This window comes from Alosa sapidissima, chromosome 12 (genome assembly GCF_018492685.1).
Source record: "Alosa sapidissima isolate fAloSap1 chromosome 12, fAloSap1.pri, whole genome shotgun sequence".
Classification (NCBI taxonomy): domain Eukaryota; kingdom Metazoa; phylum Chordata; class Actinopteri; order Clupeiformes; family Clupeidae; genus Alosa; species Alosa sapidissima.
Genome location: NC_055968.1, coordinates 20,157,405 through 20,289,550, shown reverse-complemented (window position 1 = coordinate 20,289,550; position 132,146 = coordinate 20,157,405). Strand labels below are relative to the sequence as shown.

General features: G+C 42.2%; 10 protein-coding genes and 1 pseudogene across 15 annotated transcripts in view; 6 read left to right on the top strand and 5 right to left on the bottom strand.

The window, feature by feature from the left end:
• The window catches only part of reps2 (RALBP1 associated Eps domain containing 2), a 35,848-nt gene extending 35,523 nt beyond the window's left edge, over positions 1 to 325 (bottom strand). For both annotated transcript variants that reach the window (XM_042056957.1, XM_042056958.1), the window contains exon 1: positions 19 to 325. In XM_042056957.1, the coding sequence (XP_041912891.1) occupies positions 19 to 198 (180 nt within the window). In that variant the 5' untranslated portion in view covers positions 199 to 325. The remainder of the gene's footprint in view (positions 1 to 18) is intronic.
• Positions 326 to 3,717: 3,392 nt separating this feature from the next.
• cltrn (collectrin, amino acid transport regulator) lies at positions 3,718 to 8,590 on the top strand. Its single transcript, XM_042056959.1, has 6 exons — positions 3,718 to 4,106; positions 4,406 to 4,464; positions 5,190 to 5,275; positions 6,400 to 6,516; positions 6,662 to 6,856; positions 7,317 to 8,590. Exons 1-6 carry the CDS (start codon positions 4,043 to 4,045, stop codon positions 7,456 to 7,458), a joined length of 663 nt encoding a protein of 220 aa, XP_041912893.1. The 5' UTR covers positions 3,718 to 4,042; the 3' UTR covers positions 7,459 to 8,590.
• Positions 8,591 to 11,825: 3,235 nt separating this feature from the next.
• Positions 11,826 to 18,056, top strand: LOC121678043 (angiotensin-converting enzyme 2-like). Of its 3 annotated transcripts, none has more exons than XM_042057221.1 (7): positions 11,826 to 11,979; positions 12,874 to 12,932; positions 13,144 to 13,244; positions 13,366 to 13,479; positions 13,678 to 13,875; positions 14,210 to 14,324; positions 17,971 to 18,056. In XM_042057221.1, the coding sequence occupies exons 1-6, from the start codon at positions 11,865 to 11,867 to the stop codon at positions 14,319 to 14,321; spliced, it is 699 nt and encodes a 232-aa protein (XP_041913155.1). In that variant the 5' UTR covers positions 11,826 to 11,864; the 3' UTR covers positions 14,322 to 14,324; positions 17,971 to 18,056. The 3 variants fall into 3 exon arrangements, with proteins under 3 accessions (XP_041913155.1, XP_041913154.1, XP_041913153.1); XM_042057220.1 differs by lacking the exon at positions 17,971 to 18,056 and adding an exon at positions 15,345 to 15,596 and having other exon boundaries at positions 11,827 to 11,979; XM_042057219.1 differs by lacking the exon at positions 17,971 to 18,056 and having other exon boundaries at positions 11,827 to 11,979; positions 14,210 to 14,685.
• Positions 18,057 to 19,381: 1,325 nt separating this feature from the next.
• Positions 19,382 to 25,603, top strand: LOC121678042 (angiotensin-converting enzyme 2-like). Its single transcript, XM_042057218.1, has 15 exons — positions 19,382 to 19,472; positions 19,601 to 19,759; positions 20,036 to 20,141; positions 20,367 to 20,464; positions 20,729 to 20,901; positions 21,234 to 21,460; positions 21,798 to 21,942; positions 22,603 to 22,701; positions 23,054 to 23,176; positions 23,425 to 23,603; positions 24,075 to 24,133; positions 24,375 to 24,475; positions 24,614 to 24,730; positions 24,891 to 25,082; positions 25,356 to 25,603. The coding sequence occupies exons 2-15, from the start codon at positions 19,691 to 19,693 to the stop codon at positions 25,456 to 25,458; spliced, it is 1,791 nt and encodes a 596-aa protein (XP_041913152.1). The 5' UTR covers positions 19,382 to 19,472; positions 19,601 to 19,690; the 3' UTR covers positions 25,459 to 25,603.
• Positions 25,604 to 27,043: 1,440 nt separating this feature from the next.
• Positions 27,044 to 30,483, top strand: LOC121678044 (magnesium-dependent phosphatase 1-like). Its single transcript, XM_042057222.1, has 6 exons — positions 27,044 to 27,260; positions 27,806 to 27,869; positions 27,974 to 28,081; positions 28,192 to 28,299; positions 28,861 to 28,946; positions 29,129 to 30,483. The coding sequence occupies exons 1-6, from the start codon at positions 27,227 to 27,229 to the stop codon at positions 29,212 to 29,214; spliced, it is 486 nt and encodes a 161-aa protein (XP_041913156.1). The 5' UTR covers positions 27,044 to 27,226; the 3' UTR covers positions 29,215 to 30,483.
• Positions 30,484 to 31,595: 1,112 nt separating this feature from the next.
• On the top strand, positions 31,596 to 40,357 carry LOC121677956 (annotated as a pseudogene).
• Positions 40,358 to 42,460: 2,103 nt separating this feature from the next.
• On the bottom strand, positions 42,461 to 69,312 carry LOC121678252 (cadherin-11-like). Its single transcript, XM_042057620.1, has 14 exons — positions 69,204 to 69,312; positions 63,181 to 64,291; positions 57,150 to 57,444; positions 56,541 to 56,660; positions 56,112 to 56,279; positions 53,055 to 53,236; positions 50,742 to 50,998; positions 49,957 to 50,093; positions 48,657 to 48,778; positions 47,718 to 47,835; positions 46,943 to 47,311; positions 46,170 to 46,374; positions 44,933 to 45,332; positions 42,461 to 44,738 (listed from the first exon to the last, which is right to left on the bottom strand). Exons 2-14 carry the CDS (start codon positions 64,003 to 64,005, stop codon positions 43,845 to 43,847), a joined length of 4,092 nt encoding a protein of 1,363 aa, XP_041913554.1. The 5' UTR covers positions 64,006 to 64,291; positions 69,204 to 69,312; the 3' UTR covers positions 42,461 to 43,844.
• A 1,059-nt stretch (positions 69,313 to 70,371) lies between these two features.
• LOC121678262 (proteasome subunit beta type-5-like) lies at positions 70,372 to 72,478 on the bottom strand. Its single transcript, XM_042057635.1, has 3 exons — positions 72,210 to 72,478; positions 71,286 to 71,592; positions 70,372 to 70,830 (listed from the first exon to the last, which is right to left on the bottom strand). The coding sequence occupies exons 1-3, from the start codon at positions 72,420 to 72,422 to the stop codon at positions 70,544 to 70,546; spliced, it is 807 nt and encodes a 268-aa protein (XP_041913569.1). The 5' UTR covers positions 72,423 to 72,478; the 3' UTR covers positions 70,372 to 70,543.
• A 993-nt stretch (positions 72,479 to 73,471) lies between these two features.
• LOC121678149 (protein sel-1 homolog 3) lies at positions 73,472 to 88,576 on the top strand. 3 transcript variants are annotated; one of them, XM_042057398.1, is made up of 24 exons: positions 73,472 to 73,649; positions 75,744 to 76,302; positions 76,416 to 76,542; positions 77,192 to 77,313; positions 77,558 to 77,673; positions 78,034 to 78,098; positions 78,206 to 78,329; positions 78,503 to 78,635; positions 78,776 to 78,913; positions 79,049 to 79,266; positions 79,671 to 79,850; positions 80,764 to 80,886; positions 80,975 to 81,115; positions 81,473 to 81,535; positions 81,774 to 81,938; positions 82,059 to 82,186; positions 82,509 to 82,592; positions 82,847 to 82,928; positions 84,128 to 84,203; positions 84,455 to 84,564; positions 84,767 to 84,894; positions 85,063 to 85,186; positions 85,565 to 85,628; positions 87,133 to 88,576. In XM_042057398.1, the coding sequence occupies exons 1-24, from the start codon at positions 73,560 to 73,562 to the stop codon at positions 87,432 to 87,434; spliced, it is 3,462 nt and encodes a 1,153-aa protein (XP_041913332.1). In that variant the 5' UTR covers positions 73,472 to 73,559; the 3' UTR covers positions 87,435 to 88,576. The 3 variants fall into 3 exon arrangements, with proteins under 3 accessions (XP_041913332.1, XP_041913334.1, XP_041913333.1); XM_042057400.1 differs by lacking the exon at positions 73,472 to 73,649 and adding an exon at positions 74,665 to 75,143 and having other exon boundaries at positions 75,784 to 76,302; XM_042057399.1 differs by lacking the exon at positions 73,472 to 73,649 and adding an exon at positions 74,665 to 75,143.
• A 5,152-nt stretch (positions 88,577 to 93,728) lies between these two features.
• slc34a2b (solute carrier family 34 member 2b) lies at positions 93,729 to 99,986 on the bottom strand. The gene is made up of 13 exons (XM_042057988.1): positions 99,882 to 99,986; positions 99,185 to 99,242; positions 98,949 to 99,086; positions 98,730 to 98,858; positions 98,366 to 98,509; positions 98,082 to 98,193; positions 97,701 to 97,896; positions 97,213 to 97,308; positions 96,763 to 96,883; positions 95,557 to 95,724; positions 95,101 to 95,217; positions 94,809 to 94,933; positions 93,729 to 94,553 (listed from the first exon to the last, which is right to left on the bottom strand). The coding sequence occupies exons 2-13, from the start codon at positions 99,237 to 99,239 to the stop codon at positions 94,020 to 94,022; spliced, it is 1,935 nt and encodes a 644-aa protein (XP_041913922.1). The 5' UTR covers positions 99,240 to 99,242; positions 99,882 to 99,986; the 3' UTR covers positions 93,729 to 94,019.
• Positions 99,987 to 110,711: 10,725 nt separating this feature from the next.
• On the bottom strand, positions 110,712 to 120,832 carry LOC121677744 (chymotrypsin-like elastase family member 3B). The gene is made up of 8 exons (XM_042056671.1): positions 120,777 to 120,832; positions 120,329 to 120,417; positions 119,825 to 119,922; positions 119,419 to 119,547; positions 113,798 to 113,934; positions 113,067 to 113,209; positions 112,554 to 112,706; positions 110,712 to 111,971 (listed from the first exon to the last, which is right to left on the bottom strand). Exons 1-8 carry the CDS (start codon positions 120,817 to 120,819, stop codon positions 111,954 to 111,956), a joined length of 810 nt encoding a protein of 269 aa, XP_041912605.1. The 5' UTR covers positions 120,820 to 120,832; the 3' UTR covers positions 110,712 to 111,953.
• Positions 120,833 to 132,146: the final 11,314 nt, after the last annotated feature.

The following is a 132,146-nucleotide window of genomic DNA, read 5'->3' as shown; positions in this document are numbered from 1 at the left end:
CTAGAAGAGAATACTCACTTGATGTAGGATTTCGGCCGGCAACTGGGATGCCCTGAACAGCTCTCCCACTTTGCTCGACGCTAGTTTGCCTGAGCTGTCAGCTTGGCAGAGAGTGTACAGTCCTGAGTAACATCTTTGTTCATTCTCGCTCAGGGAAATGAAACTCCCCCCGGTCGCCGCGCCAGGTCCCTGCTCCATTCAAGGGGAAATGGAACGCCGTCTTGATTCTCAAATGACTAGAGACGGGGACAACAACAACGGCCTCAAACACAGACGATGCTGGGTACCGAGATAGCCAAGGGAGAAACGTCCTCTGCAGCACGAGCTTATCATTTCCCAACTCGACAGGGCTGGGTGGACAAGTACCTCGGCGGAACGCACAGAGGCGCCACAGAAACACAATACTCACATCAGCCTTGGGCAACCTATCATGTTAAGATTAATGTGATATTAGGATACGATCATAAGGCCTTTTTCATTATCGTTGAGCTCAGTATTGTGTTTTATTGACCTTTGGCTGCGTTACTGCAACGTGGCAGTAGTGATTGTCTGTGCAATAGGATAAGCAATGCAATATGATAGCCTAGGCAATTTTCTTTTTTTCTTCTTTTTTTAATATCCAACAAATTGAATTCTTGCATGTTAAGAATTGATTGAGCAGAATGGTCATTCTTGCCCATTTTTCTTCATAATCTGGACATATTAATAAAGGCTGGAATAGACATAGAGCTATTTGAATACCCAGGGAAGTAGGGTATGTGTTCTAAGTGTCCATATAAAAGCAGTCGTACCGTTGCTTGCTGCTTCATACGGAATAAGTAAACAAAGATTATGACTAATACAGTATCTTTAATTCCCAGACTATATTAACATTCATCAGTCACTGCATTTGGGATGATTGACTTAATGTGCATTAGGCTACTACTGCCATCTAGTGTCAGAGAAAAATCCTTGCAATTTTAGCTACATCTTGAATTGCCAAAATTCCACTGGATTGTCAAATAATTCCCCGAGAAAATGTTACCTGAAATCTCTAGGCCTAGTATCCACGTTTTGTTTTTGTCACACTGATTTCTTGTGATCAGAGGTATGTCATGAATTCATTTTCAGGAATGGGCACACACAATGACTATTATTAGTCTAATTTTCTTATCAGAAATATTCTTATTAAATTAGGCCTAGTGCAATTCAAAAAGTCTTAGACAGTTACGGAATAAAATGATGTAATGTGAGGTTGCTTTAAAAATAATGTCATGAATAACTTTCATTTAGAAAAGAACATACTAAGTGCAGTTTAAAAAATCAAATCAACATTTCGGTGAGACCCTTTGTCTTTGTCTTGTCCAGTTTGCCTATACACGTTTCTTTTTCTCTGGTAGGTTGTTTCATGCATTTTAAAGAATTTGCCACAACTTTTCAGTGGATTTAGATTGTCTTGATTCCTTCTTCTTTTCATTTGATCCCAGATGATACAGATTTCTACCAGCCCTAAGTTGATTGCCTTAGTTTTAGTTTTTCAATCCCCAATGTGGTCTGTTAGTTTGCTATTTAGTTTTCAATCCACAATGTGGTCTGTCACTTTGTTACTTGCTCAAACACAGTATAAGAATTAGAATAAGACAGAAACAGAACAATGGAGACATTTGTAATGTTATAGCATGCAGCAGATAATAGCATATCCAAGATAACAGAGGAACAGAACAAAACAAATACTGGGGACATTAAGATATAAATAATAGTTACCGTTGTATGACACTGAGGAGAATGTCTGACCGCAGAAGGAAGAAATGACCTGTGGTTTCTCTCCTTCACACACTGTAGCAGCCTGTCACTGAAGGAGCTGACCAGGGTTGCAGAGTGCTATGCATGGGGCTGGACATGATCAACATCACAAATGATGATCCACTGTGCTGAAGGGGAGCATCTCGGACAGAGCTGGTCTCTTTAAGCAGTCTGTTGAGTCTCCTCCTGTCAGCAGTTAGTCGCATAAATATCTCACTGGAAGACTGCTTGAAAATCTAAAATATGATACACCCTAGAAAAATGGGGTTTTCACTACCACTTGACAAACTGCCAAACTGCCATTACTGTATATTTTTCTGAAAGCCCATTATTGGGTCAAAGGTCAAGATTGCATGGGGTCTTACACAAAATATTGTTTCTCTCTCCCCAAGACATATTCATTCCTCTTAAACACTTCATGACCTGTTTAGGAATCTAGACATGCATGTCATGCTGTCAAAGGTCAAGGTCAACTTCAAGGTCAACACAGAATTACAGCTGGCAGAGGCATACCAATAGTGAAGAAGGTGGGGGTAGAGGCTTAGAGTAAAGAAATGTGCTTGATTTAGCTTTCTAAGGAAACTCAAATGAGATTTTAAGATGTTGTCTGAGGTTGCTGAAAAGTGAGCCAGTGGCCATGGTTGAGGTATTATATGAAGATGATGGTCTGGAAATATACATGGTCATAATTTATAAGAACTAATAACCTTTGATACCTAATGAGTTAATCTAGTATGCTGTGGGCCAAAGGGGGTTTTAATCATGTCTTAATTCATCTAGAGCGCATGTGCTTTTAGAAAAGTATCTTGTAGCCAATGGCAGTGGGGACCCCCTGTGTCTCACTTTCCTTTCAATGCTCAATTTACATGAAGATGTGCATTAGTTAATGGTCCATTCTGAGAAAAAGCTTCTGGAATATGTGACCATGCCCAGTAATGAGAAAACATAGATTTGTCAAGGGTGCAGTAAACATCTACCATGCCTTTGTGAAAAATTAACCACATAAAAAGTTACATTTGCTGGCTGAGCTGAATAGTAAACCAGGAGCCATCTTTGCTGCTTGTCAGAAGTATTCTGATCTCAGCAAAGAAGAAAGAACAGACTATCAGAGATGTCCTTGAACCTCCATGTTTCAATGTGAACATTCACATTTTGTAACACAAACAGTGAGTTGATATTTTAGTCACAGCCTTGCCCCAGACTTTAATCATGCCTATGGAATTTTATTGAGTTTTCTACTCTAAATACATGTGATGGAGTAGAGATAACCCTCATTAGGAGAAATACCTGAGGATTGTTTAGAAAGTTTAGTTTGGAACACCTCAGCTTCTTCACAGATTTATTATTTTTTATTTTTTTAATTTGGGTTTGGTCCAATAAACCTTCCCAGTCTTTGTTATTGGTAATTTATTCAGTATTTCTGTGAGCACTTTCAAAACATTTGATGACAAACAGATACGTCCTGTGTCTTATCTTAGCTGAGTGTGTGAAGCATCAAATGACGGCTCAAGTGTTTCTAGTTATGAATTGTGTTTACGTGTTTTTCCCTTCCAGGTGGTTTTTGGATAACACAAGAATGTTTTGTTTTATCAAACCATGTTCTGTTATAATCATGACAGTGTGTCACTCGCTGTCAGTAACTGCCTTTCTAAAGATGGTATATGTGGGTTGATAGAGAGAAAGACAGACAAAGATAGAGAAAGAGAGAGAGAGAAAGAGAGAGAGGAGAGAAGGAGAGAGGTGGGTGGTATGTGCTTTCCACTGGCACCTTAAACTTGCTGGGGAGGCGAATCAAAAGGTGACATGGAGACTTAAGCAAACAGTAGCAGGCTAAAGCACTGTTTACCCACATCCTCACAATCTGCAGCCATTTCTGCCTTACTGCACAATAATATCTAAGCTCTCTCTCTCTCTCTCTCTCTCTCTCTCTCTCTCTCTCTCTCTCTCTCAGGCCTGGGCAAACAGTGGCATGGTAACACATTACTTTCCACTTTCCCTTTTGCCCACCAACCAGCCTTGCTGTCCTCCACCTCTTTTCACTCGTTTTTTCTCCATCTCCCTCTCTTTTCTCTCAGTAGGCAGGGACACAAGTGTCACAGAGGAGTCAAAGTTTAACGATTAAAACCTCTCCAGTTAACTCTTCTCTTTTGAAGCATCTGACACGACTCTCTTAACTCCTGACCACAGGGACTTTTACTTCACAAAACTACTGTGGTGTTTCAACCATTTACCTGGTTTTTTTTCCTCTCGGATTGAAAGGATGTTTTCTCTGCTACTTCTCTTACTTTCCCTGCCACCTGCCTTGGCCTTAGAATGCAGTAAGGGTAAGTTCAGAGAAATATACCTGTGTTCTCTAACATATTTTAAGTGAGCATAGTGTTTTGGTTGTCTGGTTCTTCATCACATCAAGCCTACACGGTTTACACGTTTTAACAATTGTATTGTTTTGACAACTAAGCATAATTATGTATCCTGTAATATTCTCAGAGAACTGAAATTGTATTAGTCAGGAATGGTTGTAAAAAGATGTGAAACATAAAAGGCCTGTTTGTGAAGTGAATCAAGTCATGACAAGTACACTATTATAATATATCTACGTCTTATTTTTGTTTTGTATTTCTAGATCATCAGGATGGTTATCAAGTTAGACTCAGTATCAAAACAGCCCTTGGAGATCAAGCAGTAAGTAAATTGTTTGTTCAGTCCCAAATGGACATGTTGATTATTTTAGCAAAATCTGTGCACGCTTTCTACAGAGACAGCAGATGGAACATGGGATTTAGCAGTGTGCAATATTCTACAGCTAATGGATGAATAAATTGGCAGGTTAATGGCTAACATATAATGGTTAATGGATGGTGCTTTTAACAGAAACATGTGGTTTCAGGGATTTTGAGTTTGCAGATGCCTGGAAAGTGCTGTATAAAATGGATGGTGATTCAGTCATTGCATTGTATGTTTGAAATGCAGGTATTTTTAGTAGGACAATAGTAGCCGACTATAATTTACAATTCATAAATATAGATAGTGGAGCATACATGTACATGTCCATAACATATTTGGTTCTGCATTTGATAGGCACATTCGGTTCTTACATTATTACTTGTTTTATGCCTTTATGGTAACTCCATTTTTATGGTAATACGTTTCTAAAATAACAAGTCTAATAACAAGTCTAATAACAAATTCTAATTCATTCTAATTTAAAGCCAATTTGTCTGCAGCATTTTGGGTCCTTGGCACTCACATAATAATGGGTAATTCTGTCAATGTAAAGTTAAAAGAGCAAGAACTCAAGCTGGTGTTCGATTTGATCACGAGTCACGACTGAGTGATCTCTCAGCTTAGATTTCCAATGACATGTCATGATCTCAAGGGAAACTTTGTGTTATGTGGTGTTTCCTTAGTATGACTGGAATGAGAGTGAGCTGTTCCTCTTCAAGGCCACCATTGCCTTTGCCATGAGAAAATACACCAAAAATGAAACATATGAGTGAGTAAAGCTACTACAGCCCATACATGCCATTGCATTTCTATTTTCCATAATGATATTTGTATGCTTCCAATGTAGTGTGAATACATACATACATATATATATATATATATATATATATATATATATATATATATATATATATATACATATATATATATATTCACACACACACACATATATATATATATATATATATATATATATATTACACAGTATACATACATACAGTATACACTCACTCCCACACTGTCAATGTTAGTTTCATAGTATTTAAAGTAATAGTGACCTTTCTGTGAGGTATTGACTGGGCGTTGCAGGTGTAACATTTATAAAAAAAATGTTTACGTTTACATAATATAATGATAAACAGCTATTAAATATTATTAATTGCATCATTATAATCCACTATTGAATGGAACAATGACAGCTACTATATATTCAGATTCTTTATCAATTAAATTGTAATAATATATGACAACTTCGGACCAGAGTGGTAGCGTGCCTTAGCAATCAAATTAATCTATCACAGGGCGTGCTAATTACAATTCTGTGCTGATGGTATGACACCAGAGTAATCAATGGCGCTGTTTCCTAATAGACATTTGCCCTGTGCACATCTACTGTAGCATGGAAGTACATCAATCAAGCCCTCAATGTAGTTCCATATAATTAAAGGCATTGATCAGTATGCAAGGCACACTGCTCGCTCATTTTGGGGCTCAAGGCTGCTTGTTGCTTTCCATAAAACCCCATCGCCTTTGAGAAAAGTATCAGTGATGGATTAAGTCTTTTTCTGTGAGTGTGAGTGTGTGTGTGTGTGTGTGTGTGTTTGCTGTATTATGTTCATTTCTTGGGAACAGTTCGGATATAAAAACAGCCGTTGCTTAGTTACTGTTTATTGTTATGGGGAAAACACAATCTATACGAGCAACAATAAATGTGTGTATCTACAAACCCACTGGCTGGCTGTTTGACACTTATACAGCCAGAGAGAGAGAGAGAGAGAGAGAGAGAGAGAGAAAGAGTGTTCTGAAAGCCTAGATTAGTACCTATAAAACTCACTCCCTGTTGCAATATTGTAACCACATATGTTTCATGCTTGTTGTGGTTTTGTTATCCAGTGTTTCGAACATTGTTGTGTGCAACGAGACACCAAGGGTTTCCTTTTGGTTCATTGTGGTAAACCCTGAAAACCCTACGCTAGCAATCACAAAGACGAGAGTGGAGGAAGCAGTAAGGTAAATCAGCAACCAACATAACCCATCATAACCTTGATCAACAAACACAGTCATTACTGACCGGTCACAATACCGAATACGTCAGTTTCACAACAGTTTGGCTTGGTGGTCTTTAATAAGTACCTGCAATCTTACTGGTCTGTAGGGTGTCTCGCAACCGCATAAATAATGCCTTCCTGCTAACGGACAAGACACTGGAGTTCTTGGGCATCCCACCAACATTGGCAACCCCCGTCACACCTGCCACTCCCCCCTGGCTCATTGTGTTTGGGGTGGTGATTGGGGCGGTCTGTGCTGGCATTGTTGCTTTGCTCATATCCTCTTTTGTCAGGGGGAAACGGTAAGTGGTTGTGCTTTTTTTTCATGTTTCAGGTCTATGTTGACATTGCCAGCTGAGAAATAGCAAGTGCACTTTTGAGAAAAACACAATAAAGAATCCAGAATCAAATAATCTATTCGCCTGAATCTATTTTAATGTTATTTTATATTTTTTCTATATATCATTTTGTATATAAATTTTGCACCAAATCATATTATGTGGTGCAAAATACTGATATTTGTGGACATGCCAAGTGTCCTTAATTCTCAGTTGACAACAGGTAGTTTTCCACCAAAATGATAGATACTTTGTGATAAAATATCTCACATTGTTATGGTGGCTTTGGCTGTGTGCTTGTTGATAAGAGCAGCTCTTACTGTTACTTTTCACAACGTTCATTATTTGCTGGCATGTGACTGCTATCAAAGATACATACATCAGTCAGAATCATATGTATTTATTTACATTTAATCTAATATAGTGCAAACAAGGCTAAGGAGTTTGCTGAAGAGGATGATCAAGCCAAAGGAGCTGATAAGGGGATCAGCGGCGAGACATTTGAGGACAGAAATGGTGTTTATAACCAGGCCTTCTCTGATGATGACCGCTTCACCCAGCTGTAAAAGCCTCTGTGAGCCATAAGCACAGAAGGCTACCCATGCGGGATTCACAAATCTTCACTCCGGTGGACCTCGATTCCATTCCCACTTCGTATCTGTGACGTTACACGTAAACCTTGACAATGAGTCATGCTCAGGTCATGAGACATGATCACGTGACCCAATACCTCAATCAATACTGCCAATATTTTGTATTTATTCAATTAAGCCTATGCAGAACAGCAACAGCAAAGCACTTTTATCCAACTCTATTTAATATAATACTACAATGTAATACAATGTCATGTCATTTTGAAAGTTTTTTGCTTCATTTTTGGTATGCTTTAAAAGGGAAGAAATGTGAGTTGCACATAGTGTAAGTCTTATACATTCACTGATTTAAAGACTGAAGTTCTACTTTCAGAAATTTGTATTTTGAAAAAAAAAAATGTTTTTGAGTGAGTTGTACATACTGTGTTTCTCAAGGCCTTTCTGATTTCGTACTTTCCTGATGCTTGTTGGCTTTTATGGCTCGCCAGATAAGAATGTTTAGGTGTGTCGATGCTAAAACTCACTCACCTGAAGACATTATGTAACATTCCAACAACTATGCCAGTAACATCTGGGAAAAGTGCCTCTGGGCTACTTACTTGGTTTCCTATGCATAGACCAAGGCTGTATATAAAATAAAATAAAAATAAAAATAATAAAACACTAAGCTAAAACTGACATCAAAGATTATGTCAGGAGGAATTAATGGAATTGTTTCCTGCTAATCCTTTTTAGCGGAGCTGTGAATAATCCAGCCTTGCTTCCTACTTGTGTCTCACCATGGCTTTTGAAAGGGTTCATTATTAACTTTATCTGGCTGGTGTCAGAATCACATTCCTTGTTATTGTGCCCATAACTAATTTAATGACTTCTTCCTTCAATAGATGCTTATCAGCTTTTAGCCTGCCCACAGGTTCTTGACTGCCATCTTGTACTCAAATTATCTCTTAGTCATTGTTGTAAATCTCAGATAAGTTGTTTTGTAATGCTTTATAAGCAGTATGGCATGGCAAAAGATTAACTGCTCCTGTTAGATATGTACTCCTGATTTTTCATCTGTTAGTTTATATTAAAATAAATATGTACTTTCCCATGCTTGATAGAACATTTTGTCACAACTTTATCTCATTACTTTCCAGTGTGCAGCATGTGATACATCATCTCACAGGGTACATGACATATTTCACCATGTCAGAAAAACTAAGTCTGACATAGTCAGAGACAAGTTTGAGGGGGAAAACTATTGTAGAAGGCTTAAGTATGAGAGACAGGCAATCCAGTTAAAAGCCCTGTCAGCATTAAGTTCATCTTCAAATATCTGCTGCTCTTTTCAACTATTTTAAGGAGAGAGCCCGCCACCACCCCCAAAAGTTAATGGATTCAAATATTTTATGCAGCTTTGAAAAACATTTAAAATGTGGCATATTAAAAAGGTGATTTATGTCATCTAGCTTTATTTTTGAAGTAGTTTGGCTGTTGCACTGATGCATGAGCACAGACTAGAGTATGGCCATACACACACACACACACACACACACACACACACACACACGTGCACGTGCATGCACTCACACACACACACACACACACACACACACACACACACACACACACACACACACACACACGAGCGAGCATGCATGCACGCACACACGCACACACACACACACACGCACGCACACACACACACACACACACACACACACACACACACACACACACAAACACACACTGCTTCACAACAAGCAGGGGAAGTTCTGCATTGTTTTTGTGAGATAAAAAGGCCAATGAGAGCATAGACGTTGGTGTGGGACATGGGACAACATCCATCATGGTCTCATTTTTACCACTAAAATTGTAAAGTGAAAAAATGAAGAATACATTCACATATAAAACAATGCAGGAAGAAATCCTCTCTATCCTTATCCTTACAGCTTTCTCTTACTTTTTGGCTCCACATTCAGCTGAATTGCCAGTGAATATACGAATGGACATAAACAGCTTAATGATGCTGTTAATAATATTATGCTGCAGCAGGGTAGTCAAAATGGCAAACCACCTTAAATGCAAAGAGGTCATTCCCTGCAGCAGACTTAGCTAGATTAGGGATGGCACATAATTAACAAGACCACCATTTCTCAAAGGAGCAAAGGGACTAAGAAGAGCAGCTGAAAACCTATGTATGTCTGACTGGCATAAAGCACTGTACATCCGTGGCTAACAGTAGTTACAAAAAAACTCTAAAGACGTGCTGAACACATTGCTAGAAAAAAGAATGACACATTTATTTATTTTTTTTACTTCTTTTTATTTTGTTTTCACATCAGTCATACAGTGCATCAAAACAAATTCTTATATGACATAAGGTTGAATAACAAGTATGTCAGTCTTAGCGGGTTCAGACAGGTAGTCCATGGTTTGAAGGCATAGCCCTCAAGGATCAAAAAGACTGATCGACATCATTCAATAAGTTAATACATTGTTATTCCTAGACCTGCCTTCAGGTTCCAACAGAGAAAACACAAAAACAAAAACAAAGACAAACAAAGGTAGAGAGAGAGAGATTTTTTTATATATATTAAGTGGAGATGCAACACAATAGAGGTCCAGTTATTGAGGAATGCTTCTGACTTTAGCTGTAACACTGCAGTGGTATATTCCATGTGATACACCTCTTAGACTCTATCCCTCCATTGGACTATGGTGGGGGGCTGTGGAATTCAACCTGGAGGCCATTACAACTTTATTTGCAATTAGCAGAAGTGTCCTTAACAATTTTGTATGGCTACCTTCCAGGAGGTCCTCAGGTACTATGCCCAATGAAAAAATGTATTGGTTCCATCGGTAGGTCTATAGATAAGCATTGCTTTATTTCTCTTTGCATATTTTTCCAATATTCTAATAATGTTTTGGACAATCCCAGAATATATGTGTGTGGTCCCCCAGTAAGCCACAACCCCTCCAACACTCAGGTGAAGCATTACTCCACCTTGATGTAAGTGGTGTTCCAAAATATCTCATTCTCAGCTTCCAACCATATTCCCTCCAACTGAAGCTATTTGTTACCCTATGCCCTGTTCAAATGAAGTTTCCCACTGTTTATCAGATATTACTGTATTCATCTCCAATTCCCATTTTTCTTTAATATCCAAAATGTTCTCTCCCAGATCTTCTTGTAGTGCCTTATATAAATGTGATATAATTTCTTGTCACTGTTCCCTGTATAGTTGAAATGAAAAGATGCTCTATTTTAGACGGTAGCTTTTCAAAGCTACAAAGCTTTTCCCATTCTTTACGTTTCTTTAGATAGTCTCTTATTTGTAGAAGGCAGGTAAATCATACTTTTCTTTAATTTGTTCAAATGACTTTAATACAGTTCCCTCAAATAACTGGTCCATGACTTCTAAACCCTTGTCTTTCCATCTTTCAAAACCCTTATCTAGTCTTGCTGGAATGAGTTCTATTTTTAGCTATGCTTATGGCTCTGGATATGGTCATAGGTGATTGTATTTTATTCTTACAGTAGACCATATACTCTCAGAGTATTTTTAACCCATATGTTTGTAAGCTTTTTCATCCTATTGGTGTCTGCATTAGGGAATGGGAGGGAATTCAATGGGACATCTAGACATTCTGACTGTTCCATTCCTACCCAAACAGTATCTTTTTCTTGAGATACCCAGGAAACCATGGAACCTCCATTGATTTTTGTACATAGTAATCTTCTGAGTTTAAGTCTGGGGTTTGCTTTGCCATATGAATTTAGAAAACCATTTTTCTATAGTGGTGAAAGTAGCTGAGGGGACAAGAATAGGCAAAGATTGGAAAAGGAAAAGCAGTCTGGGGAGGATGTTCATTCGATCAGTCTCCACTCTTCCCATCAACTTCCCATAAGTGGCTGTAAATATTTTTGATAGATCTGTAGTTAGAATTATTCCCAAGTATCCGAATCTTTGTGAAAATGAAGTCTTCCTGTTAATTGTGTAGGCCACTGCCCCTTTAACATCATAGCTTCAGAAGAATGACACATTTAAACAAAACAAACAATACAAAAACTAAACAAAACAACATTTTTATTGCACATTTTATTTCAGTGTATTTGCAGTGTTTCAGCTCCCATATTCTACAGCACATGGTGTATATGATTGGGACGGAGCGAGAGCACATGAAGCTTGCACTTGACACATGAGGGGTTTACCATGAGTGGTTAAATATTACAATCAGATATTGAACAATGGAGCCTGTGGCTGATTTTCTGATAAGAGGCACAAGACAGCATCTAGGTTCTGTTATCGGTCAAAGGTTAAGACAATGCCGAAGGAGATAAAGCTCAAGACAAAGAGTCCCCTATCAGTCGAGTGTTTGGATGTGACAGAAAGATGTGGATGAAGCTGCTCCTGATTGTGGCGCTGGCTGGAATATACACCCAGGCCAAAGAGGACGGGAGAGGGCAGATTTCTGGAGAAGTGGAGGAAGCAAGGTGGAGAGTTGCTGGTGAGAATAGCATGCCTACAGTACTATTTTCAGTTGAATTATTATATTTGTATGTCTCAATAGAAATACTGACATATCAGTCATATCATATCTTATCTAAGATGAAATATACTGTAGCTAGGGAGGTGTAACTCCACCCAACATTGTTCATGACTGCTGCAGCAATCAGAGAAAAAGTGTTTGGTGATGAGGCCCGCGGCATCAGTTTATTATAGTTATCACCATCTTTTGGGGACAAGAAGAGACAATCTCCATCCTAATTGCCTGGTTAAATCTGCTGTGGCTTCCAATCAGCTCATCAAAGCTTTATTTTAGACTCCCTAATTAGTTGCCCGCTGCCTTTGTCTAGCTCATCAGCAGCTCGCAGTCCCGTTTTATGTGCCTCTCTTTGTGTGTGGCCTGATCTGTGTGTCTCTTTGCCAAAAGTGCCATCCTGCCAGGATGACCAGTACTGGCCCCAGGCAAGGTCAAATCCAGAATTTAGCATTTCATACTTGAGCCAGGAGTGACTATGTGACTCATAATTGATAATACCGTCTGCCCCACTTTGGAACAGACTGGGCTCGGTTTCGTGATCCGCCAAATAGGCATCGGATCAGTGCCTCATCCCTTCCCCACAGTCCTAGCTGTAGCACGGGTCATTAAATGCTGATCAAGATGCCATAACAAGGGAAGATGCACACGCAAAAGCAAGTGCTTATGCAGAGTGATAAGTGGCTGCACTTTTGAGGGAGAAGGAAAGTGTAAAGTGTCTTGTATTTGAATAAGGCAATTCTCCTTGTCGGGCTCCTGAGTCTCGTGGGAATCTCCAGTCCATCAGCCTACCTGAGCTCAATATCCTCTCCTCTGTGTGTGTGTGTGTGTGTGTGTGTGTGTGTGTTTCCCCATCCACAGAATCGCCTGATGCGTTTAAAGTGCGACTGAGTCTGAAATCTGCACTGGGAGACGAGGCTGTGAGTCAAACCCCATATCTCACCACCTGACAGAGTAACTGACAGGGACAAAGATGCTCAGCCTTGGCAAAAAGCCTTGCTGTGTACCAGTGCTAGTTTACAGTAATAGCTTCTATTTCCATCTGTTACATTCGGGCCCGGATTAGCTCGCACTGGATTTATATTTATGTCTTTTACACAAATCCAACTTGGCACTCCCTTCTGCTTTCAGTATACCTGGAACGAGAATGAATTGTACCTGTTTAGGGCTGCCATGGCTTACACCATGCGCCAGTATTACATGGCAGAGAAAGGACAACAGGTCAACTTCACGTAAGTCATCAGGGATGTCAAAGCTAAATCATAAGTTACGGTCCAATGTTGTTCAGAAAATGGCGGTTTGGGATGCTAAAATGGGGTCTATTGTGTCTTCCTGAAATTCCTGTTCCTGAAGGTCGGAAAATATTGTGACATCCGAAGTGACTCCGAGGATCTCGTTCTTTTTTTATGTCACTAACCCTGATGCCGCGGCGACCATCACCAAAGCAGAGGTGGAGGCGGCTATTCGGTGAGTCCCCCCCCCCCCCCCCATCTCCCCCAGCTGTTCCATTCCCTTAAGTGTGAGAGACCCGCACGCATAGTCCGTGTGAATAAATCATCGGCCCACGCTCATCTAAAATGGACATCTGGGTTCGTGGCACTCTGCTAATGCTTTGCTGTGCTTCTCTTCTCCGTGTGTGTGTGTGTTCATGGCCTCTGGAGGCAGGCTGTCAAGGGGCCGCATCAATAGCGCCTTCCTGCTCAGTGATGACACGCTGGAGTTTGTAGGCCTCCTGGCTACGCTGTCCCCGCCAGCGGAGCCCACTGTAGAGGTGTGGCTGATCGTCTTCGGAGTGGTCATTGGATTTGTGGTATTGGTGGGAGTCTTCCTCATTGTCAGTGGGTTTCGGAACAGGAGGAAGAGGTGAGAGGATATCATAGACTTTGAATGATAAGGGAGTTAACCTTCTAATCTAATCAATCTCAGAGATCTTGATCTATAAAAGATGATCTCAGTCATTCAGGAACTGTTTTTCAAATTAAGCAGTGCTATTTGTAATTGGGATAGAAGCATTTCTCAAAAATAATATGTCAGAATAATTGTATTCCCTCGGATTGCTTTATGGGCATAATCAGTAAGCAATTATACGATTGTGCAATCTCCAGTATGGGATTGATTCATTGAAATAACATGAAACAATGTTCAGTTTCAGTAATTTGGGAATAGTAATCTACTGTATGTGGCTTTGTCTTGACAGAAAATTAAAAATGGATGATGATGATGAAGGAAAAGCTGGTGAAGAAATTGAGAGTGGGGGGGTGACAAATTCAGGGTTTGAGGAAGAAGATGACCGAAGGACACAACTCTAAAAGGTTTTGAGCAATACATCATTATAATGTGTTATATAACACAGATGTGCCAAAGTATTCCAAAACCGTGACAGAAATGTGTTATTTTGTGAATAGTAAAATACACTAGAATAGCATAATACCAGGACACGTATTTTAATAAGCTTTTGGAGACTGTAGTTTTCTATGTTTTCAACCCCAGTAGGTTGAATTACCAATTCAATATGTTCACATTATTTAGTTTTGTGCATTATCATTTTATGAAATGTCAGCATAGCTGTTTTCAAATATTTGTTAAATGGAATGATGAGTCTTTTTATAGCCACATGTATTTACTTACATTATTTTAAGATTCACATTAAAGTGAAAATATACTAAGTCCTTACATTTGCTTCAGTGCTGTGCTTATTTCCTGATGGTTTTGTGTACATGGGAGCACCCATATCATAAGAGCATAAGATAGAACTGTAGCCTGTTTTTCAGTGATATAGTTGTTTTGGCAGCTCTACTGGTTGGGTGAGTCATAGGCAAATTGGACAAAAGTGGCTGATAAATTATAAATACTGGCAATTTGCCACATAGTCCATATACCACGGCCAAATACAGCATACAGCTGGTCATGTACCCCCTGGTCCATATCCCTGTGCTGTGTGCCATAGCACATTGTTTGTACCTAAACGTTGTTTACAGTAGGTATAGATACTTGCGTGTGACATTGAGACATCTGTACGTCACGATAGACCTCTAACCACTAGCACAAGGGGGAATGGAACATCCTGCCCTGAGTAGAACCCAAACCTTGACCTTCTTGGCCATCTAATGTGGCAGCAGTTAAGTTTTAATAGGCCTGTGTGACTGTTTTAACCTCTTGTGGATTAGAGCCTGACCCGATCTGTCAAAGTCCCCTAATTAAAAGAGATGGCAAGATAAAGTAAGACAGAGCAAGCTGCTATACCCGCCATCAGCAGTTCTGGTCAACACCATACAATTCTACAACTAAACATCTGTCTTTACAGTGATGTTTATGTTCTCGTCATTTCACAGGTCAGTAAATGTCACAGTGAAGTGGGCAAATCTCCAATGCCATCTACTGGTCATGGCGATTCACGATTTCCTCTGAACCCTCTGATACAATGTTTTTTATGAGACTCTGTCCTCACAACATTAAAGTGACTGTTTAGTCTTTTTCAAAGTCATTGCGCCATAAGAAAAAAAAAGCCTTTGTGACCTTTACAACTCAGATTAGCGACAGGGTATTTCTGGATATTTGTCACATATCTTAACGTATAAGCATCATCCTCCTATTCTCTATTTAAAGGGGGTGGGGTATAGGGGGAGGTGGGTTGGGTGATGGGGGCAGAGAAAGGCCTGAGCCTCCAGCTGAGTTATAAATACACCTTCCCGACTCGCACACACCTTTTCTCTCCCTTAGGACAGGGCAAAGTGCTGCAGTGCTCTTATCAGATACGAGATGAAAGGCAGAGATTGAGCTGCTCCCGCCGCAGGAGCTCATGGCTGTCCTGGCCGTTCTCATATCTGTTATCTAACCTTCCTATGGATAAACAAATGCAGCGTGAAGGAGTTCACATCCAAACTACTAAGTCAGTCGATTCAGTAGTCAAACATTAGTTATTATACATATTTTTTGTGGACTCCAAACATGTTGTTAGTTTGGGCATTGTTAGTTTGGCATTGTAAGTGGGATGTTTCTCAGACTGAAATAGTCATTTCAGTTCACAGGTAGTATAGCTCGTAATAATAAAAACAAAAATCCCACTCCCTTTTTTTTCTCAAGCTCCTTACGATGCAAAGCGCAATTAAATGCCAGATGCAGCCTTGGGCCAGTCACGATTTGTGTTCAGGACAGTGAGAGAACACCTCCTGTCTCTTAATGATTTCCACAGAGATCTAAAAAACACATACCAGTCGTTGGGGAAGCAGCTTAACCACAGACACTGGCATTTTCAAGTTTCTTTGCAGCCAAATGACATACGCCTGCTGCCAAGTTTAAAATAGTAATTATATGAGAATTGCATAATATATAACGTATGGGAACATATAATGGTGCTCATCAAAGGCAACAGATGAATAGTGTATGCGACACTCCAGAGACAGAGTGGCAAAAGCCTTCACATTACGATGTGACACTTCACTTGCCAGCTAAAATTCAGTAGAAAATAGGCGAAAGGTCCTTCAGTAGCATACTGTCCTTGATTACGTTATTAGAACAGACCGCTGAGAGTGGAACCTGAAGGTGAATGGAGTCTGCTGGCTCCATTTCTCTGGCTGATCTCTCTTACTCAGCATTCACTCAGCATTCTTGTCCAAGGTCCCCCATCTGATATTTCAAAAGTCATTTTTCAGTTAAGTAATTAAAATAGTAAATAATGTGATTCTGGTCACCCTAGGTGAGAGACCCATTTCAATATCACCCTTTTACCCTTCTGTCTCTTAGCCTGATGCAGAAACATGGTTTTAAAATGAAGCTACATTTCTCTGCGGTTTTCAGGCAGTCTCCATAAGATTCGAATGGTCTTTGAATGACATTTCTATCAGACACAGTCAAAAGCAATTCGTGACAGAGTTGGGATTGCAAAGGATCTAGAAAAATACCCAAACCACATAATACTCATCCATCCAGCATGTAATCAGCCATCTGGGCTTTCAGAGGGTCGAGCCATCTTCTATAAAAGACACAGACACATCTGAGTCAGTCTGTCACGGATATGAGAGACATCTTTTTGGGTTTAATTTAGGAGGGCAAACTAGTCCACAGCCATACCAGTCTGGACACATATAGAGGTTTTTTGAAGTGTTTCACTAACATATTTGCAAACACATAGTAATCAAAGGGAAATACATTGAATATTTGATATAAATAGTACAACTAATTGAACACAACATAGAGTAGATTATACTGTCAAGCATAAAACACCACAAAGCGAAAATTAAAGTCTAAAGTCTAAATTACAAACACAGTACAGGAGCAGCAAGCTGTCATCATGAAATAACATTTGTATTGTCTGAATGAGCTCCTTAGGATCCCCAGTGGCCAACCAGACATATGCAGTCGCTTGGCCACAGGCCATACAACTCTAACCAATTACTAACCTTTAGGCTGATGTTTACAGGGGAAAATCTTTGCTTTAATTAAAGATATAGAGTAGGCTAAAGGCCACACAGCAGTCCACAATACAAAACAGCCCCAATACGTATCCGACTTTGCAGACATCATGCCAGTAGCTTGCAGAGTCACTCGGCTGTACTTGATTTCTCCATTATAAGCACCGGTATCTATCTTTGATGGCAATAATAGTCCTCTGTGCATTTTATCTACTGAAAACATAATTAACAAGAGCTGGAATTCAGCCAGACTGATTCTCTACAGCCCATTACACACAGAGAATTATTACACACATGACTTCATGTACATTAAGGACTTGACTATGTATCGGTTATTAAGCAATGTTTGACAATGGGCATAAAAATGAAAAGTATCTGTATGTAAATCAGTCCTCTGTGGCGTTGTTTGTACTGCCTGGCCGTGCCCTTCACAAATCAGTGTCTGACCAAACGCTGTGAGATAATAGGCTTATGGTCCCGTTCAGAGGGCAAGAGAGCAGATATTGATAAAGCGCTGCGCCGAGCAGATCATCCCTCATTTGTGAAGTGTGTGGATGCGGTGAGCAGATGTCTGGGAAGTTCCTCTTGGCTTTGACGGCGGTGGCGGCTGTGGTGGTGGGCCACACCGTGGGGGCCCAGTCCACACTGGAGGACAACGCCAGGCAGTTCCTCAAATGGGTTGACGACAACGCCACAGAGCTCGTGTACGACTACACCCGGTCATCCTGGAATTACAACACCAACATAACTGCTGAAAATGCTGACAAAGTGGTGAGTCTCTTTCTTGTGAAATGACAGAGATGTGAATTATTGAACATAGGTGGCTTGCCATCACATAACTCTCTCATATTGCTCCCCTTTGTGGGGCCCCTGCGGGGGACAATGAGCACTTCTCAAAGTGCGCTAGTAAAATGAAATATGTCTAACTTAATCAAATCAATTCCTCAACAGTCTGAAATGGGTGCAATATGGAGTGCATACTACACCAAAGCTTCCGAGGACTCTCTTTCGTTCCCTATTGATCAAATAAAGGACCCTATGATGAAGCTACAACTAATAGCACTTCAGGACAAGGGATCTGGTGTTTTGCCACAAGACAAGCTTAATCATGTAAGTCGTGTGCTGTTCAAAGTCCATGGACATGTCAAGGACAAATAATGTCCAAAGGTATGGGAAATAAATTAATAACTATGATTTCAGGATAAAGGCATAACATAAGCATTTCTGCCTATGTCAAATAATGTCCAAAGGTATGTGAGAGAAATTGATAATGATGTCAGGGTAAAGGCATAAACATAAGCATTTCAGCATATGTCTTATTATTGTCTTTTTTCTTATAGCTGAATCAAGTAATGAATGAAATGGGCACCATCTATAGCACAGGAACTGTGTGCATGAAGGACGATCCATTTAACTGCCAAACTCTGGAACCAGGTGAGTAAGCTTATTCAAAAAATGCCCTTCCAGTCTCACTGCTTACTGGCAATTAGACTCCATTGCTATTGTATAATGGTTTTTATGATAACTGGCTATTAGGCTGTATTTATTGCTCATCAATTCAAGTTAATCATCAATCAATTAGGACATGTTATGTGTTGGCAAACAACTATCAGCAAAAAGTTATTGTGTGCACTTCCCACCTTCTGGCAGGTGCAGGACAAAAAAAACTTTCTCAAATGACAAAATATGAGTACACATTTGAGTGGACACATTTGATGTCAAATGTGTCCACCATTTGCCTGAAGAGACCCAGCATGGTCGAAATGTTGCCCTTTGTGCATTAAATATATGGGAGTCAAAAGCAGTGTTGCGGACATTATATTTTTTCATTTGGCAAACAACTATCCATATTTTTTGGATAGAGTACCAATACATCTCATGATATTGTTGTTAACGTTGCCCCAGGTCTTGAAAGCATCATGGCCAACAGTAAGGACTACTATGAGCGTCTGCATGTGTGGGAGGGCTGGCGGGCAGTGGTGGGCAAAAAAATGAGGCCCCTCTACGAGGACTACGTCGATCTGAAGAATGAAGCTGCCAAGCTTAATGGTAAGACATAATTCAGAAAGATCACTTCAATCAGAGTGTGAACAGTAACCAATACAAAGGCTGCCACAGAGATGCTACTCTGTGTTGTGTACTAAATACACAGAGTATTTGTCCTTGTATAATCACAGCAGACAGACAGCGGGTTTATCTTTCTCTCTCCTGACTGACTGAAAGGTTATGCTGATTATGGCGCCTACTGGAGATCAAACTACGAGACAATGGATGAAGGGATCTACCATTACACTCGTGATGACCTTATGAAGGATGCTCGTGTGATATATCAAGAGGTAGACTACCCATATCCATGTCATTCGAATGGAATATATCTGCCTTAAATGATGTAATAAAAGTACTCTGAATGTCTGAGTCAGACCTTTTCCCCCTCCTCCAAGGTCGTTTCAGAATACAGATTTTCTTAAAAAAAAAAAAATCAATCACTGTTATTTTACATTCACCTTTGAGGAGTTTCAAGACTCACACCTTTCTGATAGACATCCTGTGTGAGAAAATTACATTTGAGGAAGCTCTATGGAATTAGCATTTAATTGAACTGGATATTTCAGATAATGCCCTTGTACAAGGAGCTCCATGCATATGTGAGGGCGAAGCTCCAGGAAGCCTACCCAGGGCACATTCATCCTGAGGGGGGACTGCCCGCTCATCTTCTGGGTATGGCCACTGCACTGGGACCCCTTAACAGCACCATAAATCACTAAAATGATTTTCTGTCAGATAACCTCAACAAAGAAAAAAATATATAATTTTCTGCAAGATATAACACTTCCCGGGACTTCAAGTGAGATTGTTAGCTGTGTTCAAATGATTTATTGAGGTGGTGTGGCTGTCCTACAGAGCTGGAGTTTTTTTAGCAATGCCTTTTTGATCTTTTCACAGGCGATATGTGGGGCAGATTTTGGACAAATTTGTATCCACTATCTGTACCTTATCCACACAAGCCAGATATTGATGTCTCTGACGCTATGGTGAACCAGGCAAGTTATCTAACACTGTTTTTTTTTTTAATAAACTCTACCTCAAATGCATTAACCGTGAAATTCAAAGGAACATTACTGTATTGTCAAGTTCAGTAAAGCAGTCCATTTAAGAAACACATACAAATAGAAAATGACAGACATAAAAATGATTACCTATGGCTACAGCTGAATCGCAGATATGAGGATTCCCTTTACCAAAGTCAATCTCAGTTCCATATTGCTTAAACATAACGTCACAGTAATATTTTATTATATGTTTAGGGGTGGACAATCAGACGGATGTTTGACGAGGCTGAGAAGTTCTTTGTGTCTGTGAACTTGTTTGAACTCTTTCCCAATTTCTGGACGAACTCCATGATCGAAAAACCTGAAGATGGTAGACAGGTTGTGTGCCACCCAACAGCCTGGGACATGGGCAACAGACTGGACTACAGGTGAGAGAAAAGGTTTGCACTGTATCAAAAGAGCTGAGAGGTTTCAATTAAAGCTCTTTAGTCAGTAGTTCATCAGTTCAGTGGACTCTGTGTACTATAACCGCTAATTAATTTGGACAAGGTGGACACAAGCAAGCCGCATTTTGGCAAAAAATGCCCTGACTTGTGCATTACTTCAAAGTGCTTAGGTTAAGATTGCGAAGATTACCTTGGCTTTTTGCCAGCTGGCACTGACCTCTCTCACACACACACACACACACACACAGCATACCTCAAAGAGAGGTATCTGCAGTGTGTGAACTCTCTGCCCCGTTCAACCCAATCTTTTGCAGGATCAAAATGTGCACCAAAATCAACATGGATGACTTCCTTACGGTCCACCACGAGCTAGGTCACATCCAGTACAACATGGCCTACCGCGATCTGCCCTATGTACTGAGAGATGGAGCCAACGAGGGCTTCCACGAGGCCGTGGGCGAGATCATGTCTCTCTCGGCAGCCACACCCAAACACCTGAAGGCCCTTGGGCTGCTCCCAGCTGACTTTACGGATGACACTGGTATGAAGCCACCTCATCTGCACTATCAGAGGGGACTGTAACAATATATTATTGAGAATGCACTTGGGCATGAGATACATTATATTGTAAAAGTAATGAGGACTTTCAGCAATCAGTTTGAAATCTAACTAGGTATTTATGAGTTATTTGACATATAAATGAAACCTTGTATGCAGATGCCCCTAAATCTTCATAATTACTGAGATTCATGTGTAATGTAATGCAATGTAAAATAATATTGCAGTCAATTGTTCCCTAACGGCATTCAAACCTTGCTGAAATTACTGAGGATGTTGTCTCCAAATGTCTGACTCTGATGCACTCTGTTTGGCTCCAGAGACGGAGATTAACTTCCTGATGAAGCAGGCCCTGACTATCGTGGCTACTATGCCCTTCACCTACATGCTAGAGGAGTGGAGGTGGCAGGTGTTCCAGGGCACCATCCCTAAGAACGAGTGGATGAAGCGTTGGTGGGAGATGAAGTGAGAACACAGCTACCATCTGTTTACTGTAAACTGTATCAAGGATAGCACAGCTAGTTTGCATACCATCACAAACGTGCACTGCACTAAGGCTGCAACATAGTCAATTTATTGATGATCAATTATTCAATTAATCACCAAACAATATGGTTATTGATTAATCAGTTTGAGTATTTATTCTATTTTTTTGAGGAAAAAGAAAAAAAAATCTATGATTCCAGTTTCTTACTCTATGATAGTACACTGAGTATTTTTGGCATACAAAACAAGGCAGTTGAGGATGTCATCATATCAAAGGCTGATCAACTTTTCTTTCACCTTTTTCTGACATCTTATATAAACCAAGCAACTATTAATCAAGATTGATTAACAGATTAACTGACTAGGAATATAATCATTAGTTGCAGCCCTTCTCTGCACACACTGACAGGAAAAGATATGCAAACGTTTTTAGTTTTAGTGGCTTTTCTTTAAATGCTTAAGTACTTCAGTATTTTAAGTACTTCGATATTCACTCGCACACTCATACTTCACACCTCACAGCCCACAGAAGATCCACAGTTTTGCAAATAGGAGCATTAGTGGCGTTGAGAACTGAGTTGTGTATGTGGGCAGAGACAGAGGCTAACTGTAACTGACCCAGGTTTGTCCTCCTCACAGGAGAGAGCTTGTGGGCGTGGTGGAGCCACTGCCTAGGGATGAGACGTACTGTGACCCGCCGGCACTGTACCACGTTTCCAGCGATTTCTCTTTCATAAGGTGAATAACAAATGTGACAAAGTGCACAGGTGCAACACTGAGTCATAGGTCAAGGGATCAATGTCACCCTACAGTATGTCAGCATTATCGCAGTGTCTAAATATGAGCAAAGGATTGTTCTTCTATCTCTATCTCTCTCTCTCTCTATATATATATATATATATATATATATAGTGTATGTGTTTCAGATTGAAGTTACATTTCAATTATGAATGTTACAGACAAGATTGAAGAGATGTGGCTGAGTGCCCATGAAACATCTTGTATTTACTTATGAAATTCTGAGATGATTAAACAGGCGCTTGAGCATACACTGATTTGGCATCTGTGCTGGATACATTTTGACTCTCAGGTACTTCACAAGAACCGTCTACCAGTTCCAGTTGCAGGCAGCACTGTGTGAAGCAGCTGGACACATTGGTCCTCTGTTTAAGTGTGACATCACTAACTCCACAGCAGCAGGCAACAAGTTGAAGTGAGTTACCGATTTGCAGTCAATTGCCCTCAGCCCTAAATGTTACATTTTTTATCTACATATTTTTGTATTCTTTCTTTAATTTTATTCTATATAATTTCACATATGTCTGTCTTTATTTGTATATAATTTCATATACTATGCATTATGTTTATAATTCTTACGCATTATATGCAATATGCGTATGTATTTTATTCGTCCTGTTACTTAGACCATACGAGAGTAAAACGTAACTTGGTGTCTCAAAGGGCCATGTTAGAACTGGGGAAATCACAGTCGTGGACCCGAGCTTTGGAGCAGGTGGCTGGGGTGACAAGGATGGATTCCAAACCCCTGATGGATTACTTCAGCGTCCTCTATGATTGGCTGAAGGTGGAGAATCAGAAACACAACAGGAACCCGGGGTGGAAGAGCTCCCAGGACCCATGTAAGGCAGCTGATAATGTCCCCATCACTGTGGGTGCTGTGCTCTTATCTTGTTTCTCACAAGACAGGTGTTGTAATACCAGAGAACTAACCACAGGTGCTGGGTTTACGATGGAAATGAGTTCTTTTTTAAAGCTTGTGAGATTAAGTCAAACATATTTCTACAATTATGAGATGTACTTTGACACATTTGAAGACAGCTAAGTTAATTTCTCATTTCAAATGTATACTACATATAGCTATCATTTATTACTTATATTTAATGGCATTTTTTATTATTGTTTTCATGTTTTTAAAGTTTTACCATACTAAAATGTCATCATCCTTTCAACACTGTGAGAACTGCGATAGCTCTCACATCACCCCTGGCCCCTCAGCGTGTCAAGTAGTCGTCGCTGTGATGCAATATAAGTATAATATTGCCCTGAGCCCAATTTTCTTGTGTGTTTCTCTCTCCCTCTTCCCCACACAGTTTCGGTTGATGCGTTTAAAGTGCGATTGAGCCTGAAAGCTGCGCTAGGAGACCAGGCTGTGAGTCAAACCCCATATCTCACCACCTGACAGAGTAACTGACAGGTACAGAGATGCTCAGTCTGGCACCAAAAGGCATCCATGCAGTGGCCAACTGTTAAAGCTCAGGAATAACATCATCACTATTTCAAGCTAATCTATCTTTGTGTGGCTTATTCATGCTGTGGTCCCTGTTGCATAAATCCAACAGTGTCTGTCGCCTCTCCCCCAACCCCCCCCCCCCCCCAAATCTCCTCTTCAGTATCCCTGGAATGGCAATGAATTGTACCTGTTTAAGACTTCTATGGCTTATGCCATGCGACAGTACTATACAATGGAGAAAGGACAACAAGTGGACTTCATGTGAGTATTGGATTGTGGCTTTAAAGAAACAATAGGCCGCTATACTCAAAATGGGGCCAATGGATATATTATCATTACTTAAGTGGTTTGTTATGTGAAAATAATTCAGAGCATTTTCTTTGCTGTGCTCACAAAAAGGTCAGAGAATATCTACACTTACACAGAAACCCCCAGGATCTCGTTCTATTTTGTGGTGACTGATCCAGCCAACCCTGTCAAAACTATTCCAAAGGCAGAAGTGGAGGCAGCCATTCGGTAAGGCTGGATAACAGATCAATACCACTGCCCATGTCTTGTCAGTTGTTGTGTGTGGTTTCTGTAACACGGAACAATCCTTTTGAAAATCTTTGAAACAACAACAAACCACATTATTAATTAACTTTTATGTTCACGACTCATGTTTTTGTTAAACCAGCTTATCCAGAGGGCGTCTCAACAGTGTATTCCTCCTTGATGATAACACCTTAGAGTTTGAGGGTCTCATGGCAAAATTAGCCCCGCCCGCAGAGCCTACAGTGGAGGTGTGGCTGATCGTGTTTGGTGTGGTCATTGGCTTTGTGGTGTTGGTGGGAGCCTTCTTGATTGTCTCAGGATTCCGAAACAGGAGGTGAGATTTCACAGAAAAATCTCTATCCACCTTCGAGATTTTTAATTTAGAGACTAGATAGTGTTTATCATATCCCACACTGGGATCATATCTCGATGCACATAGGCTAAAAGAAAAAAAAGCCTTCATCTATTATGCTATAACAGCTGGAAAATAAAGAAATTTAGATTGCAGGAGAAGTTGAAGAACTCCAAGGCATACTGACAAAGTAGTGCACGCCTTTAAGTGTGCTATGTAAGGCATCATATTTGTTTTGTCAATGGCTTTCCATAGGAAATCACAGAAAGAGGAAGAAGAATCCAGCGACCATGGAAGCCAGCTTGAAGGAGTGACAAATAAAACCTTTGAAGACGATGATCTCCAGACAGGATTTTAAACACAACAGCTCATGAATCTACTATTTTTTTAACAGCAACGCAATATCACATTTTAATGAAAATGATATAGATCTAGAATATGTTTATATGTAAAGAGATTGTTTGTATATTTTAATATTAAAATTTAAATAATGCTGTATACTATCTTAATTAAATGCTTGTTTCATAAAACAGAGTAGGCTATACCATCTATCATGTCCATTGCCTCCATCAAAATTCTGTATTATACTGAACATCTTCGCTGTTGAGAATATCTTATCAGTAACTCACTGTTATTGTTTGCACCTGAGATATGTAGGCGATACCATCAGAGACCTGTGAGCCAATAAGAAACAAGGATTTTATCCTCATTGCTATACTAGCATATCAGCCTCATTAATCCTTTGTTACATTACCAATCCCTCCTAAGTAAGTTATATACAACATTTTATACAATTTATAAAAATAAATACTAACTGACCAAGTAGCTTGAGCAAAGTCAGTGCAAAGCTCTGAGCCATTTCATCCTAATGAGGAATAGGAGGAACATATTCCACGCTGCCTTTACTATACAACGTTTTCTATTCAGGCTGCATGAGCTTGATAGTAATTTCAGAAATATTTAATCTGTAAAGCAAAGTTAATTAAGCCTATAAATAAGCCTACTTCATTCTTTGTAAACGTTCCATTCATATGTTCCATGTATGCGCTGTTGCACGAGTGAGAGGGAGAAGATCATTCTCAACAGTTCAATCGAGAATTCTGCCCACCAGCACAGCACTGATCTGATTTCTGTCCAGTAACTATTGGCAAAAGAGCTGAGGAAAGCAATTTACATCAAAGAGTCTTCATCAGATATATTTTCGCCTACAAGTTGTGCGTAGCATAGTGTCTATCACAGTTTCACTTGGCTTCGAGACACAGGGACATACTGTAGTGGGCTGAAAGAAATGAGAACATTTTGGAGTTTCATTATAAATACACAGTCTTCACACACATTCACAAAACTGTTATTAGATACTGTCTTTCACTTCCTGGTTTTTAGTTAACAAGGATTTAGAAAATATGAAAATATTTATATATTTTAGGAATAGAAAATATTTACAAAATCAAAACAGAGATAATGAATTCAAAAAGAAAAAGAGGAAGGGAAACTTTCAGCAAGTTAGGCCTACACTGATAAACTGATAAATCCTCTATGCTTCCCAAGCATATTGCCAGCTGAACCACATATGAATAACAAATAATGGGATAGTGTTGATGCAAAGCCATATATATTATTTATACTGTCTATAGCACTAATTGCAAATCCTCAAATAAGGTTTGTTGCTTGGATAGAGAGGCTATTGTGGGCATTAGGCAGTAGGCTTTGGCTATTTTTGTCAATGGCTGACAGAATGACAATGAATGAATCAATGAAATGAAACAATGCATAGACTACTATGTATCAACAAATAATCAAACAAATATAGATAGATAGGACCTCACCATTCTTCGATACTGTGGCTTCAGTGAATCTAGTGTTGGATTGTTGGTCGCAAGCGGTCGCAAGTTTAGCTGCTGGTGGGCGGTGGCTTTTTGCGTTGCGCTATCTCATCTCATTGGCTACTACCTGACCACATGCACGGAAGTGTGCCGCCGAACTTGTCAAGTAGGTCGGTTGAACTCGTTTCTCAGTAAAGGTAACTTATTATGGCCAATTCCTGAAACAGTCGTTTCTTAATCTACTGGTCCTAGTATCGTGAAGATTTCATAGCAGTCCGTAGCGATCACTGTCATTAGCCTATCATGGCGAAACCCAAATTAATTGTGTTTGACTTGGGTAAGTAGCCTATCTATTACCTGACCTGGCCTGACACCATGTGTCTTCTTGTTGCAATATTACATTAGAGCCTGTCCTTTAGTGTAGGTTTGGACCATTTGTAAACTTGATTTGAATGGTAGGCCTACTCTTGGACCATTTGTAAGCTAAACTTCAAATTGTAGGACGAAACAGTCGGTCAAGTAGTGGAGTAGGCTACATATTTTAATGAGCATGTATCACTATTTTGTTATTGTTGAGTTGTCTTTAGCAAGCATTGTCAAGCAGACTTCCGTGGCTTGATCTTGATTATCTGGTGTGTTGTTTCCTACCTCTTCTCGGTGTTTCTGTCATCCAGGCTATAGTGCTCGCAACTGCTGGGCTTTCTGCTAATGTGGGTTAAAACGTCTTGTGAAGTGTCAGATATCTTAAACACTGGGTCACGCGCTTAGAGTAGAGCTGCACGTGAGCCAATATATTATTTCTAGCCTACCTTTGAATTGTTGATGGTAAGTAATGGCATTTTCTTTATTCACACACGCCTGTCTCCCGCTGCGGTGCTGCAGATTATACCCTCTGGCCTTTCTGGGTGGATACACACGTCGACCCACCTTTTCGTAGAAATGAAAGGTAATGGTCCTGGGCGGGCACTGCTCCTAGTAAGCTGATTTTCACGTGTTCATAATTTACGAGTGCATTTACCTGTCAACATTTCTCTCTCACTCTCTCTCTAGTGGTAAAGTAGTGGATTCTAGAAGTTCTCCCATTTCCCTCTACAAGGACACTGTGAATATATTGACCTCCCTCCATGGTCAGGGCATGAAGATTGGAATTGCTTCAAGGTGAGTCGGAGAAGGGGAGACACTGACGTGTGTAGGCTACATACATGTATTATTAATATGTTTCATTGAGTAGCTTGTGTTTACTTAACTGAGTGCCTTGCATTGACTAGAACTGGGGAAACAGAAGGAGCCAACCAACTGCTGTCCCTGTTCAGCCTCAACCAGTACATCTCCTTCAAGGAAATATACCCAGGTTCAAAAGTGACACATTTTCAGAGGTAATGCTTGGTTTACATACATGCATTACACATCATGACTGGACATAGAAAACGGGAGGCTGTTTTTCCAGGGGATTTGCAGGGGCATTCTGGGGTGGGGTTATGCATTTTCTGCAGAATGAAAGTGGATTGGTCAAGTCTGGCTAACCTTGCATCTCAGCAAGGACAAACACAAAATTACACACCTGGATCACATGTGGATGAAACTGTCAAGGAAGTCAAGGAAGTCAAGGAAGAGCTCGTCATGAAAAGACAAGCATCCCAAATTTTCACTGTCTCTGGGACATCCCTGTCACTATTCTGTAGGCCATTCTGACAGGTATATGCAACTGAGCAAGCCTCTGATTTGACTCCAGTAGAGTAATAAAAAATAACATCCTTGAGTGAGCCCCAGCCTACCAGTAATGATCACACATGTGTTGTATGTTTGATATGCATGCAGAGTTCAGGAGACAGGGGATCTGATGGATGAAAGGGAATTGAAATCTAGCCCTTGGTAATGGAATGGTACCGGTGTGAAAATGCTTTGATGGAACATTTGTACATTGTATTTTTCTGCAGGTTACAGGCAGACAGCGGCGTCAAATACAATGAAATGATGTTCTTTGACGATGAGTCCAGGAACATTACAGACGTCAGTCGGCTAGGTATAGCTATTCTTCTATAGTGTATACCCATGCTTTGAGCTCCTGTGTTCTGCCACATATTTCAACCAGCAGCTACACATTTTACAAGCATATCATTTTTTTTTTACATTTTACAAATCATATAATGATCAGTTTGAAGGCACTGTGTTTGCAGTTACTAACACATATCCGAATCTTCTCAGGTGTGCACTGTGTCCTTGTTCGCGATGGAGTGACCTCAAAACTAGTTGATGAAGCGATTCAGCAGTTCTCCAAGTCACACTCGTGATGATTGAGCCATCAGAATCTATGGAGTCAGACCACTGGATGTCAGTGTGGAACCATTGCACTAGTCTTTTGAGACCTCTTGTTTACAAAGTTGTCATCTGTATTTACACTCAGATGTGCACAAGTATAAACTTTACAGCAACAGCATCCGTGTGGCAACTGCTATAAGGCTATGAGATTGTAATAGGATGTTATAGAAATGACAGGGATGTGTAAATGCCCTCTGGGGGATTTTCTCCAAGTTTGTGTTCTTTTTAGACACAGAACGGATTTTTCTAAACCATCCTGTTGACTCCTTTATTTCTCTATGTTTTCTTTCTAAGTTTCCGCTTGGCGTTGTTGAATAGGAAGTGGCTTACCAATCTACAAATTACTATTATTTGTCTCTTCGCCACTGTCGTCTTTCATAGGAATGATATCCCTTGAGTTGTTACACACATTTAACAAGCACTGTATTCAACCTATTTATTTAGTGTATAATTTTAAGAATATGATAGGCAGAGCATTGTGATATATGGCATTTTACTGGGGCACAATGCTCTGCCTTTCTCATGTGCAGTGTCATTTTAATTTTAGTAGCTGTTATGTTTTTAATTTGGGTTGGTATGTAAAGGTGCCCAACTCTCCTGGTGATTTACCATCTAATAGGTTTTGGTGGCAGCCAAGTGTTTAAATGACCTGGGCGTCTGTGCCACGCAGATGCATCTGAACGGCTTGATTAGCTCTCTGAGAATAAGGCCTGGGCATCCCTGTCCCTGCTGTGTAGGAAATGAATGAGGACTGCCAAAACGCCCAACTGCCCAACATTCCCAAATGCACTGTTAGAGTCAAGAGAGTGTGTTTAAAATGATTGCAGTTATTATTTAACAATGGCTTTAACACAAGAAAGCTTTTGGGAAACACTGTTTTAGAGAGTCCATTTGGCAGGGTTGAAGCTAAAAATATACAAATTATTTTATCTTGTCTGACATTTATTTTCAAAGTTTGTTATGCCATGGTATTAATTGCTTTAATTATCTCAGCTATGTATTCTTGTACAACTAATACAACTAATTATAAACTTAAAGCACTTAAATTCATAAAGCAAAATTCCATCCTGCTGAGTGAGGGTTGATGTATTTGTGTAAGTGGCAAGTTGTCACATAGTGCATGGTTGTGGGGTCCTTTCATACTTTGCCATTTGGGAGTTGTGACGGCCCTGGTTTTTGATTCTGTACTTGACCTCTGTACTGTTCCTCCATTAAAGTAAATAAAAAGCAATGCAAACCCAGTTAACATTGTGCTGATTGTCACATAAGCAAGTTACTGTTAGATCTACATGCAAATCAGAATTTTTATAAAGGTTTTATTAGCTTTTAACTTGTGTGCTTGAGACCTAATGTATCTTGATATGTCACATTTGTATAGGCTTACTGTCATTACCCTTAGTTTACATTAGTCACATTTATCATTATTCTCTTTGAGGAAAATCAAAGGTTAATCAAAATAAAAAATAAATCTTGCTATTTAACATCTTACAATTTTTGTGCATTGAAACACATTCTTACCTGAGTTTCATTCCATGGTAATTTATCCACATAAACTTTCAAAGAAAACATGGCTGTGTGACTTTGATTTCTTATGTGACCAAAAAGGTTAAAAGGGATTCAGTTGTATTGCTGTGAATCAAAACAATGCTGTATGCTTTTGGTGACAACAGGAAACATGCCATTTCTATGAAGGCAGCCTACAAAGGAAGTGACCTGAATCACTAGTGTATTGAAATCCTCATTGTACAATAGTATACAGTGATTCAATTGCTCTTTTACCAGTAATTAATAGGACTTCTTCAGAGAGATTCAGACTGTGGTCGAACATCTCCTTTAAATTCCTTGATTACAGTTGATTGTTAATACATTAAATACAAATAATCAAACAAATAAATCCTCAGAGACAAGTTTGAGACATCTCATTAATCTGTTACAGATTAAACTTTTATTTTGCCAGACAGAGGAATGGTTTTAGATTGGATTACAACGACAAATAAATGTTTATTATATCTTAAATATGACCTCACCAAATGACCCCTCTGCACTCTCAGGTTTGCAATCGTATATCTTCTATGACTGGAATTGTTTTTGGAGGAAAACTACGAGAGGAAGAAATTGGAATAGGAGCTTTTGTTCACTGATGTTCATCTGAGATATACCTCCAAATGGGTGGGTGCTTTTTTAGGTCTGTTGTAAAAAACAGACATTGCCTTGGAAATGAGACAGTTCCTGCTTGATGCTTGACGGTCAACCTCGTTTTTATTTTTATGATATATTCCTGAATTGATGAGATCGTTTTAATTAATCTTATTGTAAAGAATTCAACGGAATCCGTCACAATCCTGTTAATGTGATGGCGAAACCAAAATTAGTTGTGTTTGACCTGGGTAAGTTCTGTAACCTGGCCTTGTAGTCAGGGGGCCTATGTAGTTTCTGTGGGTTTGGAATGTTAATTTTTGGAGAGTGGTTGGACTGTCTTTAGAGGTCATTGAACATGGAGAAAAATGATGTCTCCATTTTTTTTACCTGTTTCAACCCTATTTTTTTTAAATCGTATATTTCACCATACATTTCGCCTAAATCACTGGCTATGATGAATAAAGTTCACAAAACAGTTATTTTCAACAGTATGATTGTATGTCAGTATTATGATTGTATGTCAAACAATTAGAGATAAGATCAATAACCAATCAGTTTCACCAAATACACATACTCCATTGCTGAAAGATAGCAAAAACATAACAGAATCACAGATGAGACCTCAAACAACATTTAATTCATTTACATATACGCAACATATTATCTCACCTCCACAATTTCCTCATCAAAATCTGCAACTAGTCTACTAAACCCTATTCCTACTCACCTTCTTAAGACTGCTCTCCCCTTCCTGGATAATGTTTTGCTCTAGATTATAAATAATTCAATGCTATCAGGGCATGTACCACAGTCGTTTAAGACATCTGTTATTAAGCCCTCCCTCAAAAAACCTAGCCTTGTATCAATACTGGTCCTCCTGGACCTCAGCGCTGCCTTTGACGCCATAGACCATGACATACTACTTAGGCTTGAAAATTTGATAGGCATCAAAGACTCAGCACAGCTTGGTTTAGATCATACCTTCCTAACCGTCAACAATTTGTACAGGTCCATAATAAACCATCTACCCAGATTATGGTAAAATATGGAGTGCCTCAAGGCTCAGTACTGGGGCCCCTGTTGTTTACCAGATGATACATAACTATACCTCTCCATAAAACCTGTTGAATTAATCCTGTTAGCCAAACTTGACACATGTATAAGAGATATATAGACATGGATGACGAATAATTTCCTGCTTTTGAACTCAGATAAAACAGAAGTCACGGTTTTAGGTTCTAAAAAGATGAGGGATATCCTATCCACATCTCAGGCTACATATAGTGATCTTCCACTGACCTCATCCACAATTGTTAAAAACCTAGTAGTTATAATTGAGGACCTAGCACTAAATAATCACATAAAACAGATCACCAAAACTTAATTTGACCATTTAAGGAACATTTCAAAGATAAGGAAGTCCTTATCCTTACCAGATGCCGAGAAATGAATCCATGCTTTTGTCACCTCAAGGATAAGACTATTGCAATGCTATTACGCTGGCTGTAATAATACCTGTCTAAAGACCTTACAGCTTATACAAAATGGAGCTGCTCACACACACAAAAAATATGAACATATTTCCCCTATCCTAGCATCCTTACACTGGCTACCTGTTAAAAGTCATTGACTTCAAAATATTACTTATATCTTTTGGTTGGTTGCCTGCATTGAAAGAGGACACCTCATGAAGATGCTCTTTTGTCTGCTTCTGACAGAAGAAGCACTTATCTATGCTGGCAGCAGCTGCTGCTGAACAAGTGTACATAGTCCCTCTAGATGGACTTGATGCAGTTGCAGGTGTTGCTGCAGGTTCAGAAGATGGTCTGCCACGTCTTTTCTGAAGACACTGAGTCTTGCCTGCTTTACATGACTTCTAGTAGCGAATCTTAGCATGCTGCAGATGCTTACTGTTACAGGTGGATTTGTAGCAGTTCCTGTGCCAAACTGCTTTGTTTTGTTGTAAAACTAGATGTACCGCAGAGCGGTACAAAATATGACCGCCGCTCAGTCCTGTACATCCGTTCCGTGAAAAGAAATCACACTTCAATTTGTCTCCATATTTTACTCCATCCCCCACTCTTGAAACTTTTGTGTATGCTTGTTTGGCATGCCTGAGTGTGTGTGTGCGCGGCTGCACAGAAAGTAGCCTACTGGTGCTGAAAAGGTGAATAGATTGTAGAATAGCCAAAGAAGATGTAGCATTGTTATAAAACCTTTAAAATCTCTAAACAATCACAAGTAGGGCAGTTCATCACAGTTCATCCATTGCAACTGGATTGATGAAAGGTCACTTACACCTGTAGGCTACATTGTATTTGGGAAAAGCAAAAGGTATCAGCATAATGTTATTTATTTATTTATTTATTTATTTATTTAAAAACAAAAACATCTCTGTCAGTTCCATGCCGTTTTCAACAGCTATCAAAAACAAAGGTCATTTTTGGATGGATGGATTTTTTGTGAATGTTTCTTCTTCTACAGTACATAAGATTTTAGTCATCTTTAGTTCATGTGATACTTTATTGTCAATGCACAAATTAAGTAACAGTAGTCTGAAACGTTATTGTTAATGCACAAATTAAGTAACAGTATTCTGAAACGAAATGCTGTTTTACATCTAACCAGTGGTGCAAATAACTGACATGTCCAAATGGGCCTTGATGAAAAGCGTCGCTAGACTGTTCATACACATTTTAACGGGCCAAAGTTGAAGAGCTGTTGTCCGTTATTGTTCGTGCAAATATAGGCTGATTCATGTTCCCTTGCATTGTGTAACTGAGGTCCATGGCTAGTCTGGCTTTCACCAGACCAAGCTCAATCTTTTAAGAAATCAAAAAATAAATAGCGGGCAGATCAGGCTGGGTTTGCCTAGTCCATAGGCACCCAATATTGTTAAATTTTCCGATTGAGATATCCACGCTCTGGCTATTCTAAATGCAAAAATGCATCAGGGAGTTATGACAAAACTATAACTAACAAACTAGATCCTAATAGAAAGCTGTTAGCGTCCCTAAGCTACAGGTAGGCTTATAAGGTAGGCCTATTTACAACATAAATTGTCAATAGGCTATGCTGGCGACACAAATAAAATCTCCTTTGGAAACCAATGGCTCACGCCTTACAGTATCAAGCGGACTTAAACTGCCATATCGTGGCGAAAAGTTGTAATAAAATTCACGCAGCTCCATGAGTCAAGGAAAGCGCGAATGAAGTAGCCACTTCTAAATGGGACCCACTACACAGTAGCTTAAGGTGTGTTGCTAAAGCAGCCATAATGAAATGAAGGTGTCATTGTTTGGATACTTCACACACACGTGCTTTTTAATTTTTTAATTTCACAGACTACAACTACCAAGCTGGAATCAAAGCACATCGATTCCCCTCTCACATCCTGCACGCACTTAAAACAAAATAAACAGGCGTCTCAGTCTCACGCATGTAGGCCTATAGACAAAACAGTATCAGACCAGTGTAACGTTGGTAAATCTTCCATTGCACAGAATGATTTTTTTTAGCACGTGCAACAAATGACAGTCGAAAGATACAATTACAGTGCTGCTATCAATTTGCTTGGTATAACCGCATTTATAGTTTTCTACAAATGCAATAAATCAATGCCTCCATCACTCAACCAACGCTAATGGTAACATTACCTTGGTCCTTATTGATATTATAAGATTAACGTAGCTGCAGTAAAAAACAAGCATGTCCGATAAACATCCTCAGATTTATTTCGGCTTCAAGAAGAAATGGGAATTACATTTCATGTGAACATCGTCCTATCCTTATTAGACGTTCTCTGCGGTAAACTACAGTCCTTGTAGGAAGCGTCCATTGTTTTTCCAACCTACTTTTAACTTCCAACAAAATTACGTCTCACTGCAACGATGCGCCATCTAATGGACAAACGACTACTTATCGCCAATACTGGAAATGCAGCCATGATGATGATGATGAATATTTATTTTGGCTTTCTTTTAATCCTACTGAATTTGTAATGGATGGATGAAATTCATGCATGAAATTCTACGAAACTTGACATACTCCCAGAGAATGCCAGGTCAATCATACACATAAAATTTGGTGCAGTTCTGAACATCTTAACTGAAGATAGGGGCGATTAAAGCAGAATAATATTGCATTTTCATTTTTTACCGGGGGGGGGGGTGCAAATCACAAATGAGTGATTATGGGCCAGGTTGATGTGGGCCCTTGAGACCAACATACCAGAAAAGATTCTTCATCCTCAGTGCCACGGTTCAGGTAGTTATTTAGGAAAAACTGCTTTTTTTGCGGTTCGGGGGGGGGGGGGGGGGGTGGCCCCCGGGGACGAAACAACATTTTTCCATAAAAGTCTAGTGGGGCTACATACCCACCAAATTTCATCTGCCCCGGTGGTTCGGTGTCCCGGGTATCGTTGACCAAAAATTCAGGAAGTAGATGACGAAAAAAAAAAAAAAAAAAACTTTGACAATCCCTATATGACCGCTTCGCTAGCTTCGCTAGCGGCGGTCATAATAACTGCACTGTAACAATGTAATCTTTGGCTGATCTGTGATCACCATCTCCATACTCTCACATGGACAAAAACAAGAAATTTGGCATATGTCTCTAGTGATGGGTCATTCACCAGTCCACACATATCTGCCACGGGATACATAGCCCAAAATCTGTTTCTTTTAGAATATGTGTGCCATCACCTGACTAACAGAAAGACACACCTCAGAATATAACCTAACTAGACTGTGCCACCATGAACTATGAAAATCTGCTTGCTCAAATGTAGAAGGCTAGAAGGTCACTAACAGTGTTGGGCAAGTTACTTTAAAATCGTAATGTATTATGCATTACTTATTACTGTCATTTCAAAGTAATTTGTTACATTATAATATTACTGTCTCTGAATTGTAAGGCATTACACTACTATTGCATTACTTTTAAGTTACTTTCACCAAAATATCTAGAAATATGGATTTGGCATTCTAAATGCAGTTTATTACGCTCAATGCAGCTCATTGCTCTTCCAATGGAGGGAGATGTGGTATAGCATAATGACAGAGCTAGGAATGCAATAGGAGCAGTGCTCATGATGCAATACAAAGAACAATCATAGTCAGAATTTTGTTAAAAACCGACAAAAGGTCAAAGTCTGGTAAATTATGATAGAAATACTGTAACTTTAAGGCCTAGGCCTTCTCATTAAAATCAACAGAGAGCCTAAATCAAAGCTTACATAAAGAAATGTCAAGATGGTGGCCAGCTGGCCATTTCGGTGCCCTAAGTGAGTGGCTTTGAGTGAGTGACATTTAAATGATAACTCAAACACCTAAAGTAAAATAAAAAGGCTTATAATTTAAGACCATTAATGTGTGTTTTTAAACATTAATTTCTGAAGAAATGCTGTTTTACTTATAAATGGTGCACTGTCACTTTAACAACATTTATCTTTACGTTCTCATAATGCCCTTTTGCCAGCTCTTGTTTATTTAAGTTACATTGATAGCACAATATTAACAATAATATGCACAATGTTAAGTTGTTATAAGCAGCCTTCATTGCTTTGTAAATGGAAGTGTGCAATGACATGTTGCTTCACATTTCTTTTTGCAATTAAAAGTGAATTATGTGCCTGGTAGCCACCTAGCTATCTGAATGGAATGCGTTTCAGTCGACTCGGCATATCATGTGCTTCATGAAATGCTTGGAAAACGAATTATTGAAGACCCACCAATTCCATTCTAGTACTACGTGGTGGAGATTGAGAGAACCCAAAAAGTATCAAATTTGCATGTAACATGGTGTTAGTGCATTTTGACATTGTAAACGTTATTGAGTGAAACGCCGTTTGCAGTAAAGCTACTTTTCATTGGCTATATTTGGGTGCCCCCTCTGTCCTTTGGTGCCCTATACGCAAAGTGCATGCTGCGCGTGGGAGCGGTGGCATTGCCATGCTACACAATCTTTTTCTGCATTTCTATCCCTTTATTCTCTTTAATTCAAGTTCACAGCACAAAGCTGACATGCACTACTAAGAGCATAGTTTGTGTTTTAACAAGAATCAAAAAGATTAGCATGGCACCACTTTAGATGTTTCATTAAACTACTTGTGCTATTTCGCGAGGCATAGAGAGATCTTTCGGGTTCGCACACAAAGTGCACTTACTTAACTATTATGTTCTTCATATCCTTGTGTCTGACAAGCTGAAAATAATAAGCGTAGGCTTATGTCTATCCAGCAAATAATCCGACTTCGAGTCTGCTGCAGCCACAGTCATCTTCAACAAGTATCAGGAGATAACGTTCTACTATTATGCGCGATTTTTTCTTCTCTGTTGTTCTCGCGGTGGTGTTTGCGAATATGTATTAAAAAAAAAAACACCACTTAATTTCGGGTTAAAATGCATTGTAACGCGCATTACTGAAGTTTGTACCGAGTAAAATATTACCCAATTTCTTTTAGTAATGCCTTACATTACCGCGTTACTGCAAACAGCAATATATTACAGTAATTACATGACTTTTGTAACGCATTACTCCCAACACTGGTCACTAATATCACCAACCATGAAGAACAGAGCACTATGTGCTTCAGGTTATTTGATATTCTAAATTCTATAATTGCCAGCTATCAACAGCCAACTGTCACTGGTAGTGTATCTCTTTCTCTCTCTTACACACACACACACACACACACACTCACCTGTCTGTTTGTCTATCTTACCCTTTCTTTTCTTCACACTTACATAGGCTACGGAAGGCCTTACAGACGTCAGCTGGTACTAGCTATGTAAAAGTCTATTAAACTTGATTTAACAGAGATCTCTGCACTTTGTACTCTGAATGCATGTAGACAAGAACTGGCAGAGCAGGCTAGGCCTACACTCAAGCACACTAATAGGCATGAATTGATAGTATTGATATTGAAGATTTTTTTTTTTTAAGCGGACAATTTCGAGAATTCTAGGCACAATTTCTTGTTAAAGAGATCAATCATCAGCCTAAAAATGTTTTATAATGTTGTATTGTTTATGTGGTCCACTTTTGCACACTACCTTGTAGAATATATTTGCTTTTTGGCACCAAACCCTATGCTATAATACCGGCAATGTGAGGTTTATGGACAAAACACCAAATTTGACCTTTTCTGAATTTGACCTTTGATTTGGGTCCTTCAAAACCTTCAAAAAAATGGAGACATGTTTTTTTTAAGAACCCCTAGAACAAAGATATAATGGTCTCCAAAAATTAACATGCGAATCCCACAAGCCCAAAAAATTAGACACATAGGCCCCCCTACTATTGGTGTTTGCAAGTAGCAAGTGTGTACCAGACCGTTATGCAGAGCTCAAATGTTTCAATCGACTGATGCCTGTAGTAGGCTATTGCCAACCTGGGCTGTGTGATTGGTAGATCAGAGCAGAAATACTTGGCCATGACATACGGATGCTGTTTATTTCGCTAATGATAGCCTGTGTCTTGTAAAACATAGCAGACATCATACAGACATGTTAACAAGGTTAACATGATTTATTTGATAAGCATTGCATTGTCAGGCTTCCATGGCCTAACTTTGATTCCTGTATTATGCCTCAGGTTTCTGCCAGGGTACTCTGCTACTTTCTGCCTGTAGTTTGTTTTATAAAGTGGTAGATTTTTGAGCTGCACATGCGCCCATACATTTATATATTTTTAATTGTTAATGACAAGTAAATAATGCATTTCTTTGCACACATATGCCTCCCAATGTGATGCTGCAGATAACACCCTTTGGCCTTTCTGGGTGGATGAAGTCGACCCACCTTTTCACAAAAAAGAAAGGTATGGTTCTTAAATGGAAGAATATTTATTTTTTTAGTTTTAAGTTTTAACAGACGTGGAAGCCACATCTATCTCTCTCCCTCTATCTCTCCCTCTCTCTCTCTTTCTCCAAGTGGCAAAGTAGAGGATTCCACAAGTTCACCCCTGTCCCTCTTCAAGGACACTGTGAATATATTGACCTCTCTCCATGGTCAGGGCGTGAAGATCGGAATTGCTTCACGGTGAGTGGGAGGAGTGGAGAGAGAACTGCTCACTTCTGTGCACATTTATTATGAATAAGCTTCAGAGTATCTTGTGTTTACTAACTGAGTGCCTTGCATTGACTAGAACTGAAGAAATAGATGGAGCCAACCAACTGCTCTCCCTTTTCAATCTCAACCAGTACACTGTATATCTCCTTCAAGCAGATATACCCAGGTTCCAAACTGACTCATTTTGAGAGGTAAGCCTTGGGTTACAAGTAGAAATTCACAACCAATTACAATATCTTAAAATATCACAATATTTCAGTGAGGCAACTCCTAGTATTCCTAGCATTGTTTGATTTGAAAAAATTGCCTGTTGCAGGTGTCTAGGCTATATGGTGAACTGCATTTTTCTACAGGTTACAGGCAGACAGCGGCGTCAAGTACAGTGAGATGCTGTTCTTTGACGATGAGTCCAGGAATATCAATGATGTCAGTCGACTAGGTATAGCAAGCAATGCCTTTATAGAGTCTGCTCATTCTATCACCTCTCGTGTATTGCCACATTATTAAACCAATTACTATACACTTCACTAGAAAAATACAGGTTACAGGCAGACAGCGGTGTCAAATACAATGAAATGATGTTCTTTGACGATGAGTCCAGGAACATTACAGACGTCAGTCGGCTAGGTATAGCTATTCTTCTATAGTGTATACATGCTTTGAGCTCCTGTGTTCTGCCACATATTTCAACCAGCAGCTACACATTTTACAAGCATATAAAAAAATATTTACATTTTACAAATCATATAATGATCAGTTTGAAGGCACCGTGTTTGCAGTTACCAACACATATCCAAATCTTCTCAGGTGTGCACTGTGTCCTTGTTCGCAATGGAGTGACCTCAGAACTAGTTGATGAAAAGATCCAGCAGTTCTCCAAGTCACACTCGTGATGATTGAGCCATTAGAATCTATGGAGTCAGACCACTTAATACCAGTGTGAAACCACCATTACAACAAGACTTGTTTACAAACAGTTCAGTAAAATCGTGTAGTGAATACAGCTGCAATGTGCTTCTGCATTAAATAAAGGAGTTTAAAATGTGCAGTATAAGACATTTGCATATCATATGTCTCTTATATTTTTAATTTAGCTTAATTTACCCAACTCTATTGGTGATCTACTATCTGCAGTCAGGTGTTTAACTGACCTGGATGTTGTGCCATGCAGATGCATCTGAACGGCTTGATTAGCTCTCTGAGATTAAGGCCTGGGCATCCCTGTCCCTGCTGTGTAGGAAATGAATGAGGACTGCCAAAACGCCAACTGCCCAACATTCCCAAACGCACTATTAAAAGAGTGTGTTTAAAATGATGTCATTCATTCATTGATAATTTAACTACAGTAGCAATGCTTTTGGGAAACATCGGTTTGGTTTGAATTGGCTTAAATATCTCAGTAACATATTTTGATGTAGCAGCCAATTGTTAACACAAAGCACTTTAATTAATGAAACAAATTGTATCCTAATGAGGCGTTTGATGTTTGTGTGGCATGTTGTTGCCCAGCACATGTCACTGCCCAGTGGGCTGTGTGGTTCTTGGCTTTGGGCACTTCACACTGTGCCCTTCGGGAGTTGGGAAGCTTTTGATCCTGCACTTGGCCTCTCTGGGTGCCTGAGTCTCCATGTACCGGTGTGTATCAAAATGACCAATCACCACAGCAATAGAGACCCAAGTCTAGAGTAGCTTTTTAGTCAAGTATGTGTATAGCCTATGTGGCGTGGCATTTCTTTTTCTGCCTTAGTGTAATTAGACTACAATATGTGAATAAACATAACAGGGAATGTCATCATTTTGTATTTACTGTACATCAACATTTGTATACTGCTGGTTTAGCAGTTATTAGGTTGCACAAAATATACAACCTTTTCCCAGAGGCTCCAGATAGCCAAAAGGTTTAACCTTTTAAAACAAACTTTTTATTATTTTTTAAGCTCTTCCTGAATGTATGATAGACTCAACCTTAAGGTGCATTAACCCATAACACCGTTTTCTCCTGCTTCCTAACAAATATAGAAATGTGCTGGCATATTGCACCACTCTTCCCATAGAGGGAATGTGATATTTTTTTTCTGATACAACTCAGACATTAGGCAGTGATGATTATTTATTGGCACATTCACATTTCCCCTTACGGAGAGGAATATGCGGTCACATCTGCATCCAAAACCCACACCTCAGTGGAATTTTCAATTTATCACTGGAGTTTAAGACAATCCGCCCAGAGTGAAATAGGCCATTTTTACCATAATTTCCTTTGCCAAACTAGGGCCCATAGTTTTCCACACTGTTCATACTTTGACCATTTTCTTCATTAGTCACATTTAAATTAAGCCATTATCCCATGATTACATATATTTAAAATATTTCTAATGATTGTTTTTTGTAGAAAGTGCTAATTCAAAGTAATATGTTATTATTTAACGGCCCAGCCTTATTAGCTTTAAAGCAAATTATAATGTGAATTTCCTCTTATCCAATGCTAGTATGATTTGTCCACTTAAAATAAAAGGTCTCTTATGATGGTGCAGGAAGACGTAAGTGAGAATTTAAGTGAGCTACATGTTTAAATTGGTCCCCACCCACAGCAGTGTAAATTGAAGCATTTCTGTATGTTTTTGGCAAAATCAGGCAGCCATCAGTGAAGACAGCCCACATAGGCAGTGACCTGTAACACCAACAGTATATTGAAATCCCTATTAAATAGGAGCTTACAGTGATTGAACTGCTATCTGTTTTCAGTTAATTAAAATGGGATTCCAGTAAAGAGATTCAGATTGTGGCTGACTGTATCCTGACCTCTACATTCCTTGATCACACTTGATTGTTAATACACTGTGAAAGGCTATTTCCTGATGCGTAACGACAAATAAATCCACTTTTGCAGTCCTTGATCACAGTTGAATGTTGAACACATTATGAAAGGCTATCTTCCTGACACTCTCTGACAAAAAAAATCCACAGAGACAATTCTGAGACATCTCATTAATTTGTTACAGAAGATGAGAAATTTTATTTTGCCTTGAAGGTACTGACAGAGGAATGGTCTTAGATTGGATTACAACATCGGGAATAATGGCATCAGATCCAGCAATGACGGATATAAAAAGATGCAATGGTCACAGCTTATTGATTGTAAATAGATAGTTTTGCCCACTGGATGGATAAGCTTAACTGTAGCCAAAGAAGTCATGTCTCTCAGCACACCCTCTAGACTACTAATGCTTTACAGTTCAACAGCAAACTGGAGTTTTGTTTGACAATGGTCTTCATTCAGTTTCCCCTGGCCCACAAAGAAAAAGATCAAATCCATTCTGCAACATGGCATAAGCCTGTATATTTGTTTCAGTTGGTTCAAATTCTACACATAATCTGGCAATCTAAAGACAGCAACCGATACACTTCTTCCACACCATTTCCCCTCTCTCCTTCACAATTATCACAATGTCATCATTGCGTTTAAAAGATTAGTATTTACATATACACAGTACACAGTCCATATCAGAGTTTACAATAGGAAAACACAGGTGCTCTTACTACAAAATGGTCATCTTCTTGGAGGGGGTCACATTTGCATAGTGTGTCATCAATTTGACTACTGTATGAACAATTATAAGTGCCATATCTACATGCCAACTCTCGGGTGGGTCTCTTACTGAAAGCACCAGTCTGATGCTCTGTACTGAGCGATTATTAGCACAGCACAAGAAAGAGGACTGTTACCAGCGCACATTCTCCCTGCCAATATTTTGGTCACCCATGCACGAAATAGCGAGCGCGACTGCATCTGATGTGTGATTTCGAATTCGATTGTCACCGATTTAGAGCGTCATTGAGTCATCTCAGCCAGTGCGCACTCTCTCGACTTGCTCGGGGAGAGAGAATACTCTTATTAATACATCAATATTAATATGGCAGATATCCTGCATTTTTAATGAGGCCTATTTTCCAATGCAACTTGCTGGGCTCTGAAATCAATATTTCAGAAATGAGATGTCTCATAACTTTGGCTTTGAGTGCTAAAGTAAATTATTCACATTGCTGTTACAGGAGAGGTCTAGAAGTGACTGAACCTGTAACTTGTATGGTGTGTGTACCCTAACTTCTAGTGTGTGGGGGGGTGTTGCACTAGCATACCTTTCTGTGCTTGTTAAAGTCTAAAATATTCCCTTGGTCTTCAGTTGTGCACACAAGTTTTCAAAACTCTTATTGCCTTTGGAAGAACTTCACCTCAGTGCACTGTTACCTTAAATCTTTACCCCCCTTTCTTTTTTCTCTCTCCCACCCTCTCTCCCTCTTTTCCTCCCTCTCCCTCCCTCCCTCCATCTCACACACTCGCTCGCTTGCTTCACACTCTCTTTCATTTTATCCGCTTTTCTTCCTTGCCTTTAAAGTTCTATCCCCTCACCTTGATCGTCTTCCATTTGCACCCCTGTGACTGTCTGCTCCACCTTTGGTTTGTCATTAAGTCCCTTTCCCTCCGGATCTTCCGTTTCGTCTTTGTCAGATGCCTCCTCTTTCACCTCTCCGTTTTCCCTCCCTTTTTTCGCCTCCTCCTTTTCTTGTTCCCTCTCTTTGTAAATGGACACCAGCCTGTCGAACTTTGGCCCCCACTCCTCTATGCTGCCGGCGGACTCCAGCTCCGTGTCTCCCTCGCTCTCTAAAGAGCTCAGGGAGCCTGCTTGCGAGCCGCTTCCCTCCAGGCCGTACGTCTGCACCGAATCGTAGGGTGGCTGTAAGGGGTCAAAGGTTACCTGAGCCAAGCGATGCTGAAGGAAATCTCCCATCCTATTGGTCAAATCCGAGCTAGTGTTGGCGCCACCCCTGGCGGCAGCCATGCCCCTTCCCAAGCCCCACCCTTCTCCGTACCCTAACATGCCTCCAGGGAACGGCACCATTACCTGCGGGGCATAATCCCTCCCCCCTACAGCAAACACGCTCAGCATGCCCACTTTCTCGGAGTATGTCGGAGTGCTCGTGGCGGGGATCCCTGCCCCTCTGTACAGGGTTCCCTCCATTGTTCGATGTGGCTTCTCGAGCTGGACAGAGTTCTGGGTGACGTTGGTGTGGATGATATTGTCCGTGTATTTGTCAGAGCCCGTGGCCTTTGAGGACGACTCGTCGGTGGCCGTTGGCGGCACCGGTGGCAGCAGAGTGCTGGACGTGGTCGTGTCTATGCACTGGGGAGAGGCCTCCGGCTGGCTCAGGGAGGAAGTGCTGTTGTTCTCTATGCAAGAACCGTTCTGGCTGGAGCTCGTAAGAATAAGAGTTTGATCCGAGAGCTGAAAGCAAGCAAAGGAAAGTTGTTAATCACCAAGGGTATGCAGAAGAAAGATATTCAGAATGTAAACGCAAGGATTTAAGTGAAAGACGGCAGAAATGAACATTATAAGATGAACTGTCTTATTAGAGATAGGTTTGAATACAGTAACGTATACCTTCACATGCAGTTTGCGTAAATCAGCTTCCCACCCACCTGATCCTGGTGAATTATCTGGCTATCAGAGGTGGCTTCACTTCCTCCTTCACTCTCTTTGAGATTGCTGTCGGTGGACCCCTCCGCCGCCTTGTGTTCTGACCCATCCATACTACTAGGACCCGCTGGTCTGATGCAGATGGAACCAGGATCTATCAGGCCGTAGTTCCCCTGGGTCTGGATGACCAGTGTTTGATCAGTCCGGTTGCTAGCGAGACCGTAAGGCAACTTGGCCAAGTCGAGGCCTGTGTTGAACGGCCCCATGTTGTTCTTCATGACGGGCAAGGTGTGGATGCTGTAGCAGAAGCGGCCGTACATCGGGGCCGACCCCGGACGCCGAGGGTCCATGCCTGTGTTCTGGCTCCAACTGTAGGTTCTGTCCAGGTTGTGCTGGGAGTACCTGTGGGCCAGAGGCAGGCACACAGCTCAGAATCGGACTCCCATCCATTATTCTGGATGAAACATTTGCTTGGCACACACACGCACCAATATCTCAGGAGACATTGTTTCTGTCATTGCACTCAGATGTTCTTCTTGTTCCCTGACAGTATTGGTTTTAGGGTGTACGACAAAAACTGAGAAGCGTGCTTGTCGTCTATTGTGTCCCTCTGGTAAACACTTCAGTTTGGATCAATTGAACACAGATGAGTGCAGTCAGCCTTAATAGGGAAGCTCAGTTCATTTCCATTTTAATGAATGTGTTCTGCTCCATAATAGAGGAGGTAATTGTGTTTGGAAGCAGGGATTCGAGAGAATAAATAACAGTAGAATGGAAGTAATGCAAGAGTGAAAACAGGGGAAATGTATGACGTGAAAATGAGAGGGGGGGGGTTGTTGTAATTTATTTGTTTGCAGCACAGGTACATGGCCAGGGGTTAAAGTAACATGTGATGACAGGAAGGGGTGAGCTGACTTAGTTCCCCAGAGGAATGTCTTTTCATTTCATCATTGCTCTCTTTCTCTCTCTTTACCTCTCTGTGTCCCTCTCTTTTTTCCTCATTCTATGTTTTCCCTCCCTCTTTTCCTGTAACTCTCATTCTGTCTTTCTTTCTCTCCATTTTTCATCCCCCCTCTCCCTCTTATTTCTCTCCCCTCTCTCTCTCTCACTCTCTCTTTCCTCTCTCTCCTAATTGCCTTTCTTTCTCCCCCCTCTCTCTCTTTCCTCCAATCCCTCTGGAATAAAAAAAAAACATAATAATTAAAAAAAAAACCCTCAGCAGTTTTTTTTTCCACTTACATGTTCCTGCTATCCAGGAGCCGGTGGCCCTTGAGCACGCTGTGGGGAGCGCTCTTCAGCGCCAGGATGTCGAAGGCGGCCGTGTCGGCCTCCCCTCCCCCCTCGTCGTCGTAGGTGATTATGTTCTCGTGAATCTCGTCCTCCTCGGTGGTCGAGAGGACGTCCCTCTTCTGCCGGCGCAGGGACAAGGCAAGAGCTGCCACCACTGGGGGATGGGGGGAGGGGGGTGGATGCACACAATCACAGGGGGGACATGGTAATGTGATACACAACTGTAAATCATGCCTATATAAAAACATGAATTGTAATGCACCTTTCGATTATGCATGTACCCTGTGGAGTCGTAAAAAAATGATTGAGCTGCTCATATTGTGTTCATATTTTTCTGGTGAGCATGACATATGAGAACACAATACAAAATGGAGAGGAGGGGTGTGTGTGTGTGTGTGTGTGTGTGGGGGGGGGGGGGGGGGGGTTGCAGGGCGACATGGGAACAGAGAGCTGACTTCACAAACAGACGCTCCGAAACAGAAATGTGAAGTGGCACTCATTCTGCAGCCAAGAAATCACTCAGAGGACTCTCGACAACCAGACATGAGGGCAAAGGCAGGGGGCAAAGAGAGCCATGACACAAACACAGCTACAAAAACAAACCCATTGAAAGGGTTGCCAAACTGCCAGACTGAAAACCTGCCGGTGAACCTGTTGGTGAAAAACAAAAACAAAATGACACAAACAAACAAACAAACAAGAGCAAATCCGCACAAACTCACCAAGGAGCGTGGAGGCACAACCCAGGATGGCCAACATGGCGGCCGAGCTGAAACCCAGCAGCGGCGAGGTGGACGGGACGGGCAGGCACACGGTCTGTCGCTCCCACTCGGCGGCGGCGGCCGGCACTGGCGGCCTGGGCTTCTCGCCACTCCTGGCATGCCGCTTCCTCTCCTCCACCCACATGCCACCACTCAGGCACGGGCACACCACCACCGTCACCGTGGACGTGCTGCTCAGGTCGGACATCCCGTCCTGCGTGACCACGGGGACCATCAGGGTGTGCAAGGAGGAGGACGAAGAGGAGGAGGATGAGGAGGAGCTGGAGCGGGGCTTTAGGGCGGTCAGGAGCACCAGATTGGCTACAGGACCTGAGGGAGGGGAGGGAAGAGGGGAAGAGGGGGGTGGGGATACAGGTTGGGACAGGTGAGCGAAAAGGGAAAAGTCATATCACAGCAACAGAAGCACTAGCTGAGTGGTTGATGCGGCGTGTGCGTGTGTGTGTGTGTGTGTGTGGGGGGGGGGGGTGTACAGTACAAACAGGGCCCCGAGGTTTGGAGACATGAATAATAGAAGGGAAAAACGAAAGAGAAGCGAGTGCGTCTATGGATGAAGAAGAGATCTCACAAATAATTTACCGCGCCTTCAGAGTGGGGATGGAAGGAACAGGTGGAGGTGAGGAGAGAGATGGCAGAGACACAAAGAGAGACGGGGAGAGGTGGCGGAGTGGGGGGGGGGCAGGTAGGGGGGAGAGGGAGAAAGAGAAAAAGAGCCCACCTCCCCTCTCTCTGATGCTGAAGTTGAGAGCCGTGCTGGATCCAGAGGGAATGCTGAAGTGCACTGGTGAGTCACTACCGCCTTGGTCTTTATCTACGGCGTGCAGCACCTGCACTACCTGAGACACGCAACACACACGATCACACACACACACACACACGCATGTACACCAACACACGTACACGCACTCTCTCTCACACACACACACACACACGCATGCAAACCAACAAACATATACGCACACACATACATATACACATATATGAATGCACACACATACCACAGATACATACACATATACGCACACACATACATATACACATATATGAATGCACACATACCACAGATACATACATACGCATAATATGTGCATATTATGCACACACACACACACTCACACACACAAAACATAAAACACAAACACACACAAAGACATATAGGTGGGAGGACAGCAGCAGAATCAGTCAGAGTAAAACATCACGGCAGTGACATGCATTCACCAGCGCAGTGCCCGCTCCTTCCCCATCAGCTTTGGCAGCGGCAGCGGTGCTGAGATAACAAACGGTGCCAGAGAGGGAGAGAGACAGAGGGAGAGAGAGAGAGAGAGAGAGAGAGAGGGAGGGAGGACAGTCTGACAGGCTGTGAACAAGCAGCGTGTCAGGCCCAGACGTGCCGTCGCAGTCAAACGGCACTGAACCGCTAAAGAAGCTGCTGATCTGAAATCATTAAGACGGCACCCCGGTGGGCTGCAAGTGTCAGCTTCACTTGTCCATCTTTCTGGAGAAGAGTGGGAGGTTTAGACAGAAAGAGACAGAGAGAGATAAAAAGAGAGAGAGAGAGAGAGAGAGAGAGAGAGAGAGAGAGAGAGAGAGAGAGAGAGAGGAGAGAGAGAGAGAGAGAGAGAGAGAAAGGGAGAAGGGAGGGGAGTGAGAGACTTACCTGTCCAGGGCTGCTGGAGTCACACACTGCTGCAGAGTACTGCCTGTCCAACTCGGGGGCGTTGTCATTCAGGTCCAGTGTCTCGATGGCAACACCGACTCGGGTCACCTGGCTGGGGTTGTCTGAAACGGAGTGTTGCCGTTACACTGGCAGACCCTGTGACAGATTCTTACAACTAACACACATCCTTGTGTGGCGGATGTCACAACAACACTGTTATATAAGCTGGATGCTGATCATTGATGTACACTCAACATGATCTCGATGGCAAATTGTTAATGCACTGTAGTTCCTACGTCTGAAATATAGACCCAACCAGTTTTGTATATTTAATGAGGAAAACATAAAATCAATAGAAGGCAGAATCCGTTACACACCACACTGCCCAAATCAATCTGTTTTCCACCGAGGTCCCACTGGATGCTGGGCAAAACAGTCTGCAATATGTATGAGATGAACATCTGTCATCATAAACGGACGACTATTAATAGCAATATAACTTTATGCGATAAACTGCAGGGTAAGGTGAATAATCCTGAGAGCCATGTCCACTTATACCAAAACTAATGTTTACCGTCCTGTAACAATCTCATCAGATGAAAGCTCAGACTACTTGATGGTAGCAGTTCTCAGGTCTTCTTTTCATCCCCAACGTTACTAGTCCTGACTGAGCACATGGCAAATATCAGCCTAAATGGGGACTGATGCTATTTGGGGAATTCACTCAATACTTTTAAGGAGGTGGGTGGAGGCCTTGCAAAGGAGTACAACAACACGGACACAGCGAGTTCAATGCTAAACTGTTTAGTTGAGCACTGCCTGTGAGACCGCAACTCAAAGTATCTTTGGGCTGGGAATTTCCAATGTATAAAATATGGAGAAAAGAAAGTATCACCCGAGTGTCTTTTTTGCACAGTGGCACAACTTTGTTGAATACATGAATACAGAGAGGTCACTTAATCATGCTTGCCAAGTTCCGCGGCTTAACCGTTTTTCAAAATTTCCCCCCATTCAGGATGGAGCACCGAACGACCGTACAATAAACAAGGATAACAAAATCAAAACAAAAAAACCAAAAGGCATCAGGGACCCTGCTCATGAAAGAACAAAAAGCAAATCCCTGACTAAGGAAACATAGTTCTCTTTTGTCATTTGCACTTTAATTGGCTAAAGGGGAAATGTGGTGGGGAAAACACCCACACACAAAACTGTCAACAACAAAAAAAGGTTAATTTGGGGAAATGTTATTAGCATTATGGAAATCGCCCTACAGCCTGTGTGAGGTATACTGGCTAGCTACCTCTCTGTGTTGCTATGACGGTGATGTTGTGCCAGTGTTCTCTCTCCCTATCCAGCTCCATCGTCGTGGTGATGAGGCCATGGTCCGGGGCGATGCGGAATAGGGCCTCAGGGTCAGACTCGGGGTCAATGGAATACCTAAGAGGTGGGAACGAAATTGGAAAATCAAGGAGAAAGGTCACTAGAGTTCAAATGCATTTTGCAGCACCGTGTTGCACATCATATTGTTTGCGTGCCGGATATCTATGTGCAAGCGCGTGTATTTCTTTGTGCTTGTATGCTTCTGTGTGTGAGAGAGTTTACAAGGTGTTTGTAAGGTGTACTTGAAAATGTCTTGCGCAGTGTAAGCATGGGTATATGGGTGTGTGTGACACACTACTGTGTATAACAGTGCTACTGTCTATAACAGTGTACAGTACGTGTGCTCAATAATTACTGCGACTATAACATGTTGTGTATGCATATTTGTACTCTAAATGATGTATAATGCATGTGCATATGTCAGGTCACATATTCATCTATATGCAGTATATGTCAGTGTAAGTACTGTGGTGTTTGTGCCTGATGGCGTGTGTGGGGGTACACATGTGTTTGTGTGTGTGTGTGTGTGCGTGTATGTGTATGCATATTTGTATGTGTGTGTGTGAATGTGTGTGTGTGTGTGTGTGTGTGTGTGTGTGTGTGAATGTGTGTCTGTGTATGTGCGTGTATGTGTGTGTGTAATATGTGTACGTGTATTTGTGTGTGTGTGGGTGTGTATGTGTGTGTATTGGGTCAGGAACGTGCCTGATGTTGCTGCTCTGGCCCGTGTCTGGGTCCACAGCAGCCACGCGGCCCACGGCGCAAGCCGGAGGGCAGTTCTCCGTCACGTCCAGACGGTAGCGCGAACGCGAGAAGCGTGGCGGCTCATCTGCATTCAGCACGGTCACCTGGACGATGGCGCGGTCCTTGAAGGGGCCCTTCCGCAGGAAGCGAGCATCGACCGTGGGGTTCTGGACCTCTACCGTGAGAGAGTACGAGCTGCGCCTCTCATAATCCACTGCCTACAACACACACATCAACATGTACCACAGACGTACAGATTTTACAACAACACCAGACTGTTTATATACATCGTATAAAACACAGACGCATTAATGGTGAATGTTGTGAATCTTCTACCTATTTTGTGTAAGTTTATATATGTATATGTATACGATTTCAGATGCAAAAGCCTCTAAACGCCACCTCCATAAAAAATGTGATAACGATTGTGAGTGAATGCTCTTCACACATAGTATACATTAATCAAATAATTTAGCTCCAAAACTCGCCAAATACCACTCTCTTCCTGGTCTGAAATATTAATTTGTAGTCAAAAACCTATAGGAGCCTGATCAAGAATGCTCATTTAAAAGAAAAGTGGTCAGACGGATTTAGAGAGTTTCGTTTCTGAACTCTCCTCTCTCTGCTGATTTTGCATTTATAGTACATAGTATACAGCATATATATGTGCGCGTGTGTACATGTATGTGTCTGTATCTCACTATATGTTACTTTCAACGTCAGCATGAGTACATATCTGTCATGTTGCAGGGATGGTAAGATAATATATTCCCAATGCACCCAAGCTCAAAAATGAAGTAAAAGTTACAGATCATTACTTCAGAGATCATGGGCATGTGTCTTTGAATTTCCATTGCCTTAGCAGAGCCCCACTGAACACAGACAACAGAGTGGCTCTAATGTAAGTAAGAGCAACACTTAGGTTTCAAAGAAAACAAAGAACCTGGGTAGAGAAGGGTGAAAAAAGCACATTTGGGAGAACTGAGAGAATTACTTGTATCATTTCAGAAGCACGTCAGTGATGGTAGCGGTGGCAACAGCAGCAGCAGCAGCAGCAGTAGATACAGCAGAGGGGAGGGGGGCGGGGGGGTACCGCATTTCCAAAAAGAGGGATGAAAGGCTTTGCCATCAATACAAGGAGTACATGTTAATCAAAATCTCCTTTGCGCTGCCTCTCTCTTCCAGCCTGGTGCATTACTGCTGGCCGTCCTCGCCTTTCTTCTCCCTCCACTTTCACGGCTTCTCTCTGCTGTCACATCGCTCGAGTCAGTTTTTTTAACTCGTTCTCTCCCTAACTCTCATATTTGTTGCCTGTTATCAATAACTTCTTTTGTTTTTTTGACATTGTCTTGATTTGCTGTTTGTATTTCTGTTATTGTCTCCATCTGTCATTTCAACAGACATTCAAAACACACACACATTAAATATGCATACCTTTGAACACTGCAGTAAAGACAGACTGCCACAGAACCACTGTCTTTGTAAGTACTTATCAGGGCAGAAAATAGCTTACTTCTCATTTTACGCTTTAGTTATTTCAATTCAACTAAGAGGTGGGAATTCATCTTTTTTTTTCAATTAGCTTCACATGAATTCGCCAAGTTCTTTTTATGCACATTTTCAATCTCACTAGCATTGTTGTTTAAATGAACAGACTTCTGGAGGATGCGTTGTATGTCTGCTCATAAGGATTCACCACAGGCCTCCAAGAGTGACAGGTTGAGTTTTATTTTGGGCGTCAAAATTGCTCCAATGTGTTTGGTGGCAGGATATCAGCTTAACATTTCAATTAGGTGTGGAGTTGTATGAGCTATTTAATCGCCTCCTCCCTCGCCTGCCCCTTTACTCCTCTCCTCTCCCCTCCGCTACCCTCTCCCTCCTTCTGAAGAATATCAATAGCCATCTACAGAACAGTGCTCTTTATTTTTGACATTGCGAGTCATACCTTTCAAAAGCCTTTCATACCAACAGACAGACGCATAGGATGCACACATATGCACATGTATTGTCCACACACACACACACACACACACACACACACACACACGCACACACACACACACACACAAACAAAAACACACACATGCTATCATCCCACTTTAATTTAATTTTCCACACATATGCACACAAGCACGCAGACAGGCAGACAGACAGACAAATAGACACACACACACGCGCACACGCACACGCACGCACACGCACACACACACACACACACACACACACACACACACACACACAAACAGATTCCTGTTTCATTACCCTGCTGCCCACCTTGTTTAGTATGATGACAGCCTCTTGGTTTAGTCCACTGATGTTAAACGTGTCCCCTCCATCGCCATCCACAATGGAATATTCCAGCTTGGCATTCTCCTCCAGATCAGCATCTGTCGCTGAGAGATGGCCGACCTCCACCCCTGGCATGGCCAGCTCTGACACCGAGAATGACCACACACCTTATAACACAACAGAGTGCAGAAGGGTGGAGGTGGGGAGAGCGAGAGAGGGAGAGGCAGAGGGAAGAAAAGATGAAAAGAAAAACAAAGGGAAACAGTGAGCCAGGCAGGTAAAAGGTGAGCACAAGAAAAGATGAAAGAGCTTTGGCCCTACACCTGAGAAGCTGCACGTGGCCTAGTGTGTGTGTGTGTGTGTGTGTGTGTGTGTGTGTGTGTGTTTGTGTGTGTGTGTGAAAGATTCACTCATGTGTTAGCATCCCAGTTTATGTCACAAACACGGACCCTTGATCATTAGTGCGTAGACTGAGCTGGAGGCAGCAGGGGGGGGCGGATGCTGGTTGGTTTGATTTACCCAGGGCAATCTTGTCAACTAATAAGTCACGACCTTCATTAATGCAGTACAGAAGAGGGAGATATAAAGGCTAATAAAAGTCCATTGCACTCTGGGAATACAATATGGCTGGAAGAGCTGTATATTAACAGTGCATACAACAACAGAGAGAGCGAGAGCGAGAGAGAGAGAGAGAGAGAGAGAGAGAAAGATGGGCTGTGAGAGGAGGGAGAAAGATAGTAAAACCAGAGAGTGCGACAGTCAGAGATTGAAAGAGGAGGGGAACGTGTGAGCGAGAATGAGAGATAGAGCAAGGGAGGGGGCAACAGGGAAAGAGAGAAAGAGAGAGACAGACAGAGAGAGATGTATTGTATGTCTTGAAGCGTTATTTTCTGCAGAGATTTTTTTCGCTGTCTACTGAAGCAGAAAGCGCTGAACTTTAGATGAAATATTAATAGAATGGATTAGAGACTCCCTAGTATGGGAAGAGACTGATATTATCCGTCTCTGTTTTTCAGTGGGGGGGGAAAGACGCCTGACTGACATTCAGACGGAGAGACCTGGCAATTAGTCAACACTCATTACCCTCTTCATAATCATCGCCTGTGCCACCCTCGTCGCTGCAGTCACCATCACCATCACCATCATCATCATCCTAGTCATCATCATGAGAGTTATCACTTTGATCTCGGAGATAAAAAAAAACACACAGCGAGCGAGACGAAAAACGAAGCAGATAACATCCGTCATTCGGCTAATTACTTTGAGCAGTGTGGGACGCTGGAAGAGAGAGTAGTGTTCACGGGGAGACGACGTCCAAAGAGGACTTTTCTCCACCACGGGAGGGTGCAGTCATCAGGAGTGATGTATAGTTTCAATTAATGAGCTGAAATGAGGGCTCCTATTAGAGTTAGGCCCTCTGATAACCCCTGCGGTCATGCATGCTGGCGATCGAATCATTACGAAATCTTTTCAGGAACTGGACAAACTGATTACACACACAAACACACACATGTACACACACACCCATGCACACATGCACACACACATACACACACGCACACATACACACACACACACAGACACACACACACACCACACTCACACATACAAACACACACACACTCATCCACTCAACACCCCAGTATGCTTTTAGCACTTTGGGGGAGAGGCTCGGTCCAGGCTCGGGAGAGGCAGAGGACAGCTGTATGTGGGTCACTGAGCAGGGTTCACGTCCGCAAGACTCTTGATCCATAAGAAGTAGGCAAGTTGGAGTGTCTGTGTTTGTGTGTGTGTGTGTGTGTGTGTGTGTGTGTGTGTGTGTGTGTGTGTGTGTGTGTGTGTGTGTGTGTGTGTGTGTGTGTCTGTGTGTGACGGGCAGTGTGTGTGTGGGGGTTGGTACTGGTGATATGGCTTCCAGCAGGGCAGAAACTGACACCTGCTATGACACCAGGCTGAGGAGATGACAGCGCGCTCCACACGAGCCCGCGATGCATGAGCGACGCCCGGGCCGTGCTCACAGATCACACGCACGGGGACATCCCTCACATGTGTGCCTCCATGTCTTACATCCCCCCAACATGCGATGACATTTACTGCACATGGACATCCAAACGGTGCCTCGGGGCGATAATTACCACTCAGGGATCCTGACTTTTTGCTTGAAGGGCCTGGCGACATGACTGCATCAATATTGAATGTGTGTTTCTTGTTAGCACTTCCTGGATACATGCTGGTGGTAATGGCTGACTAAGCTGTTCCCTTTCATTTACTGTTACAGAAGCCTGTGTGGGCTCGTGCTCCCGTTTGCACACTCATGCTCATTCATAGTCACATGAAAAGGCAATCTACCAAAAAATGCTGTCATTCCAAGAAGGGGCTAATTGGAGTTTCTTGGGGTTTTTTATGTTTGTTGTTTCCCTGACGCTCTTTCCGTTGCAGTGTGTGTATATGTGTGTGTGTGTGTGTGTGTGTGTGTGTGTGTGTGTGTGTGCGGTGTACCCATGTGATGCTAGACAAAGCCACGGCTTTCTTGTCACAGCCCAGGGATGAATACGCTGATTAGTATAGCAGCCTCGAAATGTACGCATAATGAGGCAGCCTGGAGAATGCTAACTGCGCAACAATAATGAAGCACTGTTCCCGTTTGTAGTAAAATAAATGCTTCATTTCATACAACTCCGGACTCTTTGGAGAGTACCCTCGGAGAGATGGAATAATGCATTCACACAATGACACTTCGGGAAAGGAGTGAATGAGAGAGAGAGACAGAGAGACAGAGAGAGAGAGAGAGAGAGGAGAGAGAGAGAGAGAGTGCTCTCTTTGACAAAGTACGTGGGGGAAAATAGGCAGTGGAACCGAGGGAGTCCATTACCAAAGGTTACATCATGCTGATACGGAGACACACAGCAGCCTCGCAAACACAAATAATGCGCGCGCGAGAGAGAGAGATGACGAAAAAACTGGCACAAAGGAGAAGCCATTTTGACGTTTTAACGTGAGGGGGAGGCAGGTGCAACAGTCCCCCCGGAAGAGGACACTCACTGTGAGCGAAGCGCGGAGGGTTGTCGTTGACATCGCTCAGATAGACGGTAACGGTGGTGGTGCCCGTCAAGCCCCCCTGGTGGCCCCCCATGTCTCGGGCCTGGAGGACGACGTGATACTGGTCCTGCGTCTCCCTGTCCATCTCCGGCACAGCGGTGCGGATGATACCTGCAGAGCCAGAAGAGGAGGATGAGGAGGATAAAAACGGAAGAGAAAAACCTCTTTCACCAACTCTTACTGTGATCTTCTAAAAGCGCTGTGAATATCCGGCGAAAAAGAAGCAGTGGGGGATGTGACAGCCTCATCCATCTGTGTCAGTTTTATCAATTGGTACAGAAATCAACGTGCCGACGTGCGTCTAAAGATGTGTTCGCTGTGCTGTACACGTGGATATTTTTGTCAGGGGAGAAACAGGAACAGGAGGCCCACCTGTCTGCGGATCCACTGAGAAATACTCATGGCCGTGAACGAGAGTGTACACCAGCTTAGCGCTGTTCCCATACGTAGGGTCATCTGCATCTGTTGCTGTCACCTGGATTACAGATGTGCCTGTGAGACAGAGAGAGAGAGATATGTAAGGGATAATGGACGATGCGGTTCATGAGCTTTCAAAGAGGAAATACAGCCACAACGCTGGGCTAGAGAGATGGATAGATATACGCATGAAAGGAAATAAAAAAGACAATAAGATCATAGATGGATGTGGTTGATACAGATAATTCATGCCATATAGCCATTGCAATGCTTGTGATTTGTTCTAATGAAAACTGACTTGGTAAACATTTTAGACATAATTAGGGTGGGTTTCTGGTATGTTCTTTGCAATGCTGCAATGATTAATGAAGTAGTTGTCAACTATTGAATTAATTACCAATAATTTGAGAATCAATTAATAAAGAAATAGAGTTCTGCCTCCAGCTTTCTTTACTCTCCAATGACAGTAAACTCAACATGTTGTGTGGCATGCTGACAAAATGAATAGACCTAACAACTAATTAGTTGCAGCCCTGGCTGGCTGTAATAGGAGGGCAGCCGTACCGATGTTGGCCATCTCCGGTACAGTAGCACTGTATGGCCCATCCAGAAACAAGGGCGGGTTGTCATTGATGTCCTGCACACGGATGATGAACTGCGAGGATGGCTCCAGGGCACGTCCAGTCTGATGGTCAGTCGCCGTGGCGATGAGACGATACTGGTCCTTCTCCTCGCGATCCAGGGGCTTTGTGACATGAATGTTGCCCGTCCGCCCATCAATCACAAACACAGACCCGGCCCCTTCCCCTTTCAGAGTATACTTTGTGCTGCCATCACCTTTGTCCACACTTGAGTGAAGCTTTGGAAAAGAGACAGCAGGGGAGAAAAAGAGAAACGAGAGAGTGAGAAAGACAGAAAGGAAAATGAACAGAGGAGGCATCACCGAATCGATCCCCTCAATTAGGAGCGCCAGACAAAATCGAACAATCTATAAACCCTAAATAATAGTGGACTAAACCTTGGGGCTTCGCAAAAGTGCTGGAGAAACTTTAAAGGGACACCAGGCAAGCCTGATGCTTTTTCTCTACGAAACTCCCCCTCGCTCGGTCTGAAGCTCTTTTCCTTTTCTTTGCGTCTTCTGTCAATGGTTTTCGCTGCTTCTTCGCAGGCTCTGCCATTATACACACGTTTGCAACAATCTCTAGCGTTTCGTTAGCCTCCCTCTGTGCTGTAAACTGATCCTGCTTCGGTCGGCGGGTAGGATACACCGAACTTGCAAGTGGGATATTCTTCCTACAGGCAGTAGGGGCGGGCGAGAGAGCCTTCATTCGCCCCGTAATGAGTCATTTAACCATATACCGACTTACGAAGATGATTAATTAACACGAAAACGTTGCCTGGTGTCCCTTTAATTTGAGCATTTAATGCACTCAAACGAACAGAGCGGAAAGTTCTGGAAACTTTTCAGCTTTGAGACGTGCTGTCCATCCGGTCCAGCCCACAGTGAAATGCACCAGGTGTGTGGAGACCAACTGGGACCTCCGTGAGTGATGAGGCATGGCGCTAATTAACTCACTGGACCAGGCCGGCCACTAGGGGATTGTTTGGAACATGAACACACAAATGTAGAGAATCACCCTGAAACACTCAGGTGTGGCATCATGTACACAGAACACACACAGGACACAAACACAAACCCCACACACGTGCACATGAACAAACACACACACACACATGCATGGACACACATACACACATGCTCATGTGCACACTCTCACACACAGAGAAAAACACACGTGTGGGTGGCACATGGAATTGAAATCACATACACACACATTCTGACAGCCTGCACATCCATCTGTGTATCTCTCCAACTCTCTTTCTTTCCCTCTCTCTCTGTCCCTCTCTCTAACTCTCCTCTTTCTTTCTTTCTTTCTTTCTTTCTCTCTCTCTCTCGCTCTCCTCTCTTTACCTCTCTTCATCTGTTTGCCTCCATGTTTTTGCTCTCCATCTGCCTGCCTCTATCTTTTCCCCTCTCAGTTAGTCTGTGTCTCCGTCTGTCCGGAAGATTCCACTCCTCATTCTCTCCAGGAGACTTGCCATCGCTCTCCCCCTCCTACCCTAATGTAGCGCTTGGCTCCATCTTTGTGGCAGTCTCTCTACCTCTGTCGTATATGTGTCAGACAGTCCACTCCACTAACATCCTCTCCTCTTTCTTCTCCCCCTCCTCCATCCTCCCATCCTTCCTTCCTTTCTTTCTTCCTTCCCTTGCTTTGCTAGCATGGGAGGCTGCTGCATGTTGGGGGAATTAAGATCTTGCTGCTGAGCTGGGTCAGGCTAAAAGCCCACGGACAGGGAGAGAAAGCTGAGAAGATTACACAGCCCTCAGCCTCAGCTCACTCTCTCTCTCTCTCTCTCTCTCTCTCCAAGCTGAGAATCTCAACTCCTCTCACCCACAGCCACACATGCACATAGACACACATACGCACACACACAAACACACACACACAACACAACACAACACAACACAACACACACACACGCACACGCACAAACATGCACAAAGCCACATACACACACCCACACATTCACACAGACTGACACACGCACACAGACACACACACTGACACTCACATGCACACATTCACACTGACACACATGCAATATTCCTCTCTCATGCACTCTCTATCAGTCTCACACACACACACACACACACACACACACACACACACACACACACACACACACAACCTCCCTTTTTCTTTGTTTCTTTCTCTCATGCACACATACGCATGCACGCATGTGCACGCGCACACACACACACACATTCACAGACAGACAGACAAACACACAAACGCACATAGACAGACACACGCACACACACTCGCACGCACACACACACACACACTCAACCCCCCTGAGACTGACTCATGCGCTGCACTGCAGACCTCCCCCCAAAAAAAAAAGTGGAGACATAAGCAGTCCATCCAGCCGGCGCCCGAAGCCCTGTTCGCAGTAACGGAAGATGGCATTTCTGAAATTTGACTGAGTAGTGCGGTCTTCCTGCATCTCCTGTCCTCTCCAGTGGCTCTCTCTTTCTCTTCCCCCTCTCTCCACGCTTTATGGCCACCTGGCTATCTCGGGCGCACAACAATCTCAGCATCACAGGCTCCACACACACAGACACACACAGACACACACAGACACACACACACACACTGTAATGTGACAGCACGTATATTTAGATCAATGGATTAGCTGGATAAAAAAATCTCTTCATTTACATGCATCAAACTGTTTAGCAGGCTATATGCAGGGGGGTGGGGGATAAATGGAGTATTAGACAGTGGAAGCTACATGTGGTATTTGCAGATGCTGTCACCAGGCTTGGCACTCGGCAATGTGTGTGCAAGTGTGTGTGCATGTGTATCTCTCTCTCTCTTTATCCCTCTCTCTCTTTCTCTGTGCATGTGTCTCTGTGTAAGTGTTTGTGTCTGTTTGTTTCTCTCTCTCTCTCTCACTCTCTCTCTCTGTGTGTGTGTGTGTGTAAAAATGGTCTGACTTCTGTGGGAGGATGAGAAGCCAAAGAGAAGTATAGGGACTAAAATGGAATCTATTTCACAGTTCATCAGGTGGAGACTCATTAGTGAAAAAGAACAACGGCAGAGGAGATGAGGATGGCTGATGAGGAGTATGGTCATATTTGACTTATGCTAAATAAATCAATAAATTAATAATTTAATCTCCAACTACAAGAATAATATGACTAATAACACAAGTTCTGATACTAATCGAGTAGTAGCCTAACAATAATAATTATTATAATGATAAAAATTATTCTAGTATCTTTATGATGTTGCTTAAATAATTAATTGAAATATAAATTATTACAGGAAAAAACTACATCAGGAGGGAAAGGCTTTAGGTAACAGACAGGTGGGAAGATGCTATTTTTATTCTCCCCAACCTCACCTTGCATTCACTTAAGACACTGGGGGCCCCCCGATTCAGCTTCCCAGCGCAGTTCAAGGTGAAATGCCCATGCATGTTTCATTCTCTTAATGTTCTCGCCTCTTTAAAAAGAGCCATTTGCCGCTCCAAACGGAGGATATGCAGCACCTTCAAAGCCAAGGGGTCACAGTGAAGACCATTTCAGTGAGGTTACATGGCTCGAAGGATTCACATGACTGATCTCAGGATAGGGCTAAGATGACCTAGCTTTGAGTCAGGGAGAGAACACTTTGCTGCCAGATTCCCTGAGAGAGACACACAGCAACTCTATACCCTTGTGTGTGCGTTTGTGTGTGTATGTGTGTGTGTGTGTGTGTGTGTGTGCTGTGTAGGTATGGAGGCGACCACTGAAGCTCTCTGTGGCCCTATGCGTCCGCATTAAAACTGTGAGTCACAGTGTGTATCATGGCCCTCCAGTCATCATGTGTTTGTCCCGCTTGCTTGTGCATATTTTCCCGGCCAATCCCAGGTGGTGAGACGTCATCATGTTCTTGCAGCCTTTTCTGCCCTTCGTGTGTTCATGGTCTGCGGAAGAAGTCACTGTAGCAGCCAGCCTGAGAGCCCCTTTGCATGATGCGTGGGAGTTAGCCAAACGTGTCAGCGTGCATGCTAATTTGTTAAGGCTAGCTGGATCTGGCAGGATGGGGGGTGGGGGGAAGGAGGGCTGGTTAGCCCACTGAAAGACTCAGGCGTGCCAGTTTACAGTGGGGAGGAATCACTCAGACATGGCCAAAGAGAACAAAATGCTAAAAAACGCTAACTCAGGATGCTAGGGAGATAAACACATGCCTAGTAGATACGCTTGCTCAGTATATCCCTACTGATCCCTCCCCTGCTTATCCTGTCTGTGTCTTGCTAAGAGTTTTCCTTTCACTGCCAGCCCAAAACACACCTTGGGATGCCTTGTTTCTTCTGCCCCGGGGATTTGTGGTAGAATAAAGTGATGACTTAACTCCTGTAACCCCTTCGATTTTCCCATCACCGCGGTCCATAACTCCCTGCCTCCACTCCACTTTCTGCTCAATTTTTCAAACCAGCCTTCCCCCCCATCTCTCAGCCCCTGCCTCGACCTCTCGCAGTCCAACCTGCTCTCTGTGTGCTTACAGTTTCTTCACATTTGCCTTGAGTCCTCAACAGTCTCCTCAGACGTTCTCTGTTTTGCTCATCCTCCACATTCTCTGTCATCTGTTATGCTTTTCTGACTCTCCTCTCCCACTCTTTCTCTCTCCTTCCATCTCTCTTTCACTCTCTCTCTCTCTCTCTCTCTCTCTCTCTCTCCCTCCCTCTGTTTCTCTCTCTCTTAGTTTCTCTAATTGCTCACTCAGTCCTGCTGTGCATCAGCCCATACGGTAAAATATTTTCACTGTGGGGATGAAATTAATCCAGTCCATATGAACAAAACAGAAAAGGGAAAAAAATGTTAGAAATTATCTCTGATGAAGTTCCCAGCAGGCTACTCCCACTCCTCCTCTTCTTTTTCTCTTTCCAAACCAAACCAAAATGCCCTCCCCCTCCCCACCTCCGTCCTTCTCTCTCTCTCTCTCTCCCTAAGTCATCTTCACACTTTCATTTGCAGTGTTATTTTCATCTTCGGTCTGTGCATATCTCCCCTTTGGTTCCCCACTACTGGGGATTCTCCGCTCCACTCATTCAACAGACTCTACTTTTATCCGGCCTCTGAAAGCCCCCGCATCCCTGCAATACCCCCCTCCTCCAACCCCTCCAAGCATGTTGATATATCAAGTTAAGCCCACTCTCAGATCACAGCTCAATAAAACGATCCTAAGCAATCTGTGTGATACAAGGCTGTTACGAGGCCCTGACATCACCGCTCTGATGAGCAAAGTGCTTGGGAGAGCCGTGAAATCTCTGGACAAACAATGAATAAATAAATAAATAAATAAATAAATAAATAAATAAATAAACACAAAAACGCAAGCTATTTCCCCCCCACCTGTATCTTCACACAATGCCAAACGGGAACAAACAAACAGGCATAAATCTCAGCCTACTGGATGAGTCCCCCCCCCCCCGTAACGATATGTAGGCATACAGTCCGACAGCCAGGAAGAAGAATTAAAAATGTATAAGGCATTCACAACGCTGGTAAGATTCCAAACAGCTTAAAATACAGTAGGCTGCTCCACTGACTTGGCAGGAGTCCAAGCCACAATTGCAGCTAATACGATCCATCAACAGAGCTTGTTTCTCATCTGTGTACAAGTTGCTTATGGGTATCCACAAGGCATGTAATTGGATACACTGCCATGCCATATCTACATATAAATCAGTTTATTTTTTTCCCTTGCCATACACTGAGTTTAGTGGCATAGTGGGACCAAACTAATCAAATAGCCACGATTTGCTTGTTATTACATTTTTGAAATACAACTCATTTTCCACTTCCCCTGAGAGCTTCCCGCGGAAGTCCTGAAAATGAGTTTACGCACTTCGATTATGAAGTCATAAAATATTACCACTGCTTTTTCGCTGAAACTTTTACACCTCCCCCAACTCGAATAACACACTCCATCACGTTTACTGCCATGCAACCAGACAGCAGGAAAGACACAGTGGGTCTTACCCGCCCAATCAGCACTGGCTCCGGCCCGCTGTACTCCTCAATCACGAAGAACTGGTTCCAGATCCAGCTCCTTCGGCCTCGCGACCGGGGTTGCCCCTGGCCACTTCCTTCGCCCGTCCCCTCAAAGACCATGCCCCATCCACTGTGGCCGCTGTCTGTGGGCGAGGGGCCCACCCAAGGGCCGACGGTCTCCTCGCCATCATTCCCACCCACCTCGGGCCGCAGCCGGAGAACATGGCTGCCTGTTGCCGTGGCATCTCCGTGCGCCCCGGTATCCGAGAGGATTTGGGGTGTTGCAAGGACATCATCGGCTAATCCACTTTGACTTGCTGATGTATTATAACCCAGCGTGCCTCCCGAGGCCCCTTCCACCGTGGCGGGGGACGCTGGGGTGTCTCTGATTTGAAGGACGGCGCCTGGAGGTCTCTCTGATTGGGTCGGACGCGGGCTCTCGTTTGATGTTTCATTGTGAGGTGCGGAGTGTGCACGGGCAGGGGATCCCAGAGAGCTGTCCGCGCTGCCTGACAAAAGCTTAGCTCGCGCCTCAATTTCACAGGCCCTTGACTCCACTTCCACCCCGGGGCCGCGACTGGTCGAGTCTTTCAGATGTGCCGAGAAGTTTTCATTTTGTGCGGCGCCTAAACCTCTTAGTTCGGCCCGAGTTTCCAGTCGCTCAGCCTCAGTCAATGGCGGCTGCTGCGGCACGCGAGAGAGGGAGCGCTTGCTCGCGGCTGGGAGCACTGAGCCGGCGCCCCCGACCTCCGAACACATAAACAGGCCAACAAGAAGCAGCCGAAACAGCAGCAGCGCCGCTGGGGAGGTCATAGTACAAGGCTGTCTCACTTATCCAGCAGGATGGCTACAGGTGATGCAATCAGGCGGCGCCGGGTGATGACTGGCTGACTCCCTCTTTCATCCTCGCTCCCGCGTCTCTTTCCTGCCGCTGTTGCTCTCTTCCTGGGATCTCATCCTAATTCCCTCACACAGCCCATGGATCATTAAGGTTTGATGGTACCTCACCTCCCTTCTTTGGATTTCCTCTATTTTCTCACCCATAAACGTTCATACGGTGCACATAAGCTGAGGGACTCCCATCGTTTTCAGTAGAACCCTGAAAGGAGAGATAATTGGATGACATGATTAGAGTAATCAGCTTTGTCTTTAATTAGGTGAGGAAGTAGAGCTTATGAAGACAGTCAAAAAAAGATGTAATTTCATGGTACACTAATTAGAGTCTACGGACTGTTGTTAATATTTAATGTTGTTTTTTTGTGTAATCATGATCAAGTGTACCAGGCATTTTTGAATTTGCCCTCAGGATAAAAGGAATCTACCAGTAGATATGAATGGGAAGGTTTGGTCCCATTTCTGTTAACAGTCACATATAAGTAAGTAGCCTTTAATAACTACACTTATTCATTACAGTGTACTCGCACATGTAATAAGTAATAGGTCTACAATACTTATTACAGTGTACTTGCATAAATACTAGTATACATATAATTACATTTACCAACCCAAACACCGACTCAATGGCAAATTGTATAATGATAATTTCATAAATAGCATGAATGTGGTCATGTTTTGCCTGTGGTACTTTTCATGTTGAATGTAGTCCAATAAGGCATAGTTGTACAAGCTGTTTTATACAGAAAAACAAATTCCCCCATCTCATTCACGTTAGAGATCAATAGCACAGAATATTAGTTGCCACTGTAATCTCCTTAGTGAAGTATGAAATTATATAAAAAAAGGCAAAAACAAATAAAGGCTTTTCACGCCAGTACAACATTAATTCCTTCAAGAATACTAATGCACTCTATTGTTATGCATGGCTGGCACAAACAGCTGTTTTCTTAACAACCTTGATGCAGTCATAAATGATTAAATGCTGGTGATATGTGATTGTTTATTTCATGGCAAATTGCAATTAGACTACATTAAAAATACATATTGACCATGAGATGCGCTCGTGTCAAGCACCATACAATGAATATTTGATACAAAGTCTCTGAACCTGAAATGGACACACCATTTAAGTCCTGCAGATTTAAGGAAATTGTGCGTTGGATAAAAGGTACAGCACATGCAGTTAAAAGGCCTTTACATTATTTTTCTGAAGTGGCAGTCGTTCTGTAGTACAGAATGATTAGGAATAAATGAGGTTAGACTGGGCAATAGATCTATAAGATGAGAGAAGACCATGACCCAGCACTTGGGTTGAAGAGGTTCTCTCTTTAGAGAATTCACTGTTGTGCAGCACTTCAAAGGGGTCAAATACTCTCTCTCCATCAGCCTATATAGGGAGGAATGTGCCCTCCAGAAAAATGGCCTGTTTCCCGTTTACTACAAAGCAGAGGTAAGAGGGGATCTCCCTAGGGTTGATTAATTGGACCCATAAATGCTTTAATTAATTTCTACCCTTCTCGCCCAAAAGTTTAACGATCAGAGGTTCGTTAGCAGTAGAGTCATGTCTGAGCCATCGATCTTTGAAGCCTGATGCGATGAGAGCTGTCGCCAACTTAACGAGACTGAAAATGTACAATTATAATTCATCCCTTATCCCCTGCCCATCTCGCCCTTCCACTCATCACTCTCTCTCTCTCACACACTCGTTTTTGTCCTGGCCCTTTCTCTACCCCTTTTTGAGAGGTGTACAGGGTCACCTGCCCCAGATTTAAGGGACAGTCAGAGACTTATTTGAAACAATTCAGCTTTTATTTACTAATTAATGTTTTTATTAATCTCTTTGACCTAGAGGAGACACAATGTACGTATAGAGAGGAGAGTGACTGAGGGAAAGACTCGGAACATCCAACGGCGACCAATGTACGTGTGCTTTCAAGACGTTCACTAAATATAGTAACGCTAAAAAGCTTCATTAATGATAACAATCCAAGTGGTCAGTTCTCTGTCGGCCATTAGACTTTCTAATCCTTTTTCTTTGTTCTGCTGCCTCTCACTCCAGATAACAGCAAGAGGGGGTTTCTTTGACAAGGATTATGTGAGTCTAGACTAAACTGATGGTTTTTAAATGGGTCTCTTAAAAGTTAATATTGATATTTTTACCCTTGGAATATTATGACACTATTAGGGGCATTGAGGGTATAGTACAAGAACAGACAGAGATACACATCACAAATCAATCAAGAAATCAATAATTGACCAGCCGCCATTTCTTTATCAGTAATAATGCTCTGTAATTACCCATTTGGAGTAAGTGAGAGAGGGATGGAAAGACAGGAGAAAGGGAGAGTGACAGAGAGGGCGAAAGAGAGGGAGAGATTGCTTTGTTTATTGCAATGCTTGCCTTTGATACAACAATTATTTACGCGGAACACAACTGCAACTCACAAGTCATTACTGTTTCTGTCTCATGTTAAACTTCCTTCCAGATACATTATAACAAACCCTTAATGGATTCCAACTACCGCACTTGTATGCTCACACAAATATCCTGTACCTCCATGCATATGATTCATAATTGATTTACTTTCTCTGATCTGAACATCTACAGACAATTAAAACAGCCTCAGTTTTAGAACAGAATCCGTTAATTAGAAGACAAACGAAGTGAGCTTCAGTCTTATGCAGATCCACCGGTGTACTCATCTGTGCCTAACTGATCCATACTGGGGTATTTACCAAAGGGATGTGAAACGATACAAACTTCCATTTATTTTCATAATTTGTCCTACTTCTTTTTTTCCAAAACTTCGCCTGGGAACAAAGAAAACATTTGGAGCGTTTGATCATGAGACATTTTGTTTACTTTGTTGCCCGATCTCCCCTTTCACTCTGCAATTCGCCTGCTACTCATCTCCCTGCTCTTTTCAGCGGGGAGACAACTGTGAAGGAAAAGGATAATGCTGTCTTCTCCACAGCACTTAAGCTCACATTAACACCATCTCATCAATATTAAAACAAATACCCCTCTCCCCCATCTCTCCCCCTCACAAACCATGTTCTCAGTTTCTTCTCATCTTTACCCCATTTCATCTCTTTTTCTCCCTCTGATGCTCTCAAGCACCACCCCCCCCCCCCTCTCTATTTCTCTGCCTCCATGGCACATACACGCTTCTTTTTCTCCTCAGCTCGGCACGTGTGTGCTTCAAGTTGGGTTTGGGGTCTATCATGTAGTGTGGTTGAAAAGAGGGCCCTGGCCTCACATGTGCATCATACTGATGAGACGTGCAGTCCGGGAGAGGTGGAGGTGGGTAGGAAGAGAGGGAAGCAAAGGGAATACAAGAGTGATAAATGACGACATGCCATTGAGAACGTGTGTCTGTGTGTGTGTGTGAGAGAGAGAGAGTTGGAGGCAGAGTTTATGTGTGTGTGTGTTGTGTGTGAGTGTGTGTGTGTGTGAGAGAGAGAGAGGGAGGCAGACAGACAGACAGACAGAGAGAGAGTGTAGGTGGGTGAGAAAGGGATTGTGAGACTGTGTGTGTATATGTGTGTGTGTGTGTGTGTGTGCACGTCTGCCTGCGTGTGTGTGTGAGAGACAAATAAATAGCAAAACAATGAGAGATGAGTTTGTGCGAGAAGAAGGACTGAGAGAACACGAGAGCGAGAAGAGAGGCGATGCGATGTGAGAGATGGTGTCGGTGATTCACGAGTGCCAGCTCAGAGAAGGACGATGAGTGGCCGCACACTTCCAAATGGCAAATCGTTGTTTCAAACGAGATGCTCTTAAAAATAGCCCACTTTTGCATGCCAGACATCTCAAGTGTGGTCAGACAGCAATGGGAACAGAACAACTGAGGGAGAATAGGGTGCCCATCCATTTAATACATTCTCAATAGGTATTTACAATCTGTCATTATGCATTCTATACAGACACTTAATTCAATCTTAGTCACACCGAAGGGCATTTACTCAATATGCCTAAAAGTCCATTATCTCCTTGACATGCTCCATCAATATCTGTAGGGGAGAGCTATCAGTCTTGTTTAGTTATCACTGAAATCATTATTTTAATGGGTTAACATCAGTTTCATTTAAAGCTGTTTAACCATAGGCTATATATGAATGTCACACTATTTCTGTGAAACAGAACAAGAAGATTAAATAGGCCAGTCATTATAAGAAAAAAAACAAACATTTTACGCTCTTATGCTTGGTCACACACACACATACACACACACACACACACCAAAATACGCTTTAAAGCTGTTCATTAACATAACATAGACACATTGCCTTCAGCCCACACTACAGCCTCGTCATGTCAGTGAACGCAGTGCGCGCGGTGACCCATCTGACTCGAGCGTTAATGTGATTTATACACATGGACTAACTGTAATAACTAAAGCTTGCCAATGTGCTCTGCTGGCAAAACGATGCCGCACGCTTAACTTTCAGTGAATCTCGTGCACATCCGTATGAGACCCGCGCGGGCTGCAGGTGAGCGCAGAACGCGTTCTCATGGAACCCGGTAACCGGTGCGCCGAGGCATTTTACCATCACGTTGGCACCATCTGTCAGAGCTTTTTGTGCGGTTCAGCCAACTGGAACATCTACAAATTGTTCTCTCTTGATGAATCAGTTGGATGGCCAAGAGAGGATTTTTATGTCTCTATTTTCGTTTCGGGAATTACATTAAATATATCCAGCAAACAATCTTGAGAGCAGCTGTTCCGATCCCAAAGGCAAAATTCTCACCACATGACCGTTCTATCTTGAATAAGCTCTAGCCCTCTGCAAACCCTCGACGTTTATATAGAAAAGCAACAAACCTAATGTTTATGAGACAAATGCGATACCACTAAAAGACCCAAAGGATAACCGAAATGGGCTATTCAATAACAGCAATTTACTGTTTTATTTACTGTTTTATGCGCATCGCGTGCAATTATGCTTGACAAGAATTTACTCTCGACTCTCGTCGAAGAAACAATGTGGTCTAAGTTTGAAGGCTGTGGCGACACAACGACTCAAAATAAAACCAATAATTAACCAGCAGACTGAGCTAGTATTTTTTTGTAAATAGCACATATTACTGACATGCTTAGAGGCTACCTTACCCTATGTTGACTATCTTGCGCTCCTCCGGTGTTTATCCTACTCTTGGTTTGAGGTCGACGAGATCCAAAATGCGAGTGAATTGACTGTCGTCTCTCTCTCGCTCACCCTCTCTCAAACACACACGCGCACAGACACACGCACTCTCCCCCCCCTTCCTTGCATGCATAGCACTTCTTACCCCTTGCCCTTTCACAATTGCCTTTTACTATGATGCTACGACCAAAAGAATTACCCCGATTCCTTTCGCAATCAGTAGACCAAAGCACTGTATTTTTTTGTCTCTGGGCTTGTCGAATTCTGGTTGAGTTACTGATACCACTTAATTTGTAGAGCGTGTTCCACTAACACGACAGGGACTTGGAAGAGTCCTCCATGTCTAATAAGTGAGGGAGGCAGAGGCGGTATTACTGCAAGGCACACGCATGCAACGTCAACCAAAGGAAATTAGTTTTACAGTGGTGTTACAGGATTTGTTTCCTGTCCCTACTTAAGCCACCCAAGTTTTAGCACGCGTGCTTCCATGGAAGCTCATATTTATTAGGTGTGTCCTAGTTTGCAGTTCAGTATCTTTCAATCTCACTTCCCCTCCCTCTGTCTCTATTCTTTCTCCTGGCTGCCAGGTGGCTGGTGACAAGAGGTAAGAGGAAAAATGCTGACAATGAAGCTTCACAGAGAGGAGAGAGAAAATGAGGACAGTGTTAAGAGATAGATTCACTTATATCCTGTGTTTTTCTAAAGATGCACACAGGAAGTGCAGGGATAAATAGGATGTCCCAGGGGAGACATTCCAGCAGGTTCTCCTCAGCTCTCTTTTTAAAGCAACAACCTTAGGGGCGCGCAGGAGGGAAGCCAAATTAGTTCTAAACGTCTATGAAAGGAACCATAACAATTCGGTGGGCGAGTGAGTCACAGGAATGAAAGCCTGAAGACATGAGGCCAGAGATGCGGTTCAACACTGGAAGGATGCAACCAGGGCAAATTTATTTTTGTGCATCAGGTATGCCTTTTTTTTATTAGAAAATGAAACCAACCATTTTCTCTCAGCTAATAAATATGATTTACAAATGATTCATTCCAAACATTTTGTTAATGAATAAATGGAAATGTTTACACATCTAATACAAATGTATGTACTATGACACAAAGAAATATGTAGACATGAAATGGGATCAGAACAAAGGCATTTATTTCCAAATATCTTAGAACATCATACAAAACCATTAATGCATTTGTGTAACACAACAAAAGCCAATCAATGAAAACTATGCCTTGAGGGCAACAGGGAGATTGGACATATACTATCAGAGGTATTGTTCTCCTGCCTTTTCTGGTTCAGAACCTACGCATTGTTTTCAGCGTAATGTTGGTGTAGCTTCAGCACATCATCCTGAGACACCCGAGTCCAGCCTTCACTGTGGACGTGGTACAGATTGACTTGGCCTCCGCTGTAGGCATCTCGGTAGGTGGCCTGGTAGATCGCTCTGCGTGCCAGCTCACAGGCCTCGTCTACGGTAAGGTCTTGGCGCAGCCCGCTGTCCAGCGTCCCGTAGGCATACATGGAGCCCGAACCCACAGCAAACAGGTCACCACACACACGGTTCCCCTCAGAGTCGACATAGTACAAGCCTAAGAAAGGGAGGGAGAGAGAAAAGGTGGGTTATGAGAGACCATGACAAAGGCGTGGAAGATGAATGGGAAAGGGATAGAGGTAAAAACGTGTGGAAGTTGGGATGAAAGGGCAAATGGAGAGGTGATTGTTCAATAAGATAATCATCTTGTAGCAGTTTAAGGCTATGCCTTCACAGAAACAGATGGAGCTCCCTCTAGAGGAAAAGAGGCCATATTGCTGCCATAATTCAATGCACACACAGGTGAACTTGTACATCATTAATTATTTGGATAATTATTTGGATCATTACACCTGAGTTAAGATTATCTTCGTGTTTACTGACACAAACAGTGAGATATATCTATCCGAGACATAACGCAGGTGTGAGTACTTTAAATAAGTTGTGGCCAATTAAACAGCTGGGTATCACTGTGCAAACAGGATAATCATTAAGGGAAAAAGGCACACATACCTGGCCCTGTCTTGTCCCATCCGCACACCATGGTACCCATGCTGAGTCCCATGCCTTTATACTGGTACACCATGTTGGCAAGCAGCTTGGAGGCTGCCGCCACAGAGATGCGCTCCTTATTGCGTAGCTCGTAAACGCGGCACTGTTTCGCCAGCAGACGCTCCCAAAAGCTGCAGTCGGCGGCTCCACCGGCCATGGTGCCCAACAGGTATGGGTTAATCTCAATCACCTTCTTCACAGTTTGTGAGGCGATGTAGGCGCCAGCCGTCGCACGAGAATCCACAGCAACGATGACACCATGCTGGAACTGAGCGGAATTTTGTAATGTTAGTTTAGTCAAGCACCCCAAATGCGCATTTCCCCAGATCCATCACTCAGAAATCAGAACTGTTTAACACGAATGATCTAATACGACGTTAACAGGATACGGTCAACCACAACATAGAGATACTTATAAAAGCAGGATTAAGTCAAGTTTAGAGGACTGGGAGGCCTCGGTCTTTGGATCATTTACGCCTCACAGTTAACGTTAGCCTAGCGTTAACTGTCGAGATTTGATAACACGCAATTGTTTTCATTTATAAGCTTACTCTGTACGAGTAAGTGACACTATGAACGTGTTAAGGATATCCACTCGGAAAATCATTATTAAATTAGCAAGATGGATCAACAACAATATATAACGATGACACAGCAAAAGTGTACGTTAGCTGATATTAATGTTAGCCACGCAAGATATGATGCAAGCAGCAGCCCCTCTACCCAGCGTTAAGTAAACATACAACATGTATTGCTTTTACATCACCAAAGAAAATATTAGCGCTTGGTCAAAAGTGTTAATCTTGGCAGAACTCCCTTTTAGGTAAACTAGCTCGCTAGCTCTGTTGTTAAGCTAACGTTAGCTGGCCATCGTTTGCTACTCACTTTGAATGCTAACGTGGTGGTCCCATGAAGGAATTCTATCTTTTTCTCCACTCCGTCGTCACAACCGCCGCCTAAAGAAGCTTTCAATGCAAAATTGTTTCCATCTCCGAACTCCGATCTAAAGCCGATGTCATTTTGACCAAAACTAAAACTTAGACCATGTGGTCTTTGAAAATGTATTGAATCACCATGGAGTATATCTGCAAGTGCCATTGTATTTAGCAGTCAAGTTTGTGGCTAGTCATCCACTTCCGCTGTTTTTCCAAACATTTCGCCGATTACGGAAATACGTCATCCGACAGCTTTGGCATTATTCACCTTCGCAATTTATGGTCGCATCCCAGCCTATGATCTCAGCCCACTTGATTGCAGTTTAAGTTAGGCCTACTACGAAAGCTTTACATGATCTTTACTGAACATCCACATAAATAGACCCCATCAATAAATAAATAAAATAGTATATATAAAATAATATTTAGGCTAGGCATCTAAATACCCTAATTGTATTAAACATTATTTATCTAGCCTATCTAATTTTGACAGTCTAGTCCAGTGGTTCTCAAAGTGTGGGGTGGGCCCCACTATTGGGGAATAGAGACATGACGGGGGCACGATGAACGGGAAGAAATTGTTTTTTTGTTTTGTCCCTAACTTTAATAATGCCTCTCTTTTTGACAAGGAAGGAAGATCATAGATACAATTTTGCCGTGTTGATGAGGTCCAGTGGGGTTTGAAAATTACCCACCTCCAAAGTGGGGACAGAGAAAGTTTGAGAACCACTGGTCTAGCCTACCACTATGAACTTCCGTCTGCTTCCTCACTTTTTCTTATCCTTTCAGCCATCTCTCTCTCACGGGCCTTTTCCCTATAATACTCCTCCTTCAACTCCTCCCTGTCTCTCCGTTTCCAGCCACTGGCAGTGATATGATAGAGGTCGACATTGTTGCCCGAGTAGGCATCTCTATGTGTGGCCCTGTACACTGCCTCTCTTGCCAGAGCCACTGCCTTATCCACACTCATCTCCCAGCACACATCTCTGTCCAGGATAGAGTAGGCATAAGGTGAGCCAGATCCCACAGAAAACAGCTCTCCCTGTAGGCGAGTGCCATCACTGCATACATAAAACAATCTGGGACCAGACAGCTTCTGCTGCAAGTTTACAGCATTCACTTCCATTGTTTCCTGCTGATTATTTTCCACTGGCTGGCAGAATATTGTACAATCCTCGTCTGTCTTGTTCCCACAATCCCAACCACAGAGAGTTGCCGCCACACACAGCTCTGTGCCCTTGAATGGGTGCAGCATGTGAGACAGAAGTTTGGCAGCACCGCCTGTGGACAGTCTCCGACGATGGCGCAGCTGGTAGAGACGCAGCTCACGGGCGAGGATGCGCTTCCACAGGGCACAGTCAGCCGAAGTGCCCGAGGTGGTGCCCACGAGGTGAGAGTGGATGGGCAGAATCTTTTGCGAGGCCGGGCATGCCACGAGGCCAGAGCAACTGGAACGCGTGTCTGCGGCAGCGATGACGCCACCCTGGAACTGGAAGGCCAGGGTAGTGGTACCATGAGACAGCTGGAAAGGTAGCGGAATGGACGAAGAGTTTGATAAGGGGATGGGTGTAGGGAAAGTAAATAAAGGTAACGAACAGTGCTCAGGTCGGGCAGTAGGCTGAGGCGTAACATTTGGCCTTGCTTGGCCAAACTGTAGTGGGCTCTGCCTTAGGTATTCAGCCACTGGTATATAAAGCTCCAGAGGAATCCCACTGCTGCCAGAATAGAAACCTATGTCTGCATTCTTCCCTTTGTGGAATAAGATGTCGTCTTCCAAAGAGGCTGAAGATGGAATATTCCGTTCAGGGTAGAGATAAGAGACATCGTTGAAGCCACAAACCTCCTGTAACGCCATCAATTATAAAACAAATCTATCACAGGCACAAAATGATAACTAACCCTGGGCTATAATTACATTTTAGCAATACACTGTAAACAGCCAGCAGTGTGATGTCACCTCTGAGAGACCTTTTGATTTAATGAACAAAATTTGGTTAATTAGTATGGGTGCCCTGAGCAAGTCAAGACATTTCAGTCCAAATTGAACAAGCAAACCCTCTTCTTCGAACTGCGAATGTTGCCAAAAACGATTTGTTTCTATCGGTCTATCGTGTTTGATTGTACATGTTTTATTTTAACACAGTCTACAATCTGGTGGTAGGCTACAGATAGCCCACGCACTGCAGGCTTAGTGTGAAAAATCCTGTTTATATATTGTGTTTTCCAGAGAGTTCCATGACCATGTAACATTATCCTACCCCATATTGTGAAAGATAAAACTGGCTAGAGAATGGTATTTCAGTGAAGCGAAGAAAGACTCCATACAGTAAGCATAAACAAACGCTGATGCTCACATCCTATTCCTTCCGCCTTTTTCCCTGGACAAGGCTTATATGCGCGTCCTTACATGCGCATATGACCTTTCTATTTCAAACTAGGGGCACATAACATCTTAATTGTTTTTTTCTTCTAAAATGCTAGCGTGCTGAAATGGTTTTCAAACGGACTCAGTTGCCTGAGCTGTTGTCACAAAGGCTACTTTGGCTTAGGCAGTAGAACCACACAGGTGACAGCTGTGTCGCGGACACCTGCCACGTTCCGACGGGAGAGAGCGCGTATGGTATGCTCCCACCAATAATGTAGACCAGAGAATCTGATTAAATGCCTCAGTAAATGTCAAGTTATTCGGAAATTAAATTCTTCTGCACGTATTTTATAGTCTTACAGATTTGGTGGGCTCAAGGGTTGTAGAGATTATGCTAGCCTACATCGGTAACACGGTATTGTGACATCTGAGGAAACTGAACTAAAACAAACTAAACTCAAAATGAAAGTTTTAGAAAGTTTATGCCTGATCATCAGCTTCACGACGCTTCTATCTTTGGTAAGATATCAAACTATTTTCAAACACGCATTAATCTTTCTTGACATGGTGACATGTTTCATATGGGATCAGCAACATTTCGTTTGCAATTCATTTTTGTGAGTTATTTCCGGGTAGCGAATGATCTCAAGAAAACAGAGGAAGATACATTGTATGCCAGTGTTACTGCAATATAATGTTTGCCATAATGTGTGAATGAACATAACAGATCCTTTTATAAAAGTTAACATTTCTACAATGTTGCAGAATGGTGATGTCTTCACTTAGACTGACACCAGACTACCAGGAATGATAGAGTATGTGAAAGGCACATGGCTAGGGTGCATAAATGGATATGGCAGCCTCCTGGAAAGAAGGAATATTCACACAAAATACCTAATACACATTTTGGTAATTGGTCCAGTGTAAAAAGGCAGCAGTTGTAAATGTGTAAAGTCTTTTTTTTTTATGTAACAAGAGACCTTCACTGTGTGTCATAGTAGGGCTATATCAAATTTTACTGTGCCATATATCATGGACAAATGTATTGCTGTTGAACTGAAACAGCCCTTCAAACAGCACTTTTATCAGCTTTCCTTGGTTTGTTTCTGTTCTTTAAAGATTCACTGTGAGTTCCTGTCACCCATTACACCCGATCAAGCAGAGGATGTGGACGGCATCTACTTTGTGCAGTTGGACTCAGTACCTGAGGTGGTGACAGGAGGCAATACTACGGCACGTGTCCGCTACCAGTGCCCCAGAGCATGCAAGGTCAACCTGGAGGTCGTGCTCACCTCCCCGCACAAGATTGAGCAGCTGGTCTTCAGAAGGACATGGACCAGTGTCAAAAACCTGGGCTACCCCAGGGTCCGAATGGTGCCGCTGAAGTTCCCCGCTGCCATCATATATAAGCAGGATTTTTCCCGCAGGCACTCCATAGACGGCCATGAGGTGATGATAAGAGCTTGGCTGGCCCACATTGCCACACATGCCATGGAGACCCGCCCTGGGGATGAGGACTATCACGGCTCCCTGGCACACACTTCTAAGCTTCTCCGCACGGTTCCGCCTGCCGAACGTCCAGCTTCACCACACACAGTGTGCACATCATGGGGGGCTGAATTAATGCGGCTGCTGACTAGAGGCAGAATTCACCGGCAGGACACTCCCTATGAGTCAGGTGCCATTCTGGTTTATTTCCCCAATTTCATTGGGTTGCTACAGTATTTGAGGTGTTTGAGGTGTGATTAATTGTCAATCTTTTTTTTTTTTTTTTGCACACAATGATTACAGATATTGTGGATCTGATGCAGTTCCCCATGGCGAGCACTGGAGAAAATTACGGGGTCATCCGCACCTTCCAGCCATTCGTTAACAGGGAGCTTGAGACGGCTCGGCGTCAAAACATGGAACATCCAAGGTCTGTCTTTTAAACGGCTTCAATCTGCACTCTATTCATTTGCACAGGACTTCTTCAACACAAACTTGCACAGTAACACCGAGAGTGTCTTTCAATCCCTCATGCAAAGCTCTCTCATTGGAGGGCAGCCAGACAGTTCTGTACAGCACAGAGCCATACCCCCAATGGTGTTGCCCTGCAGAATACTAACTCACACAGTCTGTTTGACTTCCTTTAGCTATGCTCATCTTAACTTCCTTTAGGATTTGATATGGAAACCCATATTATCACGCCACACTGATGGAAGTCTCAAGGACTATAGCCCTAAAACAACAAATCTTTCTATCCTATTGGTTGTTTCAGTATATAGGCTATATAATGTCATTGCAACATTAGATAAACCTTTACAGAATGTGATGACTTCTGTCACACCCAGTTTATCCAGGTCATAATGGAATTGCATCATGCAGTATCCTTGCCTCCGGTTAAAAAAAATCCTACACTTTATTTATTCATTTTGGTCCAATGGTCCCATTAGTTTGTTTTCTGTGTGACGTTAGTGACAGGTTTGGCCTCGGTGGAATGCAGTGTTGGGGTGGCTTGGGTAGTGTGCCTGGGGGGATAGCCAGCCCAAACAGATATTCACATGCTTGTCTTTCCTTGCTTGTAGAATGGCCATCTCAATGTGGATCTACCTGTTGAACTGGTGTAGAGGTATGCGTTGTGGGATCATTAAGCATGTTAATGAGCGGAGAGACTATGGCACACCCCTTATCCTGCTGACAAACACAGGTACAGGCCACCAAACTGGTGTAATCAGAATTGGTCATTTGTGTTACTTCATTTTACAGACTATATATGTGTGTTCATGTGTATGTGTGTGTGTGTGTGTGTGTGTATCTGCATGTATGTAAATTCAAAAGATGCATTCATAACCCTACTTCTTGTACAAGATTTTTCAACAAGATTTGAAATTATGTGCTTGTAATGGATCCCTGCATGCTGACAGTAGTATTTTTTGTAATGTATTATGAAGGAGATATAGTGATTCAGGTGCGACTAGCTTCAAGAATCGAGCGAGCCTTCACATCTTACACTGCCCTGCCTATCCAGACATGGATTCGTTTGGACTGCTATGTTCAATATTCCCAGGTACTCCATCTAAGCCAATGCCCTGGAACCTTTTTCTCATTAAAGGGGTGCCTGTGTTAATTCCAACTCAATTTCTAGCCACAGTGAACCCAATTAAAGCCCATAAAATCACACCTGTCCAGAGTCCAGACCCGGTCTGCCTTTGCTAATTAATAGCATTTATTTTACCTGTCTCCTCCTTTAGAATTCCTCAACCATAAGCCTCAGATACTTACTCAGTTGATAAGTTCTATTCCTCTGAGTGTCCCTTGTTCTGTCTTGTCTTGCTTCTTCTTTGTGTAACTTTAATGGTTTCAGCTGATGTCACAGGTAATATTTTTTGCATCGCATGTAATAAATATATGATGTTTTCCTTTCAAGGTGAACCTTCAAGTAAATTATGAAACAACCTCTGAAGAAAAGGTTGATGTAGTGCATGCTTTTAAGTAGGTATTGCCAAAAAGTGCATGTCACTACTTTCATTACGTCTCTTCTTTAATTAACTGAAGTGGTGTGAGGAGTGAGATTAACATGTTGATGTGGCATGTGACAGCTTTCACGAGGACATTCTGTGCAATGACACATCGGGCTACTTAGTCATTGGAGGGAGCAGATACATGGATGGCTTCCATGGCTATGTTGGACCAGTACGGTATTATCGTCTCGGCACAGAAAAGGTGAGCACCCCATTGTGCATCCTATGTGTCCATTTAATTAGCCAGTAATTGCACATGAAGTAAGTTATGCCAACTAATGGGATGTTGTATTGTAAGCATATTAATTTGTAATCAGAATATTATTTGAATTTGATGACATTGTTACTCACTCTTTACTAACGTTTGTGTTGCAGGTAAATAACCCACTGTCTCCCTCAAAGACACTGGAGGCCTTAGACAGGACCCACTGGGAGTGTGAGGAGATGAAACTGGTGATAGCGTGGTTCATTGACGAGCTAAGACATCATAGAGAAATCTCCTTGCAAGGTAATTAGTTGCTTTTCAAAGAAGAAAAAAAAATACATCCCCTCCATTTCTTCGATATATTTTAAAGATTAATTTCCCTGCAGTGAGCACTTGTAGTGCATGGCAATGTCATTATTGATATGTTATGTGTTTTTTTTTAGATAAATGTCACTCATACTATGTAGTTCAAATGAGAAGATATGGACAGGTGACTTGTGCTCAGATGCTAAACTGGGACTTGCAGAAGAAATACCAGACGGTATTCAAGCTGATAGAGACTCAAGAGGCCCTCAAGTCAGGTACCTGAATAAACTACTATGGCATTAGTGCATTCAATCCATAAGTGTGATTGCATGCACTATACATAATACATATACATGCATCCATGAAAGCATTCTAACGCTGACAGGGAATTATGGTATATATATCTCAAGGGGAGTGGAGCAGCTCGGCAGCTAGGCGCCTCGGCAGCTGGTTCTTTGAAGATGTGGTGAGCAGAATAGCCAAAGGGGAACCTGTAGCTGGACCAGGGCCTACGCTCTCACCCGTGGCTCTGCTCAAGGTTTCCTCTTGCCTCGGACAACACCAGGCCTCGCTGCTGCTGGCTGCAGTTCATCTGGCTGGCTTTGGGGTCCCCGAGGACCTTCAGCAGGTACACAGTTGAAAAGAACTCCTGTCCTTTCAGCCTTCTGGTTGTTATAGCTGGTGCCAGTGTTACTGTATCTTTTCAGATGGTTCAAAGCTGGATGATGTGATGTGTGTGTATGTGTGTGTGTGTGTGTGTGTGTGTGTGTGTGTGTGAGTGTGAGTGTGTGTGTGTGGGTGTTTGAGCGAGAGAGAAGGAGAAAGGGAGGGAGGTATGGAGAGTGAAAGAGTGAGATGTGTTTCTGTATTCTAGATGATTTTATGCTCTTTGGTTGATGACTAATGTCACTGTGACCCCGCACTGTATTGAGACACACTCTGGTATTACCTTGTCAATCTCCTGTTGCATTTGGCTTCAGTCTCTATGATTACTCTGTCAGCTGTTCGCTCACAAGCGCCTTCTTTTGTCAGGGTCATTTGTACAGTTTGATAGGAGCCGCAGCAGACAATCGCCTGGCCCTCCTGCACCTGGGCTACAAGCACATGTATGGCCTCGACGGCTTCTCCAGGGACCACGCCATGGCATACAATTACTATGCAAACATAGGAAGGCAGACCAGTATTGACAAAGACCAAATCGAAGATTCCCAGGTGAGATATATCTATCACAAGTACATAAAAGAGAGATACTATTCACATTTGTGTGTCTGTCTGGTCAATGCTTTTTAATGGAAGTCTGGTTCTCTTCATGCAACAAAAGAGCCTCTTCACGCAAACAGGGAGATGAGTTCTTCAGTACAGTGAGTTTCTCATTGATGTGTCCTCTAGAGCAGTCGTGGCTATTTTACATATGTTACAGGCTCCGGAGCTTGAACAGCTGCCTGTCTCTTTGAATATACATTTTCACAAACACTCTGGAACTGAAATGCCCTAGCCACTGCGCTTGTGTCTGAATGGAATACATCAGTTCATTTATTAATCCATCTCTTCATTAAAAGTTGAGTCAGTGATGCTCATTTGGAACAATTTTTGTTATGTTAAGCAAAATATTCTGGCAGCTGTCAGTATTGTATAGGCTATTCCCCAATTCCCCATGTTCTTTACAATAGGGGAGAAAATACAGTGGTTTGTTCAGATTCAGCCAGTCAAGACAAGGAATCATCGAAGCAGTATGGACAATGATCGGCCTGTCGATAATCTGACAGCGCACAGATAGAAGGGAGAGGCTCTTGGGAGATTAAGGAAAGAATGTATTTGCTTGGCTGCTTTCAAAATGGCCAACTTCAGACAGGATTGCTGACTCCACTTTTAATCCAACCCTATGTTAGTTTGTATGGGTTTTTTTGCATAACTTTTTCAACTGACTCAGCATGTTTCACATCAAGCTTCTAATAGTTTCTCCTAAAAGAAACTCAGTGACAGAAGACCATATCTAAGGCTGAGAGAAGTACAAAGTTGCACCATTTGGGACGGTTTGAAGCCTTTCTTACCTCTTCCAGTACACTGCACTCTTCATCCATCAGTCTCGTAGTATACTCACATATTCCTGTCATTTGCTTTCCAGCAATACATAACAGACCCCATCCACATCAGTGTCGAGGAGGAGCTGAATACGCAGATGGGCGAGACAGATGATGTTGTTCAGTACATCAAACTTCAAGCTGAGAGGGGAGACATCGAGGCACAGGTAGCAGCTGTACTATCTGCATTATGCCTGCAGTCCATTTGCACTTGGAGTGCATACGCTTAACAGCATGCCTGCGCTTCTCTGACAGAAACACCTGGCCAACATTCTCTTTTGGGGATTGAATGGTGTGTCTAAGGACGTGGCGACTGCTGTGAAGTGGTATGCCCGAAGCGCCTTGCAGATGACTGATGCCAAAGCCATGTTCGACTACTCCATCTTACTAGTCAAGGTGAGTGACCCCCACCACTCTTAAGAAAACATATAGACAATATAAAAGATGTAGAAACATGCACTGCACATTTTTCTGATGTCATCCTACGGTTGCTGAGTGTCATTCAAATGAGTTGACGGTCATATTGAAAATGAAGAGACCACAGCAAATTTGAATATGACCGTCAACTCATTCGAATGTCACTCAGCAACCGTAGGATGACATCAGAAAAATGTGCAGTGGTCTCTTATATATATATATATATATAAGTAGAGGGGAGGCCTACGCCTACAGAGGGGTGGAAAGGGGATAAAATGCTAGATGGATGAAAAGTTAAAAGTATCTTCTAATCCACTAATGATTTCACGTACACAGGGCCAAGGTGTGAAGAAGAATGTAACCATAGGACTTCAACTTATGGAGAAAGCTGCGGCCATGGTGTGTGCGTGTGTGTGTGTGTGTGTGTGTGTGTGTGTGTGTGTGTGTGTGTGTGAGAGAGAGAGAGAGAGAGAGAGAGAGAGAGAGAGAGTTGATGAAAGAGAGTTGGTGGGTTGGTTGATGCACAATTTAAACTGACATCATTCATATTTAGTGGACCATCATTCATTCAATACACATCATTCAATACACATTTTATTTATCCATGATGTTGCTTATGCTTTAATATGATCACCAGGGTAGCACAGAGGCATTGAATGGGCTGGGATGGTATTACAGCACCATCGTGAAAGAACCCAAGAGAGCTCTGAAGTACTTTCAGCAGGCGGCCCAAAATGGAAGCAGCAATGCCATCTTCAATATAGGAGTCTTTCACCTACAGGGGCACCCCGTGCGGAATGAGGTACGTACATGTAGGGTGGGCATCTGTCCCAGGTGACCCCAACCCTATAGCATGTTTGATCTCACCTTAGCCAGGTGTGTGAGTAGTAGATTGATGCTAGTGCTTTGGCCACTTCCACAGACTGCTGCATTCGAGTGCTTCCTGAATTCCTCGTACTATGGTCACGTGGACGGTGCTCTAGAAGTGGCCCACCACCTCAGCATTGGGAACCTGCCCGGAGTCACACGGGACCCGGAAAAAGCTGCGATGTGAGGGGTTTTTTTTTAAATTCCCATGGGCGCATGTCGCAGTCTCTCGCAGTTTTTTCCTTGCTAGTCCTGGGTGATCTCTATCAATATTGCATGGGTTTGCATGAAATATTGAGCACATTAAAGTGCCTCTGATATTGTACCACATTAGCGGGTAGATCTGAGGCGTGTACGCCCGGCCCTTTCGGCACTTTCTTGTCCGTTGCTTTCTCCTCTCCCGGGTGCGCCGGCTGCTCTGGCGCCCGTCTGCCGGGGACGGACGGACGGTCGGTCGGTCGGTCGGTCACGCCTCACTAACCATTCATTTCCTCTGGTCACCCAGCCTGCTGAAGAGGATCAGCGAGCAGAACGGACACCTGGGATACGCCAACAGGGAAGCCCTCCAAGCCTATCTCCAGGGTGCCTGGTGAGGGACGGCCTCTCTCCTCGCCTTTCATCTCAAATCCTGTTTTTAATTGCCTCCACCATTTGCTCTCCAAATAATCCGTATGTCTGCGTGATACAGTGTATGTCCAGAATGGAGAGAAAATAGAGAGAGAGAGAGAGAGAGGAGACTGGACAAACCTCGCAACTGTGCAGTCACTGACCACCAATTTGTTTTGTGTGTGTGTGTGTGTGTGTGTGTGTGTGTGTGTGTGTGTGTTTTGTCTGGCGCTCCAGGGATGAGGCACTGGTAAGGTACATCATGCTCGCTGAGACGGGCCTGGGAGTGGCGCAGAACAACGCTGCCCATCTGTGTGAGGTCAGTTGTCAGAGGCGTCCGGCACTGCATGATGGCTTCCTGTGGTTCTTTCTCTCTCTCACACACACATACACACACACACTGACCTACAGTACACATACACATATACATACACACACGCACACACACACACACACACAGTGACCTACACATACACATATACACACACCATATACACATATACAGAGCTTGGTTGTCTTACAGTTTTTTTTACAACTGGCCAAATGGATAATTTTTGTTAAATATATTACTAATAATATATTTAATTAAATAATATATATTTTGTTAAATATATTACTAACACATCTTTCTCTGCACACACTAACTTTACCAAAACACTGGAAATGTGACTCAAAATGAAATTATTCTGTTTTCACTTCACAAGGTACATGCAGTCAATCAAAGTACACCAGGTTTCAAAGTACTGGCTATTGTTGACATTACAAAAACTGCATAGACTTTTATGTTTCAGTTTTACAGGTATTTGCATGCAATTTGTACACTAAATTTCTTGGTTGGGAACTGTATGTCCACATGTTATGTTCACATTCAAAAGCATTCCAGTAAAAAGCAAATCAGTTTTTTTCCTTTACTGTTTACTACAGGAGTTACAATAGAAATACTGTTTACAGTATGTTTTCTGTGTTTCCTTTCCTGTTTCTGTTTCTAAAAACATCACTCCTCAAAGTCCTCCTTTTACTGTATAAGTGCCAATGTAATAGAAAAAAATAACCCCTGCCACTGAGTCTAACCCAGACTGGAATCAGCTGTGGTTGGCCCAATTTACCCAACATAAATCAGTTGTGTGTCAATTATTCAATTGTTTATTTATTATCAGCTGAGATATATTGTTTTTGAACTGATATCATTGCAGAAGCAGAGGTGTTTATACTGTGTAATATTGTTTTTGCTATTGTGGGATGTTGTGTGTTACAGTAACATTCGTAAATACTGCAAGAACAATCCATAATTTTGTTGGGAGGTATAGCTTGTCTGTTAAGAAAATGTAAGCATTGTGGAAATGTGTTCACTGACTGCATATTGTGTGAAAACGACATGAAATGTGTGAATGGTATGGCCACAAAAGACCGATGCTGTGCTGGTTGTATTTAGAGTTTTGAAAATTTGACAACTGGTTGGACAAACGCTTGTTAGCGACTGAAAAAAACTGTAATATGTTTCCTATCTCCATGCAACAGGAGCTGAACCACAGCAGTGTGTGTCATTATCGATATTACAACCACTCCATCTGTAACCATGCCCCACACTACTCCGGTAGGCCTCTGTTTTGTGCAATATCGCAGCTGTGCCAATGTGAATGAAGGATGTATGTGGCCTGTATGTCTCAGACTTTAAGGCGTATGGAACGAATATAGATGATTATTTCTTTCTTCTTTTCTGTTTTTTATCTGTTTACTCTGTCTCTCGCCCCAAACAAACAAATAAACTAAACACATACACACACACACACACACACACACACACACACACACACACACTCACACATACACCATTACCCAATGCAGGCCTGTTAAAGATGGGTGACCTATACATTCAACACCACGACGTAGTGACGGATGGTATGTCTCTGGCCATGGAGATGTACAGCAGAGCTGCGTTAGCTGGCAGTCCTCAGGTAACGTGTTTACACATCTGAACTTTCTCTGCAAAGCTGTACGCATGTTATCGTATAAATCAGTAATAATAACACGTTAATTATTAACGCTTACGCATGCGATTTCTGTATAAGTTGTCAGAATGAGGTCTTTTTCATGTTGTTTGACTAGAGGCCTCCAACACTATATGGGTTAAAAAAGTAGTTCATTGTGTTGCCCCAGGGGATATACAACTTGGCAGTTTTGATAGAGGAAGGACAAGATATCCCCCAGAGCATTCTAAACAACATGGGGGCTGCCGCTGAGAAGAGAGGCGATAACAGTGCCATTGTGCAGCGTCTACTGCAAAGGTATTTGATGTACACTCGCGTGTGTCACATTTTCCCTCTGTTTGAATGTTGGATTATGGTGCAGCGTGGTAACAATTCTACAGTAAAATGCTGTGTTTTACAGTAAAATGACTGTAAATACACACACGTTTGGATATCTATATAAGCAAAGCAAAATGTTTCCATCAGATGTGTGGAGATTGCAGAGGAGTGGGAGGGAGACACTTTAAACCCATGCGCTCTGGCCTTATTAAGAGTCAACATCCAAACAGCCTGGAGGGACTTCACCCAGGACACACTGCAGTTAGCAATGGTAGGCCAGCCTATGCAAACAAGATAAACACACGCCACGAATCCTCATCTTACCCCCTTACAAATACACCCACAATAGGGACTACACTGAGACTGCATGCAAACAGTACAGTACAGGCTTTGAATCCATTAAATCCATCCATGTCTACATTTGTATAGATGAAGTTTAATTGGTAAGATCAATAAGAATTCTACTAAAATGTATATACACTATATGCGTAATGTACACAGTAGACCAGGTGGAAGTTTCATATTTATGTCTGGTCTTTATGTGGCTTATGTCATTAGTTTCAGATTGTGAATGCTGTGACTTGAATGTTCAAATCTGCTCCTTTTTTGTCTTTTGTCTTTTGTGTGTTGCATTTTGTTGTGTCTCCAGGCGTATGGAATGCTCGGAGGTTTTCTCATTGTTCTGGCTTATGTTATTGTGCAGATTACATTAGGTGAGTCCCAAGTCTCCTAACAATAATGACACCTCATGTAGAACTGATTGAATTTGCCAAATGAGCTGAAATGGCACTTGGTAAAAAGAATGGAAAAGAAAACATAAAGTGTTTTTTTTTTCAAAATGCCAAATGACATTTAATGCACAATTAATACAATGTATATTGTATGTTGTAACTAGGGATGTAACGGTGTGAAAATTGAACCTCACAGTTATAGTGACCAAAATTATCACGGTTTTCGGTATTATCGCTGTATTTTTCAAAATATGTTCAGAAAGCTGAAAAGTGTCCCGTTCACTTTTTCCTTGGTCATGTTTAATTGGCTATATGCTTATAGCTTAACTTACCCTACCATGACTTGGAGTTTGCTATTTCTGTTATTTGGATCCAATGAGAGAGTGAGACCAAAGTAAATGTTCGAAATAAAACTTAAGGCTACTGTATTCTCCTGATGACATGAGAGGAATGGATTTAATGTGGACGCGAACATAGAAAAGACGCAGAGTGGCTACATGATACAGTGCACGTTTTGTGGTGAAAACGTTCCGCCTTTTAAAATCAGGTGTAGCCTAATCCGAATCCCAGTTAAAACCATCAATTAGACAACAGAATCAGTACCAGTTTTGTTTCATTGTACCAGGCCTACTGTATGTCAAAAGCAGGCTCGGATGAAGCTGGGAGGGATTAAACACACGGTTTCCACAATCAACCACGATAATTATGATATGATATCAACATTTTTATCGCGGTTTACCATTATACCGGTAATCGTTACATCCCTAGTTGTAACTTATTTATTTTGTGAATACAGACCGCAAAACCTTTCTATACCAGAAAGAACTTACAATTAATCCATAGTTTGTTTTGGACTTCACATGTAGAGATAATATCTATCCATAGTTTGTTTTGGACTTCACATGTAGAGATAATGTCTGTCTTCAAGTATATTCATTTTAGTATGAGATTTCTGGTGTGGGAGATTTCTTTATTGTCTTTAGTATTACAACACTACTTCCTCTGACAACCTCACTTAGCGTTTTTTTTGTCTGTGTCTGGTTGAGAAATACTGTAAAGGCAAGGATCGAGCTAAACTATTGTTGTGGAAAAATAGACTAGCACAGGCTAGAGTGTAATGCATTTTTAATAAGCAGAAGATGGCACGCAAAGTCCAATCACGCAGTTTCAAAAGTTTGTTATGTTCGGTCTCCCCTATTAAATAAAAAATCAATAGACACACACACACACACACACACAGTCACACACACAGTCACACACGCACGCACACGCACACACACACACACACACACACACACACACACGCACACGCACACGCACACGCACACGCACACAGACACGCACACACACACACACATACACACACATCTAGTAAAAGGCAAAGGTAATAAGACACAGTGGTATAATGAGCTGCGGAGTTGATTAGATGGATAGCCAGGCAGTCAGCCATGTGTGAAGACTATTTCCCTCCGGTATGTGTCCCCAGGGCGTGGCGGCGAGGCCGTATCCGCCTGGCAACGTGACGGCGCATTAGCCGGGTCAGAGGATTCAGCACCTGTCCGTCCGGCTGACAGGCAGCCGAGGGATGAAATGGATGGCGCATCTCGAAGAGAAATGGGATCCCTCCGAGTCAATCCATCAGACCGGTCGGCGCAGCCAGGTGTGTCGCCGCCGCCGCACCAGAATCGGCGGGTGCGGGAGCTGCAGGAGGGCATTGACGCGGTCATCACGGTAGCAGGGGTATGCCTGTGCGCCCTGGCCACTATGATTCTCTCTCACATGCTGTGACGGGACAGAACGAAATGGTACGGGACGAGGAGTCCAGAGTTTTTACGTGGACGGACTTGATCCACATGTCCTTCCCCGAGTTTATGTATGTAGTGAACATGCACAGAACTGATGACCAACTGAATGTCACTATTGGTTCAAAAATGTACTCCATGAAGCATGTGTATAATGTAAGAAATGGAAAGCAATGGAGAAGACACCTTTACACAGGCTTGTGTTAGGCACCAGTACACTGCTATACAAAAGCACAACAATATTGTTATGATTTTCTGCTCTTGGTGGAAAAACAGGTCTCAGTGCTTCTGTTTCACCAGACATACTTTTCTTTGAAATGCTTTTTTTTCCATTCCTTCTGGGTAAATCTTTTTCAAATGTATTATCATTAATAAACCACAAGATGGCAGAAACTGCATTTACACATCAACAAAGGCTGACACTGACAACTCCATCTTGCATTTCGCTTTCCTGTGGAAGCATATAGCTCAGAGGCTCTACCGACACACACATACACACACTGTTTATTTATAAACATATTTGATGATTTGTGATATAATCACAATCACTAATTCAGCATTCAAGCATTCCCCCCCACTCCTGATGCCAGTGGAGATGCGCCTCAGTTTTGAGCATTTTTGGTCCGTGTTGACATTACCTCAGAATACAGCTGCTGAGTGGGAGGCCTAGTGTTACATTTGAGAGATGGAATAGCACTGTGTTTGCAGTACAGCTGTGGCCTGCTTTAAATGCTTGGGGCCAGGCACCTGGTGTTTTAGCAATGTTTCATGGCTTGAGAAAAAAAGTGCTTGCTTTCATTCTTTTTTATTGTCTCAAAAGTGACATCTAATGGTGAACATATGCACCTGCGTGTGTTATTAACTGAATCCATCTGCCACTGCCAAGCAGCCTGGAGAAAGTGGCCTGGCTTGTTTTTAACACATCAATGCAGATGTGGGCCAGTGTTCCTCAGACTGATGTTACTGCTGCATCAGGACCTCTGAGAGGATGGGTAATTGGCCGGAGTGGGACAATCAGTGAAGGAAAAGTAGCTAATTCAGCAGAGGGATAGCACTGGTGCGGAAGTCATCTTCTCACTTCTACCATGTACACATCTTTGAAGGAATTTAATAAAAGACTTGACTGGGCTGCAGTTTGTGCATTCTTGGCAGGAGAGGGGGAAGTTACAGAAATTCACATTTCAAGCAGCAGTGATTTGAAAGAGGCTCAATACAAGCAGCAGGAAGCATGGAGAGACATGGTTGTGTGGACAGCTGATTTTAGAATCCACGATTTTAAAATTCAACCATTCTAATTTTAGAATTCATCCATTCTGGTTTCACAAACAGGAAGACACCCTTATCAAGAAAGACACCCTTATCAAGAAACAAGACAAGGTCTACTGGTATTGCAACAAGCTTTTGGTGAGCTGTCCTCTGCATTGTACGAGATGTAATAGAAACAACAGGATCCTGTGTGCTTACTGTATAAGAGAACTCACAGGCTGTCACACAGGAGAGGGGAATGCACAGCCAATTTCATGGCCTCATTCAAACAGATACAACAAGACCAGGAATATACTGCACATTCTTTCGCTTACAGAAAGATTTCACTACCCAGCTCAAATAGTGTGAGAGATGCTTTGAAAAGAAACAGTTGCTGGAAACGATGAGGATTGGCATTTGGCCCAAGGCACAACAAATGACTCACATCTTGTGTCTGAGGCGATTTCACAGAACAAGCTCGACTGTAATTTCAACCTTTGTCGATGTGACAAAAACATTGATAGCTGTAATTTACTAAAGTCTGGCCCGATGGGTCAAAACAGCTGTGATTGCTGTTTACCTCATGGACTCGACAATGCACACGGCAATTCCACCTGCCCAAGATTCGGAGTAAATGTCCCCTCAATTGACCAGACCTTGGCTTCTTGTTGTGATTCCTCTGCCCGCATATTAACCCTTATCCTGAGTTTAGAAAACAACAATTAAACCAAAGCAATATTATGATGTATTGATGATAAGAGACAACCGAAGTATTTTAAAGTCAAATTCAAATGTCTCTGGGCAAGGTAGGACATTTAGTAAGAAATTATGTAACTGTATTAGCCAAGTAAACGTGGTTTGGTCTGACACTGCATGGTCAATGGACACTGTCCAGCAATGACCCCCACTGTGAAGAGCAAATCAGATAAGAGTACAAATGACAGCAATATAGGCATAATTTTAGTAATAGATGGTGATGGTCAGGCAGATTGCTACCGTTTCAAGGAGTCCCTGTGTTCCAATAGGTAAACCATTAGGAGTGATGGCCTCTATCAGCCACATGTGAGTAATAAAGCCTAATTGAGCAGGCCTTGGCGAGCTGGTCTGCTGCTGATCACCATGTGGGTGTGTTTCTCTGTGTGTGTGTGTATGTGTGCAATGCATCCAAAGTCTTCTTCCATCTAACCTGGCGGAAGTTGCCCCCCTGATATCTGTTGCTTTGCAGTTGTTGCAGGAAAGTGTCATTTAAGCGTGGGTGGAACATCAGTAGTACAGTAGGCACTGTCTGAGTCCTTATCATCCATGCCAAACAATTTAGCAATGTTTCAGAACAGCTTGTTAGGAAGAGTTTGGGAAACGTGTAACATGACAGGAGATATTGGTAAAGTTTGGACTTAGTCACCACTTTGCACCACTTTCCAGAAAAGCCACAATAGAACAAAGTCTGTACTTTTTGCTGGTAAAGTGGACGGCCCAATTTATTGTTACAATCTGACTTTTTTTTTTTTATCTGTAAGACTATGCACACTCATAGTCATTCTGCATTGTCATTCAGTCTGTGAAATGCAGAAGCGTAAGCCATAGATGTTAGTTTCAGGGTTTGGGTAAAGTGCTGTGTTTGGTTAGAGCCAATGTTTGTCTGAACGATTGCTTTATATTTACATAATAAGACAATGTTTGATAAATTAACTTTATTTTAAAGTCCTTTTAAAATTCTCAAATCGCTACTCAGAACAAAATATGGGAATGCTATAAATACAATGAATGATATTAAGGTTTGGAAAAACGTTTTAAAATGTAAAGGTAATCAGTGTAAAAATGAAATGTTGCTGTCTAGTCCCTGTCTGCTTCATAAAGTCTCACTTAAACTCCGATTATGGTCTTGTTCACAATTCTTGATAAGTTTCCTGTCAATTTCTCGTAAGCTTAAAGGAACAGTTAGATAAGATGATAGATACTCTTCTCGTCTGTGCGTTTTGTAACTCAATCTGACACACTCACCATTAGCCCAGCTTAGCATAGTTCATTGAGGTGGTTGGAACCAACTGCTGTAGCTATTTACATATTGTGATTTGTATAGTCGACATTTGCAGAAGTAACAATGGGGATTTTCAGGTGCTGCATGCTTTGGCTGAATGAGAATACAAGAATAAAGATGACGCGCAATGGTATACATACCGAGTATTTTATGAAATAATAACATTAACAAAGATGACATTATCTAAGGTAAAAGAAGCGTGATAATGCTTTGTGACACTTCAAACTGTAGAGGCTAATACTGTAATATCATAATGCTTTATTATTACAGTTATGAGTATGTGTAAATAGGTCTACTACTAATGAAAATAATGATGAGGCTTTGTGAATGGTTTATAACCCTTTATCCCAATAAGCTTTATCCCTGACAAGACATTAAGACAAGACCGGAAATCAGTTGCCTATGTTCTGTCTACACTGGACCATAAATTAAATGTACTGGCTTTGAGTGAGACAAATACTAATGTGCCGTACAAGATCTAACTGCAGATGATAAAATGTGGAGGTTTCAAAGTTTAATTGATGCCTTACCTATCCTAATGAGCTTCACAAGTCTTTATGTGTCTTATCACTTAATGATTTAATGATTGAGATGACCTTCATGTTCGAATCATTAATCTTCAAATCATTAGAACTGTTATGCAATGTTAGCAGTAAGAGAAAGGCAGAATCCAAATGTCCAAGAAATCCAAGGTCATTGTACCTTCAGCTTAAAAGATGTTCAATTCAGTTCTGTTCATGTTCAGTTCCAATCAAGGTTACTGGAATTGCGTCCAATGTTCAATTGTAGTTCTGGTCCTACATATGATAGGCGCAGCATTGTTGTATGTATGGAATTGATTTAAAGGCTCCATGACATTGTGTTTGTGTAATAATTCTCAGGTTTGAATTCTCTTCAAACAGAGATAGGTTATGTTGTTTGTGTTGTTTGAAATCAGCCATATCAATCCGATGCCATATCAATCAGAGCAAAGGCCATTTACCTGTGGTGCCTTTGTGTGTGTGTGTGTGTGTGTGTGTGTGTGTGTGAGAGAGAGAGAGACAGAGAGAGAATATGAGAGGGTGACCTGTAAGTTTCCTATCAGCTTTAAACCATCCGTGTCACAAAATTAAACTGCAACATTGACAAGCCACAAGTTCTGCCATATTTTTATGAGGTGGGAAAGAAAAGGCAGAGATGTGAAAACTCCAGCTAATGAGGGGCCATTAAGCACTAACTTTTATCTACCTCACCTACGCTTCTACCTCCAGAGCCTAGATGTTCCGTTCAGCCCTTGTTCATTATTTCTTAAACATATGCAAACATGGTTTAATGAGGCGTCTGTAAGTGTGGTGCGTCTCCGCTAATTTTCTGTGAGTGTATCTTGTCACAGTTGGTAGTACCCCATGAGACCTCCAGGAGCTCACTTAACTATGTAGCTAACAGCATGAGGGCTTTCCCTCAGAAATAAAATCTGCACTACTGAGGTGGAGAAACATTTGAGATGAATGTAATCCAGGCTCATTCTCTGAATGGTGTTACTGCTACGCTCAGTTGGACTATAACTGCTGCTGTACTGAAGATTTAGCCACGGGAAGTTGAATAGCTCACCGTGTGATGTGTACATGTTTTCACCCATGAAAAACACGGAGGAGTGTATCATTGAAATATTTGTGTGGTTCTTGGTTCATGGATTCCCATGGATAATGAATCTGATGTGAATTTTATATATATATATATATATATATATATATATATATATATATATATATATATAATTATAATTATATATATATATAATTCACATCAGATTCATTATATATATATGCATACAAATAACACATTGAATATGCTGTGCTTTTACTGAACCAATGCATCTGATCTGCACAAATAGCAAGTTTTGCAAACTCACAGTCAGTGATTACAGTGTTACTGCGCCTGCCTCTGGTTCATGGGAGTCACAGCCTAGCCTTGTGTAATAGACGTCAGCATTCAGCATAATATGCATCTGCTACTGACTACATCACAGAGTCATTGAAATTCAGAATTATCTCGAGGGAGGGTGAATAGGGGAACCAGTCATTACAGTAATTCTTTTCAGTTCAAAGACAAACACGTACAGTAGGACACACACACACACACACACAGGGAGGATTCAGAAAGGGTGTCACTTTTGTGTGCTAATGGCAAAAGAGTGAGTCTTTGTCTCAGCATCACTGACACACATTCAAAGTCTATATCAGATGTCACTGTATGTCATTGTTAAAGCAATATAAGGGCAATGATCACACTAACATGAAAAGTTTCAGACTTCCAATTTTTTTATTTGCAGCAATCACTGGTCATAGGTCATAAACAAAAAAATACAGCTCTATTTACATTTGAGTTTTTTTTATTCCTATGAAGTCTAAGACCCTGATGAATATCTTCAGCCACACATACACATTTGCAAACGTCAAAACTTACAAAAATGGAAAAGATTACAAAAAATACAAACTATTATTTAACACATTTTAAGCACAGCAGATTTGTTACTTCATCCATATGCAAATTCAAACATCTTCATATGGTTAGACTTAAAATATTAGTACAATCGAAAACGTGATTTTTACAAAATATAAAATACTAATATTATCAAGTCTAAGTGATGATTGAAGTATACATATGACAATCCAAAATAAACTTATTCATCTTTAAGTACCAAGATGAGGAAAAAGTATATTTTCCTATAGAAATGGATATGTTACAATAATAAATAGAATCAATACCTCTTTGATGTGCCTTCCTAGCCTGGCGAGCCAGACCCACATTAAAATGTAGGGTCTGGGCACTCACCGTTCGCAGTGCTCAGTCCGAGGGGCGGGATAATCAGTTGTCTTTCAAATTCCCTCTGCACGCAATAGGATGCAATAGAATATTTGTTTTCAAGTAGCAGGGAATTCAAGCCAAACCGTTGCAACTCGGCCATCAATCATTTTGTTAAGCCCACCAAACGACTCAATACACGATTTCAATGTCCTGATTAAGTTTCGATTTCTGGAGCTCACAAGCCAACGGAGAGTTGCTAGACTAGCCCTGGCTGCCGCTAGGGGCGCGTCTAGATTTCTAGGCTAGTGCCTTCCAAGAAGGAATATCCCTGTTCTCCAATCTCCTGTATATTTTCACCCATTTTACATAGTGGGATCAGTCCAATCAAAGAGAGGGATATGTGTGTGTGTGTGTGTGTGTGTGTGTATGAGAGAAAGAGACAGAGAGAGAGAAAGAGAGTGAGAGAGAGCAGCATGAAAGACACACAAAGACACAAAGCAGTTATAATTGTGTCTGAGTGGGCGCTTCGTCTGTGGTGAGCGCTGGGTTGTCGTACATCTCCAGACTCTTGCCGTCCTTCTGGCTGGCCTTCTCCTCGTCCTCACCTTCCCCTCTGCGGCAGCACTTGCAGCAGCAGCAGCAGCGCGCCCCACAGAAGGCCATGCCTGACGTGACCACGTGGTCCCACGGTGCCAGCGAGTGCAGCGGCCGCGGCAGGAAGTCCCAGCTGCGCAGCACCCCCGGCAGGTATTGCGGCCGGCGCCTCTGCAGGACGTTGATGACCACCACACACACGACCAGCACGATGATAGGAACACCCACACCGACCAGCACCTGCCAGCCGGCGATGGAGAGCCCAAGCACGGTGAGCGGCATGACCAGGAAGCACAGTACCAGGTAGACGGCGGCGAACCAGCGGTACTTGGCTGTGTGGTCCCCTAGGCCCTTGGCCAGGCGGATGGGCACGCGCATGAAGGGGATCGGGTACCACAGGAGGATCCCGAAAATGTTGAAGAAAAAGTGACACAAGGATATCTGTGGAGAAGAAAAAAAACGCAGGACGGTGTTTTATGCAAGTTAAAAAAACAAAACCATATATTAACTGCCCCTGTGTATTAACATCATAGCTGAAGACATTTAGCAAAATCAATGTGTAAACCTCTGCTAATAGTTGGGAAATTACAGTATTCAGGAACACATACAAACACACAGAACTTTCTGTCTATCTGAAAACAGCACGGGATTGTTGAACGGTGTGTCTTAAAACTCCGATGGTCTACTGTTACCCACCTGCAACGCATTTGCCAGCGTCTCCCCTGGGCTGGCCAAGGCTGCAAGAATGGCCGTCGTTGTTGTTCCTATGTTCGAACCCAGAGTGAGCGGATAAGCCCTCTCAATGCTTATGACACCAATACCTGTGGTCAAGAACAGAGCAACCCCTGATATGAGTGAGTGTTTCTGGCCTCTTTTATGCTTTTACAAATATTGGAAGCTTTGGATAAGATTGGTAAGCCTGTGACTGGGCTACGTTGAGAGATAACAGGCAGTGGCCACATAGAGCAGTGCCCGGCGAGACACGTACCCACAAGTGGAGTGATGGCTGACGTGAAGACAGAACTGCTCTGTACGATGAACGTCATTCCAGCTCCAACAAACATGGCGATGTAGCCAGTTACCCACCCGAATGGGTAAGGGAAATCTGCACACAAACACAGAGATAGAAAATGTTATTATCCTTTATGTTTTTTTACATGGCCCTTGTTCAGAAAAATAAATGTGCTTCAATTAGTAATAGCATTGTTCATAATATGTGGCATTATGTGCCTGTGCTTTATGTCACACATTAAGACTAAAGCACCTCCAGTGACCGCCAAAGCTACAGGGTCAATTTACCTGTGCAGCTCATCAGATAACCGAACAAAGTGGCCTGAACCGACTATCAGACTGGGTGTGTGTGTTTGTGCGCGAGTGTACGTGTGTGTGTGTGTGTGTGTGTGTGCATGCGCTCTCTGTCTGTAACGTGTGGGACTCCACTCACCTGTGTTGAGCACCTTCTTGATGACCACGGCCACCTGTCCCTTGAGCATGGAGTTGAGCAGCTTGACGATGAGGATGAGGCATGTGCAGAGGATGGCGAGTGAGAGCCCCAGCAGGATCAGCCCCACAGCCAGGTCAGGCAGGTTGGCATTTGCAAAGATGTGCTTGCCTGTGGCGGACCCCGTGATAACAAGGTTACTACTACTCATCACTCCCAACAGTGGACTCATTACGGACAGTCAGCTCAGAGTCAGCACAGATACTTATCAGTGAGAAGCTTATAGAGTCAGTATGAATTAACTGTCACTGTTTGGAGCACTAACAGAATTAATCTACAAATAAGCCTGATATGTTCTAGCAGGATTCTAAAACAAAATCAATACTACGATCAGAATTTTTCGTGAGTGTTTGGCTTATGATACACATCATAAAGTACATAGCATTCAAATGGATCCTGCATACATGTTCTTGCATAGACAGAGAAGAATCTTATATGGTGCTGAGCAAAATGCTCATTCCCAAGGCCAACAAGTGCTAGAATTGATGAACACAGTCAATGAACGCCACCCCCCCCCCCACCCCCCCCCCCAAAAAAAAAAAAACTCAGGTATTTGAACAACAGATCTGACATACTGATAAACCTGTTTTGCTCCCCTTTTATTGGCTAGTTCAGGCTAAGGACCACAAGATCCCTTTTTTGATTGGCCCTTTCTTCTTGTCTGGCTCAGTTGAACCCCGGCTCTCTGACTGAGCAGGAAGAAAGGCCCCATTGAGTGGGTAGAGAGGGTAGTGGGGCGAGGAAGTATGCTGAGTCACTATGAAGACTGAATTGAAGTCATTGTCCTGATATCGTAGTGCTAAGGTGCCAGCAAGTAAAGATATGGGGTGTAAGCATGTAAGAGACAGAAGGAGGAAAGAGAGAGAGAGAGAGGGAGTGTGTGTGTCTATGTCCACTTGTGTAAACTGTGTAAACTAAGAGTCAACCCCCTGAACCCCCTGTGTTTGTGTGTGTGTGTGTGTGTGTGTGTGGTGTGTGTGTGTGTGTGTGTGTGTGTGTGTGTGTGTGTGTGTGTGTGTGTGTGTGTGTGTGTGTGTGTGTGTGGCTGTATGTGCTGCTGATAAGAGAAGGATATTCTCTCAAGTCTTTTGGCAGTGCACATGTATGTAACATCCAATCAAGAGACAGATAAATGCTTCTTCTACTTACATCTCGCCAGGTTTATCGTCTCCGACACATTCTTCTGCGTCCATGTCAGGTTGCCTTCTGTCCAGCACAAGGCGCCCACAGTGCAGTTCTCTGGTCCAGGAACAGTCACGTTTTGAAGAGTCTAAAGGTCACAACAGTCAAGAAAGAAGAGTCTAAGGGACACATGACAAGAAAGAACACTCACAAAAGAATACAAAGGAAGGCTAAATAAGTCTGGGAAATAGTATATTAATCTATAACCGGACGGTGATAAGAACTCCCATGTTGGCTGAATGCCCCATTGACATAGATTAGCAAAGTGAGCTCAACCTGAGCCTCTACTTTAACTAAAAGACAGTTAAATATTAACTGCAGAGTGAAGAATTAGTTTGGCTGAGAAAAAGTTCATACAAGGTTGTGTGCAAAAGAATCATTTGTGTAGGTTCAGATGTTAGTGTGTATATTCCTTACTATCACGGTCTCTGTTTTGCACCAGATCTTGATCAAACTCTTGTTCCTTGCAGCAGGGTCCCCAGTGGCAATGCCACTGATAACAGACTTGTCCAACTAAAAGAGTCAAAGTGAGAGGAAGCTTTTATGTGCAAACAAACCCATTAACACTATCTATCAGCTTCACCAATCACTCAACCACATACATTCCATACAGTATCTGTGTGTTATCGCAGATATATCACGCCGTTGCACATATATTTATTTTGCCGGTCACAAAAGGCACTTCCTTGATGCGTTGCTATCTGTCTTAGGACTGTGTCATATTACACAAGAAAAATACTGAAATACTTAGAAAGCTACAGGTGAAGCTATAGGCTATAGAGCATATTTTAGTTGCAAAACTTCTCTTTTAAGTACATAATAAAGAATAGTGCTAATAATTATATATAATATATAATATTTATATAATAAAACATATATTTATGCTGATAAAAACATTGACTGACCTCAATGATATTTTTTGTCAGGGGCTCTGTAATAACTTTGAGAATATCGGGAGCATCCTGGCCAGTTTGAAGGTTGAAAGAGATGATGATAAGGTCAGTGAGTTTGTAGAGGACGCCTGTGGCCACCTCTAGAGGAAGTAGCACAAGCACAGACAGCCAGTTGAAGAAATCGTGAACCGTAGCTCCACCGAAAGCCCTGCAGGTTTGAATAACACAGTGAGTGGCAGTGTACTTCTCTAGGATAGGTTTTCCCAGGATAATTGATGGGTAGATGCTGAGCTGAACACATGTTCACAGACAGGGGAATGAATTGCCATCAATATGGTAATATGCTCAGAGGCACCTTTAGAGACCCTTTTGAGGGAGATGACCTTTACTTACCTGCGGAACTCATTGCGGTCCCCGGCCTGCATCATGGCCACAATAGTGTTTGTGACGGATGTGCCAATGTTGGCTCCCATGATGATTGGCACAGCAGACCTAACCTCTAACACTATAACAGAGAGACACCGTAATTTACATTACACCTTGGCAAGTGTGTGTGTGTGTGTGTGTGTGTGTGTGTGTGTGTGTGTGTGTGTGTGTGTAAGAGAGTGAGGGAGAGAGAGAGAGAAAGAGAGAGGAAAAATCCAAAAAGTGTGTGCATGTTGACCATGTGCACTTACATCCTGAGGAGACCATGCTGACCACAATGGAGGAGGATGTGCTGGAGCTCTGCACAAGAACCGTCACTAAAACCCCAATCACCAGACCGGCTACAGGGTTGGACAGGACTACATTGTCCTGAAATATGTCTCCAGCTGCCTTCCCTACAGAGGACATGCAATGTTGGTAAGACTTTACATTAAATCATTTAAGCATTTAAATTATTTTAAGTGATTTAAAATGATTTAAGACATCAAATCATTTCAAATAAATTACTTTTAGAATATTGTGGACTTTGGGATGAGACCCATGGTAAGAATTATTTCAATTCCTCATTAAACATAGGTAGTCTACAATGACAATTAAATAGAGAACGCTAAGTACCTCCAACCAGTTGAAACGCGGAACTGAGAACGTCCAGAGAGCAAACAAACATGTAGAGAAATCCCAACAATAAACACAACTTCCCAATTCCTGTCACAATCCGGATCACTTTCCCCTTGGTATCCAAATCTGTAAGGTGTACATGACAGCGTCATCAAGGCGTTCAATAACAACAATATTCTCACATCAACAAGGAAGCATCATTCTTTCGTAGCACACCTGACCACTTCACGCCTGTTTCTTGGAGCGCAGGAAGGTCCCAAGGGTCGACGGCCGATTCCTGCGCCACATCGTCCACCAGAGCAGCCGTGGAATAGGCAGGTAACACCACCCCATCCTTAGACTTGCCAGTCGCGTCTATTGTTTCAAAATGATATCAAATGTACAAAGAATTACCCATTTGGATTCGATTGCACTGTTTGAGGAGTACAGAGTCGATTTCACGGTCGACATACCATGGTCTAGGTGAGTTTCAGAAGTCCCATTCCCAAGCTCAGGCCGAGGAGCCATTCTCTGTGGAAATAAACAAGTCAAATCACACACCAATTACATAAAACAAGCGTAAGCAATATGACATATATGTTTTCCGCCTGCCAGTCTGGATAGCAACTTCGAAATGTATCAACATACTTTCATGTTTAACATGCAATCTTGTTACGCATTCCTAACATCACACTACAAATAAGGTTGTTTCCTCATTAAGTAGGCCTACACTATATCATCTTCCTACGCAGAAAATATCACGATCTGATGCTATGTCACGGGAAATCACCACAATTTTGCAATACAGTCTCTAAATAACTTTTGAGAGAGAGAGTGCAATTCATCATGATGTTAGCTTTTTCATTGTCATGGACTACAGCCTACCACACATACAGGTTTATGATAGAGCGAGATGCAGCCTAAGGCAACTTTTGAGGACTTTTAAGGCACCAGTGAGGACATCAGAAACCAATGCAATATGCAAGGAAAAACAATAAACCGTAGGCACATAGGTGCCAATACACCCCACTCTGTTAAAATTCTGCTATCATCTTAGTGCATCGTCCTTTTCATGAAAAAAGGCAATTGATCCTTGATTGATCTTTTTCCGAAATATTTGGATGGTAAACACTAGCGATGATAAGCTAAAAAGAGGCACCCCTCTCTCACCTCTTAAACTCTTGTACCGCGTTGCGATATTCCTGACTTGTCTCGGGCGAGAGAATCCACCTGGGCTACCTGCAGCTGCCTCCACAGGTGTCCAGCTTTTATACACCCGCCACAGGACTACCCCCGCGCTTTCCTGCTCAAAGTCCGGTGGCGAACTGAGGTGCTGCCAATGACCTCATGAGGATCCTTGTTGCATCTAGTCTACTAGGCTACTTAACAGCTACCTACATGCATTTTAAGTAATTTCGCATTGCGTGTTTCTTGCCCGGTGAATAAACTTAAAACATGAACTGTTATCGGTTTCAGTTACCTATGCTAATATTTTAAATAAAACAATTTTACTTCTCCAAGTTTATGATTCAAACAGGGATATGGCATAGCGCGTAAATAATCAGTTAGTCATGTCATGTTAGCCTACCATGATGACATTAGAGGTTAGAGGGGAATTGTCATACAAGTTCGAATGGATGCCACTTTCTCCTCTCATCTGATATCAGCAGCAGTGTCCACAATCTGCACCTGTCTTGCCTTTCTCTGCGAAATACGTGCGGTGGCTACTGTGTTATCGACATAATCGTTGTAAATCAGCACCGCGCCCTTCAGTGATTTTTATTTTAACATCATAACATTACTCAATTGCGGTTTGGATGTGAACAGTAGTCTACTTTTGCGCGCACGGACACAGGCGCCTTTTCGGTGTTTGTATTTATGAGAAACGCTGCCATCCATTGGGAGGAGAGGGTATTACAGAAAACTCAAATGACCCCTCCACTGGTGCCTGTAGACTGCAACGTCCAAATAAATACAATCAAAAACAGAATGATGGCCATTTAAAATAAAGACATTTATCATGAAGGATTCATGTCCGATGCAAATGCTCATATAGTGGTACATTTGAATTGATATTACATTAGGCCCACATGCAACCATGCAAACACCATATTACGCTGTGTAAGAAGATGGCACCTAGGGTTGCACATGTATAGAGTAGGCCTAGTTATTAGTAAGGAGGTGCTGACCTCTGATGACAAACTTAAAAATAAGAAGAAAATGTTGCACACTCTGGCTCCAAAAGTATATTTTATTGGATAACGTTTTGGCCTGAGGCCTTCTTCAGATAACATTTTCTGTGAGAGACAACAACAGACACACACACACACACACACACACACACATATATATATATATATATATATATATATATATATATATATATATATATATATATATATATATATATATATATATATATATCTATGTATATATATATATATATATCTATATATATATATATATATATATATATATATATATATATATATATGACACCTGATTATCTGATATGCACCTGATTATCCTTTGTGGATAACATGACCATTAAGGTTGTAAGATTTCAACAGATCAGCACAATTTAGGTGTGGTCCACCCGTCAAGTGAAAAAGTCTCATGTTACATGCCATTTCACATAATTCTAAAAAAGACATATCTATTGATGTGTTCTATAGTAAAAAGTTAAAACATCCGTTCAAATGAACATATTAGATAACTTCTATATTCCTAATAAAAATAATAATTAGTTTACAGAAAACATTTTAGTTCATAATTAATATTTCATCCATGAGGTGATAGAGATAGAGATAGAAATCCATCTATCTATCAAGGGGCGTAGTGTAGTGGTGAGCTGGGCTAGCATCCAGTAGCCAAAAAAAGTTCAATTCCTGCCATTGTTGTGCCGTTGAGTTGCTCTCATAACAATTGAAATATGTAAGTCGCTGGCAAAAGCCAAACAAATCAATAAAAAATGAATATATAAATATCTATAAATAAATATCTCTCCTAGATAGTAAAATATCAAAGTGACCCTGACTTGGATCTTCCCAATAGTAATAGTAATTCATGTTTTGCACCTGATGGTGCTTCTATTTCTGCTATACAGGTCTTCAGTGCTCCACTGGTCGCACCATCATGACTGCCACAAGGACAAGTGATAAGATAGATAACTGATTTGTATTGCAGGAAATTACTTCGTTTATAGGGATCTCTTTACCTGAATGCTGATGTTTAAAACTCGTGCAGTGATAATTATAGTTAGACTGACAACACCATCCGCGGTGGCGACTGCCATCCAAGATAAGTGCCCAAGTCATTTGAGTGGGTTGAGAATTAGATAAGTAGTATGAGTAGGAGGCAATTAAGATTGTACACGTAGGTCTCTTAAATTCCTACCTCTCTTGTTCACCATGAGAGGTTGTTCTTTGAATACCTCATCCAGTTGGTGATCTGATTTTAATATATGTGGTTTGTTATATCTCTTTAATTGTTCAGCACCTTTGCAGTATTCAGTTGTAAATACTATGCATTTATTTGATTTATAGGTCTATTCTCCAGCAGATCAGACCTTCGTATATGTAATTTATTTTAGTGGCAGCATCATTTAAAACAGATTTGTATAACCTCCTCACGCCAATTTTTACCTTACTTCATAAACTCCAGTCAAGCACAGCTTAGGTAGCACCTTACACAAACACTAACCAGGAATCGAGCTATCAGATATCAACTAATAAGTTAAGATAAGATAGATAGATAGATACTTTTATTGTCATTCTCACAACATGGGAGGAGAGCGAAATAAGAACTCAGGTCTCGGTGCCGACCAACTTCTATAGTGATTATTAAATAAATAAATAAATAAATAAAAAAACTTTTCCTCATTAGTCCTATCCTTCTAAAAGCAATCATATCCTTCTAAAAACATAAGAACAACACATCACAGTGTTTTAGAAAAGCAGCAAGTAAGTACAATAAGTTATCCATCTGTTAGTTATCTATTGTGTTTACTAACTCACATCTTTAAAAGCATCATGCCAAATCGTTTGGAACGTTTGCAAAAGTGTCATAAAATGATACATGGTGATAAACAACAATACAATCATGCACAGTGTGAACAGTGAGACAGATGAGAACAGTGTATTCTCATTGTTCTTTAAGTGTACAATAATAAATGTTAATAAGAAAAGAACATAAAATTGCATATAACTCATTTACAGGTAAGCATAAAGAGAAAGTCATTTTGTTGCTATATGAGATAAGAGAGTTATAAACATATAACTGGATCAAATGATATGCTCGGTATTGTTTACCAGTTAGGAACCATAATGGAACCATAAAATCATAACTAAATGATCCAATTGGAGTGTTATCAAAGTTGACTGGGTTCAGAGAAAATCAGTTGCTCACCATAATTGGGATTGTTCCGTAATAAATTGCTGGAAACTTTTCCTGGACTAAACAATGGACCAACCTATGTTTATAAAACATTGTTTTCCCTTTAGCAAGTTGACCTATATATTGTAAACCCTGTGTGTGTGTGTGTGTGTGTGTGTGTGTGTGTGTGTGTGTGTGTGTGTGTATGTGTGTGTGTGTGTGTGTGCGCGTGCATGTATATAGATGTAAAGAAACATCAATAAAGCAATGGTAGATCTAAACCTGTGCGCAGAATTTCTTAAAAACCAAAACATTTCCTTATGATGTCTGTATGGTAAATGATGTCTGTATGGAGAGTACTGAAGCAGGTGAGTAAAGATATTAATGACATCAAATTGAATCCAATCAGTTCTGTGTGTGTGTGTGTGGAGGGGGGGGGGGGGGATCCACAGCCTGTTTAGTGCTTTTCACGAAAAGTCATCATCTAGTTTTATGGAACAGTAAGTCTTGAGGTAAACTAGCCAATGAGAGTAATTGTGTTAAACATATTCCAGTATGGTGGCAAGAAAAGAAGAACATATTGACACTGCAAAACAACCTTTAAATGCTAATATGGTGATTGGGCTGCTAAAAGTCTTGCAGAGAAAGCAGCAGGCAGTAGGCTAAGGCAGCTTAAATAAGGCTGGATGATCTCCACTAGTATAAGAGTAGAAGATGATCAGCTGAACAGTCAGCTTTATAGTCAGCCACTCAGAGAAGCTGGCAAGACTCGGTGTCCTGCCTGAACTGATACTATGCTCCATTTGTGCTCATAATGGTCATATCAATAACTTATCAAGTGCAATTTGATACACTTTTAATTTATATACTGGTGATACAGAATTACAGTGATATTGACAAAAAAAATATCATCATCACAAAGATATTGCATATGTTGCCAGCGTTGTATTGCTCTGCTATAAACAAATCTCCGAGCAGCATTCTTGTCCTGCCTAGTTTATACGCTAGGAGATAAAAAGCCACCTTCGCATATAACGTTTTGGCCTTTAATGAAATAGCACAGCTGATATTTCACCTTAAGGGTAGTGCGAACATGTTATTGTCCACATTTCAGCTGTATGGGGTTCTTCCTGTCTTCTGTTAAAGAAGAATGCAGGCATTTGATTTCACTCTTTACTCTCTCAAGGACAATGTCATTATTAATCACCTTAATGAGGGCCCTTTGTTTAATACCATAATTGGACAGGTGTTTCTCATGAATATGAATAGTATTATAATATCAATAATAATAATAATAATAATAATAATAATAATAATAATAATAATACATTTTGATTGTTCACATGCAACCTAAAAGCCTCCCAGGTTTTTTTGTCAGTGGTGGGATGCAACTATTACGTAACAAAGTGAATGAGAGAATTCTTTAGAGAAGTCCTTATATAGTACATTTACATTTACATGTATTCATTTAGCAGACACTTTTATCCAAAGTGACTTAAATATCGTCACCTTCCTAAAATAATGGCAAAAGTAATTTTTTTCAGGTTTTTCAGAAAACACAAAAAAGTTTATTGAATGATGATCAATTAATGATGATTTAGGCAAAAAAAAAACGATGATTTAGGCGTCAAAATATTACGCATTCCATTATTTTTAGAAAGGTGACAATATGACAATTATTTTACAAGGGCCATTGTCCCTGGGATTAAGCGCCTTGCTCAAGGGCAGAGCTGTGGAAGCCGGGTATTTAACCCATAAGGGGGAATATTTGTGTATATCTGTAAATGCACATTCCACTATCTACAACATTTGTTTTGCAGTCCAATAAATCTGGCTTAACACTTCTTTCTATGATGAAAATTCGATCAGATTCAATCCACAAACAAATAGGTCTTTTCAGCTTTTCAGGCTACTGCATGCTAGCTCAGTCCTTAGCCACTACGCTACCACCACCCCATATAGTAATAGTCCACTTCAAAAATAGAAATACTGTTGTTTGTATTCTGTATGAGTGCAAAACTATATGATAACACTACCCAGGTTAAGATGATATAACACTGCAGTGTTTGCTAAATGCTGAAACCATTTATCATGTTATCTATGCCCAGATTAAGCATAATGACTCATCAGCAGAGTGCCTATGATTTGCTGTTCATGTCATGTAAATACAAGCATATTGCCTTGTTACATGGCTGCAGAGCTTCCTTATCTTCTATTAGAGGTAATTCATCTGTTCAGGGCATTCACCCTGGATAATTTAGCTCCTGTGTTTTCATGGTATGAGGAGATAATGTCCTTGTAAATCAGTAATTGCTTGCTCAAGTGATTCCTAGAGTAAATTTAGCTCTGAAAATTTTAACCTAGCAAATGGAATGTTTCATCCTCTTTAATAATGGGTGCAATGGAATGACATGATCTTCTTTTAAAAATGTCATGCCTTACAGTTACTGTATATTTAGTATACCTGTTATTTATCACTGTGATAAAAAGGAGGAGTTTTACGACTGACTATGCTGATTCAGCATACGGTGAGGAGGGGATGAGGTCCAAGTAGGCCAGTGAGTAAGAAATGAAATGGCACGCTTTGTCATAGGACTGTTGAGCAGTAGGAGACCTCTTAGCCAGGGGTGTCACTAAACCCAGAACTCTGCTGGGGGGCACAGTCCAATTTAATGACAATAATAATAATCTGCTGCAAAAGAAGCAACATAGCTAGTTAAAAACCTTAGCTTATTTACTTGGCCACAGCAGTTCAACATTGGGGCACGTGCCCCAGTAAAATGGGTCTAGTGATGCCCCTCCTCTGAGCATATCCATACTCTCCACATCTTCCAGTTTACAGAAACGGTTGGGACACTGTCTAAATTGTCAGAAGATGCTGAAGAAGGGTGCCTGGTCCTGGAACGTCTGTGGAGTGATTAAAAAAAACAAGTTGGAAAATACTGATGAGTGCTGTATTTGATTCAAAAAGTTATCATGAAGAGGAGGATTCAGCACCCAGTACAGGCAGTTTAGATTAAGCTGTTGAGCGCATTATTCCTGTTTTTTGCATTTGATGTCAGTAACACATTTAAAAACAGGGGCATGCTTACCACTGTATTGCATCACTTCTTCTTTTAACTATAGTGCCTAAACTCTTGGGAACAGAGGGCATCAGTTCATGAAGTTCTGAGAATGAAATGTTGTCCCATTCTTGTCGGATGTAGGATTTCAGCTGTTCAAAAGTCTTTTTCTTCCCATTATGCACCAAATATGAGGTCTGGACTTAAGGCAGGCCATTTTAGCACCTGGACTCTTCTACTATGGAGCCATACTGTTGTGATATATGCACAATGTAGTTTTGGCAAGGTCTTCCCTGAAAAAGATGTTTGATGGCAGCATATGTTGTTCAAAATCTGTATCATTCAGCATTCATTTTGCAATTCCAGATGTACAAGCTGCCCATGCCATAGGCATTAATGCATCCAATACCATAATAGATTGATAGATATGTAGATAGATGTCAAAATGGTGTGTTGAGATCCAGTTATGAAAAATACATTAAATAAATTACTTGAAGTAAAAACTAAATATTATTTAAAGCATTTAAAAAAGATAAATAAAAAACATTTAGCCTGTAAACAGCTTTGTAGGAAACCCATCTAGTTTGACTGAATTCCCCTTTTCATTTCAACTGAGGTTCTGTCACATATATCAGAAGGAACTCCTAGAGCCACAATGTGCAGCTGTTAGGGGATGCACTATTAGGCAGGGACAATGTTCTGTTCTAGACTCAATTTCAAAGCTGCCAACACTGCAGGCGGTTACTTATTTACCATCATATATTTCAGAGCGTTATTCAGTAATATAGGCTTTCCTAAACTTTTCCCAGGTGTGCTTTGATATAGTTATGGATGGCTGCACTTTTCAGCCAATTGAATTCCCATTTCTGCATTTTTCACATTAGAGTATAATGTACCAGTGGTATTTTACATTGCAAAATGGGTCAAAACTGTTGCAATTATATAATGTATTTCAAGTAATTACAGCATGTGACTTACTTTCCATATTGGGACCACAAAACATGCTCACACACACACACACACACACACACACACACACACAAGTTGTGACGACATCAAGAGGCTGCAGTAACATTGGGTCAATTGCCTATATGCAATCTGCATGGTTACAACAACTATATGCCATGTCATATCATCTTAGAAAGGCCAATATTTATAGTTGGAAATAGTTGGCATAGTTTTATAGGACTCTTTATATTTTACAATCAACTCATTTCACTCAGGTCAAATATTAACAGCAGATAACAGCTGTTCAGCTCCACGCAGTGGCGTATTTTTCCACCGTGTGCCGCGTGGAGTTGCCTTTACATGAGGCATCAGCTGGGATCGTTGAGATGGAGTCTCGCTCTTTACCCTTTGGAACCAGCCCCAGAGACATCCACCCACACTCGGACAACAGAGTGCTTTAAGAGGCTATCTTCTCATGCCACCACTCGCTTATTAGGTTCACCTCATCAAGGGTGTTACTCACATTATGATGCCTGTATTTAAAGATGGTAGAATACTTTTTAGGTGTTGTGTAGCCATTGTAGGTGTTATTGTTATTGTTTTGTAGTGTTTTTAGGTGTTGGTATTCAATATGTGTTATTATTATTATTTTGTTGTTGTTATTGATTGTTGTTATAATGTCTTCAAATTTCTCATTTGTATGCAGTAAGGTTTTGTTTTCATTGCCATGGTAGCATGATAGATCATTAACAGGGTTCTACTTTGAAGTGGCCATGTGTATATCACATCTTACCATCTGACACGCAGAGGGTCAGTGAGTTTCTTGTATTGCCATCGCTACTTCTAACCTTTAATACTAAACCTTGGCTCTGCCCAGCGTGGGTCCATGAAAACATAAACGTGCCACAGCTGGAGCTTGTCCTAACTAGTTTGCTCTCGCTTGGCTCAAGAAATCGATTCAAGGTCGCAACCATGTCGTGGAAATTACCTTTGTGTTTGACTTGCGAGTACATTGTGTGGCCTATGCTGTGCCTTATAGTGTCCTATTATAGATTAGATTCATTGCCCTCAAGTTGCTATTCTTTAATCTCATATGCTTAATTAAGAGTAATTCAATAAATGTTAATTTGGAACAATTTCTCTATATCTGTTAAAACATTTTATTTTTATATTTGTCATCTTCCAAGTATAGTGCCTGACGTCAATGTTTCATACCAAAGAATCAATGTATACCCAATCAAACATAATAATAATGTGTAATGATATATTATTACATGAAATACAATATATCCAAGAGAGGTCAAACACATGTAATGTTTGAGCAGACCGTTAATTTATATGCTGTGATCAGTTCAGGCAGAATGCAACCTGATATGCGTCGGTTATAGAAGTATGGCGAGGCTGGCACCCTACTCAAACATTATGTGTATAGAGTCATCCATCAGCATTTCCAGTGTGGAAGGGCTGCAATGATGCAATACACTACAGCATTTCAAAATATATCAGCTCCCTTTGAAACTCGCTAGAATAAATAGCTGAAAAAGGGTCTACCTTTAGAATTAGCGATTTGAGCAAATACTGGGAATAACCATATGGCATCTATCACATACTCCTGTATTAAGAACAGATGATTAATAAATTATCTTTGTATAAACATGTACATGTAAATGTACTATGTACATTTATTTATTTTTTTAGCATAAATGTAAAGACAGATGCTCCCTATATGTATGTATCCTATGAGTTACTGTAAAATGATTGTATGGAATAATGGACATGTGAAATTTCCACATAATCCAGCAGAGGACGCTGTAGGGCTTTTGGTCACTCTAGGGCCCCTAGCCCTCACCCACCCCCCCATCCCCCACCCCCAACCCTCATCCACTGAGCAAGCCCCCCTTCCCAGGCAGCCGAGGGTTTGGTGTTGTCGTGGGGTCAGCCTGTAGCTCTGTAATGCTTCTATGTCACGGAACTGCACAAGTTCAAAGGTAAGGGTTAGGTGTCCGCACGACTCCTCCACCATGCTGACATGCCTATTTGAGGCTGACGAAGGGAATTGGCTTTCTGCTGAACGCTGTTTGGTTGTCACTGGAGGTAAAAAGTTCAAAGGCCCTCATTTGGTTTGAGTTGCTGTGCTTTGACACGGCGTTGTAGTGAGAGGCTGTGGTAAATTTGAGCAGAATGGATTGTGGTTACTTGGGGGAGCGCGTAGAGTTTTTCAGCTTTGGGTTAAAAGGCCAGCACATCTGGAGCGGGTATCAATATGTCACACACACACACATGCACACACACATACACACACACACACAAACACAAACACACACACGGACGGTATCACACAGGCGGACGGTATCAATATGTCACACACACATGCACACACACATACACACACACACACAAACACAAACACACACACACACAAAGAGAGAGAAAGGGAAAGAGAGAGAAAGAGAGTGGTGTAAAGTGTACATGTTGCAAAAAGGTGAAACAACACGCTGGATGTAGTAACCCAACTCTTCAGTCTTCTAAGCCTAACGCAGCAACACAGCTTAGGAAGTAGTATGCATCATCAATTACCAACTTCCCCCTTGTACTGATTCTTCTCCCCTAAACCCATTACTGGCCGTGGATGTGGTGTGGAGCTCCGTTACGAAGCCCCTGGAGCTCAGAGCTGAAACCCGAAGCACAGTAGCCGACTCGGGAGAAAGAGCATCGGGGGCTGCAGCTCGAGAGGACGCCGTGGCAGGGCCGAGGAAAACAGTTCTGACAGTAATCGTGTCACACACACCAGTAATCCCTGCACACACACACACATTTAGACGCAGACATAAACAAATATGCAGGCAGACACAGACTCAGACACACATTATACACACAAACAGACAGACACACACATACACACACCATGAATGCCAATTTCAAGGCAGTGGAAAAGAAAAACCTGAGTAAATGGGAAAAGTGAAAAAAATATGTTTTTCCATGTCAGACGCCCATTTTGATCTGACCTCGGTGGCAAGCAAGTGGTAGCAATTTCAAGTCAAGGTTTGCCATCAGCACCAATTTATCTGTTCCTTCTCACCCCCCACCGAAAGTCCCCCCCACCCAACTAACACACACACACACACACAGGGTCACAGGCTCCCACATAACTGACCTCGGCGATGATTGATCTGGGACACCTCTTGCTTCCGAAAGCACGTTCCCTCCGCAACACACACCCGTTTATTCTGAGTGCTTGAGACGCAAGAATATGAAGTCATGACTCTGCAGCAAGCAATCTTCATTTTCGCCCACTAATCTTATGAACTGGAGGGATGCACTCATATTTCTCCCTGATGATATTACTGTTTTTCTACCACGATTCTCTGCGTTTTGGTAAAACACATAAACAGACATAAAGCTGTTATCTTCATCCACAGGCCACAACACAGCATGCAGTGTACATTTCTCATTCTGCTATGTGTGGCTATATTTAATCGAAGGTTATTACGGTAATATGAATTAGAAAAGGATCACAGAGAACACATTTCCCATATATTTATTTGACAGACATGGAATTACACAGCACTGAATATCGACTGTGTTTAAAATAATAGCAACTGATTGGTGTAGTGTTTTTGAGTTTATAAATAAATGTACATATATATATATGAATATTGAAAACAGCTGAAAACAAAAGGGGTGAATCCAGCCTTTAGGACAACATTAAGTAAAGAGTAATCCTGTCATTATTGTCACTATTCCAATTACGGGGCTGATTTACATACGGATATTTTGTCCAAACTATGAGAAAATTATATGATTTATCCAGATTTGAATTTATTATGTAACATTTTCTATGATAATGTGTTGATGATCTGTTAAAATGTAACCTACTTCTTTTTCCATTGTCAGAGTTAAACAGTAGAAGTTAGAGAGGCTACTGGAATCCCATGAACTTTGCCCGAATATTTACAAAGATAACATTGTGATTAAGTTGAGTGTCATCAAAGGCCTTATCTCTTTGAAATATGGCTCCTAATGTTTTTCTCAGCCTTGTTGGTATGAAGTCAACATGTAGCTATGAGCTCATCACATGAAATCCACAAATTATTACCATAATTATTTAATGTTATCCTGTCATTTTCAAGGAACGATCTACTTATATTTGTAATGAAAATAATATCCACTTCCTTCTAAAATTACAGTATCAAATTTCACAGTTTTGGGAGAGTGTACATGGTAAGGAGTGCAATATCTATAATCAGAAGTTCACTGACTGAAATCTCAACCAGGTTGGCAAACAAACAGTCCATTTGCATCATGTTGATTGAAAGATTAGAAATTGGGAAAAAACATCAGTGTTTTTCAAATAGTACTGACTGTACAACAGGGACGCGGTGAACCCTAGCATGCCAGAGTTCTGTCAAATATGGTCTCCTGGTCCCACACACAAGGACGTTTGAAAAGCCCTCCAAAGGTTGTTTTGTCACTGCAGTTCAAATTGACTAAGACATCAAGTTAATATAAGCTTTCCCATGACTGCTACTCTGTGCAGTTGCGGAGCACAGAAAGGCTTTTTAATTCTTTTTCATAAGTTTGACTGGCTGGCCAGATCAATGTCAGCCAACATACTAAAGACTCATAAAAGTCCTGACTTCTCATTTTGATCAAACTAAAAAGCTCCACTAACTTTTGGCCAAATAATAAAACCGAGCCTAAAACATATGTGCCGCAGCTTCATTTTCCACTTTTGTGTGATTAAACTGATTTAGAAAAGTTATGAATCAAACTCATATTTGACTTGGTCAGTACTGTTTTATTGCACTTCTGCCACTTTGTTGTCTTGTGAGCTGCTGGGGCAATCTCCCATCGATGCTTAATAATTCAGCATGACCTGAAACGAAAGAGCAAACTGTGAGAGAACATTTCATGGTGTGTGATCGCTGATCACAACTCAACAAGACAAACTGAAGCCTCAGTTCAGCTCAGCATGTGGTATCTGGCAGACAGAACCAACATAGAGAACATAATAAAAAGACAATTTTTATCCTCTTTACTGTAAACACTGATCCAGCTGAGCTCAGTAAGCTGGCCAGAGGCTGTGGGGTTGGTGTCTGTGATGAGGGCTGATAAGTGCGATAGGTAGATAGATAGATAGATAGATAGATAGGTAGATAGATAGATAGATAGGTAGATAGATAGATAGATAGATAGGTAGATAGATAGATAGGTAGATAGATAGATAGATAGATAGATAGATAGATAGATAGATAGATTTACATTTCTACATTTAGTCATTTATTTAGCTGACACTTTTATCGAAAGCAATCAAGGCACAGTGTAATTAGGACATGTTAGTGCAGCAATAGGTACTACTTGCGTAATAGCTAGCTAGCTAGCTAGATAGATAGATAGATAGATAGATAGATAGATAAATAGATACAAAATCTGTCCATATGACAGTGTGTGCACTCACATCGCTGAGCCAGTCAGTGAAGGCGGACGTGCGGGTGAACACTGTTGGCTTTTTCACCTCGTTGCAGGTGCGGGAGGACACAAAGCTGGTCACTCCCTGGATGTACCACTTCCCATCCTTCCCCTTGCAGTTCAGAGGACCGCCAGAATCCCCCTGAAAGGAGAAGGAGGTGTAGGGAGACCCGAAAGAAAGAGAAAGAGAGAGAAAAAGAGAGAGGGAATATGAGTCTCATGATACGGCATGGCATTTTATGATATATGCAAATGACAATTCAGATTTTAAAAGACATACTATGATATACATATCAAAACAATTTTACAAGCTGCCACTTTGCCGAACGCCTCAAACCATGGCATTTTAATTCACACTGAAGGCATGCCAGAGAAAAATTTACTCAGACACACCATAACAGTCACGATAATGTAACATAACATACAGGAACTGACAAAAAAATGTGACCATGTTTCCTTCAAATCAGAACCGTGGGTGCTTGGCATATTTATGGGGACTCACATTGCAGCCAGACTGGACGTCTCCGCCGGCACAGACCATAGTGGGCTTCACGTAATTGCCCCACCAGTCACTGCGGCTGCAGACACTGTGTTCAACTACTGGCAACAGGGCCTGCTGCAGCTTATCAGGCATGGGTCCGTGTGCTGGAACACACACACAAGCACACAAGCACACACACACACACACACACACACACACACAGACACACACACAAACACACACACACCACAGACATATTGCCTTTTACACACATTTGCATGCATTTGTTTCACATTGCTTTTATGTAAAGCAGCTGACAAAACAGGGGGGAGGGCATGTATTCTAATCACTTTATGCATGCCCTCAGAAACAAATCCATGAATTTTAATTTGTTGGAACCTTCCTCTGAGCTAAAGGCACAAAACAATTAAACATTGTAACCTATTTAAAATGGCAAGCATTACATTTATTCAGTTGAGAGTCAAAATATAAGTGAGGCACAATACAAGCAAAATGCCACTAACAGAACACAGAGTGCTAGTTCTGTTAATCTATTTCTCTAGGACCAATTGGACGAGTGGGAGAAGAGAGATTACCAGACACTTCCTCTGTGGATGTGCTACACCTCGTTACCCCACCCCACCTCTACACCCCCACCAACCCCCCCACACACACACAGTGCTAGTAATTAGGTGAGCACATTTTCAAAAAGATAAGAAAAACAAGCCAGTGCTACTAGTATACTGTATTACTGTAGAGGTTGCCCCAGCCAGAGATGTAACATTGCTCGTCATGGGCAGGGATCTCCCCAGCCTCTGGAAGACAGGCTGGCTGGACGTTCTCATTCATGATGGGGGCCTTGTCCAGCTTCAGCAGGGCCATGTCATTACTGTACAAACAAACACATGTCAACTTATCAGAATCTCACTGCTGTTGAGTAGGAGGCATTTATGCTAAACAGTGTGTCCATGAGGGGACCAGGAGGGGTGATATGCTACGTCACCGATTTTGATGAAACTTGGCCAGTTTGAAGGGTCCACTTAAAAACTCAAAAAGCCAAAATAGTAGAGAATTTGAAACAACCCTGGGGGAGTTAGGACCCCCTCCTTGTTTTAGGCCAAATTTTTTAAAAAAAGGCCCAAAATTGCATAACATGTTGACATCCCTCCTGCTGTCAGATTTAAACACAGCAAAGTAACAATCCATGCCATCAAAGGTCCATCCAAGGTTAGTTTAAAACTGCAGTTACAAGGCGTAAGGTGTGATGAGCAACCTCCTTTTTTCGAAATCCTTCCTGCACACCGAGGCGATTCTAGAGTCTGTGGGGGCCTCAAGCAAAAAATCCAAGGGGGCCCTACCGACAAGTGTTATCACCATTATGTTATATCACCATTAGGTTATTATGTTAAATAATAAAAATACAAATAGCGTATTATAAAAATTCTTATATTTTGACATGTATCTCACCACTGCAAGCTGGCAGCTCGACTTGCCTTACATGTGTGTAGAGCAGACTGTCCTGAATCTGGCAATATCATTGCCATGGTGGAGGGATTCTCTGGGGCTGAGCAATTTACAGACATGTGGTATGCGCCTTACAGAAATAAATGGCATTTTTTAATTTAGTGATGAAAAATGACCTTTCTGCGCTCCATATCTGTGACACGCACTGATCTGACCTGACTTAACCCGAGTTTGCGTGTTAGCCTGTGTGTGCCTATGGTGCAGGCTATGCACTCATAATGATTCCCTACAACAACTTTTTACTGCATTGCCATGAACAAAGTAGAGGCAAAAATGGGGTTTCTTTGTTGAACAAATTGGGATGCAATGTGAGCCTTGAATTGGATGGCATGCAGGAATTTTCTAGGATCTCAAAACCGGATTATGAACATGCTTTGCCATTGAGAAACACACGATAGCGTTGGATTATAAACATGCTTTGCCACAAAAACAGACAAAAACGTGGGGTAAGTCCAGCTATATGAAGTTATTATTTTGCTGTAACTTTGTCTGTTCTATAACCCAGAAGGATGCACTTGGTATCAAATGATAGCTTTGTGTCTCCTCTTTCATCTGACATGCGTGGCATATCTATGCGATCACGGGTTCGCAAGTAATTCAAACGAGAGTAATGGGTGTGCAGGTGAACGCAGACTGTAAATATGGTGCAATTTGATTTAATTTCATGATTTCTTTTCCATACTTGATCGTCCAGACAAGTGCGTAGTCTCGTTGGAAAGCCCCACTTCTGCTCTGTCACGCATTAAAGGTTTCATCTCGCTGCGATGAACAGTTCCGAAGCAATGTACAAAAAAGAAAGGGTGTGTTTTTTGAGCACTTTGCGTCAATCAGGTTCTAAAAAATTAACGCGTATGCTTGGTCCTTACTGCATCGCGATTAACATGTTATGGCAGCCCTAATTCAAACATAACGTTAACCATCTCCTTGCTTAACTAGTTGTAACTGTCTCTAGCTAGCTGAAGTTTACTGTCGTATAGATGTAGCAAACCATCTTTCTGCCAATTAACATTAGCCTACTATAACTTCATTGAGTAGGCTAAATGCCAAATCAGTGGCATTGGAAGTGGAGTTGCGGGGGGTGCGGCCGCTCCAAGACATTGTCATTCTCCGTGTACACTGGACATGCAAAGTGTTCTTTACCCAAAGCATACAGTAGGCCTATGCGTTCTCTGTCTATGATCTGCAGGGTTAGGGCCTCCTCGACGAGGCGATTACTGGTCCGCGGATCATTTCTGGCACAATTAAACGGTATCATTGAACCGCGGCCGAAAGAAAAAGAAACTAAACATTTCACAGAATAGGAAACATTTCTTAGTTTATTGTGATCAAATAAAGAGGCATAGCATTAGGGGACAGTGGTGTGAGCGCTCATTCTTGTGTGTGCGCATCTTTGTAAGTTAAACAGTCACCACTGGATACTGTAATGTGGGTAGCAGCAACAAACAACGTAGCCTTTTTAAAACAACAAACGAAGCGGACTCTTGCTGTCCTTGAAAAGATACTGACTAGATCTTGTTAGGCATCTTTAAGTTAGGCTAATGAACATGTTGCATTCTATACAGCCTGATTATGTCATTCTTTAAGCTACATAGCCTGCATGTCTCCAGTTTTCCTCAATTTCACTAATTAAGAAGGGATAATAGGATATTTGACCGGCATATCATCAAAATGTCCGGAAAACGAAACCTCTACCGGTCACTTTGACCGGCACCATTTTTTTCTAGCGGAAACTCTGGTACAGATGTACTGTTTGTACAACAGGACAGCAGCATGCAAAATACATCATTCAATCTCTATGGACGAAATTCTCGCTTGACCCACCGGCAAACGCGCTGAGACCAGATCGGGGGCCCCCTAGCGGCTCGGGGCTCCAAGCAGTTGCCTGCCTTGCCTGTTGACAAGGTGCGCCTCTGCCTGCACATGAAAGGGCCTTTTCCGAAACTAGCTACACTCTCTCCCTAGCCACTTGTACTCCTAACCAAGTGTTAAAGGAACACGCCAACATTTTGGGAAATTATCTTACTCACTGTCTCTGCCATTAGATAAGATGATACATACCCTTCTCGTCTCTGTGTGTGCAGTACCTCAGTCTGAATTAATTTGAATTTGATGGTCAAAGGTCATTGTGATCTCACATTCTTGTGAGGAATGCCTGTAGGAAGTTTTTTTTTTTCCTTTCAAATTCGGCACACACAGTCACTTACACTCAAAGATGAACTGATAAGATTTGAGTGGTCAAAGTTCAGAGTTATTGTGACCTCAAAAAACAACAACATGGGCCTACTGTATCTTTACACCTTGAACACAATATCCTGGAAACACCTTGAGGGAGTTATTTCAAATTTAGCACAACGTAAGCCCTGTACACACATACCCAGATATTTTGTGTTTGGGTCTTTCGTCCACACGTAAACAGTGTTTTAGCCCACACAGAGATATTTTTTTAAAAACCTTCTAAAGAGAATGCTGATTTATTTGGATCTATGTGGACATCCAAAATGGAGATTTTTACAAACAAGGACATGATGGTTACTTTGGGTATTAAATGTTCGTATACAGCAAGTCAGTCAGTACTCCTGGGCTTTTCTTGTTTTGTAGCCTACTGTACCTCAATGTCCGTCCATCGTAAAAACAAAACATGTCTGTAGACCCTGCTTACAGAAATTAGTACAAGTTGTTTTAAAGCAGAAACTCTGACATGGTATAACCACCTAGCTTAATGTTAGGGTCCCACAAGGAAATGTGTCTGAAACATTGAAAACATGATAATGCCATACGACTGTCTGCTGTCTGCTGTGTTGGGCTAATGGAACAGTGCTAATGGAGCAATGCCAAGCTATATTTTCCCATATTAAAACCATTCATCACATGAAAAATAACAATGTTATTATCATGTGATATTAACAATAATAACAATACTCTGTGTTTCCAGGATATTATGGGTTTTTTTGTGAGGTCACAGTAATATTGACCTTTCACCACCCAAATATAATCAGCCACAAAACTTCTGTTAGACTTTTTTTGAGGACGGTCACTGAAAGGAGTTGTAACAGTTATCGGAGGCAAGTCAATGGCTATGGCACTCACATGCTATTTGGGGTCATGTTGTAACCTGAATTGACTCTGAGATGCTGCTGCTGTGTGTCTGGAGTGGTAGTTGTTGGTGCCTACTGTACATCAAGGGCTTGCGTGTCGCTGTGTATGTTGTTGATCAGATCATAAGTGTCCACAGTAATGAAAAGGAATGACTGGAGAATTTATAATATTGCTTGGTATGTTGGTATTTTGCTGATCGGATCATAAATGACCATAGCAACAAAGAGGAATGACTGAAGAATTTGTGAATTTGTGGTTGGTAGTTGGTATCTAAATATTTGTTGGTATTTGTTGGTGTCTGCATCAAAGGCTTGCGGTTTGACTGGGTATGTTAATGATTAGATAATAAACCGGCACAGCAATGAAGAGGATTGACTGAAGAATGTGTAGGTATTTGTGGGTGCCCACATCAAGAGCTTACGGTTGGTGTTGGTATTGGTTGGTAGACAACCTATCATGAGTGTGGAGGCAGCTAGGTCTGAGATGCCAGATACCACGGTTGAGCCTTCTGGAGGTCACCAATGAATGACGAAGACAAAGTAAGTGCAAGTGAATATTTGTACCAAATTAAAAAACATCCCTACAGGCATTTATGATATATAATTTTCTCAAGAATGCAAGGTCCTTGACCTCGACCTTTGACCACCAAATTCAAATATTTGTTATCTGTGAGTCAAAGTGAATATTTGTATCACATATGAAATTATGTCAGGGATTTCTTGAAGTTATTCACCACAAAGTGATATATATAAGGTCACAGTGACCTTGACCTTTGACCTTTGGCTACCAAAATGTTAAAAGTTATTATTTGAATCCAAGTGACTGTTTCTAGCCCTGAGAAATGTTGAAGATATCACATTTGCAAATATTGGACCTATGGGTATACTGGTGTATGTCACCCAATGATGTCATTTTGAGCTACCTTAAGGAATATATTGCACTCAGGACATTAAATCTAGCTTGGATTTGATCAGTAGACATGATTGATGATAATACGTATATCTCCATTTGTCCACCATAAATGACCTAAACATTATGTTTCAAGCAATCATTGAAGTAGATATGTATTTGAAATCACTGGCTGGATCACACTATTTAGGCGGTTACAGCGACAAAAATAATAAAAGGCCGAGCATTTTTCTTTTGATTTATAAAGTCCACAGATGGCCCTTTCATGTGCAGAAAGAATTTTGAAAAAAGGAGGTTGCTCATCGGAGATATTAAGGTCTGAATATTGCTATTTTTGGGGTATTCGCCAAAAGGCATGTGAAATAGTGGATACATGCAATCCTGGACTGACACCAGTCACACCTTACGCCTTCTAACTCCAGTTTTAAACAAACCTTGGATGCACCTTTGATGGCATGGATTGTTACTGTCAACATTTTATGCAATTGTGGGCCTTTTTTTGAGATTTTTTGGCATAAATCAAGGAGGGGGTCGTAACTCCCCCTGTGTTTCAAATTTGTACAATTTTGGCTTTTTGAGTTTTTAGGTGGACCCTTCAAACTGGCCAAGTTTCATCAAAATCGGTGACATGTATCACCCCCACCTGGTCCTCTAATGGACACACTGTTAATGTTTAAAATGGATACTGATATGGACGGAAGCCTCTGTCTGGCCTCTGCCTGTACTTTGCGCATTCATTTCAAGCATATGGATGCAGATGAATCAACGTATGAAACATCTGTCTGTTTCATAGCATAAATCGGGCTTAAGCCAACATAATACTGGATGTAAGGAGTACACCAACCCACAGGCCACACAGTCGATGTTCCAGTTGGGGTGGCTAACAATGCGCAGCACGTCTCTGATCTGCTCCGTGCCCTCCTGCACACTCAGGTCATGCTCCCCCAGCACCACACGGTACACATCCCCAGGGCTAAAAGAGAAAAAGGACAACACAGCTGTGATCGCTCGGTTACGAGTTATCAAATCGCGAGGCATTAAGAGCTATCCTTTTTTTTTGTCAGAAAGTGTATCGAATCCGTCATCTCTCTTAGTGCCTGAGGCAGTAAAGATAGCTCAGTTGCCTTGCACTATGACATCATGTGTACTCTTTAATTACACCGCAAACACCAGTGAACCGTGAGGCATGAAGTGGCAGCAGGACGGGGATTTTGCCTCCAGGCCGCAGTAAGGAAAACAGAGAAACTTACAAGATGCAGTGGCCGGCCGTCAGGATCCAGCGAGGGGCGATTAGAGTGCCCCCACATGTGTGGTGGTAGCGGCTGCCATGCTTGAACTGCAGGGAGATCTGGGGAAGCCAGGGGCAGAAAGAGAAGAACATATGGTCACATTTTACAGCGCTGTGTCCTTGTTACATTGTACCTAAACTGTAAAGTACAATACAATATACAGTGCTAAACTGAGGAACAGGGAATAATAGCAGCACATTAGCACTGTATACTTACAGGACTAATAAACCAGAGTTTGGGTTAGAGTTAGGATAAAGATCAGTGTTGGGGTAAAGATTGGGTTCAGTGTTAAGGTTAGGCTAGATTAGTACAAACATTTTGTCTCAACGTTCAGATAATTAGTGTTTCACCACTTGTTTCATGGTCATATGTACAACATACAGTATACACAATATATAGTGTAACCACATATTATTGGATGTAACACCTTATTTAGTCATCAGTAACATTACGAGTCCAGCTCACCTGCCAAGGCCAGCTGTGGGCACGAGCATCCTCTCCATTCACCACCCTGCTGGTATTGGGTTCGTAGGTGGGAGTGCCACATCCATAGGCTAGGACAGAGAGCAGAGGGAGTGCAAAACAGCCTCGGGTTAGTGTCTGTATCAGTTATGTATCAGTTATGGGTCATTGAGTTTGGAGTCCAGAGAGTGGAAAATGTGGCAGCGGAATTTCAACCCCAACAAATTCATTTGTAATCGAGGGCAACCCAGATTCACACAATTCTTGTAAGCGAAAGATAAAATCCAAAACAAAAGGTTGATCATCTTATCTAATCATTTTTCCTCAAAGCCATCAAAGACAAAGGTCCCCGCATAATCTTGATCTGGCATACAGCACTGGGCGGAGATGGCCATGTCAGGTTTGTGACTGGCACCGTACCAGGGTCTGTGTGATCATTTCACCGACTCACCGTACGCCACCAAGAGCAGCACGCAAGCTAGTTTCATCAGCATGACGAAGGAGGTGTGTGTGTGTATGTGTGTGTGAGCAATGATCACCCTCTGGAGGTCTTATACCTCACTGGCCTTCCACTAGCCCAGACGACACTATCAGCCTCCTGCTGCTTATCGGCGCCCACTGCTAATATTAGCTGGGAAGAACCTCCTGTGCTGCACATGCAAACATTGCACCATGTCCTGACATTGAGGTGTGATATGGTGTAATGGTAAATAGAGTAGAGAAAAGAGAAGGCAAGGAAGAGCGGAATTCTGCAAACGTAGGTTGTGTTTGATTTGCACAGATGCATGGTTTTCCACCTGCTGTATGTTCAGGTCACTAAAGATACCAGTGGAGTGGGATAGGACATGTTGTTCCAGAGGTGGGTACAGGAATGGAGAGTGGGGGAGAAAGAGAGAGAACATGTATAAGGAGAGAGAGAGAGAGAGAGACACTCAGTCGGATTCTCTGAAGGAAGCTTTGAAAAATGCGCCCCGTTCCCTTCAACGACCACAGAACTGGATCCACTCGGGCTCCTGCTCAAGAGCAACAGTCCAGTAACAGCTTTTCTCCTGCCCTAATAAATAACGTGCGCTGTAGACCGGGGTCCGGCCTCTGGGGCCCCCCCTTGCTCCCGATGAACCTGGCGCTGATTCTCTATGCTACTCTGCCTGACTGTATCTTCCCTTCCTAAGGGGAATTAGCCAGATCCTCCCAAAGAGCCCGCACTCAACCATAAATCCCCCTTTCTTAAAGAAGCACGGCGAATCGATGTATGGGCCCAACAGCTACATGGATCTGTTTGTTTTTGCGCCGTGTTAGACAAATTCTCCACGCCAGATATTGTCTGTGCTGATTTATGGAGCAGACATGTGCAATGTGTTTACATAACGACGCTGTGGCATTAGAGAAAACTAATGTTAATGTACCCAGGGACAAACTGTCCACGGTTCTCCAATGTGAACCTGGCAAATAATGTCAGTTCCCGGGTCGAGAAAGACCTGCAGGGACTGTGGACGATGTAGCTTCCCACTGATAGTAAGTGTTTGCAATGACTAAGACAGGTGTGGACCTTTATATATATTTGTATTCACAATAAGGCTTGTGATTCAAATTTCATGTGTGTAAGTGTATTCATAAGTATGTGCACATGTATGTGTGTGTGTGTGTGTGTGTGTGTGTGGGGGGGGGGGGGGGGGGGGGGGTCATTGTCTGCAGATGTGAACACATGTGCAAGTGTATATCTGCCTCATTTTCTCGCCGTCTGTGTGTGTCTGTGCGTGTCTGTGTGTATGTATATGTGTTTGTGAGTGCACATGGTTGTGAGTTAACGGTTCTGTGAGCGATGTGGTCATTTGCGCTGACTTACAGTCTGCACCATGAGATTATCTGATACATCAAGTCTAAATGATACACTGTGTTCGATCCAAGCAGTCATTCTTCTAAACAAATTATGAGTCCATGCTGCTCAATACATTTGTCTCCCCCCCCCCCCCCCCCCGAAAAAAAAACCTAGCTGCTTCCTGCACTGCAGTCTCCACCATTGAATAAGCTGTCCTGGGTGTTTACTCCACGTGAGGCCAAATAATTTATGACATTCAGACATTTTCTATATTCCATCGAAGTGACCCTGAGAAATACTGTATAAATCAGACCATCCAAGGATTGCAGCAGTTAGCAACAGAAGCTTGTCGGCTTGCTGTCCACTTAGAGGTACAGACAGTGATAAATGACCATCTCTCAGCTCACACCACACAAAGGCCAAGTGTGTCTGTGAAGGGTTCCCAGATATGACAGGCATCTGCAGTGCGGAAACCAGACGCTCGGGGCTACAGTCTTTGATGGTGCGCTTTAATGGATAAATCATATTTGAACTGGCTGTCAGATAGTGTTTAAAGCCTCCATTTCCTGTAATTGAAAGTGGGCCAGTTGAGTCGTTAGAAGACAGTCAAATCAATGAGCAGAGAGTGGGGTATGATTCTTGTGTAGCTAATTTGTGTGGTTTGTAGAAAAAAGACTAAAAAAAGGGATTCATCAGCTGGGGATTTGTGCAAAATATATATGAATCATAGTTGGCATAGATGAGAAATGTAATCTAGACCTAATAAAAAGTACTTAAAAATCAGCTCACTTCCTTTACCCTGATATTTATGCAGTGTGATTGTGATATAAATGCTCCAAAGGTCTTTATAATTTGTCTCGGTGTTCCAATCATTCATCATAATTCCGCAATAATTTGTAGCAATTTGCTTGGATGTCTAGATAATGAAATACAAATGAAGTATGTGGAGGTATTAATCTCAGGCTGTATAACCACCAAGAAAAATGTTATAGACCTACGAATATGATCAGTGTGAATCTCTTTATAATACACTATATAACATATTATTATCATATTATTAATGTATTATTAAATGTATTGAAGTTTGATCATATATAAGCACTTGGAAAGTGATACAGACGCTTGTGCCACAGCTCCCTGTATCCATGTATGTATCAATGTTTCATTATTATATCAATATCTATACTGTCAAAGTGCATAAAGAATATCTCAAATGACCACTATTTATTTAAAAAACTGAAGCCATTGACTTTGGGGATATACAGTATAGTGCATTTATTTTTCCAGTTTTCCATCCCACAAGACTTTAGTTATGTTGAGCTATGGTCTCGGATGTGGCCAATCAAATACAGCAAGCAAGCCATTTGCATTCTTGTGTTCAAGAACTGGTCTTGTGGTTTCAGCATGTTTGGGGCCAAATTCAGAGCAAATCAGTCATAGGTCAGTTGCTTGATGATTTAACCCTCCTATTGTGTTCGTTTTATGTTTACTAGTTTTGTGTTCCTGGTCAAAAATGACCGCTGCATTATAGCTTGTTATAAATCCATAGTAACACACATGTTATCATGTAATGTTGTGTTCTATTGGATATAACCAGTTTTGTACTTCCATTTGCTATTTATGGCCTGCAGGCCTCACTACACAAGTTAAATAAAACACTCAAATTGTTATAAAAATTATCAAAATTTGTTTTGTGTGTTCAGATGCCCTGTATTAACAAAGTCAAGGATCTTCATGGTGGTCAGAATAAGTCAACAATATCGGTCACATTTGACTGCGAACACAACAGGGTTAAACTGAGTTTACTAGCATGTTAGATGCTAACTAGTGACCACATAATAAAAACAGTTAGCTTGTTAACTGGTGTGTCATATGACCATATAGTAATAGTAAAAAACAACAACAACAAACAAACACAAAACCCATCAAAACTAAAAGCTATGTTGTTTGGCATGATCTTTTGGTTCATTTGTTTATTTGTGGAAAGACTTATCAAGTGACATACTTTATGTCAGATGGCAGACCGACTGACATGACTACAAACCATTTTGTCTTAGAGGGTGGAGTAAAACTGGCATAACTTTGTGTGTCTATTATGATTTATGATGTAGACATACTACATTCACCATGCTTTTTTCCATGACTACTCTCCATGCTTTTTCCAGACCTCTAGTCAGTCTACCAGGTATATTTTTCATACAGTAGTTCTTTGCACAGTGCAAATTCGTCCCACCCAGCCATGATTTCATGCTCGCTGGCACGGGAAACAATGCATACAGTAGGTGAAGGTGAAACCATCAGTTTATGCTACATTTCATTTAAGCAATGGTGAATTACACCCTTTTCTTCCTGCCAACAGTCTTGGATCATGCTTTTGAAATGGGAAGTCACCCCCCCCCCCCCCCACCTTTTCTCAACTGCCCATAGTCTACAGAAAGTTTGTCTGTCGGTCCGGCCCAGTTAGCATTGAGCAACCTGAAGCTGTTCCAAGCACCACAGCACTCCTCTCTCTCTCTCTCTCTCTCTCTCTCTCTCTTGCTGGAAAGACATGGAATGGATTATTCCTAATTACTGTCCCAGATGTTGGCTTAAGTTTATCAAGGAGAGGATCTGATAGGGCGTACAGTTCAAAATCCCGTGCCAAAACGCACGCACTAGGCCGCCTATGCAAATGGGACATGTAAAAGTTGGTTGGGAATGGGATCAGAGATCTGTGAGTTGGTTGTGTTACATTTGGATTAAGGAGAGACTAGACAGGCTTCATGGTTCACGATCCTCCATTGAGGACGTTGGGATTTTCAGCCTCAGTAGACTGCTGCTATGCCAGCAAAACCTTCCTGTATCCACCCATTGAAACTTTCCGTGTGTCCATCCATCCAAGCCTTCATCCATCATCCCTTGTATTTATTAACATAAAGTAGAACGTCTTGTTGACAGAGATGTCAAAACTGCTAAGAGGATTCGAATTTCAAATGGCAGAGAGGAGACGACCGAATGCAGCATTAGCGAATGAGCGATCATCGAGGATAAATATTTTAGCACCTAAATGAGTTTGTGATGGAACGATAAGGTGTTTCAATGGAGAAGAAATCCTATTAAGCCTGAGTTTGACCGCTCAGCAGGTTAGGCTAATCTGAGTCAAAGGCCACATGAGGCACACCTGTGAAGCCGAAGGCACTGGTGGTAAAACAAATAGCGACCCTAATGACTTTATCCTGCTCCGAAACCATTTGATCCTCCGAGTTCAAGAGACAGACTTTGTTTTGCTATCAAGTGTCCTGTTCTGATTGGCACATTGTGGTGAGGTCATTGGCAAAGATCCCTTTGAAAAAAGGAACCCTGGAAATGAAATGGAGAGATAAAGGTGTGTGTGTGTGTGTGTGGAGGGGTGGTGGTAGTGGGGGGGGTGGGTGGGACCTACCCAGTGCTGTCTGTCATGGGCCTCTGGGTTCAGGAAGCGAGCAGAGAAAGAGAAGAAAAGGGAGGAATTCATAACAAGGCCATCATACCCTTCACTGATAATTGGCAGTGCTACATGAAGGAGCTCTCAGTCCAAATAAACACTCCATCCCACCGGGCCAGCCACTGGGAGCTTCACTTCTTACACTTCCCTTCCCCTCCCTTCCCCGCAACTCCCTCGCTCTCTCCTCGTCCTCTATCTTCGTCTTTCTTCAAACCCTAATCTCGTTTTTTTTTTTTCAGTGCTTTCTTTTTCAACCCCTCCTCATTTCTTTCAGTCCTGCTTCCTCTTGTCTGAAGTCCCCCATCTCCCTTTGTCTCTAATTTCTCATTCTTCACTCTCTCGCTGTGTTCCTCTGCTCCCCCTCTCTCACCTCACCTCCCTTCTCTCTGTCTCTTCTCATCCACTCCTGCCCTGTCTTTGATATCCCTTTCTCTCCATTTAAGACTCTCCTCCACCCCTACCCAGGACTAAATGACTGTGTTTCCAGCTGTAATTGGCTCCATTTGGACACCTTAAGGCTCCCGTGGTGACACTTCTCAGCTCCATTCACCCTCCCTCCCCCTCCCTCCCCCTCCCAGTCCTACCTCTCCGTTCTTCCATTCACTTTCTCTTTTTTCCTCCCTGTGGATTTCAAAGCCACTCTTCTCCCACTCCCTCCCCCTGCAAACCCCCCTCCCCCGCCTGCTCCCCCACCCACCCCATCCTCCACCCCGATCTGGCTGGGGTTTGCCGAAGGAGCCCGCTTCACTCAGCTCTGCTCTGCTCTGCAGAGCTTTAACTAAAACCTTGTTGGGCAAATTAAGAACGGTTTAGGCTCTTGCTCTGGCTTGCATCACAGGGCCGTAAACACGGAGCACTGCCGGTGTCCCGGGGCCGGGTGGGGGCCCCTGCTGCGATTATCTGTGTGCTTTTACTGTAACTCATAAATCAAACGTCGATTCGGCTCCTTTCGGACTGTGCCCTGAATTTCTGGCTGTGTCCAGCTAGCCAGAGCTGTGTCTCTGGGGCTCATTGCTATGTGCTGGGATGGGACCTTGGTGACTTTCCATGTCCTAAATCAATTCATATGCTAGATATGACAGTTTCATTTTTCATATGAACTCATCATATGTGTGGTTGCTAATACCTTGGGTGTCCTGATGATCACAATAAGAGGATGTGATTGCGGACAGAGAGCCCCACTAGGATGAAGCAGAGTTGATCTGTTTTGGATTTGTGGTTCGGTGTGACAGAGCAGGGTGGATAATAGAGTTTCTATGATTAATAAAGACATGGCCTGCAATTGAGGAATCTAGACTGGTAACATTTATGAATGGAGGAGGCTTGATGTGCATTGTAAGCTGCACCGAATGGTACGACACAAATGTCCATTGAAGGCCTAATCATTTCCTCATGGTGGCCACTATTATATTTCACTTCTTTCTTAAATTTCAACAGAACTGTAGTATTTGTGAGTTTGGTATTCATTATAAAGACACATAAAGCTGAAATCTGTGAAAGCGGTGCTTTGAATTCATTGATTGGCAATTCATTTGTGACTTATAAAAATGCTGAAATGGGGAAACCGGGGATCCGCCAGCCTTGATTGTGCGGTCTGTTCCTGACATCAACCTGTTGATGGAGTGTGGGGGCACCTGGTCATTGTGACTTGAAATTGGTTTAAACAGATCCATCATCCAGTGGCTCAGACTTCAAAAGCTGTTGCTCTGTAATAAGCCTTAAATGGTGGCTCTCTAATGGCTAATGATCCCGCAATAGCCTGCCAGGTTAAATTAAATACCCCAGCGCTTAACACAAACCTACTATAGATTAGGGAGCCTGTGAGCTCCATTTGTAATTGGACAATGATCAGAGAGGGAGAGAGAAAGAGAGAGAGTAAGGATAAGGATAAGAAAAGAAAAATAAAGTAAGATGGAAACTCCCTATGAATATGACAAAAAACTACAGAAGCAGTCAGGGTGTTCCTCTTTCTGCCACACGTTTTTGCAAGAACTTTTACACATGCCACTGATACTCTAATAGCAGGACATCCAAGCATCAATCACTCTCCCAGGGATGGACAGTGGCCTTGCCTTGCCTTGCCTTTCCAGCTTGGCTACAGCAAAACTAAAGGGTCTGACATGATTGAGCGCTGATATGATTCACACTTCCTCTGGGCGCGCATCTGTGAAGTGCTTGATGAAATATGGAATGCTTTTTTTCTCCCCTCACCGATAACTGGTGGAATTGGGTGGCATATATAAGGCCGGCAGGGCGAGCATGCGCTGGTGATATACTGTACTACTTCTGAGCAGCAAGGTCGCTGGCGCTACTACATCCATACTGCTGGCCATCCCTCTGTCCATCCATCTATCTCCCAGACCGAGAGCCTCAATCTCTCCTCTCCCACAAGCAGACAGGGAGTCCTTGGCCATTATTTATGACACATACAATATAGGAATGTTCTCAGGAGGCACGTCTCACTTGCTCTTTGCCGTTCTCTTTCTCTGTACCTGCCTCTTTGTCTTCATTTTTCATCATCACCCTATGGTCTATACCAGAAAAAAAAACAGACCACAGATTTCCACACCAATCTGGATGGCAATGGCAGTGAGCCGAACTATGGTATGTGCATGTGTCTCACTTAACCCTGTTTATACTGAGTCCACATGCTATTTGGATCAGGAAGATTCCGGAAATGACTTTTAATATAAGCACAGTCCACCACAGCTGTTTTTTCAGTAACATTTACTTTTTTTTGCACAACAGAGCGATTTAAAGCTAGCATGTGCTCAAAGGGGTTTCAAGCTAAGCCCTATTCGCACTGATTTGATTGGTTGTGGTGAGGAATTCACATATGCTAAAAGCTTCAGTGCTTTATTGACTGCAGTCCAAGGCATCGAAGAGACTGAGTGCTCACTAACACCGTAATACAGAAAGCATCATGACACAACCTCACACCACACACGCCGCCACATGTGTTTATTATGTCATTGAGCTGTCCGTCCCAGAGGCCAGAACTAACTCAAAATATTTTGGAAAATGTTTTAACTACAAAAGAAGTGAGAAATTTGTTTTGGGATTTTTCTTTCTCAAACAAAATGCCTGATAATATTTTTCTTTCTAAATTGACACCTGACTAAATAGAGTGAAAGGTTCAGTTGTTTTTTTGTGTTGAATTTGGGTAATGTTCACTTGTGAAGAGATAGGGACGTGTTCATGTTACTTTTGCTTTTTATTCTGTGTGTTCATGTCTGTTTGAGTGCATACTGTGTGTGGTCATGTGTGATCCTGAATGAATAGGAAATATTTTTTGTACACAAAATTTGTGAATGCATAACTTGTGTGCATGTTTGTGTCTGTACATGCCTTTATATGTGTGTGAAGTTAGCGGAGGCGTGTGAGTCACGAAGCGAAGCTGTCCTGCGGATGTTTGTGTCTTTTTCTGCACGTGTTGGGGTTCATAATAGGGCCATTGAACTGTTCCATCTCACCTCACACTCTCCCAGCGACACCTGCAACACCCAGGCAAATTGGCAGGCAGCGGCGGTTTAATATACTACGCTGCAAAGAGTCCGTAAATCACGCTGCTACTGAACTAATACCGCAGCATTAGGCCCCTGGAAGGTGGGGGTGGATGGTGTTTGGGGGGGGGGGGGGGGGGGCAGCCCATATGAATGCTGCAGCACTCCAAGGGTGATTCATTTAATCACCCTTCCATGAAGCGACGGCAAACGCTACCGCTATGAAAGCTAATCGCCAGCCGGACTGCCGGGCGCGAAAATGAGGGCAGTTCGCTCGGCCGGGGAGCCCAATCAATCTGCAATGCTGTAAGGATGAATTAGACCACGCTTTGGGGGGAAAAGGGGAACAACAGGGAGGCTGTCTGCATTACAAAGTGAAAATATGCGGGCGAGGAGGTTTCTGGAAGCCGAGCCAGGCGAGCCACACTGCACTGCTGTTGACCTTGCAGTTAAGGGGGCCGACGGCACAAGCGCGTTAATGAAAACGACAACACGCTCCGCTCTTGGTGTGTAACACGAATCTTAAACAAATACGTGCAAATCACAGGGCTGTGATGTGTTTGAGCCTTGTTTTCCCACAGACCTCGCTCTGATAGCAGATGTCAGAACAGGACGTTATTTCGCAGAGCAGCCAGGTAAATACACCTGTATATTTATAGTTCCCTATAAACATACATAAACATTGTCACCGGTCCGCTGACATAAAGTTGGAAAGTGCTGAACACTGGTGTTCACGGAGAATTTGGACCTTCCGCTCAGAGGACACAAAGACCGCACTGTGCCGCAAGTGCATACCCACATGCACACAAATACATATGCGCTGGATTTGCCAAAATCAAGTTGTCCTGAATGCGGTGTACTCAGAATGTACAAACAGAAGTCACATAAGATTAATAGTATGTATTTCATATCACTGTAATATTGTTTATATACCAACAAAATGAATCCAAAAAGGGGGAAGTATATCACACCAGCATGAAACTGTTCGTCCAGATCACTTTGCACTTGATATCTCAGGTTTCCCAGAGGGATTTATTTATATTGTTCTTGCTCCGAGTGGCTCGATGTGACTGCGGTCAGGGAGCTTGATGTATGTCGCTTTTTTCCAAACACTGCCTAGGTCATGCTCTCACAGTACTCTCGGAGCATGTGCTAGTGATTTTGCTTGGTCTGAGAGAGTGTGTATGCTTGCCTGACAGGATCAGATGTTTCGGCTGCCCTGTGCCAGCACCGGTGCGTGTCAGGCCAAATGATTGGTTGTGATACAAATCCATGTCAATGAAATGAATGCACACTGGCCTCTGATTGGCTGATTCACTCCACAGGTCTCTCCTCATTGCGGCTGTCTCTCCATGGATCCTGTAGAGGTTATCCAGCGGCCAGTCCCTCAAGGCCCCATACCGGGGCCTTTTCCCATTTCATAATTGAGCCTGTATGGTGTGAGAAGTCATATTTCAACACTGGTCTTTTGGGTGTGAACTTTATTTGGGTTTTTCTGGAAATGCACAGTGTTGTATTAGGTGAGGCTATCGGATATGGTGAGTAACTGAAACATGTGCAGAGAATCTGACCTTAAGATTCCTGCAGAAGGATTGCTCAGTGCCTAGCTCGTCCCAACAGTGACGGCCATTTCACAGAAGGTTTTTTGTACCAGACTACACTTTTAATTACCATGGAAACCGCTTTCTCAGAAATTCGTCGGCGAAGCATTTTATTGAGCACAAAATGTACCCGAGGTGGTTCAGGAATGTTTTGAGATGCCTCTTTAATTTGATAAAAGTATCACTGAAGTGGTGTCCTCCTCAAGATTTTAGGATTATTTGCCGTGGATTATGATTTGTGTAAATCACTTTACAACAAGGCAAAGAAAAATGGTGTGAACACCACACACACACACACACACACACACACACACACACACACACACATACACAAAGTCATATAAACCAGCTGTCCTCTCACTTGATGTTCCGCAAATTTTGCACTGCATTCTCCCATTTAGAAACACCCCCAAAATACAGACATAGGCTAAACCCATAGCCATATTTCTTTGTGCACACACACACAGAGACCCACACTCACAAACACACATACATACAAGCTCACTCAAAGAATGTCTTTCTCTCTTTATCTCTCTCACACACACACACCCTGGTCTAATTTGATTATAGGTAATCCTAAGAGCAGGCTTGATGCAGGTTAAACCGCCAGATAAACAAAAATCTGGCCAAAATGATCCCTAATTTACAGAGAGGAAGTGCCTGGTTCCAGCTCTGCCTGAGGCTCCTCTCATCTCATGGCTGTAGGCAGGCCTGAGACGTTGATGCTGGTCAGAATTCTTCCAATTCTCACCCAAACAGCGGCGGTAAAATGCTTGAGCGAGTGCCTGAATGAAATATTGAGCAACTAAAAGAGAGTTCGTTTGAGATAATTGAGCGCATTGGCAGTGGAGATGTGAAGGTCACCAAGGAGGAATAATAAAAAAAACAACCTCCTGCTCTCTGTGTTTTCAAACCTTACCTCAGAATCCCTTACGAGAAAGACTCGGAAAAGGCGAGTGGTTCGCTCGGTGTGGCTTTGAAAATGATACGTCGATTTAATGGCACAGAGCGGACCGCTGGCCTCGCTAATGCCAGATTGGTCGATGACAGCCATGACATGCCAACTATGAATCATTTTAGCGATGTTTTAAGGGAGCGGAACTGCAACAGAAGTTTTTATATAGGATTTTAACGGCCCCTGGAATCAGAGAGGGCCCAATGTGCAACTCCTCCATTGCTGTGTTAGCTGTCAGGAGGCCTGCGGTCCAAACCTGCACTGCTTGTTTTGTTTTTTTACTTTGCTTGTGCTATCGGACCCACATGCTCGAATTTGTCTTTCCGACTCTCTTATTTGAAATGGTGGTTGATTTTTTTTAGCCCTTTAGCCCTTTTTCCAAATTAATTCTTTAAAGACATCTTCACCTCTTCTTTGATCGGACGCCCATTTGATTTAATGTCTTAAGCAAAACTGTTTTCTCGTAATCTCTTGGTATTG

Bases quoted from the DNA above. Each gene is read 5' to 3' on its own strand.
- cltrn (XM_042056959.1), top strand. From the start codon at position 4,043: ATGTTTTCTCTGCTACTTCTCTTACTTTCCCTGCCACCTGCCTTGGCC. The intron at 4,107-4,405 runs GTAAGTTCAGAG...TTGTATTTCTAG, and splicing joins GGCCTTAGAATGCAGTAAGG to ATCATCAGGATGGTTATCAA. The intron at 4,465-5,189 runs GTAAGTAAATTG...GTGTTTCCTTAG, and splicing joins CAGCCCTTGGAGATCAAGCA to TATGACTGGAATGAGAGTGA.
- LOC121678043 (XM_042057221.1), top strand. From the start codon at position 11,865: ATGTGGATGAAGCTGCTCCTGATTGTGGCGCTGGCTGGAATATACACC. The intron at 11,980-12,873 runs GTGAGAATAGCA...CCCCATCCACAG, and splicing joins AGCAAGGTGGAGAGTTGCTG to AATCGCCTGATGCGTTTAAA. The intron at 13,480-13,677 runs GTGAGTCCCCCC...CTCTGGAGGCAG, and splicing joins GAGGTGGAGGCGGCTATTCG to GCTGTCAAGGGGCCGCATCA.
- LOC121678042 (XM_042057218.1), top strand. From the start codon at position 19,691: ATGGATGAAGGGATCTACCATTACACTCGTGATGACCTTATGAAGGAT. The intron at 23,177-23,424 runs GTGAGTTACCGA...GGTGTCTCAAAG, and splicing joins GCAGCAGGCAACAAGTTGAA to GGCCATGTTAGAACTGGGGA. The intron at 25,083-25,355 runs GTGAGATTTCAC...GGCTTTCCATAG, and splicing joins TCAGGATTCCGAAACAGGAG to GAAATCACAGAAAGAGGAAG.
- LOC121678044 (XM_042057222.1), top strand. From the start codon at position 27,227: ATGGCGAAACCCAAATTAATTGTGTTTGACTTGG. The intron at 27,261-27,805 runs GTAAGTAGCCTA...GCGGTGCTGCAG, and splicing joins ATTAATTGTGTTTGACTTGG to ATTATACCCTCTGGCCTTTC. The intron at 28,300-28,860 runs GTAATGCTTGGT...ATTTTTCTGCAG, and splicing joins AAAGTGACACATTTTCAGAG to GTTACAGGCAGACAGCGGCG.
- LOC121678252 (XM_042057620.1), bottom strand. From the start codon at position 64,005: ATGACCTCCCCAGCGGCGCTGCTGCTGTTTCGGCTGCTTCTTGTTGGC. The intron at 50,094-50,741 runs GCACGTTCCTGA...CCCACCTCTTAG, and splicing joins GGCCAGAGCAGCAACATCAG to GTATTCCATTGACCCCGAGT. The intron at 48,779-49,956 runs GTAGCTAGCCAG...ACTCCGTTTCAG, and splicing joins CGTCATAGCAACACAGAGAG to ACAACCCCAGCCAGGTGACC.
- LOC121678262 (XM_042057635.1), bottom strand. From the start codon at position 72,422: ATGGCACTTGCAGATATACTCCATGGTGATTCAATACATTTTCAAAGA. The intron at 71,593-72,209 runs GTGAGTAGCAAA...AATTCCGCTCAG, and splicing joins CCACCACGTTAGCATTCAAA to TTCCAGCATGGTGTCATCGT. The intron at 70,831-71,285 runs GTATGTGTGCCT...TCCCTTTCTTAG, and splicing joins ATGGGACAAGACAGGGCCAG to GCTTGTACTATGTCGACTCT.
- LOC121678149 (XM_042057398.1), top strand. From the start codon at position 73,560: ATGGCGCAGCTGGTAGAGACGCAGCTCACGGGCGAGGATGCGCTTCCA. The intron at 73,650-75,743 runs GTGAGAGTGGAT...TGTTCTTTAAAG, and splicing joins CCCGAGGTGGTGCCCACGAG to ATTCACTGTGAGTTCCTGTC. The intron at 84,895-85,062 runs GTATTTGATGTA...TGTTTCCATCAG, and splicing joins GTGCAGCGTCTACTGCAAAG to ATGTGTGGAGATTGCAGAGG.
- slc34a2b (XM_042057988.1), bottom strand. From the start codon at position 99,239: ATGGCTCCTCGGCCTGAGCTTGGGAATGGGACTTCTGAAACTCACCTA. The intron at 98,859-98,948 runs GTGTGCTACGAA...TACACCTTACAG, and splicing joins AACAGGCGTGAAGTGGTCAG to ATTTGGATACCAAGGGGAAA. The intron at 94,554-94,808 runs GTGGGTAACAGT...TCTTCTCCACAG, and splicing joins CGCTGGCAAATGCGTTGCAG to ATATCCTTGTGTCACTTTTT.
- LOC121677744 (XM_042056671.1), bottom strand. From the start codon at position 120,819: ATGCTGATGAAACTAGCTTGCGTGCTGCTCTTGGTGGCGTACG. The intron at 119,923-120,328 runs GTGAGCTGGACT...TGGCTTCCCCAG, and splicing joins CCCACAGCTGGCCTTGGCAG to ATCTCCCTGCAGTTCAAGCA. The intron at 113,935-119,418 runs GTTGGTGTACTC...TTGTTTGTACAG, and splicing joins ATCGACTGTGTGGCCTGTGG to TAATGACATGGCCCTGCTGA.